A 128341-nucleotide genomic window follows, 5' to 3' on the forward strand; every position below is an offset into this window, starting at 1 on the left:
AATTTGGCACAGATGTTCGCAACCATGTGACAGAGTGTCGTGCGCAAGAACCAGGACCCTAGGTCTAAGGTCAAGGTCACAGAGGTCAAAGGTCAGATACAAGAAGGACTGTCCGGAGCGTTTCTTTTGCATGCATGGAGGGATTTTGATGTAACTTGGCACAATTGTTTACCATCATGAGACGGTGTCGTGTCCAAGAACCTAGAATTACTTCCCTTTGTTAGTCCCCTACTGGTTGAAAACCAGTTTCGGGGACTAAAGGAATGCACTTTTCCGTCCGTCCGCAATTTCGTGTCCGGTCCATAACTCTGTCATCCATGAAGGGATTTTAATATTACTTGGCACAAATGTTCCCCATGATAAGACGATGTGTCATGCGCAAAAACTGGACCCCTAGCTCAAAGGTCAAGGTCACAATTGGAGGTCCAAGGTCAACAGGGCTTTTTTCCTGTCCGGTCCATAACTCCCATCCATGAAGGGATTTTAATATTACTTGGCACAAATGTTCCCAATGATGAGACGACGTGTTGTGCGCAAAACTCAGACCCCTAGGTCAGACACAAGAATGACTTTGTCTGGAGCATTTCTTCTTCATGCATAGAGGGATTTTGATGTAACTTGGCACAAATGTTCACCAACATAAGACAGATTGTCATGCGCAAGAACCAGGTCCCTAGGTCTTAAGGTCAAGGTCATATTTAGAGGTCAAAGGTCAAATTCAAGAATGACTTTGTCCGGAGCATTTCTTCTTCATGCATTGAGGGATTTTGATGTAACTTGGACCAAATGTTCACCACCATGAGGCACCCTTGTTTTTAGAATTATGTCCCTTTGTTATTACTATAAATAGATTTTATTGTAACTTTTTCATTACTGGCCGTAGAGAAAAATCGAGACCACTTTTCTGTGGTACAACATGCATGTTACATCCAATTTTTAGGTGTATTTTGAACTATCTCTACAAGTAATGAGTTTCTTGTGGACTTGTATTATACAGATTTTTTTTTTTTTTTTAAAGATTAAGTTCCCTTTGTTGGTACTATAAATAACTTATATGATAACTTTTTTATAATCGGCAAAACATTTCAATATGAAAACAACTGTGGGTTTTTATATACGCACATTTTAATCCAAGTGTGTTGTTATAACATATTGTATATATAGTACAATATTGTTTATACATCATTGACAGATATCAGTTGATTATGTTATACTGCAGTAGAGAAAATTAGGTGCCTTCCAGTAGGGGACTTTGTATTGCATGGCAATACTTCATTCACTTGTTGTTTCTATAATATATAGAGGAAATTTGTTTGTTTGCAGTGAGATATCGAAATATATCATCACCAATAAGGGAGACAATTGAATATTTTCACGAAGGCGGAGCCTGAGTGAAAATATCAGAATTGTCTCCCTTATCGGTGATGATATATTTCGATATCTCACTGCAAACAAACAAATTTTCTTTTTATTTTATGCTAGTTTGTGAAGATCAACAAATTTTCTGTTTATTACGTGCATAAATGTTCATATAAATCCAATATTTCATGATGAAATTCGGATTTATTTAAGCTACCGTGTTACATATGATACATCCGCTAAATTACCATGGACATTTAGGCACATTAATATCGAATATTGGTGATTAGGTTCATTAAATCAACACGACGCCATTTTGTTTTTAAAAACAAAAACTGCATTTAAATATTTTGTGTAAAAATACACAGTCCGCGGCTAACAGAGACATTGACAAATGCCGGTAGTTAAGTAGAAGCATATTTAAAACTTTTCGGGTCAATCCGTCAGTTCATTGAATAACCGGAAGCTTGCTTTGTTTACCAAAACACTAAAAAAAACACTAACCACATACAAACTTCTTTACCAAGCTTTTACTGGCTACAATAACAACAAAAAGAACAAGTAACTCTAATGTGAGGTCAAAATTATCTCCCCTCGTGCACCTGTCTGCCCAGGCAAATTAACTTGCGCAGATGTTTTGGAAAGTAGCTTATTTGCATAAATTAGGCGCAGAAACAAGTTCTACGTGACATATTTATTCTTTATTCTCCTAAAAGAAACTGCATGAAAATTGATCCAGTTTAAGCTTTGCAAGGTGGAAAATAGCCAGGACATGTTTCGGGCGGGTGAGAGAAGCCTCAGCTTCCGAGTCGCGGGTAGTGATTATTCGAATTTTGTCCATAAATGTCAAAATTTTTCTGGAATCTTGGGAGAATTCCGCGCGTATTAATATACGGTTGCTATGGGGGACATGATCTTCTATTCTGGGAACAAGACCGATTTCTAAACCGAAAGTGAATGTTGAAGAACAGCCGACGAAATTTACGAAATCCAAACAAACAACAATTCATGGGTTCGATATATTCTGTTGTTCTTAAATACGCGAATGTCAATTAATACAGGTAATATTGTGGTATGACTATGTGTATTTAATCGAGAAATGCACTACATGTGAATATTGAGGCATTTTTTCCCCTAGCAACCACGTTTTAAACGAGAGCGGGAATTAACGCGAGATGTTCAATACGCTTGCGCGCGCACTGACTTCCGCCAGCTCGAAAGTATGCAAGAGCGTATAGTAAATGTTTGTTTGTGCTAACACTAAAAAAAACAACACTAGAAATCTAAACAACTGTGGAATATGCGTAAGTCCTTGGAAAATCAGGCTGCAGAATTAAATATCATGATGGATTCAATAGAAATAGCTAGGAAATATTGATCTAGGAGCTGCATAGCATAACAAAATGGATGGAAGTGGGCTTGGAGTTGGACTGGGAAAGTACTTCGACCAAAATGCTGGCATATTACGTAAGGTTGAGTTGATGTCTTGTGATAATTAACTAAGACAACAACCAACTAAATGTGTTGTCGCCAGTAAAATCTACCACATGATAGTGAACCAATGGAAAAAAGTAGAGGAAACACACATGTCTGTAGCTACATGAATGGCAAGGCCTAGCAACCAAGCTGACAAAGGTAGCATTATTTCCTTTGCAAATTTAATTATATAGCTAGCCTGTTCTATATAGGATTGTCTAGCAGTTCATGACTCCTGTATTGCTTGAGTGTTAGTATAATCCAGTAATTTTAAAGGCAGCAAAGGGAGGTAATTAAAGAATATAATATTTCAAGGGAGATCATTTATCTGGAAAAAAAAGAAGTTTGGCACTGTGAGTGATATCGATTTATATCTCACTGCTATTTTCCAGTATTTCACCAATAAGCATAAAATAAAAATAAATACTTAGAATTTCAGGTTAAAGTTTTGATGCACTTTCAGACTATCTCAGTCATTACTAAATGGATTTGATTCAAACTGAAAGTAGTTGTTCCACATCATCGCCCACACCATATGACACAAGGTCCATAACTCTGGTACCAATATTTAATCAATTATCCACCCCCCTTCTACTTAGAATTTCAGGTTAAAGTTTTGATGCACTTTCAGACTATCCAAAGAAGTATAAAATACAATCTATTTTTATAGCTCTTTGGACTATCTCAGTCATTACTAAATGGATTTGATTCAAACTGAAAGTAGTTGTTCCACATCATTGCCCACACCATATGACACAAGATCCATAACTCTGGTACCAATATTTAATCAATTATCCACCCCCCTTTTACTTAGAATTTCAGGTTAAAGTTTTGATGCACTTTCACTCTTATCTCAGTTATAATTATTACTAAATGGATTTGATTCAAAGTTAAGAGTTGTTCCACCTTATCACATGACACAATATGCATAACTCTGGCACTAATTTGTCATGAATAATACTCCTTTTACTTCCATTTAAGGTTAATTTTGATGCATTTTCACTATATCTTGGTTATTACTAAATGGATTTGATTCAAACTTTGAGTACTTGTTCCACATCATATGACACAAGTTGCATAACTCTTGCACCAATATTTTATGAATTATGCCCCTTTTTTGCTTAGAATTATACTTATTTAGTGTTTTGATACACTGTCTTATCTTTATCTCTCTGATTACTTAATATTTTTGACACAGACTCTAGCTATTGTCCATGGCAATATCTTCATCCGCCATTGGAGCCATTAAACACTCATGACAGCTCCAGCTTCTTCAGCTGTGCCCAGCTTCACTATCCAGCATCGAAATAGTTGAGCGCGATGCCTCTTGTAAGAGCTCTTGTTAGCTCACCTGCCACAAAGTGACAAGGTGAGCTATTGTGACCGCTTGATGTCCGTTGTGCGTCGTGCATCAACAATTTGTAAAAAAAATCTTCTTCTTGAAAACCACTGGGCAGAATTACACCAAACTTCACAGGAATGATCCTTGGGTGGCCCCCTTTCAAAATTGTTCAAAGAATTGAATTCCATGGAGAACTCTGGTTGCCATGGCAACCGAAAGGAAAAACTTTAAAAATCATCTCAAAAAACCAGAAGCCCTAGAGCTTAGATATTTGGTGTGAAGCATTGCCTAGTGGACCGCTACCAAGTTTGTTCAAATCATGACTCCAGGGTCAAAATTGACCCCACCCCAGGGGTCACTTGATTTTTCACAGGAAAATCTTAAAAAATCTTCTCAAAAAGCAGAAGCCCTAGAGCTTAGATATTTGACATGTAGCATTGCCTAGTGGACCTCTACTAAAGTTGTTCAAATCATAACCTTCGGGTCAAAATTGACCCCGCCCCAGGGGTCACTTGATTTTTACATATGAAAATCTTCAAAAAATAAACCAGAAAGCCTAGAGGTTAGATATTTGACATGTTGCATTGCCTAGTGGACCTCTACAAAATTTGTTTAAATCATGACCCCCAGGCTCAAAATTGACCCCTAGGGGTCACTTGATTTTACATAGGAAAATCTTAAAAAATCTTCTCCTCAAAAACCAGAAGCCCTAGAGCTTAGATATATGGTTTGAAGCATTGCCTAGTGGACCTCTACCAAGTTTGTTCAAATCATGACCCCGGGTCAAAATTGACCCCGCCCCAGGGGTTACTTGATTGTACGTAGGAAAATCTTAAAAAATCTTCTTCTCAAAAAGCATAAGCCCTGGAGCTTAGATATTTGACTTGTAGCATTGCCTAGTGGACCTCTACTAAAGTTGTTCAAATCATGACCCCGGGGTCAAAATTGACTCCGCCCTAGGAGTCACTTGATTTTACATATGAAAATCTTCAAAATTTTTCTAAAAATAAACCAGAAGGCCTAGAGCTTAGATATTTCACATATAGCATGGCCTTGTGGACCTCTACAACATTTATTCAAATCATGATCCCCGGGGTCAAAATTGACCCTGCCCCAGGGGTCACTTGATTTTACATATGAAAATCTTCAAAAAAAATCTAAAAATAAACCAGAAGGCCTAGATCTTAGATATTTGACATGTAGCATTGCCTAGTAGACTTCTACAAAATTTGTTCAAATCATGACCCCCGGGGTCAAATTGGCCAAATTATGGGGTTACTTGATTGTACATAGAAAAATCTTCAAAATTTTCTAAAAAAAACCAGAAGTCCTAGAGCTTAGATATTTGACATGTAGCATTGCCTAGTGGACCTCTACAAAATTTGTTCAAATCTTGACCCCCCAGGGTTACTTGATTGTGCATAGGGAAAACTTCATAAATTTGCTAAAAATAAACCAGAAGGACTAGATCTTAAAGCTTTAGCTGAGAAATTTGTTCAAGCAAACAACTCTACTCAGGTGAGCGATATAGGGCCATCATGGCCCTCTTGTTTTTATTACTACATAGAAATGGTAATGGCCTATATATATCAAACTTCGAAGAATGATTGCCTGCTGTTAGTAGCTGAACTATTGTTTCAGAGGGCAGGGGGTCAAACGTCAAGATCACATCGGGCGTCTTGCACTGCGTCCGTTAATTAAGTGCCGCGTGGTGGCCGTAAATGTAGTTGGGCTCAGAGTTGTTATAAGATAATTTCATTGTTTGAAGGTACATTTGCAATATATAGATCAAGGGTAACTGTTTAGGCGAAAACGAGGTTCGGCGGGATATTTCCACGCAGATCTACAACCAATGGCATATTCTTTTTATTGTATATATGCCGTATTCTTTAAATGATAGAAGAAAGAAATAAGACGCCAGAATTCTTTTCGTGTAAGCACTTTCTTGTTTTCGTAGCGTATGAGTTTATGCATTCATCCATGAATTACAGTACGCCTGCATTATCATCCGTCAGAGGTTCGTCAAAATCCCAAAATTTCAACTAGGGAACCATGGTAGACCTCTTGTATGCGAGAATGCACACATGGGGACGTAACGGGGAAGTCTTATTTGGCATGAAAGAATATATTTCTTACTTTGAGACCTTGTATACTTAAACTTATACAAACAATTCATGTAAGCGTGACCATATTCAACCAGTTAAAATATTTTGAGCTATAGATCTCGAAACCAGATGTAAGTTCAAACGTTCTCGTGTAAGGTTTTGAGCAACATATTCTACTGTGCTTTAATTTAATACAACTGCAAAACAAATCCAGAATCGTTATAAGATTTAAACTACCGCTAACAATACAGTAACAGGCTACTGCTTTTCAAAGACAGCAAGAGATGGTATGATCTCGGTGTGGAACTAGAACACAGGAGTTACAAAGAAGTTTGTAGCGGCTGCAGGTATTATGTTAAAATGAAACATGCAGAGGACAGAGAAGCGCACGAAGGCTGATGAAGTCGAGATCTGGCCTAGCTCCCGGACCAGACATTGTTCTCATACGAAGTGTTACATATAAATTTTAATGAACTCGAACGCGCTTAGAAGTTGTTAGTGAGAATGGAGATGTCTTTGAATGCTGACAAATTACAACTGACAAATGACATTACAACATATACGAGGGTTATCTAATGTCGCCGCGTATATGTCTCGAACCTCAGTTAAAAACTCAAAATCATTGTTGTAATAATTACAAACATGATTTGTTGCAAGAGTCTACGATTTATTAGGACAGCCCTCGTATAAGACAGTAAGTTCGTACAAGAATTGCCGTCTGTTACATTTCTCATTTTTATAAAAATGCTTTTGTAAATCCACACATAATAATTTGCTAAAACCTCGAACTTAAAGTATATCTTGTATGAGAACAAACGGTAAGAATTAAAGACCCACCACGACATAGTGACCTACTTTTCTCTCCTACATGAACTTCGTGCAAATCATTCTGATAATACTGGTATAATACAGCTATTCTACATGATGACAGGTGGACAATTTAGGCCCTCCCTGAATTAATGTGTTTTCACAACTTCATCTGCAAACTGGCAGTTTGTAACTAGGTACTTGTTATTTCTCATTTTCTCCATGCAAAGCATATATAGTTACCATCATGGAAATACAAAAGAATACAGTTATTTTGTGGCACGTCTTTAAATGTAGTAATATAATATTGCAAAAATCAGGTTATTCATATTTATCCGACTCGTCTATGAAGATTTTACATACATACAAGTAGGATATGGAGGATGGATGAGCTAACAGCGAAAAGATGAATATCAGCGTGCGATAATGTGTGAAAACGTTTGAAATATCTTAATTTGTTAAAATATCTATATCTGATATTATTAGAAGTGTGGTTGAAAACGCGTTAAAGCTTTCAGTAATGTGGCTGATCAATGACGGAGAAGATATTACATTTTAATATTAATAATTTTGATATACAGGCTCAATGAATTACATTAAAAAGCTTTTCATTTGCAGTGTGAGTATAAAAATTGAATAATTTAATTATGCTGTAAAACGAATATGCCATAATACACTTGTACATGAATATTTACAGAATTTGTTTAAAGCTACCAACAAATTCAAACAGAAAGGGAAAGCTGACTCTGCCACGTGAAAGTCGTGCATGTCAGCTGTTGAAAATGGTAACTATTTTTAAATTCCCACTGACCCTTAAATCACTGGTAGTAGTGGTTCAGGACTGAAAATAATACTGAAAATAATACACCTCACTTTTAACACAGTACACCGTGTTAACTTTGATAGCACGTTATATATACACACAAAAACTTCGATCATTCGAAAAATGAGTATTAATAAATTATGCTTTATTTGTTTTGTACAACTTAGTTAAATAAGATCAACAAACTAGTAAATTAACCTTATGACTGGTAGATAAAAAATTGAAGGTACATTTTACCGTCAGGGGTTTTAGATGTCAACCATCAAAGTGTGAAATGAGATGCAATTTAGAACACACCCGTGCCAGTTATGTCAACTAATTTTTATTACCAACGCTTTGAAAACAGTTAATGATGAAGAAAAAGTAACTACAAATGCAAGTCTTCTCGCAAGGACAAACTATTTTTTTTTTAAGTAATTGAGAACATAAATGAAAAAAAAAAACATGGTGAAGTAAAATTCTTTGAATAAACTGAGGTGTACTTGTGCAGGAATGATATAAAATGAAAAATAACCATGTAAAGAACTAGCATTATCGCACTAATGGTACTGATGATAAAGGCAATCTGTTTGGTACAGCCGTTTGTTAAACGTGTCAAGTATATTAATGAATAAAATGCATCTTTGAAATACAGCGATTCTTTCAAAAATGTTGGCCATGTTTTCTTTAGTCAAAGAAATAAAAGTTTACCTGCGATTTCTTGCATATATACTGAATGGGCCAGACATTTTGGCTTAAGAATCACCTATATACATTGAACAGCATTACTTCCCGATTTCTATTTTTAATGCCAGGCACCAGGCAGGTAGGCAATCGGGAACCATTATTTAACTAGATGGCGGCTCACCAGCCATTCTTCAGTAACAAGACTCGCCTCTGACAAGGCTCGGACCTTCGACCTCCCAATTGCGGGACAGGTTCCTAGGCCACCGCAGCTATTTATCTGTAACTTAAAAATCATTCCTATACATATTATTTAGATTACATTTTCATTCACATTTTCATTGAGCATTCAGATTGAATCTTAATCTCTTGGTCACCTTCGTAATATTTTAAAAGGTAATGACTACTGGCAAATAAAATGTTCACCTCGTGCGATTTCGGAATGCTTCATTTTTTACAGAAAGCAATGTGAGCATTGAGTTTATATTTACGTCCGATAGCCAATCATATGACAAGAAACCTGGACTAGGTTTTCAAATTCAATCTTTGTATACTATACCGCCAACAGGTTCTGTTTAAAAAGAGGTAATGTTCTGTTTAACATATTTGACAGCATTCATTCATGCCATTCCCTTAACCTTATGGCAGAGTAAGCCCCAGACCAGGATTTAAACCGTGATCTATTCATTCCACATTATAAATGTACACCAGACCAACGCTTTAGCCCTCTGCAATACGGTAGAACTTTCTAAGTATGAAGATTAATTAAGTTATTCAGCGGAAACAATGCTTTAATTTCTAGCAAAAGTGACATTGACCTCAGTGACACCCAAATGTTATCTAAACACAAAGTTTGATGACAATAGCTGTATCCAAACTAAAGATACCGTGCATAAACCATTTTTCTATCCAAAGACAGTTCTTCATATAAACTTGCTATACATCAATTTTAGCGATAGTAAGTTAATCCTTTGCTATGTTTGGCTTGCGAACACGATAGAGACCACATTTTGCAACTGATTTGAATAAAACTTGCACATAACTTGTATTGGCATAATATCTCGGTTCCTTTCGAAAACTGGCCAGTTCTCATCATGGATCCGAGAGTTATGGCCCTTTAAAGGGCCAAAGTTTGCTAATTTTGTCTTGTGAACAAGGTAAAGACCACATTTTCCAATTGATTTTAATCAAACTTGCACACAATTTGTATCGGTATAAAATCTCGGTTTCTTTCGAAAACTGACAAGATCCCATCATGGATTCCAGAGTTATGGTCACTTAAAGGGCCAAAATTTGCTATTTTGGCTTTTGCAGCCATATAGAGACTTCATTTATGGTTGTATTTGATACAAATTTGCAAGATATCTTCAAAAATAATAGATCTTGGATCCCATGATGAACCCGTAGGTCCAATTATAGGTTCCGGAGTTAGGCCCCTAACTGACCCCTGAAAGAGCCAAAATTTGTTAATTTTTACCTACTTTTAAAGTGAACACGATAGAAGTGACATTTTACATTTGATTTTAACCACACTTACATACAACTTAAGCCACACAAAATCTCGGGTCCTTTCGAAAACCGGCTAAATTCAATCATGGGTTCTAGAGTTACTGCCTCTGAAAGGGACAAAATTTTTAATCTTGGGCCTTTCAGCCATATAGAGGTTTCATTTATGCTTTGATTTGATACAATCTTGCAAAAAGTATTTATCTTGATGATCTCTAGGCCAAGTTTGCAACTGGGTTATATGGGGTCAAAAACTAGGTCACCAGGTCAAATCAAAGGTTAGGCTTGTTAACACCCTAGAGGCCACATTTATGACTCTATCTTCATAAATCTTAGTCAGAATGTTTGTCCTGATGATTCCTATGCCAAGTTCAAAACTGGGCCATATGGGGTAAAAATCTAGGTCACCTGGTCAAATCAAAGGAGAAACTTGTTAACACTTATGACCCTATCTTCATGAAACTTGGTAAGAATGTTTTACTTGATGATTCCTAGGCCAAGTTCGAAACTAGATTATGTGGGGTCAAAACTAGGTCACCCGCTCAAATGAAAGTGAAAGCTTTTCATCACTGTAGAGGCCATGTTTATGACTCTATCTTCAAGAAACTTGGTCAGAATGTTTATCTTGATGATTCCAAAGCAAGATTTAACAGGTGAGTGATATAGAATCATCACGACCCTCTTGTTCTATTTTTAGTAAAAGTGATCCCAAATACAATCCAAAGCCAGTTTTTCACATATTTGGTGAAAATAAGTCAATCCTAACTAAAGTTATAAACTGTAAACAACCTTTTTGATGATCACAGTCAAAATAAATTTAGTAACAGTGACATTGACCTTGACCCAGTGGAATTACAATGACATTTTTTCTTACAAAAAGGCCATGGCGGGGATTTGAACCGCGACCCATCCATTCCACAGCACAAAGGTAGCATTTGCCCAACGCTCTAGATCACTGAGCCATGGTGAATTTTTCTAAGTATGCAGATTAATAAAGTTAATGAAAGCTAGATTGGAACTTGACCGCACTTACCCCATTTATATTCCCAACCTTGGACTTTTGTGGTCGTCAGTCGCGTGTCAAAAATTTCTAAAAAATATCTTATTCAAAACCACTGGACAGATTTACACCAAACTTCACAGGAATGATCTTTGGGCGGCCCCCTTTCAAAATTGCTCAAAGAATTGAAATCCATGCAGAACTGTGGTTGCCATGGCAACTGAAAGGGAAAAAAAACTTTACACATCTTCTTGTTCAAAACCACAGAGCCTAGGGCTTTGATGTCTGGTATGTAGCATCATCTAGTAGTCCTCTACCAAGATTGTTCTAATTATTCCCCTAGGGTCAAATATGGCCCCGCCCTGGGAGTCACATGGTTTATATAAGCTTATAGGGAAAACTTTGAAAATCTTCATGTACAAAACCACATGTCCTTGGTTTGTAGCATAATCTGGTGGTTCTCTGGTGGTCTGAAGCCACAATACATTGGCCTTTGATATTGGGTATGTAGCATTGTCTTATGGTCCTTCACCAAAATTATTTAAATTATATCCCTGCAATGAAAAGAGGCCCGCCCTGGGGTCCCAAGTTTTACATAGATTTATATAGGGAAAAAAAACTTTAAAACATCTTCACGTTTAACTCAAGTTATTAAGCGGAAACCAAAACTTGACGCCGCACGCACGTCCGTCCAACGACATTCGCCAGTCTGATAACAGGTTTTTTGTTTGTTTGGGTTTTTTCTGTTTTGTTTTTGTTGTTTTTTTGTGTGTTTTTTGTTGTTGTTGTTGTTTTTTTTAAACATGGTTAAAAATTGCCGAATGTCGTAGCGGGTTCAATGCCTTAAGAATTTAATTAATTAAAAATAAGCTTCATAAATATGAGACCATATTAATTTCAAATTGTATTACAACTTATTCAATGCAAGTTATTGTGAGTGCAGAGATATAAAGATCATTATTCTATACCTATTTTATCTATCCAATCGCGAACGTTCATTTGCAACACGTGACCGTACACTATATTACGGTATTTGGATGCACGTGCGTACAAAAATCCTGTATTTTCTGTATTTGGACGCACGCGCGTACAAAAAATCCTGTATTTTCTGTATTTGGACGGTTCAACAGTCCCATGTTAAACATATGATAAAGCCAGAAACGCGTGAAAATGTTCCGAATGTAAATCGGATGAAGTAGGCGCTCTGTGTACAGAGTTTGATTATGCGTCTTGAAATCTGGATTTAATTTTAGTTTTTTTTTGTTTTTTTTTTTTTTTTTGTTTTCTTTTTTGTTTTGTTTTTTTGTTTACAACACACAAAAACGATTCAAGGGATAACAACGCTATCTGATTTAGATATTAAAACGTTCGTTAATTACAGTAAAAAGGATCATCAGATGTTGGAATATTTGAAAAGTCGCTAAAAGAAGCCGTTCCGGACGAAACATAGAAATTGGTGTCTGAATAGCTACCTAAGCATTTTTTGTTTAACGGTTAGAAACAAAATAGAGAAGACTATGAATGGAAGCGGACGGGCGGTCAGCATCCAAAACATGTCTGCTCTATAATTCAGTTTTCGTCGGCTCTTCACCAAACTTGCTGAGAATGTTTGTGGGCATTACATCTCGGCCAGTTTCGATAACCAGCCAAATTGTACCAGGCACTCTTTGATCGCCAAATGGCTGTTGTAGGGAGGTTGCACCATATACTTTTTTTAATGGTGATACGCAGAAAAAACAACATTCAATGAATTACGTATATTACGTATGAAGTGAAATAAATATAGAATAAAAAGGTTATTTAAGGTCTAACATTGTTCTGTATAATAATTATATATTTGCACTCATACCAAGCCGGGGAAAAAAAGACGGGAATACAACATTCAGTGAAACATTTTTAATTTAAACTATTATTATAGTAAGATAAAATAGATATAGAATAAAAAGGTTATTTAACATTGTACTGTACAATACGAGATATATTTGGACTTGTACCCAGCTGAGAAAACTATATTGAACTCGCCTACCGTATTGTGCAGAACAATGTTAAATAACCTAATAGTATCAGTTAGTTCAAGTAAGCGTGAACTATGTTGCGTGAAATTATGCTAAAATCTGTCTTTCGAAATATAATAATGTGTTCAACGTTTAAAAACTTAACCATCTGATTTTGAGGAATTTATCTCACTGCTGTAAAAATGATAATCAATTAAATCCTTATTACTTATTCTTAATTAGCGTAAAATGTCAAACGAGTATTGATGAAAAGAAAGTACCCAGAATAAAATTAGTATTTCTTTATACGAACATTGCTTGGTGGGATAATAGTTCATTTTTATTGACGTTTCAATGGAAATGAAATCAGGTAAGTTAAAGACAATCCACTTTAAATCCTCAAAAAAATAAAGGATTGAAGTCCAAATATCACATTCAAAAAACGCAGTTATTTAATATATCATGGGTGTGCAAGACTTTGTCCATATATTGGTTTTACTATTCATACGTTCTTTGTGGTATGAATCATATTGTATGAATGTTGTTTTTCCTTTTTTCATTTGTTTTAACACGTTTTTTTTCTATCAAATATATCTTTGTCATGCGTAACCGACGATGTTACATCATGAAAACAGAAATGATAATCTTTCTAATGCACAGTTTTATAGAGGTATACAAACCCGCGCGAACCACTATCAGACAATATGTCCACATGATAGAACCATTAAACTACTTTACTACATAACCAACTAGATAATGGTCTGAATCAATTAAAACCAACAAATTACCGAGATTTCTACAGAAAAGCTGTTCTACATTTACATAAGATATAGAGTAAAAAATTCGTCACGACCTGAGAAGCAATGATGCACGTATTATTTACAAAATGCACGGTATGCAAACCACAAAAATGTTCAAGTATAAAAAAGAAAACCGATCCATATAGCCCTGCATGACATATGCATGAACTCGACTGATGACTTTGAAGACAAGACTGAACACCAAGCATACAGTGTGTCTCAATATAGCCGGGCAACAACGTCTTGTAACTAATCCTTTTTACATCCATACTTAATGCAATAGGAAAGTTGCCGAGGCCCAGTATCTGGTGAGAATATTGTACGTGGAATATACTGACATGACTTGTGATGTATTTGTCACAGAAGCGTCTATACTCCAAAAATCGAATTACTTTAATCTTATTTTGTTAAATATTTAAGACCCACATAATAGCGGAAGCCCTGTAGAAGATGATGCCTACACTAAAAGTGTTATCTATAATCTACATACAAAACCTTTCAAGGGTATATGTGAGGCAATTAAATTATGCCTGTCAGTGATTTTGCTAGTCATACAACAATTTAAGATGCGCGTGTATATGTTTCAATGAGGAAGAGATGACGTTTCTTTTTCCAGCGTTTATATAATGTTTTTAATATTATATTTAGACTATATTAATCAAGTTATTTGGTCATATCTTTATTGACAATATACTCATACTAGAGGATATAGTCTCTCATTCGATATCCACGTGCAAGAGCATGTCTCCCAAAACTGCCTAATCATCTGAACAGTAAGTTTGTCTTTATATACTGTTTACTCACAGAAAAATTTACCTTTGATCAGACAAGAGATGTTCAAAAACATACTGCTGGCATATATGTCTTTGTTCATCATAAATTAACACAAACAATATGGACGCAAAACAACTTTTCACCTCATCTTTGTTACTTGTACTTTGTATACCTGTAATGATGAATATATTGTGACTGGAAAGACAACTGTACGTATTTTTATGTTAACGGCATTAATTTATCATATTTTAGCCCATATTCTTGCAGGAGATGTATGTGTAAACATGGGTAAATGTGACTTTTGTCCGGAGATTGAAGCAACGAAAAGAAACGCTGATATATAGTTGTGTTGGGAGCTCTTGTACAACAACGGAAAGAGAAAATCTCCTTGGGCTTCGAAAGTAAACTAAATGACGAGATAATCAATGTATCATGGTTAACAATACATCATTTCCCTCAACTACGGTAATGTCAAGATTATATATTTATCACACTACTTCTACTTAAGTCCAACGGACTTCTCTTTGCAAATCATGCATTTCAAAGATAGATAAACCCATACAAATTGTATAGAGGACAAACATAAATTCGTGCCGAATGTAGTTTATTCGCAGATAAAAGGATAATTATTATGAAATAACTACAAAATATTATGACATTTTCATAAAACCGCTGTTTATTTTAAGTAGTCAATAAATAGTCCAATATTAGACGTATTCAGATGGCCCAACCCCCATTTACTAAAGAATACATCAATAGCGCAATGAGAAATTTTTGTGGTTTAGGAAGTAATGATAAAAATTGTATACAAAATTAAAATTCTGTTTATAGTTAAATGTGCATACAATGTTTATTTAAAACCTGGTTTGAAAGTATCAGAACAGGCACGACGATTGTCAAACACGCATTTTTTTCTAATATTTTCTTCTTTAATGACAAGTCCTTCCATTTAGGGGATGTCCGTAAAAGGCATGTCTAATTCACATCAAATGTTTTTCGTCGTGATATTAGAACTTGTTGATTCCATATTTGTAAAAACAGTTAGAGAGTTGTTTTTTTCCACTCTCCATATAATTTTGATACATATTTAATGTTTAATGAATGATGCAAGAGCCTTACACCTACAATAAGCTTTTGTCATTCTTGTTCGAATTCAGAGCATTAACTACTTTGCTTGAAATAGATTGATAGTAAAGTTGTTATGTTATTTTCATTCGGGTCACCTTCTGTTGAGACGGATATTGGCGTCATATCCATCAAGATAAGACGAGAGTAGAATGTGAAAATGGGTGTCACTGTATTTAAGCGTGCGTGTTATATCTTATGAAATGATGTTTAAAATAGTTGTTTAAAATTTATGAAACACACACAAAAAATCGAATTTAACAATCCGGTTAGACATTTATCTCACTGCACGAATTGCGTTATTTTAGTTACAGTTGTCCACAAATAGCTGCAATCAATGATATTCTTACGTTGTATGACGTGCAATTTATTGTGTGTCTGTTGAACTTTTCATATATATTTTTCATTTTCATTTTCTATCGAATATAAAATCACTTAATCCCGTCTGTTGTAAAGAGTTAAAAAACAAAATCGACAATCCACATTCTCATGCCGCAACCCCTTTGACAGACTGGCATGAGCCGTTAGGGTCCTTTAAAAATTTCAAATAAATAATAAATATCTCTGCCACTAAATCCTCTCAAATAGCACTTTCTGAAAAAAAATTCACTTGCCTCTGACTATCAAGATGAGCCTTAAAAGAAAATGTTTTTCTTAGAAATTATCAGTGTCAATATGAAGAAAGAAATAAACTTTATAGCAGATTACTCAATGGTTTAAACATATTTTATTGCATATCAATATATATGATATTTACATGTCAAATACAAAACTTACAACATTATATGCAAAAGGGTTGGGTAACAAGTTCTCTCAACATTATTACATACCCTCCCCTTAACAAATTTCACTTACATGAGATTCGGCTACAAAATGTGTATTCATAAAGCTATGCAAAATTTTATATAAATGAAGTTGAAAGAAGAGAGAAAGAGGGAAGAAAGAATAGTAAGACGAAACCTAGTTAGATCAAGTACGACATAATGTTTATATTTATATTTCGCGCGATACTGATATTTTAATAAATTTTTGAACACTTCTGAAAATGTTAATATTATCGTTTACTGATAAAGAAGATTTTCCAAAAAGTAATGTAGCTGTGCTTAAAGGGTGATAGTCCTTGGTTGACTGAAACATAACTTTTCTTTGATTTATAAAGTTAGGACACTGAAAAAGATAGTGCTCACAATCTTCAATATGATAACCCCGACTACAATTAAAATCGGTACTAAATGATTATTAAAAAGATCAAACCACAAGTTGCTACATTTGTTTCTTAGTCGAAAGTGATAAATTGAATACTTTCGTTCGCCAAAGGAATATATCTCCGGTACTTCTGGCGCTTTAAACCGTGTGGTCAATAATAATTTTTTGAAAGCTGATAGGCTTTCTAGTTGTCTTGTTTCAATCGGTAATTCATTCCACAATGAAATAGAAGATGGAATAAATGAACTAGAAAATATTTCGGTACGTCTTCTTAAGATTTCATAATGTTCATTATTTCTTAAGTTATATGGGTTATTGTCACCGACTACATTAGGAAATAAATTGCTAAAATATTCTAGGACCATATTATGTTTTATTTTACAAATTAATATTAATTTTTGATATATTCGTCTTTCGAACAGAGATATCCATCCTATTTCCTTATAGAGATTTTCTAATGATACTGGTCGCGTTGTTCCAGTTACAATTCTTGCGGCTTCGTTTTGTGGTTTTTCAAGGTTATCTTTTTCAAAATTTGTACAATTATCCCATACGACAGCTGCATATTCTAACCATGGCCGGAGAAACGATATATAACTTTGATTCAAAGATTTCCTGCACAATGAAAATTTCAGTTTGCGCATAATACCTAAACATTTTTGAAGCGGACAGTAAAATATTTTCAATGTGTTTATGCCATTTACCATTGCTACTTAAGGTCACACCAAGATGTTTGTGATCACTAACAAATTTAACTGGTATATTATCAAAAGTAGGATTAACATTGTGTGGCATTACGTTTGAAAAAAGAATTGCCTCTGTTTTATTTGGATTAAAATCTACAAGCCACTGATGACAAGCCATTGAGACACAATTAACAGGTCATGGTTTAAAAAACCTTCTAAGTCTGCAATATTAGCCAAAGATGTATTGTCAGCAAATAGACGGGAAATACTCAATAAATTGTCAACAATATCATTTACATAAATGAGAAATAACAAGGGACCTAACACTGACCCCTGTGGAACTCCAGCCATCACGGTCTTGAAATCTGATTGAGACGTCCCTACAAAGACATTCTGACAACGAATTGATAAATAATTTTCTATCCAGTTAAAACATTACCGATGATTCCATTTTCTTGTAATTTAAATAATAAACCTTTGTTCCAGACACGGTCGAATGCCTTAGAAATATCACAAAATACTATGCAAGTATTCGTTTTCGAGTCTAGTGATTGGGTAATTTGATGATATATGTCGATTAATTGATAAACTGATGAATGACCTTTCAAAAAAACCTGACTGATACGAATAAAGAAGCTTATTTTCGTGGAGATAATTGTATACGTATTTATACAACGTTCTTTCCATGAATTTACCTACACAACTTAAGAGAGAGATAGGTCTATAATTGCTAACCGAATGAATATCGTTTTTCTTAAAGAGTGGCATTACCATGGCTTTTTTCCAAATGTTGGGAAAAATACCTTTGTTTAAAGACCTATTAAAGAGTAAACATAAAGGTTTGGCTATCGAATATTACTTAATCTCTGCAGACTTAGTAAGTCTACTCCCTTGAAACAAATTAGTGTAGTAAAACACTGCAACAGAGTTTAAAACCGGTTGAATGAACACGCACATGGTGCAAAGTTACAGAACTGAAGCCAATAGCAGTAATAAGATACATTTTGCGTGTACGTGTTCGGTTTAATTAACACCCTTTTCAACAAGTTTCAGTTAGTCTACGTGTAGAAGTGAATACAATGTCAAACTGCTGCCTTACTGGAATATCACGCCGGAAACACGTGGCATAATGTCCAACCTAGTCACATAATACTTACATTGCGCTGGGCAATCCTTGAACGAACTATTTTTGTAATGCTGAGTGCCAAGCGAGGAAGCTACAAGTACCATTTTCCAAGTCCTTGGTATGACACGGCAAAGGAGCGAAACCAAGACCTCCCGCACTTGAAGCGGGCGTTCTACCATTATACTACAGAGGCGGTATATGTGAAAATCAAGGATGAATATCTAGCAGGTAAAGTCATATCCCAAAAATGCAACCTCCTCAAAGTGCAACCCACAGCACGCGAACATACACAAGACGAGCACACATAGACAAGCACACGCACAAAGAGCAAACACATGATGACAAAACGAACTTATAAGGAACACAGTAGGGCACCACATTGGAACGGTCATCGGTTAAACCATCACAGGGGAGCTTAAACAGGTTAAGTCACAGAAATGTTCATTTAGATAGAATCGCACACGCTTATTCTTAGAGGCTTTGAAGAAGGCAGAGGCACAAGAGAAAGACCATTAAGATTGACTGACTACAAAATATGAGGCGTGTCTAGAAAACGTGACATTACAACTTCTTTCAGTAAAATCGTGAATACCATAGAATAATTTCAGTGACACGGAATCTTAGGAAGTTTGTTTATAGCATCTGCATTAAAAACGCACTATCAAATATTATAATCATATCGTTAATCGTGATAAAAAAAATCAGATACAATATTTGTGACGGTAGTCATTGGTAAATACATGTTAATACGTTCATTCAAGTTCTTAATATGACTTCACTAGTGAAACTGTTATCTTCCATCACCAAATCTTTCGCTTATACAAATAAAACATGCATGAAATTTAATGAATGAATTTGCAACTTTTAATTATCAGTCATATGATAAATTTGTCTACATGAAATAACGACGCTTTTCTCCAGCTATTTAGTTAAAATTAAATACCTCAACTATACCAGAAGAAAATGCGACAAGTCGTTAAAACATTAACCAACTTGCCTTTTTTCTGCATTAAGAAGATATTCATGTAAGACATTCAAGTTAGATACAAAGCAAAGTAAATATACAGTATTTTCAATACCTGTCTCAGCCAATATTCGAGATTAAGTTCTAGTACAGAGCGTAGGCTTGGCTATGGTGTCATTTTAGGGCATTCTTGTTGGTTTCATAGTGTTATACTTTACATGGTAAGATAATTATATATTTTTACTGTATTTTATTACTCATCATGAATTATTTCAACTCGTGTATTTGCTTGAGATATAGTTATAAGGTCGAGTGAAAATGAAGTTTTCCTATCAGAAACTGAAAGTTTGTACCGATATATGTTAGGACGAACAGCTGAACAAGTTAAAAGAGATTATGAAATTCCTAATGTTTTAATCGAGAGTTGTCGTATTCTACAAGATGTGGCGTATATGTACATTATTTTAACTGTAGAATCATCAGGGAAGAATCCTGTACACATCACAGAATTTGCAGATGGTTGAATATGGGTGTATATTGCTACTGAGCGCCTTTTTATATCTGATTGTTTTGTCCTGTTAACCAAATCAGTTACCCATGTTACAAATCAATTTGTTATAGATCAAGTGTCAAGATTGAGTCTATCCATTGTAGATATTTAAATAATATCACGCATGGCAGATTCGCACCAGCATTTGATTTTTATACCCCCAGCATCTACTGATGCGGGAGGCATATAGTGATTGTCCTGTCCGTCCGTCCGTCCGTCCTTTCGTTCGTCCGTCCATACGAGATTAACTAAATGGGACAGTTTCGTCTAGCATCAATACCCCTAACTAGAATGACTTGATACTAATGCAGATGTAACCTGTGACCATTCCTCATCTTCAGACATCACCTGACCTCAGTTTGACCTTGACCTTGACCTCATTTTGGACTTAGATTGCTTTATATGGGCCATCTCTTGGTTAACCAAATGGGACCGTTTCGTCTAGCATCGATACCCCTTACAAGAATGAATTGATACTAATACAGATGTAAACTGTGACCATTCCTCATCTTCAAACATCACCTGACCTCAGTTTGACCTTGACATTGACCTCGTTTTGGACTTAGGTGCAAAATCTATCGACAAGGATGCCACTGGGGGCATCAAGCGTTTAATGAACGCAGCTCCTTGTTTTTATTGTTTTTGTTTAGTTTTTAGGTTTAGCGCCGCTTTCAACAGTGTAATGGCAGGAAGTTAGTTAACCTAATCAGTGTTCCTGGACTCAGTAAGTTACTGATATTTTCTCTACATAAATCAGAAGTGAAGGACGAATGATATTAGGCACAATCGTCACGGAGAACACACGCTTCACCAAGGAATGGAACTCACGATCCTGCTCTAAGCGAGTGGGTCTGGAGTTGATATTTATAATTCTCTGGCATTTTTTATTATGTTGTTATTCATAATTTTATTTATAATATAATTTATTTTCAACGACACGGCGCACCAAAAATCAGGTCAGGTTATGTGGCGCTTTACAGGACTTAAAGTAAGGTTTCATATCTCATTATATTGAAATAAAAATATGAGGTACCTTCTGGAATCACACAGATAAAACAAAACCAAGTGTTGAGACCCGATTAGTCGCCCCTTAGCATGCAAAGATAAGACAATGGTTTCAACTCTTTTCATACACAAGTTGTCACATAACCACATGAGACGTATCATTTTGTATCGTTATGTCGCAGTCCTAAATCACACCTGGCTAATAGGTTTGGTCCTGCTCATATCAGTTCGAGACTCGGTACCAGAGATAAAAGGGTCTGGAAATATACAAATATGCGCCTTTATATATCTATCTTATTGTCAGCGATGATGCCTGCGCCATCAGTGCATATGCATAGAAATCACAAAACCGATGAAGGGCAAAATATAGATTAATGAATTAACACCAAAGGCAACCATCTGCAGACCAACTTAACTCAAATAAGGCAACCCTCTAAATTAGCTGGAAATACACAAATATCCGCCTATGTAAATATTTAACTGTAAGCGACAAAAACTGTTGCCGGTGTAATGAAGTATTTCGACCCCCATAGAATAACGACCCCCCGGTCATTATTCTATAGAAAATGTGACTCCTTTCCTGTAAAATATTGACTCCCCTTATAAAAATCTGACTCCCTTTGAAAACTCTATAGAATAACGACCCCCGGTCATTATTCTATAGAAAAACTGACCCCTCGAAGTAAAATACTGACTCCCTAAAGATGACTCCCTTCGAATCTCATAGAATAATGAGCCCGGTTATTTTTCTAAAGAAAAAGTGACTCCTTCCATGTAAAATACTCACTGCCGAAATTACTACATTCGAACTTTCATACAATATCGATTCCCGGACATTATTCTATTTAAAAATGTTACTCTTTCCGTGTAAAACACCGGCTCCTAAAAAGACTTTCGACGACAATATCTATTAAAAAGTGATCCCCACCAAACCTAACGGACAATTTTACTAGATCTACAACTCTAATATCCTCCATTGCCAATAGTTAACATTTTGATTGTACTACTACTACTGGTGCCGCTACTTCTATTGCTATTACTACATGTACTTCTTCTTCTACTACTACTACTACTACTACTACTACTACTACTACTACTTCTACTACTACTACTACAACTGCTATTACTGATACTACTATACCTGCTTCCACTAATACGTCTTGTACATCTACCTCTTCTTCTCCTGCTGTTGTTGTTGCTGTCACTTATTCCTCTGCTGCTGCTGCTGCTGCTGCTGCTGCTGCTACTGCAACTGCCACTACTACTACTACTACTACTACTACTACTACTACTACTTTCTATTGTTGCCGCTACCGTACTTTACTGCCACTGCTAAGTATTGCAACTTCTATTAATACTAAGTTCTATGCTAGCAGTTTCTTGTGCAGTTTTCTTCTGAAGAATTACTTCATACCGAAGTTTGCAGGGATTATTGACACTGGTGTGTTTTGTGAACGTATTGTAAATTGTTATTTTCCTGAAAAAAATGTATACACCAAGATACAGCGTCTAGAAATAGAATCCATTTTCCCGTTGCGGAATGCTCTGATTTCTGTATCTGGGGCTAATGGTCAAACGGAAGGACGGACGGACGGACAAGGGCAAATCTATATGCCCCACTCCCCCGAGTGGGGGCATAAAATGCAGCAATTAGGCCTTAGATACATGAGTTATCACTAAATTTGACCAAATGACCGGGGGTCGTTTTTTACGGGAGTCAATATTCTTCGTGAGGTTCAGTTTACTTCACGTGGGGGAGTCATAGTACTATGATCTGGAGGTCATAATACTATGACCGGGGGGTCACTTTTTCTATAGAATAATGACCGGGGGTCATTATTCTATGGGAGTCGAAATACTTCATTACACCGGCGCCATTAATTTCTCATTCCAAGTGCACATGCGTTGAGCAACAATTAGAAGAAAGGCCCATCCGTGTGTTAGTGAATCATGATTAAGAAAGGTTTATATGAGGTTTACTGGATGAAGAACAATCATTATCATGATTAAATACGATAACAAGGCTACGGAAGACGATTGCAGACACAATACAAGAATACGACTACGGAGAACATTACGGGACATACATAACATAAACATATAAAGAACACAAACTACGGGCAATGTAAACTTGACCCTGTAACATCCCACCCTCCCTCGCTCACAGGAAATGTCGTCTCGCTATTTCTGATAGCTGATTCACCGCTAGGCATAAGTTTAATATACTTTCATCATGTACAACCAATATATCCGCTAAATTCGAATCCAGTTATTAGTTTAAAATCTATCTGTGTTACTACAGCTATCATTTTTACAGACTAAAATCAAATCGTCAAGACAGGTTATGTTCATATATGAACATCGGGCATAAAAAACTCATAAGTCTAGTATTTCTGATAAAATCAAAATATGATACAATCAGAAAAAAATATTGATGCACTCTAAAGATTAACAATGCATTTCACAGATAGCACTTAAATCTGTGAATCAAACGTTAAAAATATGTTTGCGCAATCATAAATGGAATCTTAAAATATCCATATGTACATCATGAGGATCTTCTCACTACTAGCCACCAAAATTACATTTGATAATAGCACTTCACCTAAAAAACTACATCAGATCTGTCAAAGTGATAAAATTTTATCTGTACAACTTGAAGGTCTATTTGTATAATTGATCTCAATTGCTTACTATTACACATACTGTGTATAGTGTACTGCACAAGTTATCTTTAAGTCACCTGTAAAACAATATAATTCTGAACCTGTAATAAGGTTACTAACTTTGCTATAACCTTAATGCTTATCATACAAGTTAAAACAACTGTACATATAAAGCTGTACTTCAGTCTAAAACAACACTGTCAAACACATCGTAAATATTTAACTAGGTGACCTAATCTGTACATTTTGGCGGGACTTGGTCAGGTTTATGACGTTTGAAATGTTATGTACCTCTTGAATCCGAGGACGAATTTCCAATTTGTGGGGGTGTATGTCACGGTGCGGATTTGGTCATGTTAGGGAAGAATAATTGAGCCGCACCATGAGAAAACCAACATAGTGCATTTGCGACCAGCATGGATCCAAACCAGCTTGCGCATCCGCGCTGTCTGGTCAGGATCCATGCTGTCCGCTTTCAAAGCCTATTGCAATTAGAGAAACCATTAGCGAACAGCATGGATCCGCGCAGTCTGGTCTGGATCCATGCTGGTCGCAAAAGCACTATGTTGGTTTTCTCATGGTGCGGCTCAATATTATGTGTAACGCAGCTTGTTAGCTCAGTCGGTAGAGCTAATTTTTGCTAATTCGTGGCCACGAAATATAAGTAAGAAAAAAAAAACGAAATACTCTTTTATATTTCGCGGTCACGAATTAGCAAATGTCGTTGTTGTTTTTTTTTTTCTTAGTTAAATTTCGTGGCCACGAATTAGCAAAAAACCGTTTTTTGTTTTTTTTTCTTAGTTATATTTCGTGGCCACGAATTAGCAAAAATTGTTGTTTTTTTTTTTTTTTTTTTTTTTTTTGTTAGTTATATTTCGTGGCCACGAATTAAGAAATTGCTTTTTTTCTTAGTTATATCTCGTGGCCACAACATAACATTTTTTTTTTGTTTTTCGTTGTTTTTTTCTTAGTTATATCTCGTGGCCATGACATAAATTAAAATAAAATAAAAGACATAAATTAGATTAAAATAAAAGAATCCTATGTCCCCTCCATGATTCCGTACATTATCCATGTTCAAAATATTTTCCTTTTTAGCTCGTCTGATTTTTGCCGGGGTATTGTCGTCCCTTGATCGTCGGCGTCGGCGTTGGTTATTTTTTATTGTTTAAGTCCACCTTTCTCAAAGACTTTAAGAGTCACAGCTTATCATCATGTAGGCCAAGAACCATAATTTCCTTGGTTAAGGTTTTTGTTTAGGTCCACTTTTTCCCAAAAACTATAACAGCTACAGTTTTGATACTTTGTACGTTTCTTTATCATCATTAGATTAGGAAGTAGACCAAGAACCATAACTCTAACCTGAATTTTGACAGAATTATGGTCCTTTTGGTACTTAAAGAATCATTATTGTTTGGTTGTTTTTTGTTTAAGTTCACTTTTCTTGAATACTTCTGAGTACTTGCACTTGCAGACGAGCGATGGCACCCAAAGGCGGTGCTCCTGTTATCTTAAGTATCTCTTCGAAATGAGACAGCTTACATTTTGGAAATAATCTGTTTTTTAACCCTTAGCATGCTAGATAAATTGTCGTCTGCTGGAAATGTCGTCTGCTAAAATTGTAAAGTTCATTCAATTTGCTCCAAAATTGTAAGAAATATTGTCAGAGTAGCAAACAGCTTGGAACCTGATCAGACGCCGATTTAATCGGCGTCTGATCTGGTTCCAAGCTGTTTGCAAAGGCTGTTAAATTCGCTTGCAGCAGGCTAAGGGTTAAGGGAAATGTTATTCATGTTATGCGTACTTTCCTTCTTCAGAAGACTAAACTTTTTGATTAAAAAAAAACCCATCATTCATTAGAGCACAAATTCGCGTTTAGTATTATCATTATGATCTGATAAAAACATGGGCGTTGAATAGGATGGCTTTTTACCGGCGAAATATCATACAGGAACTGGTTGACACCTTCTGTATGATTCACATTTTCAAATAAGATCAGCATATTAAGTAAGTAAAAAGTCATATTTATATATACTTATTTTGAAAGAGTATTTTAAATGATTGACATGGTTTGTTAATATTATTTTTTATCATTTAACCTCGCCTATTTTGTGCAAATAAACAAGATCTGCATTAATTCGTCTTCATCAAAACATGCATTTTTTGTTTCGTTAGGTATTTATTGCCTGTCATACTCTAAATGACATTGAATCAGTTTCAGAATGAATTTCTCTTAACTTAGTTTGCTTTACGTCACAATCAACACATTTCCTTCTCTTAGAAAATAGTGTCTGGGTTACACAATATAATGGCTTTAATCAGTAAACTCAGTGTATAAAGTAACAATAGGGGTGACAGTCCATATTGTAGTCATAAGTTGTGATACAGCTAAATTTTAACAACGATTTTTTAGCTTGTCATCACAGTTTAAAATAGTATTTGGAACTATTTAAGGAGTGTTCATGTCAAACAAATATGGGTGACATTTTATGTGCAATCATATATTGATTTGTCCTTTTGTGAATTTTATATACATTTTTCTAATTGACAATTAATAAATAATAAAAGTCATTGAAGTATATCATATAAAACTTTATTTTATATATATATATAAATTTATAGTTCAAGCTTGATTGAAAAAATATTTTAAAGCTTTTAGCAAACTGTCTCATCAATTTTACAGCAGCTCTGTAGAATATATCAAATTATCTTACATGAAGTTTTGTTATTGATATTCTTTAAAGATATTTTTCAAGAAGTTTCCTAAAATTAACGCATCATTTGTAAGTTATTGTTATGTTACGTTTAATATATTTGTTACTTCAAATTAGTTCATAGATTACTGAAACCGTAAACTAAGTAATAGATCAGAAATAATAATGCAACAAGTGTTTCAAACATGAATCAAAATGCCCGTATTAAAACTTCGAACGATATCAGCAGCTTTACAGGGAAAATAAATGTTCTCCATTCGAGAACATAAAGCAGGCTACTTCGCACATTTTTTAAGGAATGGGAACGATAGCTTTTGTAAGCATTCGATATGTTTTTATGTAAAACTGTACTTTAATAAAGGAAAAGTGTTGTTCTTAAGGTAATTCCGTCTGCTAGGATCTCTTAAATCATTTAAAGAGGTGAAATAATTGTCCAAATTGACTTTAATATGAGAAAGTTATCAGCATTTAAATATTTGATCAAAATGGCAGCCATTTTGTTTCCATGGCAACAATAAAACAAAATGGCGGATTTATTAAAGTTCTAGATACATATTTGAACAGTATTTACTTATTTCTGTAAAATAGCCTAATATCTCTACTTCTGACAGCTATAATGAAAGAAATTACTATGTTTTACATCTAACATTCAAGAAACATATGAAATTAATCTATTTTAAACGTTATTTGCTAAATGAATAATTTAGAAGTGTGTAAATGACGTCATAAACACACTAAAATGGCTGCCCCCATGATCAGCAATTTTATTAAATTTCAAACTGCCATGTCTTTTTCAATAGTGGTCCGATTTTAAAAATTCTTTCAGCGTTATGAAAGACTTGAGGATGGCTTTCATTTAAAATTCTCTTATTATCAGGCATTCCTTGCCCATGTGAATATGACTGCCCAATAACGAAATAGCTATGTTAAAAAGGACATATCTTTTTTTTACAGCAAATGTGTTTTGTCGTGTGATTACAACACTTTTCAACACAATTATATACTAAGAACACTTAATAAATTTTGCTTTACCGCACTCTGTGTTAAATAACCATGATATTTATTTCAGTCAAAATTTCCATGTTTTCAATGTTCTTTAATTGTGCATGAGTTTTTATACCAATTAAAAACCTTTACAGTATATAAATATTACAGTCGGATTTTCCCACGTATTAAATACCAAGTCTAGTTTACACAAATAAACTTTTGTACATGCAGTTTCAAAATTTTCCGAGAAATCGGTGTGTATAGATAAATAGTAATAGACGAATATATACAGGCAAATAGGAGTGATACCAATATATCTACGTTTTAAGTTCATGGGACGACATACTATTGTTACAAATACAATCCAGATAAAAGAATACTTTGAATAGATCTAATGGCGGATTCAAATAGTTCTCAGTTTGCTCTATAGAGCTATTTTGCTGAAATCACATGACAGACCTATGCTTGACATATAAGTAGCATTTTCACAATGGCTGATTTTGCAGTGTGTGTGTTTGACTGAAAATATTTTTCTTGCATAAGACATGACCTCCACTTTTCATTTGATTTTTATTCAGCACTGACCGTGACTATTCTTCAGGACAATGTAGGTAACAGACATTTAAGATGGGCCCTGATGTGTGCTGCAGCCAATCTTATACAGAACAAAGAAGAACAGCTATTTAGTGTGTTGTAGCCTTTACATAAAACGGAGAGACATGTGACTGTGAAGTAGGTACGTGCAGATTGTAGGACACCAATATTTACTGGGAATTTTGGCATTTAAATGAACTGGGTTATCACCAAGTCTACAAACACACAGGTAGTTTATTTTTCTTTTATCTGGTGTCGGTAGATTTTTATTTGTGTCACTGGCTGATCTAGTACTCTGCTGCTGTAATCAGTTAAATTGGTAAATTTGAACAGATTATATCAATAAACACTACAAATACATGTTCATGTATTTCTTAATTCCATAACAATGTATGAAGAAAATTAAAGTAGTAATGATATTGTATATCGAAAAGAAAATATTTCTAAAAACTAAGACTTCAGTTTGACATAAGATACTGATTACATCTAAAAAGATTTTAACTGCTAGAAGTACAGTCCTTAATCCGCAAACTAATGATTAGTCTGGATCTCATCCTGTACTTTAAAAAATGAAAGGGGAAAAAACATTATCGTCAATAAATCATACAGCAATGAAGGCATCATTTTGGATATATTAAAATATATTATGTCCAGATTTCATATTTGAACAAAAAAATGCACAAATGCCTGCACAGTTTAAACTTAGTCATAAAACGCATGCAAGCAAACTAATAGCAAACTTGGTTTGAATTACTCCGTTAATTAGGGAGCCTGCGTACTTGTATTAAGAGTACATCATGTTCGGCTTTAATACTACAAAAAAATTTAATGTTTCTGTGAGTGTGGTCCCCAAAATATACGATTTTTTATTAATAAGCATAAACGGGGACTTTATTCAGAAAATATTAAACAGCAAACACAAACAGTGAAATAGATAGGCGGGTTCAAGCGAGCGTGCCTATCTGTAAATTATAGTACATATATCAACCATCATTTGTTCACTTATCTCTATATCTAATACCAATAAAAGAGTTGTTAAATTGAGTTTAAAAGGGTTTGACAATTCAGGATGATGGGTATTTTATGCACAAAATTATATTGCATTATATCATTTTAAAACATATTAATCGTATAAAGTCAGCTTTTTGTAAAGTAGCGTAAACTAGACATGCAATTGAATACAAGTAATCTGATAAAATATGAGACAAAAACTGTTATAAAGGTAATATATAGTGTATAACAAAATCGTAAGGAAATGTAGAAAGCGACCAAACAATTTTTGACAGGGTCTGTTCATGAGAGGTAATTATATGTGCATAAGCCCTCACGCCGCATAGCACGGAATGAATTCTTATAACCCCTAACATAATTATAATGGAAAAGTAACTTGGCCTGCAATGTTGTATTCGGCTGGAGTTGATTTTACCAGGCCTGGAACCAGCCTTTTTGTTTTGCTTATCTGATATATCCTCGTAACACACGAGCATTACATATTATAACTGTTTTATCGCATAGTTTTATCATTAAAATTTATATATTATTTTCATTTAAATTTGTTTATTATTATTTTTACTCTTTTGATTCCCTTTCTGCGCCTCGCTGACTGAAACACTAAAACTTCTGTTTTAGAAAATGTGTTCCCCAGATAAAAGTATCCAACAGATTTCTGCATTGGTTTTAAATCTTTGCATTTCATTGGCCAAACATATTGTAAAACTTATTGTTTTGTTTGTAAAAAAAAATCAAAGAAAAAGAAACATTTGAGAAATCTCAGAATTTCATACATTTCATGTATTTCTGAATATGGCAATAACTATCGAGTTTTTGAAATATTCTAGTTTATTTATTCTTTTACTTTATAAATGCAAGTGTCTGTGATAATTCTTTCTCTGTGAACTGTAAATTGGAGCTAAAAATCATCTTTTCTTTGAAAGAAAAAAATTATACTCCCTGGATAGGACCTCAATAGAGAAAAAGTGTTGCGATATATATCGGAACAGTTTTACTGTGCTGATATATATCGCAACAGTTTTTTTTCTAATGAAACTCTATAGAGATTTCTGTGTTGATATATATCGTAACAGTTTTGTAAAATATCAGCACAGATTTTGTAGTATTAATGTGCGTTACCATGTTTAACATACTGCAAAGATCAAAGGAAAACTGCCGCACTATGCGATAATGTTTTTTACTATCATACATGGCCATAATATTCCCTTTTTTAAGTACAGGGCCGGCTATTTGAAACACATCACTTATTTGATATTCAGTGACTTATTTGTGAGGTTCGCTGACTACACAGCGATTGTTTGGTATTCGTGACTTATTTGTGAGGTTCGCTGACTTCACAGCGCTTGTTTGGTATTCAGTGGCTAAGTGGTGAGGTTCGCTGACTTCACAGCGCTTGTTCGGTATTCAGTGGCTAAGTGGTGAGGTTCGCTGACTTCACAGCGCTTGTTTGGTATTCAGTGGCTAAGTGGTGTGGTTCGCTGACTTCACAGCGCTTGTTTGGTATTCAGTGGCTAAGTGGCGAGGTTCGCTGACTTCACAGCGCTTGTTTGGTATTCAGTGGCTAAGTGGCGGGGGGGGGGGGGGGTTCGCTGACTTCACAACCCTTGTTTGGTATTCAGTGGCTAAGTGGTGGGGTTCGTTGACTTCACAGCGCTTGTTTGGTATTCAGTGGCTAAGTGGTGGGGTTTGCTGACTTCACAGCGCTTGTTTGGTATTCAGTGGCTAAGTGGTGGGGTTTGCTGACTTCACAGCGCTTGTTTGGTATTCAGTGGCTAAGTGGTTGGGTTTGCTGACTTCACAGCGCTTGTTTGGTATTCAGGGGCTAAGTGGTGGGGTTCGCTGACTTCACAGCGCTTGTTTGGTATTCAGTGGCTAAGTGGTGGGGTTCGCAGACTTCTAAGCGCTTATTTGGTATTCAGTGGCTAAGTGGTGGGGTTTGGGGTTTGCTGACTTCACAGCGCTTGTTTGGTATTCAGTGGCTAAGTGGTGGGATTTGCTGACTTCTCAGCGCTTGTTTGGTATTCAGTGGCTAAGTGATGGGATTCGCTGACTTCACGGCGCTTGTTTTGTATTCAGTGGCTAAGTGGTGGGGTTTGCTGACTTCACGGCGCTTGTTTGGTATTCAGTGGCTAAGTGGTGTGGTTCGCTGACTTCACAGCGCTTGTTTGGTATTCAGTGGCTAAGTGGTGGGGTTTGCTGACTTCACAGCGCTTGTTTGGTATTCAGTGGCTAAGTGGTGAGGTTCGCTGACTTCGAATTATTTGCCCGTAACAGACTTGGGTTCAAAACCTAGCTTTGGCATACGGTTGGTCGGTTGGTCGGTTGCTCTACCCTGTTACTCGCTAGTGCCTAAAACTATGCTTGGAGGAGCACTCGGGGTCTTCCACCGGTACCAAAAGCTGGAAAAGTCGCCATATGAGCTCATTTTTGTCGGTGTTAAACCCAACAAGTACAAAATCAAGAAACAGTTGTTTCCAAGTTTTATTATTAAATTCTCAGTATGTACAAAGCATAAACATGAGATTCACATTCTAATAAATAACAATAATAATAAAGACACATGATCAATAGAGGACAACTCTTATTCAAAAAAGTGAAGGAATCATAATTGGGGTTGTGTTCAAAATCAATACAATAATTTATTACACATCATATCAAATTTAGTAATTAAGATCCAACATTTGGTTCTAATTTTAGTGCCTCGTTACCTATTGAACATTGCCTTTTCCCCTTAAACTGTGTCATTTTTATGACATATAACTGTTCAGAAAATATATTTTTCTGACGATTAATGTTAACCGGATTGATTGTAAATAATGTTGATCTCCATATATTTCAGTCAAATCTTGTCTCGCCCAAGCAAAGATTTATTGCCATTCAACAGCATGGCGATGCAAAGACTTTATGATGTGATGCCTCATAGAAATGATAATTTTATGAGATAATCCTTAATATATCAAGGCTGAATTCTAGAAATATACAGATCTGATACAAAGTAAAGTTTCATATTCTACTAATGTAAATTTTATCACCAGAAAACGTACGTCTCTAGAAGTAGTTTACATACTAAATGCAAAATTATCATCCTTTTTCTGTTGACTATTCAAACGTTACGATAGAGAAATAACTGAGTCTTTACATCTGCTGTTCTCTAGCTTGGACATTTTCTCCACAGTGTTTTACACTGTTTTCAATGTTGACAATAGTATGAGAACAACTGCTGAGATTAAAAGATGGTTATTTTGTCTTTATTCTTTAAGTATGCATCTGCAACGAAAAATTACCCTCATGAATCACTGTGTGTCTAAAAGAAAAACTGCCCATTAGAGCAATTACCAGCCTATTCAATAAACAGGATTTTATGATGTTACACTGTTTTTGTTATTTGATTCATTTTACCCTTGAACATGTAGTAATCATTATTCGTTACAATTTTCTCTGTCTTTGACCAAATACGAGTAGTTGTTTTGACAATAGGTTCCTTGACGATGAAGACTGCAAACTTGCACTACACAGGCACTGCCTATGGATCATGTTGTAATTAGATTTTTATTTTATTTACATTCTACACAAGTCCCACAATAATGGGAAACATCAGCATAGCACACAATATAACATCATGATAAAACATCACGTGTAACAATGGAAAACGGCTACTTAATTGTAGTTAATTAACAAGTATAATGTGTAGCCTTTGTGTTTTATACAGAATTAATATAATCATTTGAACAACATATCTATTTACAAGAAGAAAAAGAAAAAAGAGGAGAGATATGACAGGAGGCCCAAGGGGGCTGATACGCTCACCTGTTTGACCTAATTATAACATACATGTATATACTGTATGTACTACAAAAAAAAGTATATACGTCAGACATAGGCGATCACAACAATTTCTGTACATTTGTGTATATGCAGTGTGTGAGAGTGTTGCAAAGCTTAAGTATAGTGTTTTCAAATATTGTGTCATTAGTTAATTTGTTTTGAAATAATCCATGATTTTCTCACAGAATAAGCTTAGCTTTTTAAGTGAAATTACATTTTCGCTTGATACTAAATTAACAAATTTGAACATACTTGGACGTATTCTTATATGTCTCTCAATGTATTTAACTCTGTAGTTTTCAAATATTGGGCACAAAAACAGGTAGTGATATTCATCTCCTAATTCTCTGCAGTTTGTACATACACGTTCGTTAACGGGTAAATTTTGCCACCGACCTGTTTCAATAGGAAGTCTATGGTTTCTCGTTAGAAAAGATATTATTTTTTTACACTGATTTAAGGGCAACTTGTCAATTGATATAGAACGTTTAAAATAGGTCTTTATATATTTGTAAATATTTGTGCTAGACGTTTGGTTTATTTCAGCCTGCCAGGTCTGAATAAAAATATCTTTTAATTTTTGGTATGTTGCTGTCTTAAGCCATTTGCTACTATTAAAACTTTGACTATACCACACCCCAGAAAAACCTGCCTCACAAAGATATTGTTTAATGTTTTCAAGCCATTGGCACTTTATTTTATTTTCTGATTGTAGCTCTAATAGTACTGTGTAAATTTTGGAAGCGAGTTTAGTGTTATCGCTGCTATTAATATTATCAATAATTCTTGCCCAATAAGTAATAACTCTGTTATGTATATCAATTTTTAGCGGAAGCACCCCAGTCTCACCATAAATCATATAAGATGGTGTGGACTTTTTAAAGTTAAAGATGTATTTGTAGTACTTGAGTTGCACCTTTTCGAGAACATCCGTGTTACCATAGCCCCAAATTTCGCTTCCGTAGAGTAAAATAGGTTTTATGGTTTTTTCAAACAATTCTATCTGCAAGTCGAATGGTAAGGCGAGTGATTTCACCTTTTTCAACAATGCAAACGTGGCTTTATTAGCTTGTTCAGCAATATGGATTTTTGACTTGTAAAAAGAACCACTTTTACTAAAAAATAAACCTAGGTATTTGTAGTTATCAACCGTTTCTAAGGCATTTGTACCTATAGTAAATACTTTATGTTGCCTTGGTCGGCCTTTACTAAAGACCATAATTTTAGTTTTGGTAGTATTTATGTTCAATTTCCATTCATCACAGTATATTTTAAATTTATCTAGAGCTATTTGCAGGTCAGTCTCACTGTCACTAAAGATAACTGTATCGTCTGCATATAAGAGTATAAAGAGTTTCAAATATAAATGAGTTTCTTCAATTGATGTATTTAAATTTATTCCATTTACACCACTTGCATTCAAATGCTGTTCAAGATCGTTCAAATATATTGAGAAAAGAAAAGGTGACAGATTTTCACCCTGACGTACTCCAATGAGACAATCGAAAAATGAAGAAGATCCCTCTGAAGTTAAGACTTTAGATTTTATATTTTGATACAGACTTTTTATAACGTTCAGACATTTGCCATTTATATTTTCTTTAATAAGTTTTTGCCATAGGCCTACTCTCCAAACTGAGTCAAAAGCTTGTTTGAAATCCACAAAGCAACAAAAAAGTTTTTTCTTGTTCGCCTTAACTATGTCAATGAGACTTTTAAGGATAAAAATATTGTCAACTGTTGAATAACTTTTTCGAAATCCTGCTTGAGTTTCATGTATCAGGTTATTTTTGTCAGCATATTTTGTAAGTCTGTTATTCAAGATACATGTGAAGAGTTTACCAAAACAACTTAACAAAGATATCGGGCGATAATTTTCAGGCGATTCTGGGCTACCTTTGTTTTTATAGATAGGTTTAATATGTCCAATGGTCCAACTTTCTGGAATAATACCGTGATCAAAAACTAGGTTGAATAACTTTTTATATACATGTATCATAGAATGAACTGTATATTTTATATGTTCATTAATAATTTCATCGCAACCTGGTGACTTGTTATTTTTTAATGTTTTAACAGCATCTAGTATTTCTTTTTCTGTTATCGGGACATTTATTTCCTCATTGTTGTTAACGTTAGCAGTTTCTAACATATTTTCGTCGCTACTGTTTTCAGTGTCAATTAAGTTTTCATTTATGGCTTTAGAATATTCATAGAAGTCGCTCAATTTTGCTGTTTTTTCATTTTGAGTAGATTTTCCATTTATAATATTCCAGTATTGCTTAGGGTCAGCGTACTTTAGATTTCGCAATTTATGTATTCTATTTGCATTATAGTCATTTTTTGCTTTTCTTAACGCACATTTATATTGTTTGTTGACTGATTTCAACATATCTTTGAAATATTGTGTTTTATACTTGTTATAAGTTTTCCTTGTTTTGTGATATATGTTTCTTGCATTATGGCATGATCTGTCAAACCATGGGAAATTATTTTCAATTCTGTTATTATTTCTGTATGTATTTGCTCTATTTTGAATTACTCCAAAAGATTGTTTTGAGCAGTCATTAAAAAGTTTTCCAATATCTGATACTATTTCTATTAAAAGGTATGTTATTATCATTATAATTATGTTTGTTATAATTATTCAATGTCGTGTCATTCATTTTCTAAAATTTACCATTATTATTGTATATGTCGTTATTCTTATTGTATTTTCAATATTCTTATTGAAAATGGTAAAAGTCATTATTGCTATTCTATATTTCGTCATTGTTACTGTAGGCCCTATCTGTGATATTGTTATTCAGTGTCGTGTCATTCATATTCTAAGTCTTAACATTATTATTCTATGTGTCGTTATTCTTATTGTATGTGTTTATCGCTTGTTCTTTCTATCGTCCTCTGAAATATTTTCTTGTGTTACAATTATCAAGTGTATCTTATTAATATTCACTGCGGAAACTTATGCGTGTTTCATTATTGAAGTAATTCCACGCGTCACTGTTCCGTTTCAGAATTAATGTGCGTGTTATGCCACAGCAGTTTTTATTACCTTATTTTGATTTTGCAGTGTATGCATAGTTTGCGAGGTTATTAAGAAATGAAATATGTTTTTCGGTGTTCATGCGAAATGAACGACAGAATAGGGTCGGCAAATCCATGAATTGCGCTCGTCGTTCATTTCGCATGAACACCAAAAAAAGTTTCATTTCTTATATTTATATCATATTTCTTTTCCATTTGTAAAGAAGATAAAACTAGAAGTTGCTCTCATTTTGTTGCATTTAACATTAAAATCAGGTTCCCGGCCATTCTGTTCACCGTTCTCCCTAACTATACACGGACGTCGTCAGTATCACTAATATAAGCAGCGTTGACATACCAGTGGCGCTTTCCCTTTTACTGTTCATACGAAATGAACGTCATAATCTTTTAATGGAAAGGAAAAGGGCGAATGTAAATATTAAATATTATTGTATTAGAATGTAATATGTTATAGTTTATTCGTAGACTTAACTTAGACTGACTATCAAAATGAAAATATTGATGGGTTTTTATATTACTTTTATAGCTCAGTCTTTAAAAAGTTCTTGCGATGGTGATCAACTTCACAAAAGGAAAATTTTGGCTGGTAGTGTAACTATTTAGTCCAAAAATCATAATACCACCAGAGAATTTTTTTTAATATAATATTTTCACCTTGCAAGAGTGCACACTTACATTTTTGTTTACATCTATTATCATAGCACTAGTACAAAACATAGAAAGCAAACATATTGAAGACTACAATTCGTAATTAATAACTGATAAAAAAATCAGTTTTTCATCCCACAAAACATTCACAGTCTCGAAATCCTTACTTTTACCAATGCGCAATAAAATTCGTCTCAGAAAATTGTGGTAACATGACAATTGATATGGTAACCTTTTCGGCTTTTCACTTTGGAGGATTAGCCAAGGTGTCCAACCAGGCATTATGAAGGCATATGTCTGTACAACTTTCACTGTTGGTGGCTTTCTCACATGACACCTCGTGCAAGACTTGAACCAACAGAGTTTAGACGCAAGTGTTTCGAAGGCAGCGACCTTAATCAGTTGGCCGCAGTGGTTTCTGAGTGAAAATATCACAAGTAAATCGCTTGTAAATTCCTTCTACGACAAACACCGAACTGCAAATAAATATTCAAGAAGATTAATTTCTCTTATCCTTTTTTACTCTATTTATTCAATCTTGAGATGGAATAAATGTTTGGTCTGTTTTGTTTTCCCTTTATTATGCTTACATAATTCATTTAAAAATGAGAAACTGCAATATTCAGTAAATTGCGGATAAGAATGAGGTAAAATGAATGTAATAAGAAACCAGAAGACTTTATGTAAGTACATACCAACGTAAAGTTGAAGAAAAATGTGTTGGTACAATAACAGTATATAATAAAAAAAGTTTACTGTCATGTTTTTCTTCTTAAAAATCATGTTTACTTAAACTCGCGAAAAGTAAAGGTCCCGTCATCTCAATATGGGGTGGATGCCATTTTTCATTAAATAAAACACTTCAGAGTTTGATAAGCATATCAAAGGCATTAACAACATCACTTACTCTGATTTGTGCAACAATAATTTTATAATTTATTTTGGTATTGTTATTAGCTGGAAATGCCTCACAAATTAAACTGTTAACTTAGCTTCAGATATGCGTGTGCTGCCGCCTGTTTTCGTTCGTCCTGCAGTTATTCGCCAAGAAGACATTGAAAAAATACAAATCATGTAAATAATAAAAAATTAATCCATTTTTCAATATCAATTTCATGTAATCGACATGATATATTACACCCAACAGACCATTCCGCTTGGTTGTTACATTTTAAGACAAAGCTTTTTCCTTGAACCGCGTTATCGTTAAAGTACGTTTTGATGAAATTGCATTAACAACCTGTCTGACGTGAATGGGAGCTGTCCCGTGTAACACTTGAGAAATATAAATGAAAAGTATGGTGAAAAAATCGGGCACAAACTTTAAAAGGCATACGTTTCAATACTGAAGTCTCTTTTAATTCCTATAGGAATGGCGAGGTACTTTAATATACTGAACTGTTGTATTTATATATAATTTGTACAATTATGTACATTGACGAGACTTTAATAAAGATTCCTACTACAACCAGGGATAATTATTCCTACTGTGCATTTATTAGTAAGATTTTTTTTTACATAAGATTGGAAAGTTCGAAGCAACAGACCCTATAAAAAGTAGATTTCTTTTCGGAAATACAACAGGAAAGGCTTCTTGGACATATTTAAAGGCATTGGACAGCAGCAGTGTTGAAATTAAAAGGAACATTGCATTTCATGTTACTTGTATGTTGAAATAGACATTTGAAAATAATATGCCTCTTATAATAATAATAATAATAATAATAATAATAATATTAATAATGATAATAATAATAATAATAACGTCTTTATTTACAGAAGGTAGCACATGAAAATATAGATCAGTACAAAGTACAAATGATAATCTTAATTTTAAATGTGGAATTCTGAAAAACAACAACAAAAAATATAATTTTCACTATCACATAACCTTACTTATATCAGTTATCCTTATAAATATCACATTCATTCTTAGACAAATACCCCTTAAAATAGATATTGCCTTTAAGTATCAATTTATACAGTTTCCATTTAGGCAATCAAATAGTTATAATAATCAATTATATTATATTGACATAGTTGTAATTCAGCTGATAAAAGCAAATATATTCTTTAGGCAGTTAACTGTAAGATATACTTTTTTATATTTCTGTTTAAAGATGCCAGAGAACATATGGAGCGAATTTCATTTGGTATTGAATTCCAAACATTTGCACCATTGTAACAAAAGATTTTTTTTATTTGTACGATGTTTGGTTTAAACTATGTCACTATGAGCAGCAGATGTTAGATCGTATGTTTCATTGTTGAAAAAGATTAAAAGTTCAGAGATATATGAATGTGCTAAATTGTTGCAAGCTTTGTAAATAAGATAGCCCTCATTAAATGGCATCCATCCAAGTTCTTTTAGCATATCTTTTGTTCTTGTTTGGAATGTTTTATTCAAACTTATTCTTGCAGCTCTACCTTGAATTTTCATTATTTTCTTTAAAGAACTCTTTATTTCCTTGACACCATACAATACAACAATAATCAAATATTGACATCATATATGCCTTATAGAATAACTTTTTCAATTCATCTGTCAAGTAGTACGATATACGTCTCAACAATGCTATTGTTTTAGCTAAGTTTAGTGCAAACAGTTTCAATTTGAACATTCCACGACACTTAACCTATGCTAAAATTTTGACATCATACATATTCTGAAGTTTGTTTTGTGTGTTTTGATATTAAAGGCGTTATTTTTAGTAAATGTCAGGTTCAACATTGATAATGGAATCACTTCTCGACCCTTACAGCAAATTATGCGTTTGTAACCATTATCGTTTAATGTATTGAGCCCGGGAATTTATTTTTTTACTTTTGTAACATGGCATTTTTTGATCACCGCATATTTTAATATGTATTTTAGCTTAAAGTATGAAAAATTAAAATACAGAAAATGAACGTAATTAACGTTTTTTTTTTTAATTATATGTAGTACATTGATAAATATTTTGCTGAGAAAAGTGCACATTATTTTCAAAATAGAAATTTTGTTTGTTTGTTTGTTTGTTTGTTTTGGGTTTAACGCCGTTTTTCAACAGTATTTCAGTCTATTCATTGTTGACTTCTGGACGGTCAGAATGAACCATACTTTAGGTATTGAACCCCTAATAGTAATGTTTAAAAAATAGCATTTGCTTGGTATATTCTTAAAGTTGACCATGTTTCGCACTGTGTTGCAAATTTTAAACAACTTTTACTGTGCTGTTTTTTGTAAATTTTGTATAATTTATGGTATTTCCTCAAGCTCAAGTACAGACAAATTTCAATGTGATGGCCACTATGTAAAATGTTTGCAGAGAATTCATTATGCTGTTTTCTCGTGGATTCGAGCCTTTAACAGTTATAGCGGCGCATGCGCAGTTCTACGGATTGTGTCTGTCATATAAATATCAATTTCTAGCAAATCTTTCACACTATTAAACATTAGAACAACCAAAAAACATGAAAACGCAATGTTTATCGATTTATTTACCTTTTTATTTTTGTGACCTTCAATCTATGTCAGCCTGAAGCTTTCTCATCGATTCGAGCCCTCTGATTGGCTGTTCTATAATCAGTCTAAATTTAGCATAGTACTACAGTTGTTATGCAAAATTTGTCACTGCACGTGTTTTACTGTTTCTGATATGTGTGATGTTGTGGAAGAAATTTTTAGCAACAAGAAAACTGTTATGTAGGTACAGTATAGTGATGAAAACAAACAAATAAGCAAGTTATGCAAGGTGGAGTATTGAACAAGTATAGAACTAACAATCTTAAAGAAAATATTTAACAGCAAATTAAAAACAAATTGAAATCTAAAAACAAATTCAATTTTAGCCATCTAACTGGTGTAGTTTTATGCTTCACAGCATGGACATAAAAACGAGGTATGTCGTCTCACAACCCTCACAGATGAGCAGAAAGCTAGGTGAACACAGTGGGTACATCTGTCACAGTAAGCCCAGTTGATAAGTTTAATTCCAGGATGATCAGCCAGATTTGGAGGTGACCATTTCTTGCATATGCAGCAAAGCTCTTCCTCTGGTATCTCTTCTTCAAACTCTGTATCTGACACTTCCTTGTCTATCTCTGTTACTGGCTTGGATATGTGTGTTCCACTTGTAGATGGCTTGGGACTTCCAAATTTCAGTGATTTTTTTGCTTGTTTTTGATTTTGTCTATGACTTTTGCAGGATGGACTTTGATTTTCTTTATCTTGATGGTCAAATTTAGTCTTCTTTTCTTGTTTTCTTCATACTCTTCCAACTCTGTCAGGTAACTGTCCTCGGTTATGGCTCTGCCACTGGGTTTTGGTTTGGTTTGTTTCTTCTGGACTTCAGATGAACACTTACAAGTGGGACATACACTTTGATCTTTGGCTTCAGTCATAGCTTGATTTCTAGGCTCCAGTTTAAGTTTAACGAATTCTTCTACGGCTTCCTTTCCTGCCTTGAGGGCCTTTACTTTATCCGTTGGATTTTCTTCTCTGAATCCTTCTGCTGGGAATAGCTTTTCCATGGTAATTACATCTTGTGAGAGAGGGTAAATTCCAGTTTTCCTGAAGCCAGCTTGGATATTTAGTGGAGACATTGACTTTAGATATGCTTTACATGCAAGTCTGGCCATATCAAATCTGGTTATGGTCTTACCAACGTTCTCCTGCATGAATGATGCGCACCCTGAGTAATAAAATGACTTGAAGGGGCCAAAAAGAGAGACGTCTAATGGTTGGAGTATATGTGATGTATGTGCTGGCAAAACGAAGAGTATGATGTTCTGTGACCTTGCCCATTTGATTAAAGATGGTGAAATGTGTGATGAATGACCATCAAAGATAATCAGTATTGGCTGTGAGGTGTCTGCTCCTGCTCTTGCATACGGTAGAAAGTGTTCTGTGAGATATTTCTTAAAAATGTCACCATTTGACCAGCCAGACTCTGACATTTCTCCCCTTGCTCCGGATGATGTACTCTCCATTAAGTCTGGATTAAATCGTTTTCCCTTGAAAACAAAGAAAGGTGGGACATAATTCCCAATAGCATTCACACAACCAATTAGTGTAGTTGTCGTTGAGCGTGGAGATGTTATTGCCTGAGGTTTGCTGTTAAGTTTTGCTATGATGTTAGGTGGTCTATGGTCAGGCTGTAATCCTGTTTCATCCAGGTTATAAATATTCTGTGGCTTATCTAGGAGATCGTATCTTTTTAAAGTGTCCTGAAGATTACGGAAGTAGGATGACACTGCTTCTGGTGTTGAACATTTTGCCCTGTAGCTGTCCAAACTTCTTGGGGACAATGAAACCAACCTTTTCTGCCATCTATTCATGAAACCATACAGCCAGTTATTGCTCATTGCTTTGTTCGTTTTCTTCTTTCCCATTTCATATGCTAACTCTCCTGCTATCTGCTGTAACTTTGTGTTTGTGTAACCATATCCCAGCTGTCCCATAACTTCTACATGTTCCACTAAAACCTCCTCTTCTTCTCTGCTAAGAGTAGTTTCTCCCCCGATACAGAAATTCTTTGCATCAATCCGACCCTTAACACGATCTCTTAGGGTATTTTCAGGAACATCAAACTGTCTAGCAGCTCTCTTTACAGGCACTTTCTTCTCTTTCACAGCTTCAAAAGCCTTTAGCAGTGATTCAGGGGAATATCTTCGATAGTGTCCCTCAACTTTAGTTGGTTTCACCTGGGTTAATACAAAAAGGACGTGAAAACCATGGGTCAATACTATTTTTTGCAACCATTTTAATTGGATTTTAATTGGACATGCTAAAAACTGAAATGGAAATGAATTTTTGGACATACACTTTACCAATAATGCTTTTAGTGACTCGGATCGAAGGGGGACAACTTCCGTACTACTGAGCATCCAGACAGCAGAACACTTTGGTAATTTTTGGTAAAAAAACAATCTTTTATGAGTAATTTACTACAATTTTTGGGGAAAAAAGATATTTAAGTTTGCCAAGGTTCTATTTTTACCTGTTTTTTACGCATGGTTGTTGCTCATGTGGTATAAAAATGTCCGGTGTTAAAATTGCATATATTTCGGACAAGAACAGTAGTCGCACGAGCGCAAATTCGGCAGCGATTATTACGTCACGAATCGATGAGAAGGCTCGAATCGATGAGAAAAGGGCATACAGCATTAATTCTGATAAAAGAAACATCAGACTATTGTTAAGCAATTATTAAACACAAAATAAAACTGTAAATATCTTTTTTTTTCTAGGGTGCCTCAAGTAAACAGATTTAATGAGACAGAATTCTAACTCCAACATTGAAAAATTAAGGTCGAATTTTGTTCACTTCATTCAAAAAGAACCTTGGGACAGAAGTAAAACCTACCTGCATTTTTCCAGAATATGTAATCTAAAGAATGAACGCAAAATAGAGAACTTTTACCGCATGTAACTCAGTATTTTTAAAGATGTCTAACTCTACCCCTTCTGATTCAGAGGTAAATTCACTTTGCACAGCAAGAAATCACTTATAAAATGAAAATATTCCACTTTTATACAATACATCCATAATAGGTCTTGAAAGAAGTAAAGACTTACTAGAAAAAAAGGAAAATATGGACAAAAAAGTTTGGTCCAAGTGGGGCTTGAACCTACAACCCCCTGAAAATTACAATCAAAGTAAGTTTATTGTAGGAATTGAATACTCTTCAAAAAGGAGGTACTCTATTACGGGTTCAATACCTTAAATCAGCAACAATTTTCTTATTTGCACTTTTTCATCTTTATTTAAATGAACATCGCTTTGTCTTCTAATAAGGTATAGAATCCATTTCGAGAACAAAAACCTTGTCCTTTTTTGCAGAAGCTTTTTATCATACAACATCACTGTCCTTTCTTGGAAGTAATTTTGCCATATTTCAACAGTTTCCGCATCTTTTGTTCCGTTATTGTAACAGTTTAAAGTCCTTTAAGGGTCGATTTCTTAAATAATTATGACGTTATGAGATTTTGTTGCATAATAACATACAAGTAGGAAAGTAAATTTGGGTCGTGTAAGAATTTACAATACAATAAAACGCTTGTACCCAAATTCTTCTGGCAAACGTGTTTTTTAGATGATGAGCTATCTTTCGATTTACATATCAATTCGGACAGTGTGTTTCCTTATGAATGGTATTAAGGTACTTTCCTTTATTATGTGCTGCGAAAAAAAAAGATCCTTAATTAACACGGACATGTGGCTGGTGTTTTTATCGTTTCGATCAGGTGTAAGGAAGGGCGTTGAATAGCTGTTTGCCTGACTAGACTAATTGCCTGTGTCTAAATTACATTAGCTTAAAAGTTACGTAAATATTAGATTTTTATACATATTACAAGTATGTAAATTTAGGTATCTGAGGAATAGTATCTGATTTAAAGCCTCACGTTTTTAGGGGAAAAACAACAAAATAAACTCTCACAAGAAGCTGGAGATTTTTTTCCAAATTTGTATATTTGTTTTCTTCGCGCAATAATACCTATAGCTCATGGAAAGGCTCAAATGAAGGTGTCCATAGAGCAAAATCATGTTTCTTTTTGCAAAGACAATATGTGCTCATCATGTTTATCTTATTTTAGCTGACATAGGACAATACGAAAAATTAAGGCTTATCGCCATGTGCGTGTATTCAAATTTTGTGATGTACCTGTATACAGAGGATTTTTTTTAAACAAAAAAAAACACCTTCTTGTCAGAAACTTTTAGCCTTTTTTCAAATAATTTCGCACCAAGTGTTTCTTTGGTAATCTACTATTCCTCCGGAATATCTTGATTGATAGCTAAACTATACTGTCACTGAACAAAACGGCTAGCCAACCGTTTGCAGTTTTGCCATTATGTTAAAATACTGAAGTTGCCAAAGCTATTTCTGGAGGCCGCTTGTTGGTCACTTCTCCCTCATTGTATATTGTGGGAACTTTTGATACACATCTCCTTTTTAACCTGACAACCTGATCCAGAGCTGTACTATTTTCTGGCCCTTTGGGAACGTGGAGTCAATTCAATGTGTCTGTTTGACAGGATTCCACTTTAGACGTTTATAAAAAGTTAAGGCTTGTTGATTAGACTGAAACAAACGGAGTCGCACTGGTGTTCTGTCAAATAATTTCAAACATAGGTTGCTCAAATGATCTCTAGACTGTTTAAAGTATTCTGATTTATCAAAGGGTATGTCATCAAGAAGGCGTTGTCATTGCAGTAAAACTGGATACAGTGATCTTTCTCTTGTTCTATTTGTATTGATAGTGTTGAAAGGATGTGCCGTATATTTGTAAAACACTATGTTGAAGAATCGAAACCTTTTGCTAGTATGTATTAAGTTTAGCGATGAATTTGACATTTACGTAGAAGGTCAAAGAATGCTGGAAGACGTTTCAGGAATATTGTATTCTAATACCATTGTCTATAATCAATACGGGTATTGTTGATTATCTTTCTAAAAACAGTTTATTTTAGATACCACTTTTAATTTTAGAAAATCACCAATGAGTGAATTTAACTTGACTAAATACTGAAAAAAATCTTTTAAATCAGGAATAATCCTAATATATGGGGTTTTTAATAGCAAACAGTATGCGTGCGGGTATTCTAGATGTCGTGGTCAAATATGTCTATTATCATTATTATTTTTATTGTTGTTGTTGTTGTTGTTTATTAAAACAGACTTTTGTAGCATCATTTTCATGATAAACACGTTCAAGGTTCTTTACATACAAAGGCTTAGGGTAAAAATGTTTACCTCTCAAAAATGTTACAAATTATTGCTATTATTTGATAACATAGCTAACACTGTACAACTTTGTAATACTAAATAGTATTTTCACAACGACCTACTTTGTCATACTTTATATAGCGTGCTATTTATACGCTGTACTGCTTTTATTCACTCCGCCAATCAAGGCACCGATAACAAAGTCAATGAGCGTTTCCAAATCTTCCAAATATTTCAACTAGGGAGTTGATTCGTTCAGCAATACTTAAACACCTTAACGCCTTGTGGATAAAAAAAGCATAAAAATGACAGGTTATTATATACAAACAATCAGATAACAGTTAATAATCCAATACCTGTCGTATTTTCTATAATAGGACATCGGTTCAGTTGAAGAAGCTGTAGCAAAAACTTAGTTTAGATACCTGACTGACATTTCAGCTATTTGGTGTTATTTACTTTCATTGCGTTTTTATGTGGTTGTGTAGTAATTTCAATAATTGATTCATATTTCAATGACTATATGATGCTAAATATATTTTCCTAATCTAACAATTATAAAAGGAAAGGACAAAGAACCAATTCTCAGAATGCATGGCCCTGACACTGTAAACATATAAGAAAGAGAAAAGACAAAGCAGGGCACCGTCTTGGAAAGACCAGTGGTAAACATCATTTTGGAATTTAAACAAACTAATGTTACAACAAAAAAATATCTTTCTTAGTCCCCTCCCGTCCTCTCTAATCACCCTTCCGTCCTCTCTAATCACCCTTCCCGCCAGTTGAACCCCTTACACTTGTAAAACTTTGTACAGATGAAAACATGCAAAGAAAGAGACGTAAAGACGGTCATTTCGAGAGCTCAGCAGTTTATTAAGTTTCAACATACTTGGTCTTACAATATCTTGGAATATACTTTTTCCGTAAAGTTTTGTATTTGTAATGTTTAACACATTTTTAATGTCACCATTATCACACACAAAGTATTTGGTCCCCAGGGCCTCCTCTGGGTTTTTCATACTTGTCGCCAACCTTTTCGACTATTTGAAAAAGTTGGAGCCACTTTAGAGCCATTTTTGAGCCAAAGTTCTGAGCCACTTTTATTTCTTTTAGTTGGCTGTCATAGTGTGCATAGAGAAATAAAATATTGTAAATAATTTCATTAGGAATAATAACAAGTTTTGAAGGTGCATTAGTTTATTGTAGAAGTAATTTTTATATTTATAGCTCTTTGGTCAGAATTACCAATTTTTCAGGACTCATTTATTTTCGGAAAGGAAAATTCGGATTTTTTTTTTATTTCTAAAAGGTCGAGTTGAACACTTGTCTAATGATTTTTAAGAAGCCATGGTAGCAAGTGATATCTTCCAGCTTCTGAACATTTCAAAGAAATTATCCAGGTCCAGGATACAAATTGAGGTCGATGTGTTTTTGTTTTCGGATCCATCGTTAAAATCTTTTATGAAAACTGAGGAATTACAAAATTATCTTGCAAAAACTAACAAATTAAATGTATCTTTCGTACTTATTTAAAATTCGTCAGTCATACAACTGCATGCCACAAACATGTCGATCTTTTTTTTTTTTTTTTTTGTAAAAAATCGCAACACATAAAGTACACCGTAATCGGCGTTAATTTCGGTGAATTCTCGGCAGAGGTCAAACATACAAGCTGGCAGATGTTTTGATAACTGGTTAATCATCAATTCACACATTATTACGCAATTATCTTCTCAAAGTGTCAACCAACCTCAATAGTCGAATTGTCAACACTGCCTAGACTGGTTATCGATTTTATTCACTACCAGCGTCTAGGTAAACATGTGTATCGGGAACCAATTATTGGACCGCTTATATCACTACGGAAAAAACAAATGCCGAGGAAAAAAAGCTATGCGCCACTTATTTTCGCCAGTTCGCAAAATTTAGCGCCAAATTCTTAAAATAATCGCAAATGGCGACATTGGCGATCGACAGCGGAGGCCCTGGTCCCCTTCTAAAATACGGTTTCGGTCATAGTGACCCGTATCTATTATATAGTGTACTGTTGTCGACTTTTGCTTTTCATGCTTAGTCAAAACACGGGTTTTTTATGCATTTCTTCTTTTATAGCTTCAAGTTTATTGGCATAATCAGCAAAAAACAATAATAATAATAATAAAGCAATCAATTTTGCGTTGTATGAAAAAAGGTAAAACGCATCGGAACAAATATCACACTGATTTTCCCATATAGGATTTATATAGATTTACTTTTTTGTTATACATTTACATAACATAGGATATAACAGCATATAATACACAAATAAAACATGCAAATGGCCATTCTTAAAATAATAACAAGAAAATTTTTAAGTACATGGTACTAAAAACTATACATCACCTTAAAACATAAGTATTACCAGGAGTATGTAAAACCAGTAATGTAAAAATTATAAGCACAAAACGTTGCTAATTGTTTATGCATACTGGTGTGTGATTTGTTGTTTGCATAGTGTCTGATAGTATCAAATGTGTGTGAAGGTTAGAATATGTTTGGTAAATGTCAACTGCATAACATATAATGAAAAGAAAAGAAAATGTCCGACTACTACTGTATGTATCGAAACAATTACTGACAATGCCCATCCTGTTTCATCTATTTGAAGAGAAACTATAGTGAAAACAGGTGAAACCTGAAATAAACTATTTGTGTGATATCTTAGCCTTATTCCAAAATGTAATGCTTATGCAATGAGTAAATGACATATTATTTACATAAATATATATAACGTCCTTGTAAAATATAGTGACAGGTTTTTGGCTGTAACTTTTAACATCAAATTTTCACAGAGAATAAATTTGGGTTCATACTCAAAAGCATAAAATAATGGTCCTTTTCAATGGCTCTTTCAAATAAAACAGAACGATCATCATCATACATTTTGCATTCTAAATATATATGTGACTCGATTTCTATGATATTACAGAATGGGCATAAACCGTCTTCCAGCGCAAGTTTTTCATATCTACCAGTTCTGACCTACTCTAGGGGAATGGCACCAAGCGGACAGATCTGTTCGCAGGGAGGAAGTTGTTCTTTCTCGCTATCGAATAGGTCATACCCGTTTGACTCATTCTTATCTGTTGAATAAAGAAGATCAACCCGAATGTGTACCATGTCAAACACCGCTAACTATTAAACATATTCTAATCGACTGTGTGGACTTTACTACACAGCGCGGTACATATTATGACGTTCAATCTTTGAAAGAGTTATTTGAAAATTTTATCGTTTTTAAAGCAGATAGGAATATATCAAAAAATCTTATATTTCATATTTTCAATTACATCTTTTGCAATATATTATGTTTGCAGTTAATATTTTAACACATACGCATATACATTTTTACATAACTGATTTTAGATATGCTTTACATTTTTACATGGATGTTTTTAGATATGCTTTATATTATGCATAGTGTGCTTTACATTTTTACATATGTTTTACATTTTTACATAAATGTTTATGCTTTACAGTTGGCGTTTGCAATATGACTTCTTCTTGGCGATATATGACCATTTTGTGTCGATTCGCCGTAAAACCCAATTCACTTACTCACTCACTTGTCATGTTTGTATGATTTTCAGGGTGTTAGATGAAGACTAATTTAGTACAATAACGACAAAAAATATTGTATAAAATCACCAAATAAAATACTATGCGGGTATACTTAGAGATCAAATGTAATGCCCTGTAATTTGACAATTTATTAGATTTATAGGTAGGTATATATTGTGACATTTTATTGCATATTGATGTTTTGGTTTCTGTTCATTCTCCTTTCATCGCGCGTCTTTGATTTTGTATTTAAAAAAATAAACGTTCCTTAATTAGTGCAGAAATGCGTTTTTATTCACTTTTTATCATGGGCGTCAAATGTAGTTTGTATGAGTTAGCGTAATAAACGAACATGTTTTCCTTCAGTCAAGATCATGGACCGAATTACAGCCCCATCTATGTTATTTATGTAATTATAAATAAAAAAAAACGCAAATCAGAATTTGAAGTTTTATTTTTCTGTATATACACATTGTTTACCTTTATTTGCTTTACATAAACAGCGTTCACACCAAACACTGTATATACCAAAACAAAAGCATTTTTCATACTAATATTATATAGCTTTATCGCTGCAATTCCGCCAAAAAACTTTGTCAATGCTTGCAAATATGCAATTTTGTCAATTTTTGTCCGATTACTCAGTAGGTTTTCTAATGCCGCAAAAATGTACAAAATGGTGTTGTTGTTTTTTTTTTACAATATATTGGGGGAGCTCCTTTATTTTGCGCCTTTAATGCGATATTAATTTAAGACGAAATTCGCGGATAGAAAATGATATGTTTTACTTGGACAGTTTGTTCTGCTCAATAACGTAATTTCACAGTTTTCAGTCAACATTATATTAAAACAGGCGCTTTAAGATGTACAGATATATACGCAAAATATATATATATAAGTCATTGTTTAGAGTTACGTCTATTTTTCATAGAAAAAAAAAGTTTGAACATCCTCAGATCACAGAAAGAAGCATTGTTTTACGTGAAAATTTAACAGCATATACAAAATTGATATTTTTCTACAAAACCTTTGTCAGTTTACTCATATACCAGTATATGTATTGAATACGGAAAGGGACGGCATAAAGCGGGCACATTTCTGGACAGTTTAGCACCTTTAAAATCTCACCATTTTAAAAAGATGTTACATGTCTTTGTTTTGATTCATTTGCAACAACGTACGAGTGTTTAAAGTTAACATAACTAGGTAAAACATCGTTTTTGACAATTGTTTAGATTTATTTCTTTACAAATAACATTCTTTTTTAAAGGGGGACAACTCCTTTAGAATATTTTAAGTATACAATGCCACAAATCTGGGTCTGACATTAAACTTGAGGGCAATTCCCATTGACGCTTCCATTCTTCTCCAAATGTACCAATTTAGACTTTTCAAGTCATTGCTTGAATATTGACTGTAAACCCACTGGAAAAGAAAAGAAATCAGACAATAACGATGACAACAGATGTAATTATGATCAAAACTCTACTCATCTTCAAAACTTTCAGTTAAACGATCGCTTTCCTAGTTTGTAATTAAATTTCAAACGTCGTGATTTACATATATCTAATTTAAATATTACGAACTAAGATCAAATTATGATGATCTAAACATTTTATTTAATATTTATATCCTGTTGACATTTTTAGGATCTGTGAAACATTTTGAAATGGAAAAGTAGACAATGAGGCAATCTGTCAGATGGTTAAAATACAGAAAGAAAAGGCAAATTAAATAATCCAAAACAAAAAAGAAAAGGCAAGCGCATTAGGCCATTTTAGACTGGCTCATCGCAATTTGCATTAAGAAGTGAAATCTAACGCCGTAAACTGAGTAGATTAGTCTAAATCCTCCTAGTTTGAAAGCCAACACTATGGAGAGGTCTTAATAGATAACACCATAGTGCTATTTTTGTTCGCTTAAAGGAAGTCATATCAATCATAATCGATTACCGTTTTTCAATTTTCTTATTAAGTATAAGGATTAATAAATATAATATTAATATTAATATATAGTGGTCGATAATGAAATGAAATAAAGGTTTAGATCAAGCAAGGGCTCTGCAAAGCTCTGTTTTAGGACGTGTACTTTTTTGCTTTCCATGAATGACTTTCCACTTTTAATGAACAAACTGTCATACAGATACATGTATCGTATGTTTGCTGATGATACAAAGATATACACTCGAAATAATTACTATAGAAATGTCGAAACAAATCTGCAAAATAGCGAATTTGAATAATTAAATTTAAAACAACAGTATTTGTAGTAAAGTAGAAGAATCTTTGTGATAAATTTGTGTACAGTAAAAACAACCACAAGATGATACCATTAAGTAGAAACTCGAAAACTGGTAAAAAAGTCAATATTGATAACCACTTAACTTTGAATCAATAGGATGATCAACTGTGCATAAATATTCCAGGTAAGATAACATTACTTAAATTGCCCTGAAAGTATGTTCCAAAAGAATTGTTAACTTATAGTATAATTCATACATTCTTGATTAAAGTTGTTATTTAATCAGCGTGAAGTTGGCAGTACAGCAGTAGCAGCAGTAGGAGCAGTTAACTGCTGCTACTGCCAGCAGTTACAGCAGTTAACTGCTCCTACTGCCAGCAGTTACAGCAGTTTATTGCGTATCGCAGTTAACTTCCAGCAGTGACAGCAATTCATCGTGTGTACTAACACCAGTTATTTAGGGAGCATCCACCTTTAACAGACTGTCTAAACCTCAAAAACCTGCTGCTAGGACAATCCTTAAAGCTGGAATTATGATACCTCCCTTAGCGGACAAGTTCATGGACTTGATAGGCTGGCCATCACTAAACGAGTGATCTATCACAAATATTTACTAACTTATAAATCACTTAATAATATTACACTGCAATATATCAATAAACTGATCACTATTTTGTTTACTTTTGTAACAACAGAAGCCAAAGATTGGTCACAAATGAACATGTCAAAAACAGCATTATATCATACCAGCATGTTATTCTCGGGTTGTAGTCCCAAGATGTGGAATGAACTCTGTTATGAAATAAAAAATCGTGATACAAAAATGTACTGTCAGTCTAGTTAAAACAGCTTCCTATTTTTATCCTTGACATGAAATTGTGTCAAGCCATTTCTCTATATGTGCTCTTTATCTACTCTAGATCCTTAATCAAATCAATTTTCGACATATCATGCAAGGCTTGTAACACTGGTACAGGCAATAGGCATAAAATAGGCGTGTTCACAATTTTATACAATTTGTTATGTTTTCCTTAGGGCTACTAGTACTTCTGTTATTACAAATATTTAATTTAATACAGACATTAAATACAATATTTTTGCAAATTTAATGTAATTCAACGTTTTCTTGTAATTTAATATAAGAGTTTTTAGGGTTTTGATGCGCAGATTAGAAATAACTTTAAATCTTTAACTACTTGTTCACACTTTAAGCTTCTGCTGTTACTCCTTTCATACTACTACGTGGGTTCGATCCCTGTCCAAACGAAATCCGCGATCATCCGCTCTCATCCACTCTCAAATATTCGAGCTAGATGGCATTATGTAGGTGACGCGTTAGAAATAGCCCTAAGTGTTCTGTTTTTACCACCAAGGATTAGTTTGTTCACAACACATTACTAAAAAAAATTTCCTGTGTAACATTCTAAGGATAGCATTTCTAAATGAGTTTAGACGACCATATGTTAAACTAGATTATCCTTATATAAAGTTATTATCAATGTCATTATCATTACACATCATTCTCCGATGATTTACTAAGGGAGTGACGTATACCAAATATGTACGCGAATTAATTGGCCATTATTCACATCAACGCTTTGGTGAACATACTGAAAATACGTCAAACATATAATTATTAAATAAACCATTACTCCCGCATTCCAGAAGTCATTCACACCAATGTTACGAATGTAGGTCTTTATGCACTTGGTTCTATGTGTTATCTATCAAAGAGGGCACCCTTCCCTAACATGTCTATCATATATATATTCTTTTGGTGCAAAGGGGGCAATTTCTTGATAATTTCACAGTTTAATTAAAACAAAGAAAATACCAGGTTCAGAAATACAACATGAACACCTACTATAAATCCAAGGGAAATTGTGAAAACATATTTATACTTATTTTGAAATTTGTTGTATTAAATACAGAACAATTAATTAATCAAACTAGAGTGAGTTGTTAGAGTAAACTCTGGATGATTCTGGATGACAGAAAAAATGCGCATGCGCAGGCTGGTCTGGATCCATGCTGGTCGCAAACGCACTGTGTTGGTTTTCTCATGGCGCGGCTTACATAACTCCGATTCCCAGTTTGCCAGGCTGGTCGCTCATTTGTCTGTAAGCTTGTTTATAGTCTCCACCGGAAATCCATAAAGGAAACACCTCCAGAAGACTTTTAGTAATGTTAGTGAGAGGAAAATGCAAGGTAAGAAACAGAAGAAACTTCAAGTCTAGAATCTTCCCTAATTCTTTAGTGTCAAGCACGTGTAAAGCACAATTACTCGGGACTCTTATTCCAATTTTAGTAGTGTTTCAGTTCAAGGAGCGGGGACTTGAATTTATAAACCCTGATTTCGTAGCCAGACAGTGTTGCCGACGGAACACTGCGTCCGGTCTTGCAGACCGTACACTCCTGAGCAATTCTTCCTTATCATCGAACATTTTGACCGACAAACTTTCTCCACTAGTTACGACTACGCCTGTAATTTAGGGAGGCATCTTACCATGCAAAGTAGTACAAATGCTTTCAACCAAAACCGTTTTCAAACAATCATTTCACCTTAATGATTGAAACGGGTATAGTAAGGCTGTTTTTGATGTAAGAAATAATTATTTCGGTCGGTTAACGACATCGAGGAACGCCCTTCTGATCATAAATTATAACTTTTAACTTTTACAAAGTATAGTTTAAATTTTATTGCTGTTCACGCATCATTCTTTACCAAGGACGACAAGCTGTTGGACCATAATATTCCTAGCGTTACGGCATTTGAGACGCTTTTACTGTAACGTGTAGTTTCGATCAGTAAGCAAAGTTGCATATACCCGCGGAAAAAAGGCACAATATGTAAACACTAACTTATTAAAACAAAACTGCCAGAAAACTGTGGAAAGTTTTGAAATTTATAAAAGTTGTGAATTTTGAAAAAAAATGAAAATGTAATTTAAGCGTAATGTAAACAAACAAACAAACAGTCGGGTAACTTGAGCATTGGCTGGATTTTATTATTTACAAGGAGTTGAGGAGAATTCTGATATATAAAAACAAACGAAACAGGTAGGACAGTTGGTTTAAAAACTGAGTTGTCACGTGTCTTTAAAACCATGATCAGCATAATTATTTAAGTATCCGAAATGGACAATTTTTCAAAACGATATATTATAAATAACATCAGTACCTACATTGTTAACATTGTATTTTGCACTGTTATACGCTTTATATATATGGCTCATGGCTGCTTATTATATTTTTTTCAGCCGAAGTAATAATCAATAAATATTTTCATATGAAGGCTGTCAGTCTGAATTTTAGAATTATCCACTATATAATTTTCACCACAATCAGTCTTTAATTCCCGTTTACAGAGGTTTATTAAAGTATTGCTGAATTTTGTATTTCATACGCAAGATCCGTGTTGAAGTGCATTGTATGTTAAAGAAAGCCATTCGTATTCCTATCACAAAAAAGTAAAACAAGGAATAAAAGCCCCTAAATAGAGGGCGCATCTATGTGTTCTTGAAAAATTGTTATAAAATACGTTGACTTTATACGTTGAGTTAATACAAAATTAAATGGACTGCATAATATTTAAAGTGGTTAAGTTTCGTGGCAAAATATTTTGTCAGTATACATTTGTTACAGGATCAATTTTTGCCACGTTGTAATTCTGCGTGGCCAAAGAAACCACTTTTATACATACTGCAAGGAAATAAAATTCATGCTGCTTTCATAACGTTCCTAACGTCAAGTCTCTACATTTTTTAGCTGAATTACTTAAACGCAGTGTACGTTTTGAAATAGTGAAGATAATTTTTTTCACGTTTTCAAATTTGAAAGGTAAAAGAATGTTCTTCATGAATATCTTATCACTGATCAGCCAAAATGACTTTAACTCTGTTGCATTCTGTCTATAAAACGAGGATAAGGAGTCAGGAACTAGCCCCCACCCGCCCCTCCGTGAAGAAACCTAACAAAACTGTATGCATAGATATGTAATTGAGTGGCATGAAATGAAATACATATTCCCAATATTGCTTTATTTTAATGGATTATATCGAAAAATAATATCTCACGTACTTTTGAATTTATCACAGTATATGTAACATTTGGTTGCTGATTGATGGACAAACGGACCAAGAGACGGATAGACGGACATATAATAATGATATACCTTTTAATACCTCTATGGTTTAAACTTTTTTTCATAGAAAAAGATTCTTTTTGAAGGGACAACATTTTATTATATTTTGTTGCTAATAACCAATGATGTCATTAAACTGGCCTCTGAAACTTTCGGAGCCTCCGGGTGATGAATGTCGCTGATTTTGAATCACTCGCCCCTTACAACTGCGGACCCTAAACCGCACTTTGAATGTAGAATTTGTTAACTATTCGGGAACTGTTCAGCTGACTTTAGGTCGTCGGTGGTTCTATCCAAGTGCCGGCCCGTGACTATAATATTGAATCTTTACCAAAGAGGCTGCCGAAACTCTTGTGCTGTCGTTGGTGATATCCCATTTAGATTATTGCAATGTCATTCTGTATGGTATTACTCAAAGCAAGGTAAACAAAATGCAACGAATTCAGAACATGTGTGCAAAACTTGTCCTAAATCGAAGAAAATACGACAGTTCCAAGCAAGCGTTCTATGATCTTCACTGGCTACCCACCAAAGCCAGAATCACATTCAAAATGCTCACCTACATGTATAATGGTTCAGTTGGAAATTCTCCGGAATATCTCTCAGAAATTCTCATGAAACAGAGACTAGGAACTTGCGTTCTCCAAACTGGGTGTTTCGTTGTTTCTTTCAACAAGCGCTATATACGTTCAGCGACAGAAGTTTTGGTACTGTTGGACCTAAACTCTGGAATGAATTGCCTCTCGAAATCAGGAACTCAGACACATTAGATGTTTTCAAAAAGATGTTGAAAACTCATTATTTTGAAAATTACTTTGCACTCTTTTAGAGACTGTGACTGTGATTTTTTAGGATATTCTGGTAACATGAACTGGATGATTTTTATTACAGTTGTTTGTAATAACTTATGGACATGTCACAATAACTCACTTCTACTTACTTACCAACATAACAGCAATGTTACTGTATCTTAATATTTCATTATTCTTATCTGATGTCTGATCTTTTGTTTAATACTAAATAGTTTATTCACAATGATATTTATGCTCATTTATTTCATACATCTTTAAAATGTCTTAATTTTTAGACGTAATTTTATGTGTTTGTAAAACGCCATTGAATATGTTTTACGTAAAAATAGGCGTTTAATCAAATAAAACAGTTTCAGTTTTCAGTTTTTTTCTTCATCCGCCATTAACAGGGAAGCCGCCAAATGACCCATAATTGTTTCGTTTTGAAATGAAACCCAACTAAACACTGACAATGGAAACAGCAATGCTACAGAATTATGTCAAGAAAAGCAAGATCATTTTATTGTCAGATATCACGTGGTCTATGGTGGACAGTTCAAATTTTTGTCGCTCTCTAGAAAAAATGATTTTAATAGTGTTTATAACGCTTGGATACTATATATTGTAGTACAAACGGAATTATGAATGAATTGTGGAACTATGTGTCTAAGAATAATCTTCTTTGGAACTTTAATTTAATGCAAAATCTCAAAAGTTCATATTTCAATAAAGGAACAAAGGATTATAGCTGTTTATCAGCGCGGGCCTGAGGCGGTATAGATCATTGTATTATTAACTTTCGGATTTATTTAGTGAAATGATCATGTTTGTGTAATGAAAACTTTAAATGCCACAAAAAAAGAACAAGGATAAAAAGGCGAAACGGAAACTTTCATCGCCTGATGATTCGAACAATCAACCGGGTAAAAGACAGACAGCCTCTTACAGCACAATGAGTCAGCCATCCAATGTACAGCCGTTAAATATGGCAAATATGAATAATATGAACACGTATCAGACGAATGGTAATGCTTTCTATTCACCTCAATCCCAACCGCCCCTTCTCAGCAGTATGTGACCTCACCCATGGGCTTACAACAGTTCGCTCCTGTACCACAGCAGGTGTTTAACCAACAGGCACAATCCTCATCCTATGTCCAAGATAATTTTCAACAGATTGTTATGAGTAGATTTGACGCTTTAGACAGTAGACTCAAAAGTTAGATTCTATTCAGGAGCAGTTATCCTCGCTTAATCAGAAAATTTCAGTCATGGACGGACGAGTTACATCCCTTGAGGAGTCAGTGAGCAAAACTAATGACCGCTTGAATACTGTTGAAAATAGTAGAGCTTATGAGTCACAGGTATGTGATGATTTAATATCGAAACAATCAGAAATCGACAAGGTCTTACAAAAGGAACGAGAACGAATCACTAAGTTGCAGAAGGGTTATGACAAGTTCAGATCGGTCCCCGATGAAATAACAGATTTGCAGTCGCGATCGATGCGGGACAACCTGCTTTTCTTTGGCTTCGACGAATTAAGTACTGCTGAAAGTAGGCGATCTGAGAATTGTGCAAATACTGTTCTGGACTACTGTAAAAACACCCTGAAAATCGTAGATCCAGAAAGTAGCATTAAAATCGAAAGAGCGCACAGGCTTGGAAATAAATATGACAGTACGAAATCGAGACCAATTGTGGTTAAGTTTAATCATTACCCAGATAAACTACTGATAAAGCAGAAGGCCTCTGATTATGCAAAAAGCCTATCAGCTCAGCCAAAGATACGCGTCAGTGAGCAGTTTCCAAAACCATTCAGGATCGGCGACGCTTGTTAATCCCGGCGATGATAAAAGCTAAAAATGATGGAAAGACTGCTTACCTATCCTATGATAAACTGTTTATCAACAATAGAATGTACACGGTGGACAATGTGTCCACTTCTGGATCTAGCTAGGAAGTCTATGAGAAGCAGTTATCGTTTCTATTGTGGAACGTTCAGGGTTTAAATTCGAAACTTAATGACTGTGATTTTGTAAATTTCATAAGTGATTTTGACATTTTGTTATTTGTAGAATCATGGAACTCTACTACAGCGAACATAAAAATTGAAGGTTTTGATCATTTTAACTGTCCTCGTCCCAAGTCGAGTAAAAGGGCAAAGCGCGAAAGTGGGGGAGTTATTGTGTATTATAAAGAATGTTACAAAAACTATCTAGAGCTTATTAGTTTAGATGCTAGAGGTATCATATGGTTTAAAATTGATAAAAAGTTTACTCATGCCCAATCTGACGCATATTTTTGTGTGAGCTACATACCGCCTGAAAATTCTGCTATGTATAGAAATGAAAATTCAATGTTATATGAGTTCGATTTTTTCGAGCATATTAATACTGAAATTCGTAAATATAGTGACCTTGGTACTGTGTTCTGGGTTGGTGACCTAAATTCTCGCACAGGCGACTTGCCGGATTATGTATTGAATTTAAATCTTGACCGTTATGTTGATATCCCATTGTCTGGTATTCAGACGTCTAGTTTACCTGTGAGACGTAATCATGATCAACAGGTCAACAATTTTGGCTTACACTTGTTAAATATTTGTAAAGAAACGATATATGTATTATTAATGGACGCAAGGATGATGGAAAATGTTATTTTCATTCTATATTGAGAAATAACCCGGTTTCTAGTTTAGTTGATTATGTAATCACGAGCTATGAGGGTTATCAAGATATAACAGATTTTTGTGTTCTTGAGTTAACAGAATTCTCGGACCACTGTCCTATTGTTTTTGCATTAAAAAATTGTATTGATATACCACAAAATGATTCGGTTGAATATGACAAAATCTTTTGGGATATATCCAAAAAGGATTCTTTTATAGAACAAGTAGATAATAATTCTGTATTGTTTGATAGAATAAATAGCAGATTGTTATCTGGAGAATATGATATTGACCAGTGTATGAGTGAGTTTTCAAATTTGGTTCATGATATCTCTTACAGATGTTTTGCAAGAACTGTTAATAGCCGTCCGAACCAAAAAAGAAAAAATCGCCTTGGTTTGATGAACAATGCAGACGAGCAAAGTCTAACTTTTTTGCAGCTAAACGTCAGTATATGTCAAATAGGTCTGAAGAAAATAAAGTGCAGTTTTTGAATTCAAAACATGTATATAGTGCAGTTAAACGTAAAGCTAAATCAGTCTTTTATAATAAAGAGAAAATTAAACTGTCAGATATGAGCAAAACGTCTCCACGTAAATTTTGGAAATATATTAAGAAATTTAAAAACAATAGTAATACTACTAATAACGTTAAAATCGAGGACTTTGTTTCTCATTTTTCGAACATTTCAAATGAATCACAAGGTCAATTTGATATTAACGATCATAATGTGTCACGTGATGTAACTGTAAATGTTGATCAGTTAGATAGATCAATATCTGTAGAAGAAATAGAAAAAACAATATCTATGTTAAAACGTTATAAAAGCTGTGATTATGAAAACAATGTATCTGATTTCTTTATTGATACAAAATGTTATATAGCACCTTATTTATGTACCATGTTTAATTACATATTTGAAAACTGTATTTATCCAAATTCATGGGTAAAGGGTGTGATTGTACCTATTTATAAAAAAGGTGATGCAAATAATCCCTGCAATTATAGAGGAATCACACTGGTAAACGTTATAGGTAAAATTTTTTCACTGTTACTGAGAAATCGCATAAACGCATGGTGCGAATCAGAAAATGTTTTTAATGAGTCGCAGTTTGGATTTCGTGATGGACGCTCTACTGCTGATGCTATTTTTTTGTTGCATACTATTATTCAAAAAGTTTTGTCTAAACGTTCTAAGCTTTGGTGTGTTTTCATCGATTATCAACGGGCTTTTGATACCGTTAATCATGATGCATTATGGGTAAAATTACTCCAAACTGGAATTAGCTGTAAAATGGTCAGTATGATTAAATGTATTTATAATGTTGTTCAGTCTTGTGTGAAATTGACAAATACTGTAGAGTTGTCCAAATTTTTCGATGTTACTATCGGTTTGAAACAGGGGGAGCCATTATCTCCCCTTTTATTCATACTTTTTATAAATGATATTACTGATAACTTACATATTAATTTGTTAACAGACAGGGATTTTGATATGTTAACAATGTTTATGATATTATTTGCTGATGATATTGTACTGTTTACCACTGATCCTAAAAGCCTGCAGGCACAAATTGATAGCGTTTATCAGTATTCACAAAAGGGGCTTGAAAATCAATGTTGATAAAACGAAAGTATGTGTTTTTGAAAAGCGTAAACAAAATGTCTATCCTGATTTTGTCATAAATGGTGAAAAAATTGAGATCGTAGATAATTTCATATACTTAGGTGTAAAATTCACATACACTGGTAATATGTCAGGCGCTGTAAAAGCTCTACATGATCAAGCCCTAAGAGCCTATCATAACCTTTTGTCATTGTTTGATAAAGTTAATTTTGATATTAAAACTAAACTCTCATTGTTTGACAAAATGGTGGTACCAATATTGATGTACGGTTCAGAAGTATGGGGGATTTATAATAGTACCAGTTTTAAATGTGTGGATAAACTTCATGTCAGATTTTGTAAATATATACTTGGTGTTAAACATCAAACTCCAAACAGTGCTGTTCTTGGTGAATTGGGTAGATTTCCGTTATCAGTAATTTGCAGGGAAAGATCAATAAAATACTGGCTGAAACTTATGAAAAATAGGGACTCGCCTTCTTTTAAGATGTATAATGACCTATGCCAGCATGTACAAACAAATTGTTGGGCAACTAGAATTCATTCTGTGATTGATCACTTAGGTTTTAGCAACATAAGACTTAATTTTGATAAAACTGTAAATTACTTCCCAACTATACAGCGCAGAATCCGTGACCAGCATATCCAAGAATGGAGAGAAACCATACATAACATGCCAAAACTAAACTACTATTGTAAATATAAAAATGATTTTGTTTTTGAAGATTATCTCTGTAATATTACAAATGATGACTTGAGAAAATATTTCTCTAGATTAAGATTGTCATCTCATAACCTTTGTATAGAAAGTGGCAGATATAATGGTACAGTAAGAGAAAATAGACTATGTTTATTGTGCAATCAAAAGGCAGTTGAATCGGAATATCATTTTATGTTATGTTGTGACAAATTCAGAACAGTTCGTAGAAAATACTTTAGAAGCATATCTTGGCCTTGTATACAGAAATTTAACTCGCTTATGTCTACAAAAAAGTAAAGGTTTGCAGATAAAAATATCTAAATATATTAAAGACTGCATGTTAATAAGAAAAAATGCCCTGAAAAACTTAGCTGTTTCTTAAATGTATATTGTAATAATGTGTATACAGCCATGTATTAAGTATCCATTATGATTTGTGTATGTATATGTGTCTTTGCCATAGTATGTTTTTTGTTTGTAAATGGCCAAAGGCAAATTGTTTGCTGATTATGCCAATAAACTTGAAACTGAAACTTGTCATGTGTTATAATTAGATGTGACCATGTACTTAATTATCAGTATGTATGTGTTTTCATAATAGCCTAGTATTAAGTTCCACATTCTTTTGTACTGAGCTTCATTTCATTTTAACCTATTGAACAATTTTGTATAACTTAACCCTTACCCTTCTAAATTTCTATAATGAACTTGTCCATCTTTCAATTAGATCAGTGCCATTAACTGTTAAAAGGGGTGCTAACCAAAAAGATACTGACTGAATGGCGAACAGTGCAGATCATGATCAGACTGCGCGGATGTGCAGGCTGATCATGATCTACACTGGTCGCAAAGGCAGAATTTATCGTGTCCAGCATGATAAGGCTTAAAAAATTTGGACGTATAGTTTTGAAATTAAGTATACATTAAGCATATATTTAGATTAACCTACCGTTAGCTATGTTTCATAAGACTTTAGCACAAAAATACGGAATCACATAGAAATATAATTTCAATCAACACATCACTTTTAAAAAGTAAAAAAAAATACACACAGAGGCTATGTTTTAGAAATTGAATAGATAAAATTCGTACGAATTTATCTTTTTACTAGAAAACTGTTAAATATCATTCAAATATCTAATGATCGTTTAGTTTTTTATAACATAGAGCACATGTCTCAAACATTGTACCCTTGTATCTGTTTTGTTACGATCGGGTACGACAACGATGTTGTTATTTTGTGTTTCTTTTCATTTTCCCCTAAGAAAGTTTTTCGCTAGTTAGTAATGATTTCATTGTTTTATTTTATATTATCAACAACAAATTGTTCTGAAGTTCAAGAAAGTACTTTCAGTAATGTTTATAATTTTTGCAAGATAGCAAATGATGGGTTACCTGTTTAGTTCTGTATTTTCTCTAACTTGGAAAAATACGGCTGAAATAATCATCTGTACGGGAATGGGCCATGTTCTAATAATTTTTCATACTGGATGGGGGTGCCTTTATTTAGTGTATATGTCTATTTTTCGTACGCTGCATTTTAGATATATGCGAAATCAATTTTAACAACTTACGCCTTTAAAAAGTACATATTTCACTTGAATCAGATATTTTTGCAGATGCACAACTCATCCAGAATTTACCATGTGTCAGTTCGTAGAGTTTCATCCTCCGTATCTCCAGAGTTACAAAAAAGTGGCTTCACAATTAACAACAGTGTTGCTCATTCGCTTGTTTTCAACATATATTTCATAATAGGAAACTCGGATTTAAGTGAAATGATTTGATTTTCTTTTTAAATTTACATTTTTGATATCATCTAATGACTGATCCGCAAAGACTTGTCGGCAATTACAAAACAAAAACAAAAAATATACAAAATACACAAACTGTGAGTTTACTCATTAAAGATGTTCAGACTCTTCGTGGTTATTAAATGACGCAGAATACTTCTTAATCCGCTTCGGCTATACATTATATCATGGAATTTCCTTCTTGTGCTCCCATAAACAGCACCCCTGTTTTACCTAGGCCGTATAATGTTATGGTTTTACTTTCTCCTTCTTTGCCCGCCGCAGGAGACACAATGCAAGAAAAAGTTATTGCGTTGATTGTAAATGGTAATTTTTAAAACATGTTGAAATTGTAACAAAACACATTCAATGTTTGAGACATATGCCCTGTGTGTTCCAAATGACTAAAGGTACTGACTGATATTTGACAGGGGAGGAAAAGGGAGGTGGGCTTGACCTCCTAGTGTCTATGGTCAAACATTGTCCGCGTCATATTTTCTATCCAGGTTGACTAGATATTGGCACGGTCTTTTCTCTTTCTTCACCCGTAAAACAATGTCCGCGCCAATCGGAAGGTCGGGGACTGAACTACAAATATCAAATAGCACAAATGCATTTCATCTTGTACGATAAAGAAATAAGTGTAGCTTCTGGAATGGGAGCATGTTCTGTATCTCTATGTCCTCCGCTAAAGGAGTGGCCCTTCTGGCCATCAGATAGCGTCTAAACAAACAAACGGAAGCAGCACGTTCCCTTCCTGTTCATTAGCAGAACAAACACCGGGACGTAACGTCAGATCTTCGAGCTATTTTGTGTAACGTCAAAAAGGTCGTGAAATAACGCATTATAAATATAACGTGGTGTGAAAAATCAAGTTTTTATCTGATAAAAACACGAGTCTTTTTTTTCTTTTATTCTTATTGAGCGACTGAAAGTTTCTTTGTATTTTGATTATTTTGTAAGATATCGAAATGATTCTAAAACGACATGCGCCTTAACGTAACTTCAGTTGGATTCACCAATTTCCTATAAACATTGGTAAAAGTCATCGTGTTTCTAAAGTATTTAATAGTCAGAAAAGATTTATTGCCGAAATGCTTTGGGTTAACATTTAAATACAAAATTAGATTAACGACATCAACGTTTTTTATCAAAGCACTAATTTTGAAAAGGCTTGGCCTTTTTGTTTGAAAATTATTTCGGTTTCAATTATTTTGATGCATTGTAAGATAGTCAATATTTTCTATTTTGATTTAGTCATGCGAAAATGAAGTTTTACAACAACGCCCAACTTTATATGCTTAAAATTGTCGTTAAAATTTATCAGAGGATATCTTTAAAATAAAAAATATAAACTGTCGAGTTTGAGGTAAAATTAAATAGCTGTTTAGAATGCATGATAACTTTGATGAGAACATAAGTACAAAAAGGCAGAGATGAAAATCGGATTCTTTATAAGTTTATTATATGTTTAGTTTTAAACACTTTGAAATTTTAAAGAGATAGAACTTTATTTTATGAAATTATGAAAAAAAACTTAATTTTGTTTTGAAAGGTACATAAAACTATTTTTAAAAAAATCATTATTCTATACAAGTTTTAAAGAATCTAATGGTGTCTGTCGAAAAAAGACAAAGTTCATATGACTTTAGAATATTTAAACAATCCGTCAGATTCGGTCAAAAAGCATAGCAAGCGTTGTCAACATTAAAAAAAAGACTTGTGCTTAGGTGTGTGTTGGAACTCGGGATTTTTGTGCATTATCGTGAGTTGTCTTATGACATATCTTTGTTTCTAAACAGTGATTCTTTCCTGAAACATTTTTAGTAAAAGTTGAATTGATTCAAATGTTTGTCAGTTTTGTTATCTTGTTTTCTTGGTCTGCCTTTTCAGTAAGCGGAAACTGACTTTAATTGCGATACGTACCGGACAGGGGGCCTCCGTGGCCGAGTGGTTAAAATCACTGACTTCAAACTACTTGCCCCTCATCGATGTGGAACTCGGAGCGTTGAATTTCACATGTGAGGAAGCCATCCAGCTGGCTTACGGAAGGTCGGTGAAATAATGCACGGAGGGGCACCTGGGGTCTTCCTCCACCATCAAAGCTGGAAAGTCGCCTTATGACCTAAAATGTGTCGGCGCGACGTTAAACCCAACAAAACAAAACAAAACCAGACATTACGTACCGGACAATACGTACCGGACCAGACAATACGTACCGGACAATATGTACCGCAGCTGTATTGGTTGTCATTCGGACATTGTAAAGTATTCTGCAGTTTAATATTAATAATTATCTTTATAATGTTCATTTCAAATGTTCATTAAAATAGTATGAAACGGTTACAACCATGTACTGTACTCCAGCAATATTAAATAGTAAGAAGAATAATTATAAAATGATCCTCATTCACGAGCTGTTGAAATAATTTGAATGCGCGGCGACATAAAAAAATTATGTGAAATGTGAAATATTCGCCAATATCATTCACAAACTGCACCCATGAACATTGATATATCCTGTACAGACTCCAGAAACGAGTCATATTTATAATTTTATTTACGTACACGACTGTAGGCCTACCCGGTAAAGGGTTCACGTAAATTTACTGTTTCTCCTGAATAAAAGCTATAGCTTAAATAACACATCAATTTTACAAGATAACAATTCTCGGTATTTTTTTCAGCTGATTTTTTAAATCGTAGAATACAATGAAAAACAAACTTTCATTGCCAATATTTTCATAATGTCTCTATAGTTCTTAAAGATACGCTGAGAGGAACTTTCATTAAATTATCTTATCGGTAGATATTAATCATTAAATTACCTTACCGGTAGATATTAATCATTAAATTATCTTACCGGTAGATATTAATCATTAAATTATCTTACCGGTAAATATTAATTTAAATCAGAAGCAAAAAAATATCTCATTAAAAGTATTTAACTTTGTTTAAATTATTAGCTACTAAATGCCATGAAGAAATAGTTGTTTGTCTTGAAAAGCTGCTATTTTTCTCTTGGCAGACCAATTCAATCTGTGTTAAAATATGTATCAATGAAGTTTTTTGCTGTACTCAACAATTTTAACAAACATATATGTTTACTTCGTGCTGAATAGATACTGTGTGGTACAAATGTAACTGCATTTTAAATATGAACTTGGTCATACCATAACTTTAAGAGTATGTAATATCCAGTATTGAAAGATCAAGAACATTATGCTTATTGTTTTAAGGCAAGATGAAATTTCTTTATTTCCTCCATAAAGAGCCACATCTTGTGCATATTGAAATATTTCTTTTTTATAGTTTCAGGACGTGTTTGAAAAACACTATGAAGCAATCAGTATGCAGTCTGGCTCTTTTAATCCTACTGTTTTTCGAACCAGGTAAGTAAGATTTTTAAACACGCTTACAAGTAATTATTTTATGTTCTGGTATGTTGGACAAATAAGTCTCAAAAGAAACTGGTATACAGGTTTTTAATTAGAATTTAGTCTAACTTAGTTATATTTATCTTTTAAAATTTTCGAATCGAGCAAATATATGTTTTAATCGATTTGATTTTCCGGATAATTTTGTCTAGCTGCGTAGGCATACTTTTGTAATACCATAGGCATGTATTGCTTTATTAAATGAATGGAATGTCCAGATTATATAAAACTGAACGTATTATTATAAAACTTTTTTTTTCATAATATCAAGATTTTTTTATGTTATTTTGATTTCAGTTGAATATCAACATTTTTAAGCTATGGAAAGAAGGAATTCCAAACAAGTTATTTATATTTGTAGTTACATGTCATGTTCTTCTTCGCTCAGGTTATAAGATATTAGTTGGGGCAACGCCTGATCTTGATATCAATCCAGCACCAAGCGTATTAGGATGGGAAATCTATGATCCATACGAAAAAGTGGAACCGTCCGAACCAGAGGATGTACCGCTGCGATATGAAGTCATACCAACACCGGTTGCATTTGAATTGTCATACACTGATTCTTTCTATCCAAGGGAAGGATATCCTGCAGACGCTGAGCAAAATGACATTTTTCCAACCCCTGCCATGCATGTGATGCCTGAGTCATCGTTCCATCACGTTATATACAGGTAATTGAAACATTTCTTACTTCTTTAATTTAGTCCCAATACTCCCCTTTGAACGCAGTGGTCCACTAGTAGCACAGTCGGACTACGAAAACTTTGGTTGAGAGTTCGAACCCACGCTCCTTTGAGTAAAATTCCTAACAACAGAATATGGGTCACTGCATCACCAATACATGTACGCTTTACACCTAGCCCGCCAGACAAACCAGAGAAGCTTCTGGAATTGGAACGTCTTTTTATCTAGAACAAAAAATACTAACACCCCATCATGGGTATCCGGTAGGGTTTCTTAATAACGCTCTAGAGTAACGCTATTAATTTGGTGGCAAAGAACTAGAACAACATTACCTTATGTATTGCTTTATCATGCAAACCAAAATTTATATATAATATTTCTGGGCAATATTTAACATTACTGAGACTGAATGATTTGTGAAGTATAATATGCTGTCAGTCAAAGCAAAGAAGAAACATTTTGGGTTTATATATTGTCACAGCTGGTTCTCAGCTTGCGCGTGCATGTACAACTGCTCGCACAGAATGCAGGGTAAAAAGACTCCTAGGGACTGGGATGCTTTGGTCTTTAAAGACATCCTGCCGTAACACACGTAGAGACGGACCAGAATAATACACTGTTCTAATTTTTGGACGATTGTCCGATTCCATCTGGGACTTACTGTCTCTCAAGTTACATTCAGAGTGAAAAAAACCATAACATGGAGCCAAACTTTTTTAAAAGAGCGGTATTTTATTATTTTACTTTTTAGAGGTGTTTTATTATTTTACTTTTTAGATCATAGATCTATATCAAGAGCGTTCTGTTTTTAAAACTTTAGCATTTTAAACAGGGTTATGATATTATACAATGAAATATTTATCATGCAGTGTTGATTTGTTTCCAAGCTAAATTTGGAAAATTGGCCGAAGGTAAAACTGATTTCTTGCAATTGTCTCTAAAGTCTGGTATATATACATCAGACCCATGCAACATCGAGTTGAAATACTTTATCTTACTGAACTTTTTATCATGAATAGGCGACAAGCGGATGATGACAACACAGAATTCAGTGGCCAAGGCGCAGGTATTTTGATTTGCATTTTCATCAAAAATTACTTTTGCCTCGACAAAAAAAAAAGCTTTTAGTCACTCAACAAACTGAAGACAAGCAGAAAGCTTCGTGATCATGTTGAAAACTGCAATGTTATTCTAAGTACACTTGTGTAATCTGGTATTTCTCGTTTACTATTTAGAGAAAGTATTACCTACATACTGAGGCCAAAACCTTTTTTTGCTATTTTGCATATTCAATAGACATTCAGTTCACATGTAACATGGTCCCGATTATATATGCAAAATGTAAATAGCTCAAACTCGCAAATAAGTCATCCTATCTGGACAATATCTGGCATGCAACAGGTAGAAATCTGGCATGCAACAGGTAGGATAACGCCAAATATAATCACGTTACGTAACTTTTGCGGCGGGACTGTTTGGTGCTCGGGCTCGAGGGAGTCTACATGTGTTATGAGACATATGTGTTATATGTTATCGCTATTGTAGAAAGCTAAATTAACTAACCAGCAATTGTGCATTTTGTCTGTTTTAATTATGCATTATATGTCGTGATACTTAGCAATGGAACACGCATACATTAAAATTTGTATTAACAGAACATAATCTTATTGTTAGCAAAATTTACTTTCCTGTTAAAGAGAACACCTTGAATCTGACAATAGCAGCAGATTAGTACTAAAATGAGCCGCGCCATGCATGAGAAAACCAACATAGTGCGTTTGCGACAAGCATGGATCCAGACCAGTCTGCGCATCTGCACAGTCTGGTCAGGATCCATACTGTTCGCTTACAAAGTCTATTGCAACTAGAGAAACTGTTAGCGAACAACATGGATCCTGACCAGACTGCGCGGATGCGCAGACTAGTCTGGATCCATGCTGGTCGCAAACGCACTATGTTCGTTTTCTCATGATGCGGCTCAAATACAGAAAGGCAACGAACCCTATCGCGTTCTCAACAAAATTATTTACATAAGAACAAATATTTTGAATCCGTAATGTGAGAAAACCAACATAGTGCGTTTGTGACCAGCATGAATCCAGACCAGCCTGCACATCCACGCAGTCTGCTCAGGATCCATGCTGTTCGCTAATGGTTTCTTTAATTGCAATAGGCTTTGAAAGCGAACAGCATGGATCCTGGCCAGACTGCGAAGATGCGCAGACTGCTGTAACGCTGCGCGTGTTACGTGAAGTTTCTTTGGGGAATATTTTAGCTCAAATTCAGTTTTTCGGTTATTTATTATTTTTCGCTTGAGTCCACTTAATTGAGGGAATTAGCAAAATCCAGATTCTGTTTCTTCTTTTATTCATTTTTCAACAACAATATATGGATGTCCACATAATAACAATAATTTCTATAAACACAATTAAATTTATTAAAACTCTGTAATTATCTAGTCGGATATCTCGACATGAAACACAGAAGTATATGTCCTTCTTATTTCGTAGGTAAAATTCTTCTGATCTACTGTATCATTAACTTTTTATGATGTTCATGACAACAATAAATTAACCAATGCTATTGCAGGAAACCTCCATGGCCCATAGCAACAAATCTCGCATATTGCGATACCTAGTTAGATTTCTCGTGATTTCACGTGACCACGGACTTCTGTCTTTGCGTTTCAAAAGATTATTATCTTACTAAACAGATATAAAAATTATGTAATAAAATGCAATTAGTCTGTTTACAGACATTTAAAAGCAATTACTTTGACACTGCAAGATTTTATCAATCTAGTAAAAAAAAAATATTTCTTATGACAGCATTCTTGTTCTTTTATGATTATTCACAAAATTCGAGTTTTTACATATACAAATATTTTTAAACATTTTCAAACAAATAATTTAACCGTTGTTTAACATTTATGTCACTGCATGACACTGCTCTGGATCCATGCTGGTCGCAAACGCACTATGTTAGTTTTCTCATGGTGCGGCTCAATTATAGATTGCCCAGAGCTAAGTTCTCCGGCGAATGGAAACAGAAACGACGACGAGAGTTGTGGGGACTATAACAGTAATGGTTGTACGGCCACATTTACATGCAACGATGGCTACACTCTCAACGGACAAAGTCAATTAACCTGCCGAGAAGCAAATGGCCAGTCCCAGTGGAACGGAAACCAACCAAATTGTGTCAGTAACAGTAAGTAAAAGTCATTTTCAAGCTTTTATTAACATAATTTCAACAATAGTGTTGTCTTGCATATTTGCCAAAGAAAGTCTATTGAATGGGTGATAAAGTTTACGAGATCCACGCAGATAAATGAGTTAATATTTTGTACAGTAAATGTTCGAAAACATGTCTACGTTAAAGCAAGACTAGTGTTTATTCTGATTGTCTGTAAATGACTTAGGCATAAGAAAAAAATACATACCTTTCGAATTTACATCAGGGTGTCCGCAGCTAACTGCAATAGAGAATGGAAACAGAGAGGATAGTTGTGAGACGCATAATGGTAATGGTTGTACGGCTACATTTTCATGTAACTCTGGCTATACAATCCTTGGACAAAGAATTCTAACTTGTACAGAAACAAATGGTCAGTACGATTGGAATGCAGACCAGCCAACTTGTAGAATTATCGGTAGGTTAAATTCATACATATCTGTGGCAGTCATTTATAGGTGGGCCGTTGGTCTAGTGGTAACACGCTTGACAGTCAATCCAGAGGTCCGGGGTTTGAATACCGGTCCAGGAACTGGAAATTTCTGAGATGCTCTTGAGTGTCTCCCACCTAACTTAGAGGCATGTACTGGTTCTTTCTAGGAAAGACGGCTTCGCGTGTATCGGTGCTACACACCGGGCACGTTTAAGAACCAGACTGTCTATTCGCAAAGAGCTAGTCTTATCTAAAAAGTTCTCTCTATCTGTTCTGGTGGGTTTATCTCACCCTGTCCCTCTGGTCAGATAGCTTTCTGTCTATACCAGTAGAGGATAAATCAAGTTCGCGCCTTGTGTGGCTGCGTTTGCCATATGTAAAGCGCCTTTGAGCGTTTTTTACAATATATAATAGATTATAAGACAGTAGACATGAGAAAACCAACATAGTGCATATGCACGGTTTCTCTTTTTTTGAAATACGCTTTGAAAGCAAAAAGCATGGATCCTGACCAGACTGCGCGGATGCCCCTCTTATCGCAGATCAAAATACTTTTATAGTAGCACAAGTATATTTTCTCCGAATTGCTTTTTTATGAAAACATTTATTTTTTACCTGGAGTTACTGATATCCCTGATTTTACACACTGACTGAAATCAAAATATAGCAAATAACATACCGGTATTACAAGTATCATTGTGCATTGTGCATGTTTAATAAATGATTTTATGATTTTTGTTAACTATTATATTTTCGCCAAGTCTTAGTTGAAGTTGAAGGTATACTAGATCCTACCATCAGATTAATATTTTTGTGAAAGGTGGATATGTGATATATAATAATGTCCTGAAAATGGACAAAGTCTATACATATGAAATTTTTTGTCATTGTAATGTATATTAAAGATCATGTCATCAAAATTTTAGGATATGTCTTTAATCAGACTGTATATCACGACATGCAGATATTTCACAGAATTGCGCCCATTGTAAATGTCTACAGTAGATATCGTAATATGTACGATTCAGTTTGATACTGGTCGGTTTAACATTTACCCTGCTCAATTTCTAAAAATGTCATCAATTGACCATCATTCAGTTTGGACAGTACCATTTATTATTTAAAGGGGTGTTCACAAAAAAATATTAACTGAATAGCTAACAGTGCTGATCACGATCAGCCTACTGATCTTGGTCTGCACTGGTCGCAAAGGCAAAACCGGCAATCGCCACCGGCAGGCTAAAGGTTAAGATTCTGGTCGGATAAGTTCGATTTGAAGGAATACGTTGATTTAAAAGAATAGATATAGAAGCATTCTAAATTAAACATTATCGTTGTACAAAGTCATACACAGTATTATACACGTTTTAAAAGATGCATTGTAAGAAATACGGTTGTTGTTGTTGTTTTTATTATTTTTCATTTTAATAGCTTGTGGTCAGCTAGATGCACCTGCAAATGGGAGAGCTGACTTCACGTGTCCGGCAAACTTTGAAAACTGTCAAGTTAGATTCAGTTGTAATTCTGGTTACGAACTAATTAGTCAGGATGTTTTGAGGTGTCAAGAAAATAGTACATGGAGTGGAAACAGTCCAACATGCAACCCAGTAGGCACGTACATTCACAATTTATATTTTTAACAAACAAACCCGTTTCAGGTAAAATGAACCGTATTTATGACTAGCAAGTTGCAGTTTTTCAGCGTATGTTTAGATGTACGTTCTTATCGAATATTTTCGCTTATAAGACGCATTATTAGGAGTCATATTTCCAGTTCAGAGAGTGGGTAACATCTTATAAGAGTTTACTACAAGGAAAGTAAAGGAAAAAGAAACCCCAGATTGCATGTCCGACGTCTTATAGGCGAGTGCGTCTGATAAGCGAAAATATACGGTATCAGAAACTGCTGGCCCGTTTGCAGAATAATTTCACATATATTCTTAGGTTGACTATACTTATTCAGACTGTACTAAAACATTGCCGCCTTGGGACATGGTCACACTCCCTATATACCTCAGAAATTTTAAAAATCTTCTTGTCAGCAAAGAACTATAAAATACATTTTATTTAAAAATTTATTTTTATAGCTCTTTGTTGTCAGAAACCCGTTGCCCGAGTTGAATATAACTTAACACAAATGCTTTGACCTTTTACCAAGATTTTTCAAAATAGCAATAGTTGCCGAAAACATGGCCGCGACACCTAAAAACAGAAAACTCTCAGAAAATAGAAAGCCCCTGGTCAAATTTTAAAATCGTATATCACAAATGCTTCTTTGTTACCGTCTACCGGCCAAGAATATTCAGATTAGCCCGAATCATAAAATATGTTAACTAGGGGACATGGTCACTTTTTCCTGTTTGTATATAGTGGGAACTGTTGAAATCTTATCAGAATCTCCTGACCGCAGTTGAAAATTATATTGCACAAATGTGTTTAGAAGATTATTCAATTTTTGTCAAGAAATATAAATGCTTGAGCTTAGTAGAATATAAAGCTTGTCTGAAAAAATTTCTTCCTAAACCGTTGGTATGACTTTCAAATCATTTCACAGAATTTTTTCTTTGGCAATCATTCACCAAGAATGTAAAATTATCCCGGCAACATCGCATGTACCAGAAAGGACTGATCGATGGCCAGTGATTATTGAGTGGTGTTTCAACCGATACACCTGAAGAATCAACATTTCAAGCTCTGTGCATTGTGGTTTAAGACAAGAAGATTTTTAAAGGTTTTCCCTATACAGCTCTATGTAAAACTAAGTTTGCCCCATGGTAGGGACAGTTTTTACCCTAACCCTAAAACCCTAAATCCTAACCCTAACCTTAAAATGTAACCTTAGAGCAGAGTGATTCCGAATGTTTCGAATGTGAATATAAAGTTCATAATTATTCTAGAATCCGTTGCTGCTTGTTTTTGTTTTTTAAAACATCATTTAGTCCTCTCACACTCACACAATACAAAGATTATATCAAAAAAAAAATACGGGACTATATTTTACAGAATATTTGTGTGATGCAGTCACATAGAAACAGAAGGAAGAGGTTGAAACCTGGTAGTTGATTTAGAGCTATAGCCAGTTGCTAAAGCACTGGTTAAAAATGGAAATATTTTAAATGCCATCCTATATATAACTGCTCCGATGTTGAAATAATTTCATGAATCGTCAAGAAACATGGCGAAAACTTTAAGCAGGCTAGAAATTTTACCATTACACTCCTGTAGCCCTTAAAGTAACGTGCTAATTTGACTTGCATCATTCACCTTCAGTTAATGTAAAAGTAAATGTAAACTAATATTTTTCTTTTTTTTTTTTAAAAAAATGCGATACTAGTAGATCAATTCTCTCACTACTTTTAGAGACATAATTTAGACCTTTAGTGGATTTGATATAACAATGAAGAGCAGGATAAAGTCGGATGACCAGAAAATATTTTCTAGACAATTTCAGTTCAAAGTCGTACACTTCAGACATGCGGCCTGCTCACTTTTGAGGTCTTTGGCCAAAAATTACTAAATTTTCTTGTCTTCATTTGAAATAAAACAATTACATTGTTCTGAAAGAGCATGATATGACTTTATTGAAATCATTAACCTTGACTCTGCTAAATTTCTAAAATGGACTGGTCTATCATTCAGTTTTGGCAGTACCATTTATTATCCGAAGATCTGACAAGAGCCAGAAATTGAAGTGCACTTTATCTTGCTCTGTTATATTTACTTACATGGTTGCTGATCATGTTGCTCATCATGTATATGATATTGACAGACTGTGGAAATCCAGGAGTGGATGGAGGTAACTTTACTGGAAGTACAACGTTTGGGGAATCGGTGACTTTCCAATGTCATGAAAACTATACTTTAACAGGTAACGCGCAAGCAACGTGCCAGGCCAATGGACAGTGGGATCAGTTGCCAAACTGTACATACAGTAAGTTTTTATTCAAAGATTCAATTTCTATTAAGCATTATCTAAAATACTACTTTAACAGAAGTGATGTCACACACAGCTATAACATGGCTAGTTTTGACGTTTAAAAGTTCTCGGAAAATATGACTGAAACAAGATTTTAGATCCTGTCAGAAGTCTATATATTGTATTTTTCTCAAGTCCGTACTTCTGAGCGTATTGCATTCACATTTGGTATGTGATTCATCTGTCTATATAATTATAATTATAATTAGTACATATTTGATTATTCTATACAGCTTTCTGTAAGTCTAGAGCAGCAATAAAATATCTTGCTTTTAATATTTTATATTTTTATATTTGTTGGACACTTTCAGATTGTGGTGATCCGCCAACAGTGGCAAACGCAACCTTTTTATTTACTTGTACCACAGAAAACTGTTATGCAAATGTGACCTGTAGCAATGGTTTAATATTAGAAGGGGACGATCCAATATGCGTTAGAGATGTAGGATGGGCATATGAACCTTACTGCAGGGAATCAGAAGGTGCGTATAATGTACATTATAATTTGTTGTAAAATGGATTTTGAAAATAGGATTTTGTGAAAAAGTGATTTATGTAGTGTAAAGTTATGCATATTATAACTGTATACAGGATAATGCTCCTACTCGTCTAGTCTTCATAAATGAGCAGCGCCATGAGAAAACCAACGTAGTGTGTTTGCAACCAGAATGGATCCAGACCAGCCTGTGCATCCGTGCAGTCTGGTCAGGATCCATGCTGTTCGTTTTCAAAGCCTATTGCAGTTAGAGAATCCGTTAGCGAACAACATGGATCCTGACCAGACTGCGTGGATGCTCCGGCTGGTCTGGATCCATGCTGGTCGCAATGCTACTATGTTGGTTTTCCCATGGTGCAGCTCAAATGATCTTCATTTAAAAAACTGAAACAAACGAGTATGTGTAATATAACAAATGCTCGTGATTTATATCTTTTATCAATTCTTATTTATATTTCAGAAAATGGCACTGGCGGAGTTGATATTTCTATAACTTTACCTGCCACAACTGACGATACCACGTTTCAAAAAGTTATAGTTGGAGCGGTATGAAACATAATTTACATTTTGAAGATCAGAAAACGTTTTTTATTTATAAAAGTATCAAAATGTATAATCGTATGATACACGCATTAAATCGGAACAATGGCACATACAATAAGGCCTAAAAATTCATTGTTTCCGGTAACAATGCAAAAAAATTAGGGTAGGTAGGTTGAAATTCTTTCGTTTTTTAGGATTTTTTTTAGTGAGACCTTTCTGAAATTATTTTATGTCAAAAAATGAATAAAAATAAGAGGGGATATGCCTTTAGAGCATCAGTAAGTTGATTTCTAACATCACTGACCATTATTAAAAATGTTTGGTAAAAAGTTGAAAAAAATATTCTCCAAAGGCCATAAAAACATTTAGGGTCGGGCCAAAAATTTAAGGTAGGTCGGGATACCGGAAACAAACATTTTTTTACGCCTGAGAAAAGTACGAATATATCACGTGCTATTTTTCAGCGTTATGAAAGGCCTGCGGGCGGATTTCATGTAAAATTAACTTTCTGTCAGGCATTCCTTGCACTTTAACAGATAACAATTAAGGGAGAATAGCTATAAACACGGACTTGAACTGTATCATTCATAATTTTAACATGTCCAAAACATTGTGGAATGATACTAATTTCACTTGGGTATTGATTACATTTTACTCGGACTTTATCATAGACTCCCTGTGTAAAATCTCAAACTTTAAACTAAAATAAAGGTATTAAATCCATATATTATTTCAATGAAACTTCAAAGTTTTGTTGTTTGTAGCATCATCTGACCCGGGACTTGTGCAGTGAAAAATCTAAATTTAATTTCTATTTTAAATTAGTGTGAGTCACTATATTTTCATTGTAAATATACTTCGTTATACCCAAGCAAAGAGTTATAAAAATAATAATATTTTACACTTCTTTGACCCAAGCGAAAACTGGCAGGTACTTGAAAATGCAGCTCTCTGATTGGTCAGTTAGAACCCCTTATGTTCAGTGATGTCATGATAAAGTTAATTATGAATTCACAATCAGTTATGACGAATTGGCTACTAATTTAAGATAAAGGTCTATGTTCCGGAGAAAAAAATGTTATGGTAACGTCAAAGGAATCCGATTTCCCGTAGGGCGCCGCCATCTTGGACTCATGCATATTCGTTACAAATAGCCTCTAGCCCAGTATGTGTTTACGCATAATCAATCTTTATTTCAGTCTTTAGTGCAATACAACAACCTAAAATAACAGAACAACAAAACACAATAATAAAGTTTAAATCATGTAACTCCTCAAATGAATATATCATAGTAAAGAATCGAGATTAATGAAATGAATATGCATCATCTAAAAATAGACTCCCGCCAAAAAAAAATTTACCTAATGAAATTGTCCCTGGTCACGTGATTTTTTTAGCTTCTAACGTTTCAGATTTGCAAGTGCTTTGTTTTGCATACTTTTTTACTCTTTCTGATTTGTTTTTCGACTTGTAAATGCATGTATGAAATTTCTTTGTGTTAAGTGTGCAGGTGCTCGCTGGTGTAGTCGCGTGATGAAAACATCCGAAATTGAAATACAGACTGCAAGACAAATGCTTCCTATATACACGGGTACTAAACAGTGCCTGCGGTACTGACTGTGCCGACGAGGATTGAAGGCACTTCGCTTCCTGTACCGCAGGTACTTCGTCAATGTTTACAAAACGAGTGAGATCGGTGAGTGATTTTTGTCATTTTTGTCCTTTTGTTACTGCATGGAGTATTTTTTCAAAAATCGGGGAATGTAGCGGGGTGTAGATGTATCTTATCTACATATCCATGCTAAAATTTGTGGCAAATGATCAATTTCCTAGAAACGTAAGGACAAATAAGTTGAGAATGAAACGTGATTTTTTCACATCAGTGACTGTTTAGACTCGATTTCTTTTCGCTGACTCAAACGATGTCGTCTCTGCCGTCGTAAATTGTATTTATAAATGACATGTGATCTGCTAAAACATAAAATGTGTCCAAAAAATTCCGAATTTGAACGTTATGCCACTTTTGGAAAAGTGCCGCAGGCATTTTGACGTTGCCGCAGCCCCCTCGAGGTGCCGCAGGCACTTTCAAAAAGTATCGGGGACATAAATTTGGCCGAAACTAGACAAACAGACAAATGGAAGAACAGAGAAACAACATTTCCTTCTAGAAAACGAAAAGAAAAAGGGGTGTGGAATGCAAGTCAGCTGGAGTCAGGTACCCTCATATTGCCGCATTTCAGAAAGCGGTCCGCAGAATAAAAACCCTACTTTCGTTTTCACGTAAAACAACTCGAAAACAAGCGAATATTAGCATGAAAAGTGTCCTATTTTATGTAAAATTAATTCCACGAGTGGAATGATGCCCATTTGGCTCCCGATTTATGCGAAAATGCGCAAAAAATAGAAAACTTAAGATCTATTTATTAGGGACTTCTTTCGACTACACCTACACCACGGAAGCACATTTTTGACCAGATTACTGCATTATAACCTCTGCCACGAGATAGGTAGGTAGCTGTCAGGATACTTCAAGAAATTATCGTGATAAAGCGAAGTTTTTTAATAAGAGTCTCAATAGTCAAAAGTTTCCTGTAAATATTATTGTGATGATTCACATTATAATCTCGATACCATTTGTGTAAGAGCCAATTGTGGACAGCTGACATTTACTAGCTAGACAGTTATTACGGTATAAAATCAGAAACTATATCGATGTTTGAAATTTTCTGTAGTTATTTTAATAGCCTAACGTTTCCTGGAAATATAAAGTATATCTACAAAAAAAAAAAAAATATTTTAAAAATGTTTTCAGAAAAAAGGAGAACTTAAGTATAGCTCATAAACGATCAAACGGGAGAATTTTAATAGTTTTTACATGTTACGTAAAAACCTATTTTATTCCCTGCAAACAAAACTTTGAAAAAAAAACAACAACATATCGAGCAGCGTAGCGTTTTTATTCTGCGGACCGCTTTCTGAAATGCGGCAATATGAGGGTACCTGACTTCGGTTGACTTGCATTCCACTGCATACTAGTCAACACCACTTTTTCTTTTCGTTTTCTTGAAGGAAATGTTGTTTCTCTGTTGTTCCATTTGTCTGTTTGTCTAGTTTCGGCCAAATTTATGTCGCCGATACTTTTTGAAAGTGCCTGCGGCACCTCGAAGGGGCTGCGGCATCGTCAAAATGCCTTCGGCACTTTTCCAAAAGTGGCATTACGTTCAAATTCGGAATTTTTTGGACACATTTTATGTTTTAGCAGATCACATGTCATTTATAAATATAATTTACGACGGCAGAGACGACATCGTTTGAGTCAGCGAAAAGAAATCGAGTCTAAACAGTCACTGATGTGAAAAAAATCACGTTTCATTCTCAACTTATTTGTCCTTACGTTTCTAGGAAATTGATCATTTGCCACAAATTTTAGCATGGATATGTAGATAAGATACATCTACACCCCGCTACATTCCCCGATTTTTGAAAGAATACTCCATGCAGTAACAAAATGACAAACATGACAAAATCACTCACCGATCTCACTCGTTTTGTAAACATTGACGAAGTACCTGCGGTACAGGAAGCGAAGTGCCTTCAATCCTCGTCGGCACAGTCAGTACCGCAGGCACTGTTTAGTACCCGTGATATAAATATGTACTGCACTTGCTTATTTTAGAAAAAAAACTTTAGATTGATAAAACTGTTTATACTTAGATAAGTTCTTAAATAGTTAAGTTTGCACCAAAAATGACAGATTGCATTATTAAACATATGTAACATTATGCTAAAACAATATCCCTTAAAAGAATATTTTATATGCGCTAGAAGGAACCTTTTGGTATGCTAAATCTTGTTTTACATGAAATTTAACAGAATATTAAACATATTATTCTACAAAACCATTGTCATTTTACTCATATATATATTGAAATTGAATTCGGAAAAGGGATTGCATGAATGGGCCACGCTTCTAAACAGTTCAGAGCCTTTAAAAACTCACCATTTTTGAAAAGCTGTTAGATGTCTTCATTTTGATGCATTTACAACAACGTGCGAGAGTTTAAACTTTACATAACTAGGTAAAACATCGTTTCGGACAATTGTTTACATTTATTTCTTAACAAATGATAGATTCTATTCTTATCTAAAGGGGGACAACTCCTTTAGAATATTTTAAGTATCCAACTCTACATGTGGGACAGATTTCTGTTGTATTGTGATATACTGCTAAACCTTTATCATAATCAAACGCCCACAGGTCAGTCAACCTAATGCGCACATATATCCGACATAATCAAATATAGTACATCACATCACTTAATTTTTCGTGTTCTTGTTTTTACAGCTAGTATCATACTACAGTCGGAAAATGAAAGATATCATTGCTGATTTTATTTCCTTCATCCAGATTGTTATCAGAAGCATAAGGTAAGATAAAAGGATTACTTGACCTAAATTTCAGATCTGAAAATAAGACCAACTCCTGCATGTAGAACCACTTAACCCTTTCTGGTCAGTAACTTGAAAACCACTTAACCCAGAATGTTGAAACTTCATAGGTTGATTGGTCATGCAGAATAATTGGCCCCTATTGATTTAAGGGTAGCTTTGTTAAAGATCGAGGTCAGAGGGTCCTGAACCTGGAAAACCATTTCGGATCAATATAACTTGAGAACCACTTGACCAAGAATATAAAAATTTCAAAGGACGATTGAACATACAGAGTGAATTACCCCAATGGATTTTAGGGTCACTCTTTTAAAGGTCAAGGTCACAGGGGCCTGAATATTGAAAACCATTTCCATTAAACTTGAGAACCACTTGAACCAGAATGTTGAAACTTCATAGATGACCCCTATTGATTTTTAGGTCACTCTATTAAAGGTCAAGGTCACAGGTATCATTCATGATCCAGTGTGTCATACATATATACAAGGTCAAGTGAGCCACATAGGGCTATATACTATGAACCTCTAGTTGCTTAATGTCCAAGGCAACAAGTGTTGAACGCAATTCTGTTGCAACTCGTATCAAATAAAGAAGGGCACAGGACAGTGTAAAACCTCAGTTTGGCCTTTCTAATAGTTCAAAACGTAGCAGCTTCAGCGATAAAAATGTTTCCCTTTTACATAAAATTGTAACATGATTTATTATTTTGATTTTGTTTTAAAGGTTTTTCGGTCTTAATAATAATAGTGGTGGAAACAACAACGGGAGACGCAAAAGACAACTGGAAGCCTCAGGGTAAATATTTAAGTCGAATAACCAAATTGTGTGCCAGTGGTTCACCAAGATATATTCTTTGCCCGTATGTAAATATATTTCAAAAGAATAGGGCAATGTAGGGAGCTTGAGTGAATGATAACTGTATTTGTAACGTATTGTAGGTATTATAAGATTAAACTATAGAGTGTTGTTAAATAACTCTAACAAATGGCAGTTAAACAAAAAAGGAAATCAAGCTCTGTATATAAATATTCTGCAATAAACAACGTTTGAAGCGTGGACCAGTAAGACAGTATTATGACGTCAATTATAACGTCAAATTGCCGCATAACATCCGATACAATTATTCCCCAGGGTGAATTAAGTCCAGAAAAATATTTATTAAAGTATGTCAATGAGCATGTCAGAATGACAACAATCAAGGCCTTCTTGTGATTTATCATCTAATTTACCATGGTTCATGATTCAGATGCTTCAGTATTTAAACACTCGGGCTAACGCCCTCGTGGTTCAATTCCTACAAAATTCTTAACACTGAACCGTGGTAAAAATTAGACAATAAACCACTCGGAGGCCTTGATTATTTGTTAAATATATGAAGAATTTGTTTGAATAAACTGTGAAATAATTTAACTTCAACGATTTGGTCTGAATACAGCGCTTTCTTGTAATATGTATTTGTGGATTCCAAATGTTGAACTTTAACAGAAATTTTAGTTGATCTCTGGGATTTAATTTCGAGGATTAATTAATTCAACCTTGAAAGCCACAAAAATATAAGCTATATGTATATACCCTACCCCATCACCAAGGAGATCTATGTTTTTTATAAACATGTTGATATATTTTTCTGTCTGCCTAGCATGACATTTTATGCCATTTAATGAACTTTTAGCAATCTTTAAGTGCCTGTGGTGACTTAAAAAAGTACCTTTGATTTTATCATGGAGTCCATAATTTTAATAACATAATAGCTAGAAGGGGCGTTAGGTGTGTTCACATTCCCTACATCATGAATAGACTCATCCAAACCGAGTCTGCTATTAAATTGCTTGGTTGCATTCTGTACTTCTAAAGGATCTTCTTACAGATTTTATTTGAATACTAGTTATGCTGTTTGATCAAAAGGTTGTGGCTATGGCAAAATGCGGAAAAATGTAGCGCCTCTGCATAAGACATATATTTTTTACTTAATATTGCAGAGACTATGTACAAGTGAACTATTCTGTGGTGTTGAGTACATCAGTCCCATCCTTCGGAGAGTTTGCTAAAGCACAAGCTGATATGGTTCGCAATGAACAATTAGTAATTCTTGGAAACCCAGTTGATGTTTTACGAACAAGTCTTTTTGGCTTTACATGTAAGTATTGGACATTATCATTAAATGAGCCACGCCATGAGAAAACCAACATAGTGCAATTGCAACAAGCATGGATCCAGACCAGCCTGCGCATCCGCTCAGGTCATGGATCCTGACCAGACTGCGATGTGCATGCAGGCTGGTAGGGATCCATGCTGGTTGCAAAAGCACTATGTTGGGGTTTTCTCATGGTGTGGCTCAAATTTTTGTTTATCATGATGACTGTGATACCCCCTTTTTGCACCTACAATCAAAATCAATGTCAAACATTTCAGTTTAAATACTTGCGTGGTCGTTAATTTTATCGAATACAAATACGGTGTATATATACCGCTATGTATTTTGTATCATTAGAATAAATTTTTTAGTCAAATAAAAGAGTTAGTGTACTAATGTTACTGAAAACACAATAAACCGTAATACTGAGTCCAGATTAAAATGTTGGATTCTCGGGAGATGTAATATATAATCGTCCTGAATTCTGTTTATATATTCTGAAATCTATTTTTCTTGTTTTTAGATACCAAGGCTGAAAGTAAGATATCAAAGGAAAAAAAAATATGTTCATATTGACAAATAACAAGAATACCAATGTCAATATTAAAATAAATTATTAATAATATAGTATTAACATTAAAACTGATTTCAGTTATTCACTTTACATGAAGGCAATATGTGGTTTATGTTGGACTTGTACCTAATTTTAGCCAGAATGTGTTATTTTTACTTTGGTATGAGTCACCAACCTCGTATTGCTGTTAAAATGGAGTGAGTAATTGTTATGATATATACCCTGTCAAAGCGATTGTTACACAGTAGTGTTTGTTAAAATGGTGTTTAACCTCTACCCAGTGCTAAATTTCTAAAATGGATTGGACTACCATTTAATGTCAGTAGTACCATTTATCATTCAAAGAGGTGTTCACTGAAAATTTACATGCTGAATAGTGGCCAGTGCAGACCAAATTAGCTTGCAATTAGGCTGATCTTGATCTGCACATGTCGCAAAGGCCGAATCACTTGCCACTAGCAGGCTAGCTAAAGGTTAAAACTTATGGCCAATCCGATGTCTGTCACTTACTTTGGTTAATTCTTTCTAGCTCATTTACACACAGTCTACATGTTAGGAAGGACTGGTTTAAGATAGCAAATACAAAACAAATGTTAACCATCACTGGGTGAAAATTTGTCATTACAAAATGTTAAAAAAAAACAAAAAACGCATTTCTAGTCATTGTAGTTCTCACAAGCCACTATTTACAAGAAATCGACAGGGTATATAACTATTGTCAGAATGTAACATTTGTTTGTGACCCGTCTAAACCACTAATTGTGTTTTTGTTATTAATATAGGAATGTTTGATGTATTAATTTAACCTTTATAAAAAATACAACACGCCAACATGTTTCATATAAAGTGTCTGTTAATTGAGGAAAAAAGTATTCTGTATACAATTAAGAGGTGAGTGAATAATCATAACTATTGTTAAGGTCGTTTTGCATGCCATGTTATCTTAAACCTGCAATGTCACGTTTCTCAGATATGCGTGTATAAATTGCAAAAATGGTGGTTCATGATCGAAATAAGTTCAAACATTGTCACAAATCTGTTAGAACTTTGTGGATCTTCATGATGATACTGATTATGTCTAAATATCTAAAAAAATTACAAACAAACTTATACATTTTACTTGACCATATTGTAGAAAATATGTAGATACAACTAATTTAAAAGACAGTTTCATTCATATTTTACGTAAAAATTGACGAGTTATGGATTTTGTTATACATTATGTCGCTGATGATAATAACGAGTATTAGTGTTACCATTGTTCCAGTTAAAACCAATTTCGTCTAAAATACAGTATGTAGAAAGATGTATGATTAATAAAATACTGGTGTAGGATTTATGGGCCCTGTAACAAAAGGTAAGCACTTGTTCTGAATCTGAATGGTTCAAATAATGTAAATCCGTTTCTGTATTATAGACAAACATTCTATCTGACATTGTAAGTGAAAGGGCAAATAAATCATGACAGATTGCAGAGCCAGGGTTGTACACCTTATGACATATGATTTTGATGATGAAGGGCAATTGTTTGGCTTTATTGAATTCCATGTTGTTGAAAAACCTTTTGATCTGAACATGCAAAACAACTTTAGCTAATCTAATAACATTAACACATAGCTCGCTAAATTTCTTAAATGGACTGGTCCGTCATTCAATCTGGGCAATACCATTTATCATTCGAAGGGGTGTTCACTGAAAATTTACTGACTGAATAGCGAACAGTGCAGACCATGGTCAGACTGCACGGATGTGCAGGCTGAACTTGGTCTGCACTGGTCGCAAAGGCAGAATAACTTGCCGCCAGCAGGCTAAAGGTTAACAAAGATAACGTAACTCAGTTTCTTTTTCTGTCAGGCAATGTGTGCTGTGTAGAAGTTTTGGTAATTTATGTGTATAACGTAATCTAACATAAATTTTGTCTTCAGTTATTAACTTTTAACCTGGATAGGTATCTGTTCCATTTCCACAGATCTTATCAAAGTGTGCTGTGCTGATGAAACACTTGATATAATGTGAGCTGTGCCATGTGAAAACCAACATACTAGTGTGTTTGCAACCAGCATGGACCTGACCAGCCTGCGCATCCAGGCAGTCTGGTCAGGATTCATGCTGGTCGATTTCAAGGCCTATATATTGCAATAAGAGAAACTGTTAGCGAACAGGATGGATCCTGACCAGCTGGTCTGGATCCATGCTGGTCGCAAATGCACTATGTTGGTTTTCTCATTGTGCAGCTTGTATGTCTAATATGATGTAACATTTGTCTTCACTCACTGGCCCCAGTTTCACAAAAAAACTGATCATAAGTAATTGCTTAGCTAAGTCTGTTTTTTTTCAGATGCTTCATTTTGTCCTTAATGCATCTTCAGTGTTGACTTTTTCATCTACACAGATATCAGAACTTTCTATGACTATTTCACAGATCATAACAATTTAACATTTCCGAATTTTACAGAAAGCGAAGTATAGAAATAAGAAATATTCTTTAACATGCTTAAATAGAAATACCATTTTTGTGTGACTGAAAAACATACTGCAGACAAATACTACTAACAATAATATAATTTAGCTATAAATACATGAACATTGTTATAGAAAAAGTCAACATTAAATAACAATAATTTAAGCAAATTAGCATGACTTTCAAATAACAGACTTAATTAATAATTGCTTAAGTTTTTTCGTGAAATTGGGGCTGGGGCAACTTACCATTTTGATTTGGTATGAACCTACATGTGCTGAGTGGAAAATATCTTTTATAATTTATGTCTAACATAATCTAACATTTTAAGTTATTAACATTTAACAAGGGCAAAACTTGTCTGTTCCGTTTTCTATAAAACGTGTGCCAAGTTGAAAATATATTTTAATATTTATGTCTAACATAATCTAACATTTTTAAGTAATTAACATCTAACAAGGGCAACTTATTCATTTCATTTCCTAAAACCAGCGTTTGCGGAGTTGAAACTTTATTTAATAGTTCATGTCTAACATTATCTCCAACATTTTTTAAGTTATTAACATTAAGAAGAGCAAAACTCATCTGTTCCATTTCCTGTGAAACAATGTGTACTGAGTTGAAAATATCTTTAATAGTTTATGTCTAACATAATCTAACATTTTTAAGTTATTAACATTTAAAAAGGGCAAAACTTGTCTGTTCTGTTTCTTTAGAAACTACATGTGCTGAGTGTAAAATATAACAAGGGCAAAACTTGTCTGTTCTGTTTCTTAAGAAACTACATGTGCTGAGTGTAAAATACCTTTAATAGTTTATGTCTAACATAATCTAAGATTTCTAAGTTATTTACATTTAAAAAGGGCAAAACTTGTCTGTTCTGTTTCCTAAGAAACTACATGTGCTGAGTGTAAAATACCTTTAATAGTTTATGTCTAACGTAATCTAACATTTTTAAGTTATCAACATTTAACAAGGGCAAAACTTGTCTGTTCTGTTTCTTAAGAAACTACATGTGCTGAGTGTAAAATACCTTTAATAGTTTATGTCTAACGTAATCTAACATTTTTAAGTTATTAACATTTAACAAGGGCAAAACTTGTCTGATCCGTTTCTTATGAAACAACATGTGCTAGGTTGAAAATATCTTTAATAATTTATGTCCAACTTAAACTATAATTTTTAAGTTATCAACATTAACCATGGCAACTTATCTGCTTCATTTCTTAGGAAACTACTAGTATGTGTACCGAGTTAAAAATTTCTTTTATAATTTATGTCTAACATAATCTAACATTTTATGTTATTAACATTTAACAAGGGCAAAACTTGTCTGTTCCGTTTCTTATGAAACAACATGTGCTGAATTGAAAATGTATTTTATTATTTATGTCTAATACAATCTAACATTTTTTAAGTTATTAACATTAACCAGGGCAACTTTTCTGTTCTGTTTCTTATGAAACATCGTGTGCTGAGTTGAAAATATCTTTAACACTTTATGTCTAACATGATCAAACATTATCTGAGCCTCACCACGAGAAAATCCACATAGTGGCTTTGCGACCAGCATGGATCCAGACCAGCCTGGGCATCCGAGCAGTCTGGTCAGGATCAGTGCTGTTCGCTAACAGTATCTCTAATTGCAATAGGCTTTGAAAGCGAACTGCATGGATCCTGACCAGACTGCGCACATTCGCAGGCTTGTCTGAATCCATGCTGGTTGCAAAGCCATTATGTTAGTTTTCTCATGGCGCAGCTCATCTGTTCCGTTTCCCATGAAACAACATGACTGCTAAGCTAAAAATACAAGCCATTAACATATTTGATATTTTATATCTAAACCAACATACTGTATGCTTTTAGTTATTAAACCTTACTTAATAATAATAATAAAGACTTTACTTTAAGAGGCAACGAATTCAGGTAAAGCCCGATCTTCCATACGAGCCTCAAACAACAGAAGCACAATATATTAAATATATTACTTATATATTTTATGAAGATAATACTTAAAACATAAAACGAAAATTATATTATATTTGATGGACATGTAATATCGTAGTATGTCTTCATTTATTACCATCTTACTTAAAACACTGAATTAAATTTTCAATCTCATAAAATAATTCTTAACACTTATATTCCCTAACTTGTTTAAGTATCTAATTTTTCATTTTGTTTAATAAACATTCATAATTATAACAAGTATGATTATAAAAAGAATGAAAATGTGTATTCTTGGAAATTTACCCAAATCTAGTTTTTTACTTGACAGTTTTCCACTTTCCACACACTTAAATTTTGGAACAAGATGTGCCAAAATAAAGATAAATCATATTTTATATTAGCATACTTTAGCGTTTTTAGTATGTAAATTAGATATATCAGGTGTTTTATAATACATGTTTTCTACAAGATGTGCCAAAATAAAGATAAATCATATTTTATATTAGCATACTTTAGCATTTTTAGTATGTAAATTAGATATATCAGGTGTTTTACATGTTTTCTACAGACTTCAGAAATGACACCGCAGATCTGGAACGTCTTAGAGAAATCTCCTGTGAGATTTTCGAATATTCTATAAATGGGTGTCCTGCTGATACGACATGTCAACTCGACATTGACGGTGACACAACTGTCTGCGAGTAAGTGAAATGTGTAATTCTAAATCATACCACATCATTATTTTCCTCAGATGTTCATGTCATATGATGGTCATTTACTACATAAGATGCAAATTATTTTTGCTTCTGTAGCATTAATCTGTTTCTGTGGTAACTAAGATTTGCCTTCTTTGAATTTCTGCGGCTTTTGGTGGATTGAACCTTTAACCTGCTACATTTCTAAAATGGACTGTTCCACCATTCAATTTGGGCAGTACCACATATATTACTCCAAGGGTGTTATCTGAAAATTTACTAACTGAATCGTGCTTATCTTGGTCTGCACTTCTCGCATTAGGCAAAACCAATTGTGTCAAGCATGGTAATGATTAGTTATCATCTTTACATGCTACAGAAAAGCTAGGTCTATATGTCAGATGGATTTATATGAGCCACGTCATGAGAAAACCAACAAAGTGACTTTGCAACCAGCATGGATCCTGACCAGCCTGCGCATCAGGGCAGTCTGGTCAGGATCCATGCTGCTCGCTAATGGTTTCTCTACTTGCAACAGGCTTTGAAAGCGGACAGCATGTATCCTGACCAGACTGCGCAGGCTAGTCTGGATCCATGCTGGTTGCAAAGCCACTATGTTGGTTTTCTCATGGCGCAGCTCATATGCGGATATAATCATGAAAAGGAAAATCAGTTAAATATATACATGTACCTTCTTAATTTATTTATGATACATTGATATATGATATTTAAACAAGGTCAGTATTGTGAAGCTTTCATATTAACTGTCTTTTTTGTCTGTTTTCAGGCCTATTGGAACAAATGGTAAGTTTAGCATTGAATTAAATTTTGCATATACTATGCTCTGGTGATATAGTTCTTTCACTTTGAAAAATTTATTCAAGGGAATACCACTATTTGAGATACATCACTATTACTGACATTTCATTCATTATAATTATTATTCTGATCTTGTATTTAGACATTCAAATACTACATAGTAGGTACATGATCTTTCTTTAAATTCATAGTTTATACATGTGGCATACAGTTAAAATTCATCTTTTCTTATACCAGAAAGCACCCAGTCATATTTAATGATGCTGTTTTTTTGTAACTGTGTTGTTTTTTTTATATAACATTTTGACTATATTAAAATATTAGGCCAAAAAAATAAATTTTTGTTTCGGGTAACATGCTCAAAAAAATTAAGGTAGGTAGGTCGGAATCTTTTTTTCTTGGAATTTTTTTTTATTAAGGGAGACTTTTCGAAAAATTTTTTTGTGTCAAAAAATGAATACAGATTAGTGGGTTATGCTTTTAGAGCATCAGTAAGTTAATTTCTAACATCACTGGCCATGTTTAAGGCATAAAAAGTGCAGTTTTGCAACTTTTTTTTAAAAAAGTTGAAAAAATATTCTCCAAGGCCATAAAAACATTTAGGGTCGGGACAAAAATTTAGGGTAGGTCGGGATACCGGAAACAAACAATTTTTTTTACACCTTAATGCTTAAAATATGATCCATTTTAGATGATTTTGCATGGCAGTTAGGACTGGCAGTTGGATTACCATTGTTCCTCCTAGCATGTGCAGTGTTAGGATGTTGTATTTACTACATAATCTTGGCGAGACGAAGAAGGAGGAAAAGGAAAAGACCACTGCAAAGGGAGTACGAAAGCTCAGAATCGTAAGTATTTTAAAAAATCAAAGTAAAAAATGAGCCGCACCGTGAGAAAACCAACATAGTGCATTTGCCACCAGCATCATAGGATCCAGACCAGCCTCAACATCCACACAGTCTGGTCAGGATCCATTATGTTTGCTATCAAAGCCTGTTGCAATTAGAGAAACCATTAGCGAACAGCATGGAAACTGACCAGACTGCACAGATGCCTGCTGGTCGCATATGCACTATGTTGGTTTTTTCATAGTGCCCAGTCTGGTCTGGATCCATACTGGTCGCAAATGCATTATGTTGGTTTTCGCATGATGCAGCTCAAATATTCGCTGCTAAGCCAGGGATTTTGTGCGTGCTGGAAAAACACAATGAGTGTAAGATGACCCTTGTGCTGTAATCAATGAATGCATGTGCAAATTAATTAATAAAATAATAATTTAAAAGAAAAATATTTGTTTTATTTCATTTCTTCTATCAATTGAGAAAAATATCATATGTAAGAAAAAGAAACAGTATGGAAATATTTGACTCTCGGGTAATTGTTTTGCGGTAACTCGGCAGAGCCTTGTTGCCACCAAAACAGTCATCCTCGAGCCTGATACTTCCATCCACACCTTCAACCAGTAAAAGATTCTTATATTCTCTGCTAAGAATATTTCAAAAGAATATTTAAAAAGATCCAAGCAGTATTGAAAAAAAGAGTTTATTCGTCACCGCAGATAAAAAAAGTGAGAACTTATGTGGATTAGAGACCGGTCTGGGATCACAACAATAATAAGCACATCACAGATATGTCTAAAAACTTATCAACAGTGGTTCTGGACTATCAGTTAAATAGATTCAGTGTTTTTTAACTTTTATCTCAAATATACATGTATTTGTAATATAAATAAATCACTTTCAATTTCTTAGAGCAACGATGAGCGGGTTCTCACCTACAATGATACCAACAAGATTTAACACAATAGGCCGGGGTGGGCCTTTATATGGGTCATACTTTCTGGAAGCTTGGGACAGTCCAGAGGCAGAGGAAAGCATTGCAGAGACACCTAGAACACAAAGACGTAGCTCAGTCCCATATGTAGTAACGGTTGGATATCAAGGTTTGTGTTTACCATTAATGAAAAAAAGAAAGAAATATTTCTCTAACACTGTGTACGTTGGAGAACCTTTTATTTTATTGTTGATTTCTGACTTGTGTCTGCAGACAAGTTTGAATGCTTCAGCTTATATTAGGTTTAGAGCATAATTTACGAATTGTTTATGGTGCTTATTTTTTCAGATAGGTCTGAACATTAGGCTTTTGAACCTTCGGCTTATTGTTTGTATTCAAGGGACCTTTAAACAGTGCGGCTAGGTTTGATACCGCTTGAGCTTTGAAATTCTACCTGAGTACTAGAAAGTTAACAATATAAACTATATTGCCTTGCTGTTCCAGTTATAACTAATCACTGTTTTTTTTTAAGGGCTAAGATTTTCTTTTTCTTTCTTCATTCCAGATCAAGAAGAGTTTCCATCAAATTTTTCCTGGGATTTTATGTATCCTCATGTTGCAGAAGATGTAAGTTGCCTTAGTGTTTGAAATGATCTTATCATGTATTCTCAATGCTATTTTTGTTGCAAAAATACATAACATAATATTATTATCATAAAACACGTATTCAATATGACATCGAAAAAGTATGCAAGTTATTACATTATTAGAATGCAATAACAGGGAATTGAAATTAAAGAATATATATGTAAAGGTCCATTTCATTGCATGTGTATTATATACATCGATTCATCAGTAACTTTCTTTGTTTCTACAGTCTATAAATATTGCTGTCTACAATACATAAACACGAGTTACCTCCTATCTTTGTAATTTTATCAACTGATTTATCTAACGCAATAAACTTATTTTTTCAGTTTTCATTGCCACGACCAAGAGTATAATAAAGCGTAAGTATATCAAACTGATTTGTAAAATATGCAATAATTATCATGAAACATGCAGTGATTACAGTAATACTCATGAAACATGCAGTAAATACAGTAATTATTATGAAACATACAGATATTATCGTGAAACATGCAGTGATTACAGTAATACTCATGAAACATGCAGTGATTACAGTAATACTCATGAAACCTGCAGTAAATACAGTAATTATTATGAAACATACAGATATTATCATGAAACATGCAGTGATTACAGTAATACTCATGAAACATGCAGTAAATACAGTAATTATTATGAAACATACAGATATTATCGTGAAACATGCAGTGATTACAGTAATACTCATGAAACCTGCAGTAAATACAGTAATTAGTATGAAACATACAGATATTATCGTAAAACATGCAGTGATTACAGTAATTATTGTGAAACATACATATATTATCGTGAAACATGCAGTAAATACAGTAATTCTTATGCAAACATATCAAAAGATATTTTTACAGAAACATGCAGATATTATGTGAAACATGCAGTAAATGCAGTAATTTTAGAAACATACAGATATTATCATGAAACATGCAGTGATTACAGTAATTATTGTGAAACATACAGATATTATCATGAAACATGCAGTAAATACAGTAATTTTTATGAAACATACAGATATTATCATGAAACATGCAGTGATTACAGTAATTATTGTGAAACATGCAGATATTATCATGAAACATGCAGTGATTACAGTAATTATTGTGAAACATGCAGTAACTGCAGTAATTTTTAAGAAACATACAGATATTATCATGAAACATGCAGTGATTACAGTGATTATTGTGAAACATGCAAATATTATCATGAAAACATGCAGTGATTACAGTAAATTATGAATGACATGAGTAACTGCGTAATTTTTAAGAAAACAATAATCATGAACATGCACTGATTACATTGATTAAGTGAAAAGCAGTAAATACAGTAATTATCATAATCATACAGAATTCATGTGAAACATTAGAAGTCATCATGAATTTACGGTAAATTATTCAACAAAGGCAAATGGCCCTGTATCGCTCACATGTTACCAATGCACTTAAGGACAAAGAGATCAAAAACCATAAACAGACAATCAAAAGAATTGAAAAATATAGTTGAAATTATTCTAAGTTACTTCAAATAAAATTATTTCAAATCGGCCATTAAGTTAATGCCCAAGATTACATCGAGCAAATTTTGACTGATGAAGCCAAAGGACAGAACAACAAAGCTGCTATTAAGCCGAAAAGGTCAAAATAGCTAATTTGGCCCTATCAGGGGCCGTAACTCTGGAATACATTAGGGGATCTGGCCGATTCAAGAAAGGAACCAAGACCTTATGGTGACACAAGTTCTATGCAAGTTTGATTAAATTCAAATCAAAAATGAAGCGCTATTGTGCAGACAAGGTCAAAATAGCTAATTCTGGCCCTATTCAGGGCCATAACTCCATAAGGAATCTAACCATTTCAAGAAAGGAACCAATCTTGGTTCGATACAAGTTGTGTGCAAGTTTGGTTAAAATCAAATCATAAATGAAGCCAAGGTCAAAAAAGCTAATTTTGGCCCTTTCAGGGGCCATAACACTGGAACCTGTTGCGGGATCTGGTCAGTTCCAGAAAGGAACCGAGATCTTATGGTGACACAAGTTTTGTGCAAGTTTGATTAAAATCAAATCATAAATGAAGATGCTCTGGTGCAGACAAGGTCAAAGAAGCTAATTTTGGCCCTTTTAGGGGCCATAACTCTAGAACACATAATGGGATCTGGTCGGTTCAAGAAAAGAACTGAGATCTTATGGTGACACAAGTTTTCTGCAAGTTTAAATTCAAATTATAAATGACGCTGCTATTGTGCAGACAAGGTCAAAATAGCTAATTTTGGCCCTTTCAGGGGCCATAACTCTGGAACACATAATGGAATCTGGCCAGTTCAAGAAAGAAACCAAGATCTTATGGTGACACAAGTTCTGTGCAAGTTTGGTTAAATTCAAATCATTAATGAAGCTGCTACTGTGCAGACAAGGCCAAAATAGCTAATTCTGGCCCTTTCAGGGGCCATAACTCTGGAACCCATGAAGGAATCTGGCCAGTTCAAGAAAGAAACCAAGATCTCATGGTGGTACAAGTGGTGTGCAAGTTTGGTAAAAATCAAATCATAAATGAAGCTGCTATTGTGCAGACAAGGTCAAAATAGCTAATTTTGGCCCTTCAGGGGCCATAACTCTGGAACCCATAATGGGATCTGGCCGGTTGAAGAAAGGAACCAAGATCTTATGGTGATACAAGTTGTGTGCAAGTTTGGTTAAAATAAAATCATAAATGAAACCACTATCATGCAGACAAGAAATTGTTGACGCACAAAAATAACAAATTCTGGCCCTTTAAGGGGCAATAACTCTAGAACCCATGATGGGATCTGGCCAGTTTTTGAAAGGAACTGAGATATCATGCCAATTCAAGTTTTGTACAAGTTTGATCAAAATTGCTTGCAAAATGTTGTCTCTATCTTGTTCACAAGAAATTGTCGACGGACGAAGGGCAATCACAAAAGCTCACCCTGTTACTATGTGACAGGTGAGCTAAAAACGTACAGTTACTACTGTGAAACAATAGTTATTCTCATGAAACTTACAGTAACTCTACCGAAGCATACAGAAATTATCTAGAATTATGCAGTAACGAAAAAAATGGAAAGTACATAGCTTTGTAGAGCCAGTTCTTGAAACAGTAATTTTAAGACAAGTACTTTATAAGAACTTTATATATTTCGATACCCTGTTTTTATATATATATGATTATATTTCTGTTATATTTCTCCCAAAGCAAAGGAATAGAATCAGTGACAGAATGGATTTATATTTGGAGTTTTCTTTTGTTTTGCAGATACCAATCTACACATAATTTCATCTACGAAGAATACAGGAATGTTACAAAGCTACATTTTATTTGGGGTTTTGTGACCCGAGTCATTGTTCTATTAATTTCTGTTGCATAAACATCGCTGGGAGAACTTATCTGGTGAATATAAGCTGTTCCTAATTACAGAAATGCTGTCGTTGAAAAACTTAGGGCATCTTTTCTAAGATACTTCCATTTTTTGGAAATTAGTGTCGTTGAATTATTCAGCAAATATTACGCGGCTAAGTTTGGAACCTTTAGCCGTCTGACTCTAGTATATCCACAGTTGATCAGGAATTGACGGGAACTAGTGACAGTTGGAGATTCACTCATTGGGCATGTGTTAAAAGTGTGAACTGAATATACCTCGTTTTAATTGTTGTTCCAAACTTGTGTTAGCATTAATTTATTTTTTTGTGATAATATGATTAACATGGATTGTGTTTTATCCTTTTATTATCCCCTTTGTGAACTTAGAACAGTTGTTTGTAATCGCCCGCATCCATCCTGAAGTGATTAAAATCTGTAGCCAATTTTGACTGGGATACAAGCTAGGGTCCTGTAAATTCTGGTCATATAGTTGCTCCCACTTCGATAGGTGTTATATCTTCCATGAAGCATCTATTTAAATGCAGAGAAAATGTCTGCAATTTTCTGTATGCCCTACTTCTCTGACAAAATTCAAGATTCTTTTGAAAATGGTAATAAGTTCTTAGATTTGGTTTTCTCTTAATATTAATTAAAAACATGTATTCCATTTAACACTTATCTCATGAAGCTTCAACTAGACAGCTTTATGCTTTTGACAGTTTGTAAAGTTGTCACCTGGAAAAGCCATGCTGTTGAAAAAAACTTAAGAATCTCTAGATTTGTTTAAAATGCATTTTTTTGAACAATTGTTTGGTTCATGTTAAATACTGCAAAGAAAATAACTTACAACAGCAACATTAAGGAATTATGTCGATAATTAACCAAAAAATTCCTTCCATGTGACAACTTACAAGATGTCAAAGATATTTCATATTTTACCGCACGCTTTTAAAATGTGCATCACACGCAACTTATATTATCCAACTACAAAACAGGGGATCGTTAGTTTGAACCACCGCTCCACTAACTAAAATTATTAACAGGAGTCCCCTGTATGGGTGCTTAACATACTGCATGCTAAAATTTGGTGACCTAGCACTATGCTCTCACTATACATTACTAACAGTCTTTTTAAGTTCCACATATGGGATGCCAGTTGTGACTATATTCTTACAAATACATACTGGAATAGTTTACTAATCAAGTGCTTTTAAGTAAATTCTAACATGCTTTTTGTATTTGCATTTATGCTACTGATCAAAACTGCATATAACTTATGTTATTTATTTTAAGAATCATTAATCAATTTCCAGTTGGGTATGTAATACATTGGTGTTTTTAAAGTAAGTGGAAGGTATCCACATGTACTTTAAATGTAAAATGTGTGGAAGGTATCTGCCTATACTTTAAATGTAAAGTGTGCAGAAGGTATCTGCCTGTTCTTTAAATGTAGTGTGTGGAAGATTTCCACCTGTACTTTACATTTAAAGTGTGTGCAAGGTATCCACCTGTACTTTAAATGTAAAGTGTGTGCTTTAAGGTACATGATCACACCAAATATATTTGTCCAATACCATGGTTCACATCTTATGTTTTATGTAAAGTTTTCTCCTCTTTCATCCAATTTAGTGTTGCATTTTACTCTTGGATCTTGGATGTCATTATGAAATGCATATATGTGGTGATCGTACGTAAAATTGGGCAAACAAGTGTGGGGGGAATTCTGGGATATTTAGTTGTACGGTAAATAGAACTGAAGTCTGTTATTCATGTTATTAACAAAAATACAGCTATATCTGGAAAACAAACACTCAACATCATTTAAACAAAACAACAAATGAGCCGTGCCATGAGAAAACCAGCACAGTACGTTTGCGACCAGAATGGATCCAGACCAGCCTACGCATTGCTTTCAAAGCCTATTGCAATTAGAGAAACCATTAACGAAGAGAATGGATCCTGACCATACTGCACGGATGCCCTGGCTGGTCTGGATCCATGCTGGTTGCAAACACACTGTTGGTTTTCACATGGTGCGGCTCAAATTACATGTTTATTGTTCATGCAGTTCAGATAAAGCATCATTTACAGCTCTATATCCTAACATACTTAACTTTTCTTGTAAAAAGCAGTTTATTTTTCAATTTTATACGAGGCTGGCAATGTAAATTTTTGACTTAAGTGGAGAATGACAATACTGTTATGTCTGTATCCTTCGTCTAAAGCATGAAAATATAAGAAATAAAACTGGATATAACAGTAAGATGAACTGTCTGTTTAGACTGATAATACCAAAGAGTGCGAATACCAGGCAGTATCATGTTCACTGTCGTGGTAATGAAAATAGTTGGCAGCACCTCTCATTTTGGAAAGGCATTGCAATGGTTACATCTTTTAGTACTAAATGCCATATTAAACTGCTCTATGATAATTGCACACAATTCAGATTAACTAGTATCTTATTTAGGACCTGTCCGGACCAAATACATTGGTGTCAGTGTCGAACGTGACACTGAATAAATTATATTTCATAAAGTTTTGGCTGGACCATTTTTAAAGAAGTATACCACATTAACAAATGTTAAAATATACCACTAATTTCAAGATATTTTCACGACATTCTTGCAGGATAATAAATTTTGTTAAATGTGAAGTAACGCAAGCAACAAACACAAAACATTCTAAGATAAAGAAAATATTTTCTATATTCTTCTATATTATGTAATCAACATACGGATTATTGTCGGGTTTGAATTCATACTCAGGTTTAACGGGATTGTAAACTGGTGCATTAAATTTTCTCACCTTATAGCGAGTGGGACAAACTGTTTTACTGTAGTCTGTTTAGTGAGACAAACTGTGCATCTTTTTATACATTAATTTCTTACTTACATATTTATATACTTAAAAAAATGATTTTCTTTAGTAGTTGCCAAAAACACTGGCCACATTTTGTAAGATAAACTAAGTTACCAAAAGTTTTTTTTCTGCTTCACTTTTGTTTTTCATAAGCAATTTAAATAAATGGTATTATAAATGATGTGCAGTTTGTCCAAGAGGGTTTATCAATAATTATCTATATTTACGCTCACTTCAAAAAGATAATATATTGTTTTGCTTATGTCGGTCGGTCTGAAGTCAAAATGTTTTCTGCAAAATAACATGACTGTGAGCGCTTTGCTCCACAGTATATAAATTCCAAAAATGACTGCCTGAAGTCAATCAACACTAAATTTTCAAGTAGAAGAGGGTTAGTTCATGCAGTTTATTATTTATAACTGAAGAATACTTTGACCTATAAATGTAAAACCATGGATTTTGTTATGTTGCATTTATATAGATTTACTCATTATGGCAAGCCTTAATGTGGTGGGGCATATATGATCAGTTTAACTTGCACAGATATAATAATATGCACAAACCTGATATTTTCTCTGACCTTTCTACATTATGAAATAGTTCAATGTTTTTCAGAGTTTAGATTTAAGTCGGGAATTTTGGTAAATTATGATTTTTTTCTATTCTTATTAATATCTCCGTGCATTGTTTGAGGATAGCTGAATACTGAATACTAGCTGAAGTTTACATTTCTGCTTGACTTAGCATTATTTACCAGTTAACACATTTTTAGCCAAATTTTGATCATTTTTTAGCTCGACTTTTCCATGAAAAGTAGAGCTATTGCACTCGCCAAAGCGTCAGCATTGGCATCGCCATTTGTTGAAGTTTTTGATAATTTAAAGTCAAATATCTCTGTTCAGTATCAAAAGCTATTGACTTGAAACAAACAGTTACTTACTATCAAAGTCTAAATCAGGAGAAACAATCTCAATAACTCTGACTTGAATTTTGACAGAGTTATGCCCCTTTTAACTTGGATTTTTTTTTTGAAGTATTTGATGTCAAATATCTCTGTTACTATCAAAGCTATTGACTTAGAACTTAAAACAGTTATTAACTATCAATGTCTACATTAGGAGAAATAATCCTCATAACTCTGGTGTAAAATTTTACAGAGTTATGCCCCCTTTTTAACTTAAGAATTTTTGGCTAAAGTTTATAGTCAAATATCTCTGTTACTATCAAAGCTTTTGAATTGAAACTTAAAATGGTTACTTACTATAGAAGTCTACACCAAGACAAACAATTCCCATTACTCTGATGAATTTTGACAGAGTTATGCCCCTTTTTAACTTCAATTATTTTGTTAAAGTTTTATAAAGTTTTTACTGGCAAAGCTCTAATTCAAAGTCGAGCACTGAGAAAAGTCAAGCGCACTGTCTTACGAACAGCTCTTGTTTTTTACATTATTAACACATAGGTATAGATTAAAATTTATTCCCAACCAATACAAATTTAGAAAAAGACGAGAAATATGAAATAGAAAAACTTTCACAATCATTTTCATTATCTGTCAGTTATAAACAGAATCTTTATGTTAATATTAACAGAGGGTTACAATTACTGATAATAAAAAATCATATGAATGTAGTGTGCATTTTTCACTAAAACATGAACTATAAACAGCCAGTGCACTGCTAGCAAAAACAAACCATAAATTTAATGGATAAAAATAAGTTAATGTTACTTGTCTGTGTAAACCTTTCACAATTTTTTTCGTTCTGGTGAAACTTGAAAGAGAGATAAGATAATCATATAGAAACAATACTGTGAAATCATTAATATTTGTGGTGGACTAATTTCCGTAGATTTCGTGGTTGAATAAATCCACGAAATTTAATCCCAACGAACAAGTAAAATTCCCATTAATTCTATGTTCAAAAAATGAAATCCACGAATTCATATCCCCAAGAAATTGCTGTTTTGACCAAAACCATGAAATTTATTGCCCACGAAATTAAATGATTTTACAGTATTTAATTTTAATTGATATATTTAATTATGGTCTCGAATATTTTGCACTTGAGAAAACAATCCATTTTGACAATAGAATTTACTATAATAGCCTATTTATGCTTAACACTGGGCATTAAAGAAGCTAGAATACAGGTTCAATGCATAATAGTTCTCTGTAGCAAACCAGGTCATTTTGACGCACACGGTGTCAATGCCTCGTATTATCTCGGAAAAACATCGAAATTTAAACAAAGTAACGATCACACAGAACACTGAATAACTGTCTTCATTGTATGGTAACACGCGGTGACTGGTAACTCAGTTTTAATGCATGACATGCTTATTTCTTTACCCTATCACGTTTTACAAAATATGTAATATTGGGAATGCGGTGGGTGGGGTAGCGCCGATGTCAGGATTTTCGTTTCGGACCGATTGAGTTGTCAAAATTTCCGGAGCCCTGTTCTGACTCTAAGAAATAATGTAGAATTCTTCACCAACCACTAAGAATGAAATGCATGTTGAGAAGAACATTTTTTCCACAATATTACACAATATAATAGTTTAAATAATTGGCATATTGAAGTATATAAATGAAGATTCATGAAAATTGCGCAAGAAATAATTTGAATTATTCAAGGGTCATTATTCTGGTCGGCATACGAACTTGTACGAGATCTTGTGATCATATACATACGAGACAGGTTTCTGATTATAGTATTTCAGCCATCTTTTTTTCGAATTAGGGTCAAAACTGTAACCTTACTACTTACATTGAAAATGTCTGTAATCTTGTGGTCAGAAACCTTCTGGGGGCAGGGGTTGGGGCGGGTTAAATTACATGAAGATTATTCAAGAATGTAGGGAGTTTTTTGAGTTAAAAAAATTAAATATGGCACAACTGACTTACACATAACCCTTACAGAAGCAAGCCTCTGTGGCGTACATGCTGCGTATTTGCTGTGTATATGCCGCGAACACAGTAGTACGCTAGAGGAGTACATTTTACATACACCGCATGCCGTGTACATGCCGCGTACTATTTCGACGAGTACACAGCATGTACGCAGGAGGTCACTAGTACACTTCAAGCACGCAGCACAGACTCTGAAAATTTAAGGAGTACACTGCATGTACGCAGGAGGGACTTGTACAAGAAAATAGTACACTGCATGTACACCGCAGATACTTCGAAATTTATAACACTTATATTTAGTTGCATTAAAGTTGTTTCCCCTTGATGCAGTTACGCCATTTTCTTCAAATGTTTACCAAATTACATGCTACAAAAATTGATTTATTTCATTGAAAAGTGGATGAAGAAAAGCATACTAATTTATTTGATAACATCAATCTACATTATTTTGGTAAGGGTAAATACTTATTGATGCATGTCACTTATCTTTTTTCTGTTTTTTTTTTCTGTCCAAATGATCAGCATTTGCATAAGAAAGTTGGTGGGGTAAGGAATTTACATTATTACAGCAGTTTTGCCGCAAGAGTACACAGCATGTATGCAGCAGGAGTACACAGCATGTACGCCGCAGGACTCGGGGCCAGGAGTACACAGAATGTACGCCGCAGGAGTACACAGCATGTACGCCGCAGGGGTAGTACACCGCAGGCTCATTTGCATGTGAAAAGTGTATGTGCCGCGTACATGCTGCGTACTATTTCCCGCATACTAAATTCCTCCAGCGTACATCCTGTGTACTATGTAGTCCACAGCATGTACGCAGCAAGTAGTACGCGGCAGAGCTCATTTGCATGTCAAAAGTGTACTACAAACGTACTATCGGTGTATGTGCGGTGTATATCCTGCGTACTATTTAAAGCCCTTGATTTCAGTACACATCATGTACGCATCATATACGCTGTATGTACACAGCAAGAGTATGCAGCAGGCCTTTTTCTTCTGTAAGGGAATGGCCGAAACAGTTATTAGTTACTGAAGCCATTTCTGCAATATACAACAAGAACTAGACAGTGTGGTCATGCAAATTCTCTGTGCGATTAAAGCATATTTCTCCTGAAATGCTGATGCTAGTGTATTAGCAGTGCAAAATTAGATGGCTGTAATTTATATATTGTATCCTCTAACTGGCTTTAGAACTCCAATATAAAAACACAAGGAACAGTCTATATAGACCTTTTGATATTTGTCCTCTTTAGTGCGTCACTGACCCAGTATGACCAAAGCTACTCCAAACAACTAGTAAGGTACCCCTCTACTGCAAATGTAATATGACGTTTTAACAAAAAAGCCAAAAACAGAATGGCCTCGTTCAAGAAAGTCATTGAAAATTGGCGGTCAGAACTTCATTTAGAACACTCACCTACAGCTAAAACTTTCCAACCGATTTTGCCCTTGATTTAAATTAAAACCAGGAACTGTATTTTAATCACAAGGCAAATTTCAATTAAACATGAGCAGGCCTTCTTGGCTGTTCTTTTGTTTGTTTGTTTTGGGTTTAATGCCATTTTTCAACAGTATTTCAGTTATGTAATGGCGAGCAGATTCTGGATTCTGTACAAACCTGAAACAAACAAGTAACTGCCAACTTCTCCCATTTGAATCAGAGGTGGAGGACGATTGAATTTAGACACAATGTCTTCTCTCAAATCATCACAGAGAACATATGCCTCACTCAGGAATCGGACTCGCAACCCCGCGATTGGTAAATCTGCCCTCTCCTTTCTGAGCTAAGCGGGCAGTTTTTTGGCTGTTCTATCTATTCATTGTAAAGATAGATAGTCAAACATTTATTTCATGGTTTTCTTACATTTGCTGAGCCCGACAGTTGTCAAAAGGCCTAACAGCACCAAGTTTTAACTTTTGACCTCTAAGTATGACCTTGACATTAAAGGTGGGGGTCTGAGTTGCAAGCAACCATTTGTCTGATTGAGGCAAACATGTATGCCAAACAAAAAAAAAGACTGCTTTATGCATGGCAAAGTTACAGCCAGGACAAGCTCTAAAATGACCTTTGACTCCAAAGTGTAACCGTGACCTTTGAAAAAGGGACCAAAAGTTTGCACACAACACTCTGTCTCATAGAAGTGAACATTTACACCAAAGAAAATAAAGATTGCTCCCTACTTACCAAAGTTACGGCCTGGAAAAACTCTAAAATGACCTTTGACCCCTTACTGTGACACTGGCCTTTGAGACAAGAACCTTGGGTTTGCACATGACAGTCCGTTTCATCGAGTTAAACATTTAAGCCGAATATAAATACGATTCCTCAATGCATGTTGAAGTTAGAGGCTGGACAAACTCTTAAATGACCTATTGACCTCCAACTGTGACCTTCACCTTTGAGAGAAGGACCTGAGGTTTGTGCATGAAACTCTGTCTGACTGAGGTTAACATTCGTGCCAAATATAAACAAGCTTGCTCCATGCATGTCAAAGTTATGGTCCGGATGCACACACGCACATACACCGAACAGCCATTTGGACAATTATGTCTTTGCTTCCGCAAGCGTGCTCAACACAAACCAAGTTGGTGAATATCCATCATCAGGCTCATTAGAAGTTATTTTAAAGTTTTCTTCTACTTTTGCTCTAAAAGGGTTTAAGCGGAACCATTTGAAAGATGAGCCACGCCATGAGAAAACCAACATAATGGCTTTGCGACCAACATGGATCCAGACCAGCCTGCGCATCCGCGCAGTCTTGTCAGGATCCATGCTGTTCACTTTCAAAGTCTATAGTAATTAGAGAAACCGTTAGCGAACAACATGGATTCTGAACAGACTGCGCAGATGCGCAGGCTGGTCTGGATCCATGCTGGTCGCAAAGCCATTATGTTGGTTTTCTCATGGCACAGCTCAGATGTGACAGACTAGGTTAAATGATGACCCATCAAGTAGTTCATTAGAAAAACTAGTTTAAAGGTTGTTTACACTTCTATCTTTGGCATCCTCTAAAAAGGTCCAAGAAAAACCATTTGGTCAAATGCTTCAAATTCCGCGAGGACCATGCAATGTTTGGAGGAGATCAATCAAGTGCTTTATGAGAAGTCGTTTAAGGTTTTTTTCTATTCTCTGGGACCCCTAAAGAAGCCAAGCTGAACCATAAGAGGTCCTTGACAGAATTCTACTAACCAATTCTGGTGTAATTCTGGTCAGTAGTTTCAGAGATGATGTTTTAGTACAAATGCTGACACAGGATTATGGATGCCAGCTGATAGCTCACCATGAAGAAAGTGCAGGTAAGCCAACAACATCCTAAATCTTGTAATTTTACGTGTTTTGTATGACTTCTGGATTCTATCGTCTCAAATAATTAAAGGATGCTCTCGATTTGGAATTTGAACCTGCCATTTCTCACATTTAGTTCAGAGACCACCAATTCAAAAAAGTACAGGGAACTTACTGGGAATGAGGTAAGTGTATACCTGGGAATAAGGTAGCATCTGTGCATTCTGATTGGTTAGTCATGTAAACAAACCCAAGAAGTGATTATTTTTTTCAAAATGGAATATTTTTACTGCATTTACAGTATTTCATTATACATTTTGACAAAATTTGCTACATTTTATGTGTATTGAAAAAAAGTTTCATCAAATGAATTTCTCCCGCCATGACAACGATGTAAACAGGGGGTCATCTCATTCACACGAAAATTACTTAAATAAAGTATCACTATTCATATGTTTTTCGTCCGATATTTTGGTGGAACTAAGATAGTTCTTGAAAAAAATGTGATTGGATATACATGTTTCGATATATGGAAGGCCGTACACGCCATAATGTTATAATGGAAGTCTACGGGAAAACAATTGGTGTTCTCTACCCTATTTAGGTTTAGTGAAACAAAAACTTGTAATTTAACAGAAATCGTAATTATCTCTCTTTTTTTTTTTAACCTGCTCTGACCCAGTCTTCAGCCCTCCTGCTTTGCTCAATAGGGGTGAGCACAGACCTGAAGAGTGTTGGGCTTGTTGGTTCAATCAAAGGAACAGGCATAATATGTTCTCAGTGATGATTAGATAAAGACATTGTGTCTGAAATCCTCAATCCTCCAAATTTATTCACATGGGAAATGTTGGTTAGTAATTAGTTTGAAGACCAGATTGGTACTAGTATAGAATCAAGGAACACAGAAGTTAACTGCCCCGCATTTTATAACTGAAACACTGCTGAATAAATTTAGCTAAACCCAAAACAAAACAATACACCATCATCCTGTTTAAATGCTGCTGTGCAAAGGATGAGAATAATAACCAGTCAAAAAGGTTGCATCAATAAATTGAAGTTTACTAACTAAACATTGTTTATATGTATTCGTAACCGTCTACTTCTGTTTTCAATGTTTACAAAATCTACCTCTAGTCTGAAGCATTCATGAACAGTCACCTGAACTCCTTAACTATTTGTTACGTGGTCTTCACCAGCCACTAAAACCAAGTCTTTCTTTCTTTGCTTACATGCGCTTCACCATCAGAAATTTTATCATTGGCTAGTCTGCCATCCATCCCTACCACACCTCCCCGACAGACAATACCCCCCAGTTTAGGGTTGGCCAGGGTGCTTCAGTATCACATGTGATGACTTTCAAGCACAGCCTTTAACTAAGAAAGAAGGAAGCACGCTGCCCCAGCCTTTACCAGCCATTTCATGTAAATTTATACATCATCTCCATCTGTGTATAATCCTGTCTGGTGTTCTAAGGTAATAAAAAGATAGTCAAAAGTTATGTTGTTTCTTGAGTGAAGATTGAACGATAAAGTGGGCCGGTGGTCTAGTGGTAACACGCTTGATTGTCAATCCAGAGGTCCGGGGTTCGAATCCCAGTCCAGGCAATGGAAATTTCTGAGATGCTCTCTAGTGTCTCCAACCTAACTAAGAGGCCTGTACTTGTTCTTCCCAGAAAAGTCGGCTTCGCGTGTATCAGTGCTATACACTGGACACGTTAAAGAACCAGACTGTCTATTCACAAAGGGCTAGGCTAAGTTAGCGGGAAAGGCCTGTATCTAAAATGATTTCTCTCTATCTGTTCTGGGGGCTTCATCTTACTCTGTCCCTCTGGTCAGATTGCTCCGTGTCTGTACTAGTAGAGGATGAATTTTGTGCCCTGTGTGGCTGCGTTTGCTATATGTAAAGCACCTTTGAACGTGTTTATCATGAAAAGGGCGCTACATAAATCTAATAGAATAATAATAATAAAGTTCCAGTTATACTGTACTTGAACTTTTAAGATTTTAAAGATAGAGGAAGCTCTGGTTCTACCCAGTTGTTGGCCTGTACCTGAGTAGTGATAGGAGGGGCTCCAGAAGGCTCCCATATGCACAAATCGCCATTCACTACAGAACAGCACTTTACAACTGTTATCATTGAAACAGTCCACATTCATTTCTAAACAGCAGAATTATTTCAGATAGTAAGAGAAATTAAAAAAAAAAGATCTATCTGTCTATATTTAGCACAATATAAATATCAAATATTTCATTAGCATACTGCCATTTCATCACTAAATTTAAAGAATTTATAGAGAAACTGCTGCATATTCTAAAAAGTTAATAAAGTCGTTTTAAGCTGTTTATTAAAATGCAATTTTCTTCTTTTTCTTTGCTTTTTCCATCTTTTTGCTTTCTTCTAATTCTAGTTTCCTTTCCAATGCCTGGCGACGTAAAAGCTCTGTGTCCTGTCAATAAACAGAGTTTTATATCATTCATGTTACATCAAAAGAAGTGATATTTTTATATTCAGAATTTGAAATGTACAAATTGCAACCCCATATTCATATCACCTGGAGACAACCAGTTTAGCCAAATGCCAAGAAATAAAAGAAGAAATTCACATCACCCATTCTTAATATCACTTACTTTACAATGGAGCCTTAAACTTAAACTGATATATCAGCTGTTTGACTTTATTTGTGACATCATGTTAAATTGTTTCATCATATTAAAATGTCCATTATCATGCTAACATTTTCATTTTCACACTGTCTAACAACAAATATATATCACTTGTTAGTTATAAAAGTATTACAGTATGTAACAAGAGCACTGCCTTGCGGGTGCAGACGTTCATCTGATTTTATTTGTCTCTGTGATATAGAAATATTGTCCTGCCCATGATTTTCTATTTAAAGTGCAAAAGGGGCCATAATTCTTGCAAAATCAATGTAGAGTTATGGTACTTGCTGTGCAGTGTAAGCTTTTAATGGCGAATAATTGCTCAAAGTTTTAAAGCAATAGCTTTGACCGTAAAGGAGAAAAGTTAACCTAAACATAAAACTTTACCAAGAAATCTGATATTTTCTAAGTCCAAAAGGGGCCATAATTCTTGCAAAAAGAAGGATGAAGTTATATTTCTTGTTGTACAGAGTCAGCTTCTGATGGTGAACAAGTGTTGCAAGTTTCAAAGCATCAGCTTTGATAGTTTAGGAGAAAAGTTAACCTAAACATAAAACTTTACCAAGAAATCTGATATTTTCTAAGTCCAAAAGGAGCCATAATTTTTTAAAAAAGCAGGTTGAGTTACGTTTCTTGCTGTACAGAGTTAGCTGTAGGTGGTGAACAAGTGTTGCAAGTTTCAAAGCAATAGCTTTGATAGTTTAGGAGAAAAGCTGACCTATACATGAAACATAACCAGGCAACGCCAACGCCAACGCCGATCAAGTGATGACAATAACTCATCATCTTTTTTTCTTTTTAAAAATCAGATAAGCTAATAAAAAGACCATAACTTTTACTACAAGGTACAAACCTTTACAGGTGATGTCTCTGGTGTGGAGTTATTTGATGATTTGGATGGACTTGGTGTTTTGTTTGGTGATTTTGCTGGTGATTTTGTTGGTGATTTGGACTGTTGAAGAGATGGTGGAAGACGAGAGTTGCCCCAAGACTGACCAGTGGACGTCCTTCGACTATCATCTGCACTGCTCATATCATCTAGCAAGCTTTCATCTTCTGATGTAGCTAAATGTACAACACAATTATAAAGTTTTTGTTCAAGAGCATTCATAACTGTTGTAATTGAGACTGTGAACGGATATAAGCTGTAGCTAGTGGATAATATTACATCTGTTTTACTTAATTTGAAGTTTAAACAGGTTTCTGTATGATTCATGTTACTATTCCAGCAACTGTAAAAGAACTTCACTTTTAACCCTTACCCTGCTAAATTTCTATAATGAACTTGTCCCTCTTTCAATTTGGACAGTACCATTATCTATTAAAAGGGGTAAAGGGGTGCATATAAAGAAGATACTGGCTGAATGGCAAAAAGTGCAGATCATGATCAGACTGCATGGATGTGCATGCTGATCATGATCTGCACTAGTCACAAAGGCAGAATCAATTGTTTCCAGCATGATAAGGGTTAAGAAGCATTTTCAATATATAACATGAGAGCCATTATAGCCCTATATAACTTACCTGGACAATGCACAGGAAGTTACTCAAGTTATTATATACACTCTAGGTGTGCTTTGAAAGAGCTTTTATGTAGTCTCTCTAATGTGTTAACAAGGCAAGAAGGCCATGAAGTTCCTTTATCGCTCACATGACTTAGCTAGTTCTTAACCCCAAATGACATAGTGAAAATATGCCAAAGACTGCAATTAATCAAATATTCTGACCATGCTAAGTGAAATCAAGTAACACATGATGTAAGGTTTAGCAGGATACCTACATGCTGTTCAATCTGTTCAAAACAGAAAATTCTGGCCCCTAAAATATAACTCTAGAACCCATGATTGGGTCTGGCAAGTTTTGGCCCCTCAAATATAACTCTAGAACCCACAATTGGGTCTGGCTAGTTGTCGAAAGAAATCAAGATATTATGCCAATATAAGTTGTGTGCAAGTTTGATTGAAGTTAATTGCAAAATGTGGCCTCTATCCTGTTAACAAGCCAAAAATAGCAAATTTTGGCCCTTTAAGGGGCCATAACTCTGGAAGCCTTGACGGGATCTGGCAAGTTTTCGAAAGGAACCGAGATATTGTGCCAATACAAGCTACATGCAAGTTTGATTACAATTTATTGCAAAATGTGGTCTCTGCCATGTTCACAAGAAATTGGGAACAGATAAAGGATGAACGGACGACGGACAAAATGCGATCACAAAAGCACACCTTGTCACTATGTGACAGGTGACCTAAATGAGAGCTGTCAGAGGACAGCAACGCTCGACTATTCAACAGCCTTGTCAATTGAATGAATACTAAAGTCGAAAAAGGGGCATAATTTTGTAAAAATGGGAAATAGGGTTATGGAACCTGCATAGTGTTCTTATCAGCTCATGACAGTGGACAAGCATGTGATGTTTCAATCCATTCCCATAAGTTGGTACTGAGATACCAGCTTACAAATAAGAATTTAACCAAAACCTGCTAAGTTGAAAAAGGGGCATAATTTTAAAAAAGTTAAAAGTAGAGTACTAAATCTTTTCACTGCATGTCATACCATGACAGTGAAGTGAATAAGTGTGTGAAGTTTCAATCCTTTCCCATTAATGGATACTGAGATACCAGCTTACATACAAAAACTTAACCAAAAACTTCTAAGTCGAAAAAGGGGCACAATTTTGAAAAAAATGCAAAGTAGAGTTATGGTACCTATGCACTACATGTCAGATCATGACTTTGAACAAGTGTGTGAGGTTTCAATCCAGTCCCATTAGTGAACACTGAGATGAGATACCAGCTTACATACAAAAACTTAACCAAAAACTGCTAAGTCGAAAAAGGAGCATAATTTTAAACAAGAGGACCATGATGGTCCTGAATCGCTCACCTCTTCCCACATGACCCAGTTTTGAGTATGACGTCATTTTTTCTATTATTTGACATAGAGACCTAGTTTTTGAGCTCATGTGACCCAGTTTTGAACTTGACCTAGATATCATCAAGGTAAACATTCTGACCAATTTTCATGAAGATCCATTGAAAAATATGGTCTCTAGAGAAGTCAAAAGATTTTAATAATTTTAGACTTACTGACCTAGTTTTTGACCGCAGTTGACCCAGTTTCAAACTTGACCTAGATATCATCAAGATGAACATTCAGACCAACTTTCATACAGATCCCATGAAAAGTATGGCCTCTAGAGAGGTCACAAGGTTTTTTTATTATTTGACCTACTGACCTAGTATTTTATGGCACGTGACCCAGTTTCAATCTTGACCTAGATATCATCAAGGTGAACATTCTGACCAATTTTTATGGAGATCCATCACAAGTATGGTCTCTAGAGAGGTCACAAGGTTTTTCTATTTTAGACCTAATGACCTAGTTTTTGACCGCACTGACCCTGTTTCGAACTTGACCTAGATATCATCACATGAACATTCAGACCAATTTTCATACAGATCCATAAAAAATATGGCCTTTAGAGAGGTCACAAGGTTTTTCTATTTTTGAACCTACTGACCTAGTTTTTGATGGCACGTGACCACTTTCAAACTTGACCTAGATATCATCAAGATGAACGTTCAGACCAATTTTCATACAGATTCCATGAAAAATATGGCCTCTAGAGAGGTCACAAGGTTTTTCTATTATTTGACCTACTGACCTAGTTTTTGACCGCACTTGACCCAGTTTCGAACTTGACCTAGATATCATCAAGGTGAACGTTCTGACCAATTTTCATGAAGATCTCATGAAATATATGGCCTCTAGAGAGGTCACAAGGTTTTTCTATTTTTAGACCTACTGACCTAGTTTTTGACCGCACGTGACCCAGTTTCGAACTTGACCTAGATATCATCAAGATGAACGTTCAGACCAATTTTCATACAGATCCCATGAAAAATATGGCCTCTAGAGAGGTCACAAGGTTTTTCTATTATTTGACCTACTGACCTAGTTTTTGATGGCACGTGACCCAGTTTCGAACTTGGCCTAGATATTATCAAGGTGAACGTTCTGACCAATTTTCATGAAGATCTTGTGAAATATATGGCCTCTAGAGAGGTCACAAGGTTTTTCTATTTTTAGACCTACTGACCTAGTTTTTGATGGCACATGACCCAGTTTCGAACTTGACCTAGATATCATCAAGGTGAACATTCTGACCAAGTTTCATGAAGATCTTGTGAAATATATGGCCGCTAGAGAGGTCACAAGGTTTTTCTATTTTTAGATCTACTGACCTAGTTTTTGAGGGCAAGTGACCCAGTTTCGAACTTGACCTAGATATCATCAAGATGAACATTCTGACCAACTTTCATAAAGATCCCATGAAAAATGTGACCTCTAGAGTGGTCACAAGCAAAAGTTTACGGACGGACGGACGCACGCACGCACGGACGGACGACGGACACCGCGCGATCACAAAAGCTCACCTTGTCACTTTGTGACAGGTGAGCTAAAAATGTAAAGTAGAGTTATGGGTCCTGCACAGTGCATGTCAGATCATGACAGTGAACAAGTATGTGAAGTTTCAATCCATTACCATAAGTGGATACTGAGATACCAGCTTGAATACAAAACCTTAACCAGAAATTTCTAAGTCGAAAAAGGGGCATAATTTTGTAAAAAAAGCAAAACAGAGTTATAGAACCTGTGTAATGTAAGTATGTTTACAACAGCAAATAAGTGTGTGAAGTTTCAATCCAATCCCACAAGTGGTTCCTGAGATACCAGCATAGAAAAACATAACCAAATCGAGACGCCAACGTAGACACGGATGCGGACGCTGACACATGGGCGAGTCCAAAAGCTCTACTATTCTTTGAATAGTCAAGCTAAAATAAGCATCGAGAATGTTTGGTACAAGGATATTTAAGAACCCTTTAAATATAATCAAGCAAGACTATAAATGATAAAAATCTTGTTATTTTCATTTTTGTCCACTTCACTGTAGCACTATGAAATTAAACCATGGATTCACTACCTTTAGTTGGAGATCTGTTCACCCAAGCTCTTTTGCTCATGATCTGTCTGTAAAGGTCCTGAGTCTTTACATCAAATGTCTTAAGTTCTATACCCTTAATCTGCTGCTCAAATGCCTGAAAATAGTAAATAATACAGGTTCCACTGTTACAGAAGTGTATTTGGAGACCATTCTCAAATTATAACAATGTCATTGGTCAATTTAAAACTGTACCCAGAAACAACCAGTCAGATGCTTAAAATCTTAAACTGGTCTCAAAATTCATACTTATGACGTTGGACCAAAAGAGATACCATATTTTAGTTTTGGACTGGTATGATTTGTAAGAGTGCAGTACCTATACATGTTCTATGCCTTGTAACTACTTGTGATATTTCATCAAAGTAAAACTTCTTTGCTTAATCTTTCCTCTTGTGTTCCAGTTCAATTTTTTTCTAGGCATGAATACATGTACATAATTGTACATGTATTGACAAAAGATGGGAAGTCATGTCTTTTCCTTAAAGTGCCTGCCAGACATTCCATTTGATTGCAGTAAAAGTCTTATTGTTTTCAGTTTAGACAGGGCATCCATTTTTTATCCACTTTTAAATTCTAAGGTCACTGACCAGTATCCCGGAACTACTTTTTTTAGGCTTGGTTCTGCCCTGAAGTTTAAACCTAGTCCCAGCTTCAAAAGGTTTGTCTTGTGAATTTCGTATATGATAACTCAAACTGTAGTTTTTTGGTTTTTTTTTATATAAATTTATTTTAGCTCAAATGTAATGAAAGCTTCAAGCTTATATGAACCACTCTTGAGTCTGCTTCCTGGAAAATCATTACTGGTGTCATATAAGAAGGGGTGGTCATAAACCCAATGAGGCTCAAACCCAGGATCCTTGTGTTGAGCAGGTAACACCTTAACTACTAGACCACCACCTCCCTTAAAACTCCTACTAAAAACATGATTAGAACCGTGCCATGAGAAAACCAACATAGTGCATTTTCAACCAGCATGGATCCAGACCAGCCTGCGCTTCTCCACAGTCTAGTCAGGATCCATGCTGTTCACTAACAGTTTTTCTAATTGCAACAGGCCTTGAAAGCAAACAGCGTAGATCCTGATTTTTAACATTCATCGGGGACTAATTTTCATGGATTTGGTTTGTGTCAATTAACAAAATTACATCCAAGCAATAACTAAAATTTTATTTTCAAGAGCTGTAATATTTCAATTCACAATTTCCCTGAAACAGATGTTTTTGACAAAACCACAAAATTTCAAGCTCACAAAATTGAATGATTTTGCAGTATAGACAGATTTATAAATGGAACAATGCCACAAACTGATCTATTACCTTTGATGTCATCATATTCATTTCAAAAGCAGTCTCCACAAATGCTGGTGTCTCAATATGCTCTGAAAAATAATTGTTGTCATTCTTTGTACAAACAGACAGACAAACTGATGACTCAATTATTATCTATATCCAAATTTTAGCTCTTGCATATTTCTTACAAATCATGTTTAATTTCTGTGGTATCTAGGCTATTTATTAAATTCAAAAGCAGTTACATTAATATACCAAATATGCCAAGAAATCATTGTAATATTTCACAATCATGTTTTTTTTCATTCTGCTAGATGATGTTTCAAATGCAAAGGGTGGTAAGATAGGTGAAGTATAAATAGGTCTCGGACTCTATAAAAATAATCAAAAAAAGATATAATAGTTCAATATATAAGTATCATCATGCAAGTTTCATGTAATTTTTTAAGGATAACATGGTGTAATAGGCCTCACCAAAATGTACATAAACTTGATAATTTAAGCTTTAAAAATGTCAAACGAAAGAAATAAGGTGCATATTGACAAGTTATATAGTGACAGAAATTCTCAAAAATTTCCTTTAGATTACCTCCCCTGATAATTTTGGTTTTTCATGAGTTATCTCCCCTGAAAACTAGAAAAAAATGATTTTCTCCTTTTCCCTACGGGGAATTTTAGATTTCTTTTTGATATTTGTATCAGAATCATATAATGCAGCTGTCTAGCACAAAATCTTCCCGAAACTCAAGTTCAGATTCTCATAATCAAAGAAATTATATATTTCCCATCAGCATCAATGTTAACTTCAATACCGATTATCTCCCCAAAAAATGATAAAATTTGAAAAATCTTTCGGTGAAATTTTTTTTATTTTGAATGTCTTTAAAGTGACTAAATTTCATTTAAAAATTACCATCCAGTTACAAGATATGAAATATGGCTATTACACCATGTTATCCTAAAGTCTCCTACTACTCCCGGACAGACATGTTATATTTACAAACATAATTATAAACAGATTTAGGAATTCTATATTTCTGTACACATGTTAAAGTCTTAAATAATGTTTCTACTTTTTGAACCCTCAGAGGTAAGGCATACTCATTAATTTCAACAGTCCTTTTGCTGTGTATGGTCAAAAGATTTTTTTTCATTGCAGAAGTTTGACTTAAGGATAACATGGTGTAATAGCCATATTTCATATCTTGTAACTGGATGGAAATATTTAAATGAAATTTGGTCACTTCAAAGACATTCAAAATTAAAAACGTTTCACCAAGAGATTTTTCGAATTTTATCATTTTTTGGGGAGATAATCAGTATTGAAGTTAACATTGATGCCTATGGGAAATATATGATTTCTTTCATTATGAGAATCTGAGCTCGAGTTTCTAGAACATTTTGCAGTAGAAAGCTGCATTATATGATTCTGATACAAATATCAAAAAGAAAGGAGAAAATTATTTTTTTCTAATTTTCAGGGGAGATAAGTCACGAAAAACCAAAATTATCAGGGGAGGTAATCCAAAGAAATTTTTTTAGAACTTCTACCACTATATAACTTGTCAATATGCACCTTATCTCTATCGTTTTACATTTTCAAAGCTTACATTATCAAGTTGTATGTATTCTTTTGGTGAAATTAAGGCCTATTACAGGTAGTCATCCTTAAATATGTCTGGATGTCTGGGAATATATGACTTTCTCAAAGAGGCAATGACAGAGAAAAATATCTTAACATAGGGGTATAAATTTGTCAAAGTAAAAGCTATGAAGCTGTTATGTAGCTTACCATGTGAGATAATCTGATAATGCCAAGGTCATGTGTAAAGTTCCAAAGCATTTGCTGATAAAATTAAAGCTTGGGTTATATAACTAGTCAAGTATGGTCATCTCTTACTTATGAAGATATATATAAAAAGACTGAAAGCCTTTTGTCCAGCAGTTTTTGATGCAAAACTTTTAACTTAAATGGGGCATAATTTTGACAAAATTAAAGCAGAATATTTTAACTTGTCTTCCGAGGTATTTCCTGATGCAGAATAAATATGTGAAGTTCAAAAGGATAATACTAATTTACTAAATCTATTCTTACTTCTAGTACACTTTGCCCCTTGTGACTTATAGTCTTCAATCTGTTTATCTTTGCCCTGGATAATCTTGAAGAGTTCTTGTTGTCGGCGCGTCAGTTCACCCACCATCGCCATTAGAGGTAGTATCAAATGTTCTGAACCCTGAAGTTATTCAACAATTTGTTGTTTTTATCAATCTATTTTATATATCTATCTATATTTTGTACTATATGTTGCTAATAAGTATAAATGGCAGAAAGAAAATTCTTTACATACGCATCTGTAATCAGTATTCATAAAGTATTCAGAGGACCCTGCAAACAGAAAATAACGTCCAACCTGTGAATGATTTATTTAGATGTTTTTTGTTTTGTTTTAGAAATAAATAGATTAATGAACAATTTAGACAAATGAGGTATTTTGAGACAAAAGATTGAAGGAGGTACAAAAAATTAAGCGCTAAAGGAATTCAACACATCAACCCAAGGCAGGAAGCCTCTAGTCCTACAAAAGAAGCTATGAAATATTACCATAGATTTGTCAGCAGGTCTACACTGGAAATTCCATATAAAGGGCATTCCTGCCAGCTCTGAATGAAGAACAAGCATCACCTTCCTCTCTTCACTGTCTGCTTCACGCTTGAATGACAACTGCAACCAAATAACATGTGAAACATCTCAATAGTTTTCTTTAAATCTTCACAGTTCATACTGAAATTTCTGGTAGTTACAAAACTCCTAGATCACTCCAACATTCTTTTTTATGATTCAATTAAATCTGGCATACACACGATTTACCATTCTAAATTTCTACAATGAACTTGTCCATCTTTCAATTTGGACAGTACCATTAGCTGTTAAAAGGGGTGCTCACTAAAACGATCCTGACTGAATGGCAACAGTGCAGATCATGATCAGACTGCATGGATGTGCAGGCTGATCATGATCTACACTGGTCTCAAAGGTAGAACCAATCGTGTCCAGCATGGTAAGGGTTAATTTCAGTGGCAGCACTTTGCTGTGGTTCTTAGGGAGCACATCCAAAGGTTCTGTATTTGTTTTCTTTTAGATGCTAGCTAAGTACTTGAACTAGGGGTGTGTTTTTTATTTATGATATCAATTTATCTACAGAAAGGTCAAACCCTGATAAAAATTTATCTGCAGAGTGGTCAAACTGTGATACTGATGTATTTACTGTATAGTAAAATCCTGTCATGATGCATGAATATTCAAATCGTGATACTGATTGTATGGTCAAATTGTGATACAGACTGTATGGTCAAATTGTGATACAGACTGTATGGTCAAATCGTGATACTGATGTATCGGTAGAATCGTAAAGTGGATACTATACTGATATACAGAGTTTGGAATATATGTACTGATGTAAGAAAAAAGAATAACAGGTACAAATATACACAGATAAAAAAATATCTACCTTAAAATGAACATAACTATAAAACTTGAATTCCGTTATAGATACCAGTTATGCTCTTTGCACAAAATATTCTTAGATTTCAAGACTTTAAATATAATCTAAGCTTATAATTAACTTTGAATCATGTCATTAATTCTGCATCAGTTTATACAGTGAAATCATTTAATTTCAAGGAAGACTAATTTTTATGGAGTTTGTGGTTAAGTAAATCTACGAAATTTTATCTCAATGAAGCAATAAAATTCCTAATATGTATTCATTTTACATTCAACAGCCAAAATCCATGAATTTACAGCCCCATGTAATAATGGTTTTGACAAACACCATGAACTTTTGTGACCATAAAAGTAATGATATTTCACAGTAATCTCTATTCTGACGTAATGTCAATACATGCATGTCATTTGAGTTTTCAATCTATCACAGCACTAACTTAAAGACTTCCTTAAAAAGAATTTATAAGGATACTGTATCTATGACAAACTAACAACTGGATGCATAATTTTGTTTATCAATAAGAAAAAAATAAACTTACCTTAATTGAAGTGTTAGGATCATCTTGTGTTTTGTCAAGAACACCTTTAATCTGGTCTAAAATCCTTGTAACAGGTGCTTCAATCCCTGGGTTCAATTTCTTAATAACAAAAAAAGAAAACTGTTAACTTTGTACTCTACCACCATGACCACACTGAACATTAAAGACATTAATCATGGATATACTAAAATGTCTTAATTAATACTGCAGAAAGTCAATCAAGAATTATAAATTTATCATGTGTTTAAGTTAACTGGTGTTGATGAGGTGTTAAACTTTATTTAGTATAATTAAGCTTTTGCAGCCGTTATATAGCGTGGACAATCAAAATGGTGCTAATGTTGAACAGCTAGTAAATTGTGCATCAGTTAACTTAAGCATCTGTCAATTTTTAGACACGCTGATTCTTGAAGGGCATCAGGCTGATTCGGCCCAGGCTGATTCGGACCACATACTTTAAGAGTCAATAATGACAATATATTTTGGATGATTCAGCAATGATCAGGAAATAATGTTGATAGGGATATAACTCGAAGTAAGGACATAAAATATACACTGTACAAGCAGGGGTAAGAAGTTTTGACAAGTTAAAATGCATAATTTATGCATTTGAATAAGCACTTTAATTATTCTTTGCATCAGAAATTAAACTTAGTACTCATAATTGTTACTTTTACTCATGATAGAAGTGTCAATGTCAAAAAAACTTAAACAATATGGGCTGAATAAGCCAAGTAAATTTGGGCCGAATCAGCCATGGTCAAAGTCAGCCTATATTCTTCTTGAAGAGTCAGAGTGCATGCCTTATGTGTCATAGATACAGAAAGGATGCATTAAACTCTTTCAAGGGACAAATTGAATAGCAAATGGGGCAGAGTCAACATGTCAGGATTACTCTTGAAATAGCTTCAGCTTTGTCGCTTTTGTGACATAAACGTATAACTCTTATCCACTTCAAAAAGTGTGAAAAGGGAGTTGGAGCTGCAAACAGTACTGGTTCGAGTCGTAAATTCGGCCACTTTTTGCGGTTTTTCATAAATATTTCTTTCGTTTTACAATTGATTTGTACAAAATTTCTACCATATGTGCTTTGATACAAGCAACATTGATTGTTATCATTAACAGCCATTTACAGTATGGTAAACAATACAACTGCACTTAAAATAACAGACATGTTTAGCCTCCACATTTTACCTTCCAGAGGTTGTAAATATTCGGCCACTTTTTAAACATAAAGTTGATTGTATTTTCAACATTTTCTTGGAAATAAATCGATGCTACAGCCAAAATTGTTCTTTTTTCAACAAACTGCAATCAATTTTCAATAGCATACCTCGTGGGAAATTTTTACCAACAGAGATTTAAAAAGCGCCTGTCATCCTTCTCACACCAGCATGACGTAGTTTAATTTTTACGTCACTGTTTATCACACATTCTAGCATAAAACTGCTGTTCCTGTCACTTTTTGGGGGTGTTTTAACAGGAGAGTAAAGAGAATCTCTCGCTCACGTGCTATCATAACACCTTTTTATATATGCGCATTTTGTGGCAAAGCATAAACATATTACGGCCCCAAAACGGATAATTCAAAAGGAAATGATGTCAACGTGAAAAAACAACATAGACATGAAAATTCAATGACGTTGTGGGGCAACATATTCATTTCCTTGGTTCTAACGTGTTTTATGCTAGTTAGCATGTGTTCTTTTTGCGTTATAAAGTTTAGATTTGAATGAATCCTTGCCGGGCCTCAGCATAAACGAGCACGTATCAATGACGTCATGTGCCCCGCGAGACAAAATATTTGCTATTTAGAGTACAAAACTTTAGGGAAGGACAACTTTTTTTTCTACTCACCTCAACTTGTTGTTTTTTGCCGATTTTGTTGCTAACGCAAGTGCTTGTGATGACACAGATGCATTCTCAAGCATCTGGCTTGAAAAAAAGGTGTAAAGTGGGTGTCCGAATATTTACAACCTGGCCGAATTTACAACTCGAACAAGTTGTAAGTGATTGTGGCTTTTAAAACCCTAGCTAGCTGGAACAGTGTACCGGTAAAGTGCATTCTAGCACGATTTAAATGACACTGTTTACCTTGATTCTCTTTTGCAACGCCTGGTCTGCTAACTCCTCATGCCAAAAATTTGCCAAATCGGTCAGTAACACTTTGTAACTGTCTGTTGTAAACATATACTTCAAAAGGTATGTGCTACCATCAACTCTGATTGGTTGCCAAGGGAACGCCTCTAAATCTGGTTTCCATCTCCTTCTCCATTCGACTTCTGTTGTCATTTTTTTAACAAAAACTTCAAAAACATAAAATTGTGAAGTGAAAGTACTTGCTTCCGCAGTAAACAATCGGTAGTTGTCAATACCCGTACCATACCGTACATTTCGTCGGAAACCGTCTTCCTTAGATTGAGCAGAAATCAACTAAATACAGAGATGTGAAAGAAAAAAAAATATATAGTAATCATGTATTCGTAAGTTTTCCTAAGATCCATTAAAATATCCGCCATTTAAATGACTCTGAAGTCTATACTGGTACTGATGATAAACCCGGACAGATGATTTATAAAGTCGACCACCTTGGAAATATTCGATTGCAATCGGTTATTTATAAAATTGAACACACCATCTAATATGTTCCACTTACAACACCAACTGGTGTAAACAAAAACAAAATTGGTAAATATTCTGTATAAATAAATGACTTATATTTATTTGTATAAAAAATATTTATCCAAAATTACTGGGGAAGAGGGTGTTTTTTGCACATGCTCACTGTCGAAACATGAAGGCCTGACATTTGGTAACTTTTCATTATTTGATCAGGAATGACTGTTGCAGCTTTTTGGGGAAAGTTTCAATATAATAATACCAAGAAAATTTTCAGGGCCTCACTTCGTGTGAGTTTGCTTACTAAATATAAATTTGAATTTTATAAAGTTTTCAGCAAAGGTTAAGCTTTATTTTGATAACGACCATTGATAACAATTTGCAGAAATAAAAAAGTTACAGGTAAAAAACCTCATTTTCTGTACGGGTTTATCATCAGTACCAGTATATAACTAATTTTGAAACATAGGTCTACCGGTTTTCTAAAATATTACCATATACAGTATGGCCTGGTGGCAAAAAAGTTAGAGTAAAGCAGGAGTCCAACAATGCATAGTGCCTTGCAAACAAACTTCTCTTCTACATACTCTGCAAAACATAACTACCTGCCAACCATAGTAGTCGGTTCAAAAACTCACATGAGCTTATGTTTTGTACTTGTTTGCTATCTTGCTGACTTTAAATCTTGACGTCCTTGTCCATGTCCTTGTCTTGTTTTTCATTTTTTCTTTGCTGAATTAGGCCTCTTTTGTTTTGCTATTTGCACGTAAAGCTAGCAACTGACATTTGCAATTTTGCATCTGACCAACTTGAGGACATCGTTAACGTTCGTAGTTCTAATGCTTGTCAGAAGTTTTGAAATTGTCCATGACAGAGCACTAAAGCATAAAATCCGCATTGAATATTATTTTGAAGGAAAACATAGCCTTCAACTTTGAGACATACCTTTATTTGAATATATATGCAATTAGTTGTAGCAAGGTGTGTTTTAGCCTGATTTTACCACTCTGGTCTATACATCTATAACACCTAACTGTTTTCAGTCTCACTTTGACGTCTCACTGTCAATACTTTTATTAAAATCTTTCTCTTGTATTGATAGTCTGTTACACTGATCTGTCTTATCGAATACAGAGTCGTTAATATGTAGTATTTAACGCGTGGAAGAGTCTATTGTATTGACTATCCGTCTGTTAATAATACCCGAAAGGGAAGTTAAACAGTATTCGAAGATAAATAGATCTAAGACAGCTACCTTAACAAGATCTGGAAAGTAGATCCCTCGGAAGCACCGAAAACAATGCAAACGGTAAAAATTGCAGACTCGGTTTGATTGAGTCTGTTCATGGGCAGTAATGGAATATGCAACACTGCCCACGCCCAATACTGACTATAGCTATGAATGGTTATAGACCGACTTTGTCTTGCAGTTTTCTTAGTCGTGCCCTTAAAAGTTAGGCTCTTGATGTGTCAGGATACGAGTTATAAGACCCAGGGAAGAGCCTACGCCTTTAGTATCTTGAACAATGAAATAGGTCCAATCGCTTAGGTGACTATGTCTTAGACTAGCTGACAAACGAAATAGACTGTCCTTTGTTAAAACATATAGCTGGTGTGTCCAAATATCTCATATATAGAATTTTCCTCTGGCTACCTTGCCTAAAAAATTCGTGTACCAATGACTTGTGAATAATTTCAATTATGAGCTAGACAATTTCAGGGATCAGGGAAATCACTAAATGTTTCAAACTAACAATCTTCAATTAAAAATGATCAGCTCAAACTCCTATAGACTGGAGACTCTATACTTGACTGGTCTTTTTGTTGAAGTTCCCGTCAGAAAATGTCTTTGAATCAACAACATACGAGTCCTATCGCATAGATGCTCGGCCTGTGGCCGCTTAATTGAAGTTACAACTCTATATGAATACCCTGACTCCTGGAATGCTCAGCGCCTATATGCTATCATATGTAGCATTCAAATACCATATCGGTATATCGCCGATGCCTTGGCTGTACTTTGGCAATAACTCTGAACCGTCTATAAGCGGGAACTCTCCTACTCTCAGTAGATTACCAAACTCTGGGTCTCTTTCTCAGCTTTCCGATGCTCAGCCTATATTTGCTATAGTCTATAGCATTCAACTACCATAAAGATAAAACACCTATGCGCTGGCCCTATAGCTCGAAACCTTATTGAAATTCTGCAACTCTTCTTTAGTGTATGAATGAAAAGAAGTCTTCTTTTTAATAATTTATCCGCCCTGACAGGGTAACTGCAATAGTCTCCATATCAAGGTACTGGGATAAATTATTAGTTGAATCCTCGATGTGTCTTCTTCGACCGCTGGATTCCGAATGAGCTCTCTATTTATCTATCTATTTAAGTTTAATAAGGGTCCATCCGCCTTTTCAGGCACAGTATAGCTTTCGCTATGTAGAGTATAGACCCCCGGCATGTCACCAGGCATGCCATTAAAGATGCTTTTTGAAGCCAAAGTGGTGAAAATTTACCTCTACGCAATTTCTGTAGAGTATATGCCAAAGATAAGTAATTTTGATGCCAAAAGTGGGTCACTGTCGCGGCCAACGAGACCTAAATGACAGCTCCCCCATGGTAGCCAATAGACAATATGAGCAGGTGTGGCAAGGGTCACCCTTAAAAGGGCGGTTGAGGCCTCTGGTGCAAGGTGTCTCCTGTGGTGTTAATGCCCCTCCCCACTCGCCCCTCACGTTGAGTGTGAAGTATGAGTAGCTCGGGGTCTTCTCCGCATGCCGTCAGTGGATTCGTTGATGTACTGGCAGGTCTTCTATCTGGTCTACACGACTGTGCCACTCAGAAGTGTCCCGCAAAGATCTGCCGCAGCGTTCTGTTGTTCACTTGCCGTCTATCGCCATGGAGCTTGAATGGAGCCGGGTGGCCGAAGCCTTTTGTGAATAAACAACCGAAGTTGAGCAGGTTGGCTTCCCCGGGTAGAGTCGTTGGAAGTCTGCATGGCCCATCCTCGTCGTCCCAACCTTTGCAGGGCCACTCCCTCCGGATTAGTCAGGACACCGACAGCTGTTGGCTCCACTTTTGTCGATGCCCTGTGCCTTCTCCGCGACGTGCACGCTCCGGAGGTAAGGAGAAGCGAATGAGCTCTGTCATCCATCTACCTATTTATACCTTAGCAGACGTGCTATTTTTAGAACTTGTTTCTGATTGGTACAAATTTATATATAACGTTTTAGGTTATAATGCAGTAATTCGGTCAAAAATATGCTTCCGTGGTGTAGTCGAAAGAAGTCCGTAATAAATAGATCCTAATTTTTCCATTTTTTCGCGCATTTGCGCGTAAATCGGGGGCCAAATGGGCATTATTTCACTCGTGGAATGAATTTTACATAAAATAAGACACTTTTCATGCTAATATTCGCCTGTTTTCGAGTTGTTTAGTTGAAAACGAAAGTAGAGTGTTTATTCTGCGGACCGCTTTCTGAAATGCGGCAATATGAGGGTACCTGACTTCAGTTGACTTGCATTTCACTGCATAATATTCAACACCCCTTTTTCTTTTCGTTTTCTTGAAGCAAATGTATGGATATCTTGTGGAAAATAGGTCTACAACGGAGTGAAAATCTAGAAACTGTAACAAAATTGTTCTGAAGTAGCTGAATTTTATATGGAACAAAGAACAATTTCTTTTATTGATCGCGGCCGATGTCACGATCATATTGAATAGGACAAGTATATGCACGCTGGGGGAAATATTTTATGATGGACCTGTGAATCCTTTACTTATGGGTGAAACAGGTCTCATAAGCGTAAATACGACTAGCTTCTACTGATTATACAACATACCGTACGATTTGTTGTGAATTAACTGTTGTTGTACTTTTAGTAGTTCAACCGCCACCCTTGTTTAAGAGCAACATTTAAAAAACACGTTTTTTTTTTCATCCTCAAGTAATAAGTAAGTAGACTCGCCCAGTTTAATCAATCTAGACGCATAATCTAACTATACATAGAGCGCCTATTTCACCCGATTTACATTCGGAACATTTTCACGCGTTTCGGGCTTTATCGTATGTTTAACATGGGATTTTTGAACCGTCCAAAGATGTTGGAAATGTTTGTCTCATTGTTTATTTTTTTTTAATAAAACTGTTACTGCTTTCATTGTCTACCACTTTTTTCCCACCCTTGCCTGAAAGAAAAACAGTAATGAGTTTGTACACTGTTTAGACAATTGTGCTCTGTTGAAATTTAACCAAACACAAGTTTACCTGCATAAACAGAAAGCATATGTCACCATGCGCGGATCCAGAGTGGGCGGGGGGGGGGGGGCAGGGGGTCCGGACCCCCTCTGGAAAAAAGGAAAGAAGACAAGAAGGAAAGAAAATGTTTTTCGAAAAAGGCAACATTAGGACTGCATGTAAAGTATATGCGGCTGCTGCTACATACAACCCCGACATAATTCATATTATTTATCTAAAAGAAACTAAGAATTTTACCTTCAAGAAAGCTTGATTTTATCATTTTCCCAAATTCAACAGGTTGGTCCATAAAACTGTCCCAGAATGCAAAAAAATGAAGTGCTAAATTTCAAAATTTCCAGGGTGTGGGGTCGGGGGGGGGGGGGGGGGGGTGCGGGCAGGGGATCGGACCCCCTCTGAGAAAATTGGCTGTGTCCGTGCATGGTCACTATACCTGTCCAGTACTGGACATTATGGTAAACGCTTCTTTCCTGCACAAATGACAATTTCGCAACTTCTGTCCGGTTTGTACAAATTTCTGGCCGCGATAAACCATTTGACTTGTTGGTATAGTAGCCTTTACAACAAGTACTTCCTCTATCAAATATTTGGTTCCCTTTAACTTTTGTATTTGACATAATGTGTGAAGCTGGGATCCAGCAATCCACATAATGAACCCAAATCAGCCACAAATGACCCAAATCCTATTATTAATAGTAATTCAACAATAATTATAGCAATGATAGCATGCACTATCTGTGCTTATCTGTCACATTATGAATATATCAAACATATAAATTATTCTGACATGGTGCTCTGACAGACAAGTTGTTGAGTACATTGGTGTAATTATACTTTAGATTTACCTTAATTTTATGTTTTACTTTATTAATCTGTTATTTTTGCGCTAATGTTAGAGCCTTTCTCAGCGGGGATTTTATTTACATTGTGTTGTCTAATTTGTTAAAAACATAGGATAAGTGCGAGGTTGGCATGCCCTAAACGCGTTTAAACACCCCAGTTTCCTTTATATAGGTTACTGACCGTTCCAAGGCGGTGCCCCTATTTTCAACTTGTTTTCTGTCTGTTTTGTTTTGTCTGTTGCGTGTGTTTTCTTGTTTGTTGTATGCTTTTCTTCCTCCTCCTTACTCCCTCTATTGCCCCTTCATTTCCCCTTGCATTTGCGCGACTTTTTGCATCCCTCCCCCTTTACTTTTAGTTAGTTTTCGTGTTTGATATTTTTCTTTGTTTTTTTTCGTAGCTCCCCTTTATTCAGGCTGACGGAATTCTAAGGCGGTACACATTTTTGTTCCTGCTTATATGGGTGTGTTTGTGTGTCTTAGACGGTGCCCTAATGTTTTCTATGTTATTTAGTTGTGTGTGATTGTGTGTTTGATTTGGTACATGAGTGTTTGCGCTTTTGTGGTTTACGTTGTAGTGTGACTGTTATTAAGTAACATAACTTTCCTTTTGTATATTCATCCTTGTTCATCTTTTCGCCTTGAAATCCCCCCCCCCCCCCCCCCCCCCCCCCCCCCCCCCCACCTCTATCTATATTTCACATAAATTAATATGTACTTGTTGGATGCTTGAAGCAACCCGTCTGTAATATTTTTTCCATTATTGCTTCTTTTTGTTGCGGGTTTACTTTGCAAATGTGTGCTCTGAGGCTGTGTTTTAGGTGCGCTGTGCTTCGAGAAATCTACCCTTACCTATTGTCTTTAGTAAATATCAGCAAATAGTTACATATTATAGGCAAATATAAATAAGCATACATACGATCATTTAGCACGATACATGATTATGTTACAGGACTTGAAATTGTACAAGACAAAAACTGAGAGACTGGTGCTATTTTACTTTAGTCTAGCAATTTGCTCAAACACATGAAGTAATACTTTGAAGGTTAGGCTATTCCAAAATGGATTTATGTTTGGCGTCAATTAAAGAGTAGAGTTTTTTTTATTCAACCCGTTTAAATAATTCAATATCAGAAGATGTTCATATTATATACTCTGTGTAGTTTTAATTTTTTTTTGTACGTATTGTTATTCTGTATACTAGTACACTCAATTTTTTAACTGAAACCATACAGATCCAAACTCAGTATGGAACAAGTTTGAAGAAAAATTAAACTAACTGAAAGCGAAAAACATGTCCCACCAACACTGAATATCATTTGACCTATTGGTTTTACTTAGAATCCGTCATCTTTACAGGCGGCTTCCATCCGAGTTTGGAAAAAAGCTATTTCATTGACCGTTTTAAGGCAGTGTCCTAATGTGTTTCTTCTTCATGAATTTATTTTGTGTATTTTTTTGTTACTTCTTTGTTATTAATATGCTCGTTTGAGCTGCTGTATACATGCGCCCACTTACTTCGTGCCTGTATACAGTTGCACATACACATATTTCCAAGAATTCTAGGCCATTTCCGACCATTGTTTATTAAAATTATCAAACATTTTTATGGCTTAAGGCTATAACCATATTGTTCTGAAACACACTGTATGTTAAGTATTCAGCCCTTTTACATGTGATCACTATGCTTTCCTCATTGTGCCATGGTGGGACAGGTGGGGGACTCCATGGTAGCTAGGTCTTAAATCCCCCTATTTGGACGGACTGGGTTTTGTCCCCTGTCCTGCTTTGTCGTGTCCTTAATAGTGTTTCTCTTTGTGCTGTGGTTTCTACAAATTCATTCAGTACATATGTTTACTGTAACGGGCGCCGCCTTCCTAAGCCGGGGTTTAGGGGACAAATTCAGTTGGTGAAAGAAATACGAGTACGGGGTTCGAATCCAACTCGGGCAATAAAGATCAGACCTTGAAGTGAATCAATAATTCAAAAGTAGATATCAAATTTAATATTCAACCTGTGTCTTATCTCAACTAATTTACAATGTACATATTAACAATGTATAGCTCCTACATATTAGCAAGTGAGGGAACTCGACGCTTGTGCAGCGAGAGAAAGAACCCCTCCTGAACAATCATCGTTTACACATTTTATGCACAATTTACCGCGTAAAAAGATCTAACAATTGTTTCATTGGTTACAGCAATAGTAGCTAAGCAACTCATTACAAAACAAAACTTCGTAACTTTCCATAAGTGCAATTGACCAACCATGCACAAAATGACATGTAAGCGATAATAATTGGTTATTAGCGGTGCGCGTTCCAATCAAATGCCTCGTATCAGCAGACGACATTTTCTTGACGTCAAATAATAGAACATTAGCGGTTTAATACAAAATATGTATGTCATCCGTGCAGGTCATTTACACAGTTGAAGTCTAAAAGATAAAGGTTTGTACCGGGCCTGTTACATTTACGATTCCATGGGTTTTGATTTATATATCTTTACATGAGCATGTTTTGTGTTTTACGATGTGTTTCTGTGGTTACTGTTTCATGGGTAACTTCGGGATTCACCGTTTATACAATGTATTGTCATATAAGAACGTAGTAGGGCTTAAAAAAGTCGCCCCGACTTCATCTCAGTGTTGTTATATTTTCTGGTCCTTCGGGATCATTGATTTCAACTCATTTAGATTTGAAGATTGAATACTGCTTAAGCCGGTGCTAGGGGGCGTGAGCAGTGTTGCATATTCCATTACTGCTCATGAACAGACACAATAAAACCGAGTCTGCAATTTTCGCTGTTTGCTTTGTTCTCGGTGCTTCCGAGGGACTACATTCCAGATTTTATTTACTTCACAACAGCGGGTGTTAAGTGCTGTGTGGCGGCCGTAAAAAGTCGCCCCGACTTCATCTCAGTGTTGTTATATTTTCTGGTCCTTCGGGATCATTGATTTCAACTCATTTAGATTTGAAGATTGAATACTGCTTAAGCCGGTGCTAGGGGGCGTGAGCAGTGTTGCATATTCCATTACTGCTCATGAACAGACTCAATAAAACCGAGTCTGCAATTTTCGCTGTTTGCTTTGTTCTCGGTGCTTCCGAGGGATCTACTTTCCAGATTTTATTAGAGAGTGAGGTCTGGTGCCAGTAAACTAGTTTAAACTCACTAGTAGTGATTTTGCCATTAACAGTTCTAAGGCAGTGCCCGACTGTGTTCCTTCTTCATGTATATTTTTTGTGTATATTTATTACTTCTTGGTAAGTAATGCGTACATTTATGTACTGTTTACTTTTGCTCAGTTACTGTGTGCTTGTATACCGTTACATATAAACTTTTGTCCTTGCTTTTTATTCCATGTTTAATGATAAATGACGTTGCCCCATCACTTCCGGTGTTTCAAACGTGCAGAACTACCATAAATTTTTGTAAAAACTCCACGCAAAATGTTAATTAAAAGTATCTCAAATTATTTATTAGTTCAGTCGCAGGCGGACCCCTTTTGTACAGCCATACACTTGCCACTAGCTGGCTTGGTGGTTGTATGCCATGAAATATTCTTCACCGTACACGAGATTTTGATTTTACAGTGGTAAGGAGCTAATGATTCGAGGTCAGCGACTTTAACCAATCAGCTTCGGCAAACCATCTTAAAATGGTACACATTAAATATTTGATAAGATTAGATAAGATAAGATAAGTTTTATTTTAAGTCGGCAAGACATTTAATAATACAACACAAGCTCTGACTGAGCTTTTTAACAGACTACAAATAGT

The 128341-nt window shown here is 34.8% G+C and overlaps 3 protein-coding genes across 7 annotated transcripts; 1 reads left to right on the forward strand and 2 right to left on the reverse strand.

Annotated features, from left to right (window-relative positions):
- Nucleotides 1–28370: 28370 nt before the first annotated feature.
- On the forward strand, nucleotides 28371–95129 carry LOC123561493 (uncharacterized). Of its 5 annotated transcripts, none has more exons than XM_045353903.2 (21): nucleotides 28371–28414; nucleotides 66396–66475; nucleotides 66909–67194; nucleotides 68227–68273; nucleotides 70220–70417; nucleotides 70668–70859; nucleotides 72306–72485; nucleotides 74644–74805; nucleotides 75162–75332; nucleotides 75807–75892; nucleotides 80235–80317; nucleotides 81062–81133; nucleotides 82318–82475; nucleotides 82996–83010; nucleotides 88026–88158; nucleotides 88940–88956; nucleotides 89663–89819; nucleotides 90723–90913; nucleotides 91310–91371; nucleotides 91722–91754; nucleotides 94677–95129. In XM_045353903.2, the coding sequence occupies exons 2-20, from the start codon at nucleotides 66421–66423 to the stop codon at nucleotides 91746–91748; spliced, it is 2292 nt and encodes a 763-aa protein (XP_045209838.2). In that variant the 5' UTR covers nucleotides 28371–28414; nucleotides 66396–66420; the 3' UTR covers nucleotides 91749–91754; nucleotides 94677–95129. The 5 variants fall into 5 exon arrangements, with proteins under 5 accessions (XP_045209838.2, XP_045209835.2, XP_053409112.1 ...); XM_045353900.2 differs by lacking the exon at nucleotides 28371–28414 and adding an exon at nucleotides 54046–54417; XM_045353901.2 differs by lacking the exon at nucleotides 28371–28414 and adding an exon at nucleotides 54062–54165.
- On the reverse strand, nucleotides 40655–42800 carry LOC123565518 (uncharacterized). The gene is made up of 3 exons (XM_053516929.1): nucleotides 42786–42800; nucleotides 41057–42489; nucleotides 40655–40934 (listed from the first exon to the last, which is right to left on the reverse strand). Exons 1-3 carry the CDS (start codon nucleotides 42798–42800, stop codon nucleotides 40655–40657), a joined length of 1728 nt encoding a protein of 575 aa, XP_053372904.1.
- A 10915-nt stretch (nucleotides 95130–106044) lies between the features above and the next one.
- LOC123561492 (non-homologous end-joining factor 1-like) lies at nucleotides 106045–119375 on the reverse strand. Its single transcript, XM_045353897.2, has 8 exons — nucleotides 118942–119375; nucleotides 116848–116946; nucleotides 115406–115525; nucleotides 114899–115037; nucleotides 112831–112892; nucleotides 111494–111608; nucleotides 107360–107571; nucleotides 106045–106289 (listed from the first exon to the last, which is right to left on the reverse strand). Exons 1-8 carry the CDS (start codon nucleotides 119137–119139, stop codon nucleotides 106188–106190), a joined length of 1047 nt encoding a protein of 348 aa, XP_045209832.1. The 5' UTR covers nucleotides 119140–119375; the 3' UTR covers nucleotides 106045–106187.
- Nucleotides 119376–128341: the final 8966 nt, after the last annotated feature.

The sequence above is a fragment of the Mercenaria mercenaria genome, chromosome 10 (assembly GCF_021730395.1).
Source record: "Mercenaria mercenaria strain notata chromosome 10, MADL_Memer_1, whole genome shotgun sequence".
NCBI classification, from domain to species: domain Eukaryota; kingdom Metazoa; phylum Mollusca; class Bivalvia; order Venerida; family Veneridae; genus Mercenaria; species Mercenaria mercenaria.

Bases quoted from the DNA above. Each gene is read 5' to 3' on its own strand.
- LOC123565518 (XM_053516929.1), bottom strand. The intron at 40,935-41,056 runs GTATGAAGAAAA...GAAATTTGGAAG, and splicing joins TACCTGACAGAGTTGGAAGA to TCCCAAGCCATCTACAAGTG.
- LOC123561493 (XM_045353903.2), top strand. From the start codon at position 66,421: ATGAAGCAATCAGTATGCAGTCTGGCTCTTTTAATCCTACTGTTTTTC. The intron at 75,893-80,234 runs GTATGAAACATA...TTGTTTTTACAG, and splicing joins AAAAAGTTATAGTTGGAGCG to CTAGTATCATACTACAGTCG. The intron at 89,820-90,722 runs GTAAGTATTTTA...TCAATTTCTTAG, and splicing joins GAGTACGAAAGCTCAGAATC to AGCAACGATGAGCGGGTTCT.
- LOC123561492 (XM_045353897.2), bottom strand. From the start codon at position 119,139: ATGACAACAGAAGTCGAATGGAGAAGGAGATGGAAACCAGATTTAGAG. The intron at 115,038-115,405 runs GTAATATTTCAT...GAATAACTTCAG, and splicing joins GACCTGCTGACAAATCTATG to GGTTCAGAACATTTGATACT. The intron at 112,893-114,898 runs GTAAGAATAGAT...ATTATTTTTCAG, and splicing joins AGGGGCAAAGTGTACTAGAA to AGCATATTGAGACACCAGCA.